This window comes from Gorilla gorilla, chromosome 13 (genome assembly GCF_029281585.2).
Source record: "Gorilla gorilla gorilla isolate KB3781 chromosome 13, NHGRI_mGorGor1-v2.1_pri, whole genome shotgun sequence".
Lineage (NCBI taxonomy): Eukaryota > Metazoa > Chordata > Mammalia > Primates > Hominidae > Gorilla > Gorilla gorilla.
This window is the reverse complement of record NC_073237.2, coordinates 30,291,009-30,414,191: the sequence shown is the minus strand read 5'-3', so window position 1 is coordinate 30,414,191 and position 123,183 is coordinate 30,291,009. Positions and strand designations below refer to the sequence as shown.

At 41.6% G+C, this 123,183-nt stretch overlaps 1 protein-coding gene and 2 long non-coding RNA genes across 6 annotated transcripts; 2 read left to right on the top strand and 1 right to left on the bottom strand.

Annotated features, from left to right (window-relative positions):
• Nucleotides 1-2,299: 2,299 nt before the first annotated feature.
• Nucleotides 2,300-6,439, top strand: LOC129524760 (uncharacterized). Its single transcript, XR_010130172.1, has 3 exons — nucleotides 2,300-2,432; nucleotides 3,709-3,834; nucleotides 6,216-6,439. It is a non-coding gene; the product is annotated as an uncharacterized lncRNA (long non-coding RNA).
• On the bottom strand, nucleotides 4,228-72,228 carry ACO1 (aconitase 1). Of its 3 annotated transcripts, XM_063696275.1 has the most exons (22): nucleotides 71,855-71,921; nucleotides 70,148-70,215; nucleotides 51,034-51,152; nucleotides 49,215-49,383; nucleotides 47,993-48,130; nucleotides 38,403-38,472; nucleotides 38,089-38,272; nucleotides 37,423-37,562; nucleotides 35,566-35,737; nucleotides 33,173-33,273; nucleotides 31,927-32,043; nucleotides 30,589-30,748; nucleotides 29,153-29,288; nucleotides 27,073-27,157; nucleotides 26,012-26,168; nucleotides 24,718-24,842; nucleotides 22,732-22,836; nucleotides 21,863-22,005; nucleotides 20,167-20,314; nucleotides 15,669-15,791; nucleotides 5,973-6,158; nucleotides 4,228-5,061 (listed from the first exon to the last, which is right to left on the bottom strand). In XM_063696275.1, exons 3-22 carry the CDS (start codon nucleotides 51,128-51,130, stop codon nucleotides 4,948-4,950), a joined length of 2,670 nt encoding a protein of 889 aa, XP_063552345.1. In that variant the 5' UTR covers nucleotides 51,131-51,152; nucleotides 70,148-70,215; nucleotides 71,855-71,921; the 3' UTR covers nucleotides 4,228-4,947. The 3 variants fall into 3 exon arrangements, with proteins under 3 accessions (XP_063552345.1, XP_018889501.2, XP_063552344.1); XM_019033956.4 differs by lacking the exon at nucleotides 70,148-70,215 and having other exon boundaries at nucleotides 71,855-72,228; XM_063696274.1 differs by lacking the exons at nucleotides 70,148-70,215; nucleotides 71,855-71,921 and adding an exon at nucleotides 57,051-57,069.
• Nucleotides 72,229-94,726: 22,498 nt separating this feature from the next.
• LOC129524759 (uncharacterized) lies at nucleotides 94,727-106,741 on the top strand. 2 transcript variants are annotated; one of them, XR_008668674.1, is made up of 3 exons: nucleotides 94,727-94,968; nucleotides 99,770-99,892; nucleotides 105,795-106,741. It is a non-coding gene; the product is annotated as an uncharacterized lncRNA (long non-coding RNA). The 2 variants fall into 2 exon arrangements; XR_008668673.1 differs by lacking the exon at nucleotides 94,727-94,968 and adding an exon at nucleotides 98,060-98,156.
• The last annotated feature ends 16,442 nt before the right edge of the window (nucleotides 106,742-123,183 follow it).

The window sequence follows — 123,183 nt, the reverse complement described above, 5'->3', positions numbered from 1 at the left end:
TCTGCCTTCTAGGTTCAAGTGATTCTCCTGCCTCATCGTCCCACATAGCTGGGTACAGGCACCCACCACCACACCTGGCTAAATTTTTTTATTTTTAGTAGAGTCGGGGTTTCACCATGTTGGCCAGGCTGGTCTTGAACTCCTGACCTCAAGTGATCCACTTGCCTCGGCCTCCCACAGTGTTAGGATTACAGGCGTGAGTCACCATGCCTGGCCAAGAAAAGTTCTTTTAAGTATCTAAATGATTCAATTTGGATGAAGGTGAATAGCCCTATTCAGCCAACTGAGGCAGGCAGACTGAAGTGAAATAAGGAGAACTTAGCATTTCCTTGTTTGACTTTTAATGGAATAATGTCATTGCCAGGCATGGACTCAAACAAAGTAGGCACTTGGTTAATATATATTGAATGAAAGAAATGAGCAGGTAGGCTTTTAGGAAGTGGATCTTTTGACTGACTCCCAAATGCTGGTCATTGCATTTCTAGAACAAAGGCCACATTTTAGAAACAACTGGGGAGTCTTTTTCATGGACACGTGCCCAGCCCCATTACAGCATCCTGGCAGGGTGTCCAGCCGTGTATGTTTTGAAGCTCCTGTGGTTCAGACACAACCTGTTACACAACTACCACCTTGTTATCTCTGCGGTCCTGGCCTGTGCTGATGCCGTGATATTTTCACCCTGAAATGAAGAGTCATCTCAACATCAAGGTCAGTAAACCAATTCCTGTCCTTAAAATGGATTATTATTTGAATTTCAAACAACAGACCAACCATAGCTCAATGTTTCTCAAGAGCATCCTGTGGAGCACAGTGCGTGAACGCCCAGAAGAAAGCACTCTGTGGTCAGGTGGGTTTCTGTGCCATTTGCTGCCACCTTCCCTGCAAACAGTGATTTACGGCACACATTGTTCTTGTGTCTGTTCTGCAGTGATAAAACCCATTTAACTCAGTGGTTCCCAAATGTACTGACCCTGGAACTGTTTTACTCAGGGGACACTGTTAACATCCTGTAGAAGCACAGTAGCAGGTATCCAGCCTGCATACGATAAGACAACCAGAACCAAATTTGGCAGGTACATATCTGGAACTCTGTTTCATTATGCCATAAAATAAAACTATGAATTTCATTCAACAAATCTGTACTGAATAAGTAGGCTTCACTCTTGGGATGTCAACTTTTAAAACTTACTTAATATCAGCTATATAATCGTTATATAATCTTTGTTCATGATAATGATGCTGTCTGGGTGAACACAAACTGGCTGGGTGTTAAATTCCACTTGTGTTTATGATATTTAATAATGTCCTAAGAAGTCAGCCAGTAGAACCTTGGCTACTGTTTTTCAAAAGTGGCTCTGCATTGCTCCTACATAACCCCGTGCATTACTCCACAGTCCTGTTAGAGCCCTGAAAGGGAAACAGCCAAAAATAAGGTTCTTCATTTAGGTGACTAGGAACTCCCAATATTTTTGCCCTAGGGAATACTGGGAGACAAATCTCTAAGATCACAAATTATTAATGGTTTCCCCAGAACTGCTGGTGGCCATATCCCCTGGCATGTGGAAGGGCCCAGAAGAGGCCGCTCTACTGCAGAGGCCAACAGAAGGTATGATTGGTGGAGGGATGGGGGGTGGTTGGAGGGGCAAATGGAAGGGAGCTTGAGTCCCTAGATCCAATCAAGCCCATAGTCATGGCCACCACTGTCCTCAAGTTCTATGAGCCAGCTTTTTTTTTTTTTTCCTTAAGCTAATTTGAGTTGTGCTTCTACCACAGCTAAGATTCATGCCTAATATATCTTTTCCCTAGATTACTCCCTATGTACCATAAAAATCTGGTGTGTAAATACACATGAAGGGCATCCCTCGTCCTTATTTGCTATATTAAAAATATTAACTCTTAGCTTGCTGTGGATGCCAGGAATGCAGTAATGAATTTGGAAAACTATCCAAACAAACAGGGGAATCTTCATTCCCAAAGAATATGGGAGGGAGAACAGCATATTTTTAATTTGGACAGTAAGATGACCAGCCCTTAAAGAACCAGGTAAAAGAAGTTGGTTTATTTAGGCTTGTTAGTGGGCAAGGTTGAGACACTGGCCAAGATACTTTTTTTTGGGGGGGGGGGGGGCAGGTGATTGATAGGGTCTCACTCTATTGCCCAGGCTGGAGTGCAGTGGAGCAATCATAGCCTCGACCTCCCAGGCTCAAGTGATCCTCCCACCTCAGCCTCCTGAACAGCTGGGACCATAGGTGCACACCTGGCTGATTTATTTTATTTATTTATTTTTTTGTAGTGTTGCCCAGGCTGGTCTCAAACTTCTGGGCTCAAGCAACCCTCCAGCCTCGGCCTCCCAAAGTGTTGGGATCATAGGCATGAGACACTGTGCCTGGCGAAGATATTTTTACCGAAAGGGACAGAGGGTGTACTTGGAGGTAAGGGACCCAATTCCATTAGTCTAGCCACAATAATGTGTTTCCTCATAACCACAGTCTTGGTTGGGCTGCTGTAACTAAATATCAACTGGGTGGCTTATAAACAATAGAAATTTCTCACAGTTCTGGCTGGAAAGTCTAGGTTCAAGGCACTGGCAGAGTCAGTATCTGGTGAGAACCCACTTTCTGGTTCACGGATGGTGCCTTCTTGCTGTGTTCTCCCATGGCAGAAGAAATGAGGGGGTCTCTATCTTGAGCCTCTTTTAAAAGGCACTACCCCCATGACCTAATCACCTTCCAAAGGCCCCAGCTTCTATTACCATTACCTGGGGGGTTAAGGTTTCACCACCTGAATTTTGGGGAGGATACAAAAATTCAGACCACAGGAGCCACTGAATGCGGGGAGCGAGACAGCTCCCCAGCTACTCAGTAGTGGAGAGCTGAGAGGGTGGAGGTCTGTTTTCTCAGCCATTCTTAGTGTTTTTATTCTAGGACTGATCTTAACTTGAGGATCACAGGCTTTTTTGTACAATGGAGTTCTGTTTGTAATTTTTTTTTTTTTTTTGAGACGGAGTTTTGCTCTTGTAGCCCAGGCGGGCGTGCAATGGTATGATCTCGGCTCACTGCAGCCTCTGCATCCCGGGTTCAAGCAATTCTCCTGCCTCAGCCTCCCATGTAGCTGGGATTACAGGCACACAATACCACACCTGGCTAATTTTTTGTATTTTTAGTAGAGACGGGGTTTCACCATGTTGGCCAGGCTGGTCTAGAACTCCTGACCTCAGGTGATCTACCCACCTCGGCCTCCCAAAGTGCTGGAATTTTAGGCGTGAGCCACTGCGCCTGGCTGTAATTTTTTTTTTTAATTAAATGAATATAAATAAATAAGATCCTCAGGACCGCAAGTGCAGGGATGCTAAATAACCTGTCTTGATCCCTCATCTGGTGAGAAGTAGAAAGAGGATTAGATTCCAGATGTTCTGATGACCAGGCCATATCCCCTGAGTGCTAAGGTTGACATTAAAAATTCATTACAAAGATCCTGCCCTCCTGTCCTTGGACATCACAGCTCCTGCTTGTTCCTGGGCATTCAGACTCTGGGACTTACTTACACCAGCATTCCCCATGCCCCTCCCCAGGTTCTTAGGCATTTGGACTTGAACCAAATTATACCACCAGCTTTCCTGGGTCTCCATAAGAGTGGGACCCTGATCCAATACAATTAGTGTTGCTGTAAGAAGAGACATGAGAGCCTATTTTCTCTCTCCCCCACCAGGCACATACCAAAGAAATGCCATGTGAGAACAAGCAAGAAGGTGGCCATCTGTAAACCAGGAAGAGTGTCCTCACCAGAAAATGAAGTGGCTAGAACTTTGATATCAGAATTCCAGCCTCCATAACTGTGAGAAAATACATTTCTGTTCTTTCAGCCAGTCTATGGCATTACATTATAGCAACCCAAGCAAACTAAGGCATGCCCAGAAACGACTACAGGGGTAAAAATGAGCAGATAATTGATTTTTAGTGTCCTGAAGTTTATCTGCTTTTCCTTATGTACTTATATCATTGCCACTGCTACCAGGCTACTCTTCCTTCTTGTCTGCTCCCAAACAGGGAAGAGCGAGCATAATGGTTCCTAAACATTTCCATTATACCTGTACAGTTCTGATAGAGTTGTAAAAATGGGAGAATATGAAGGTTATTCAGGCTTCCTAATGATATGGTCTGAGATTCACTCTGTACTAAATATCCCAAAACTCTAGCCACAAACACAGCAAAACTCAAAGTCAACAAATTTTCATTGAAAATAGATTTCATTTCATTCAAATTAGAAATGTGTTCTCCCAAACCACCTCCCAACAAAGGTCTCTGCTTGATAAATGAAAAGATAGTAAAAGAAAACTTCACATTTCTTTTTATGTGGATCTATCAAAAGGTACATAATCAAAACAACTTTAACACCCGACCTATCCATGAGGAGTCTGGATGATTCACTCTGAAGGAAAAGGGGAGAGAAGAGAGAATCACTGCTCTGATTTGAAGTGTGCAAAGTTCTTATCTATGTCACTTAACACTGGTATAATTAATATAGAAAGGAAAATGACCCTCAAGAGAAAGGTTTCATTGAGCAGAGGGTAAGAGGAACAATAAGAGGGCAGGAGACACCTCCTGAGGTTTGCTTGTGGTCAGCTGAAGATTAACAGGAAACAGTGAAAAATCAACGTCCTGTGGTCAGTAACTTTAAAGACAAGCTTGGTTCTCTCTTTCTGGCACTACTGACATTCCCATCATTCTAGCTTCCAAATTCTGGAAAAAGAGAAGATTAACAAAAATAGAGAATGTAGAAACTTCTGGTTTTTGTGCCTGCAGGATTGGCACCAAACCCTCGGTGCTCACTTGCTCCATCTACAAGGCAGCACCCCTCCCAGAGGCAGCCGGGGAGGCCTCTCCACCAGGGTCTGGGCTGGCTGGTGGTGTGGCTTCCTCCCTGGGCACAGCACCAAGTGCAGGTCTCCTACTTGGCCATCTTGCGGATCATGTAGTTGAGGATGCCGCCATTGAGGAAATAAGTGAGCTCCACATCAGTGTCAAACCTCATGACAGCCTGGAAGGTCTTTCCAGTATCCAGCTGTGGCACAAAGAAACAGAAGCATCATTGAGGGAGGTGGCGAGACAGCTCTGCTCGGAGGAAATTCTGCCCAGCCTGCCCCTCAGGTGTGGTCCACACTTCAGCAACACCAGCAGCACATAGGAACATGCAAGGCTGCTGGCCCCAGCCCAGACCCACTAAATCAGAAGATGCATTTCAGCAAGATCCCTGGGAGGCTGCTTTGCCCATTACAGTTTGAGACTCACTGCAGACTGTAAATGATGGGGGTGAGAGCCATCTAAGAACTAGAAATAGCTTCTCAGGGCAGTAGCTATTAATGACATCGGGGTGGTATTTTCTAAACCTCTGAGGGCTCCCTGTGGACAGAAGTATCCAATCAGCAGAGATTTCATTAAGGTTGTCCCTTAGGCAGCTGGCCCATCTGAGACACAGACTTTTGCACTGCCTCTGCCTGGGACACCGAATGCCCCCTGGGACCTGGTGCTGGGCACTTTATCTTTACCTTGCCTAGGGATCTATCATTTTCACTTTTGGGCTAATCAAAGCCTGGTGCCTATGGGCAGGCTTAGGGAGGGGTGAGTGTATCTGTTGCTCACGTTTTTATAGTGAAATGTGTTAGGTAACGTGAAATGTCACATCCCTGAGCTCTCATCACGAGAGACTGGGAACAGGGTACAGTAGGGGGTGGGAGGTAAGAATGGAACTGAGGATAACTCCGTGAATAAACAGAGAAATTAATAAATCCATAGGCATCATCCTATGCTGTGAAGGCAGGTAGAAAAGATGCTAGTAGGCCTCCTAAGTCTAATGCAGTCCTCCTGAGTGATATTTTTTGCCTTCTAAACCTCACTAATTTCCTTCTAACAAGACTGGTTACAAACAAGGGGGCCCCTTTTGACAGGGCCTGGCATAGAGAGGCTCCAGCTTACCTTGACCTGGACTTTCATTTGTGGTTTGAGGTTTTCTGGAATAATGATAGTGTATCGTTCTTGCCCTGTGAGCCCCAGGGCATCTGCATTCTCACCAGGGAGATATTCAAGTGGGATCACCCCCATCCCAACCAGGTTACTGCGGTGAATGCGCTCATAGCTCTCGGCCAGGACAGCTTTGATTCCCTGATGAATAAAGACAGTAGTTTAGACATAGTTCCAATCTTTTCTTTGGATACACAGGTTTACAAAAGACTTTGTGAGAGAGCTGGCATGATGGCCGAATAGGAACAGCTCCAGTCTGCAGCTCCCAGTGAGACTGACACAGAAGGCGGGTGATTTCTGCATTTCCAACTGAGGTACCCGGTTCATCTCATTGGGACTGGTTGGACAGTGGGTGCAGCCCATGGAGGATGCACTCAAGTGGGGTGGGGCGTCGCCTCACCTGGGAAGCACAAAGGGTCAGGAAACTTCCTCTCCTAGCCAAGGGAAGCCATGAGAGACTGTACCAGGAGGAACAGTGCACTCTGGCCCAGATACTGCGCTCTTCCCATGGCCTTCACAACCAGCAGACCAGGATATTCCCTCCAGTGCCTGGCTTGGTGGGTCCCACCCACAAGGAGCCCGGAAAGCTAAGATCCACTGGCTTGAAATTCTTGCTGCTAGCACAGCAGTCTGAGGTTGACCTGGGATGCTCGAGCTTGGTGGGCAGAGGGGCATCGGCCATTGCTGAGTCTTGAGTAGGTGGTTTTACCCGCACAGTGTAAACAAAGTCTTGAACTGGGTGGAGCCCACCACAGCTCAGCAAGGCCTACTGCCTCTCTAGATTCCTCCTCTCTGGGCAGGGCATCTCTGAAAAAAAAGGCAGCAGCCCCAGTCAGGTACTTATAGATAACACCCCCATCTCCCTGGGACAGAGCACCTAGGGGAAGGGGTGGCTGTAGGTGCAGCTTCAGCACACTTAAATGTCCCTGCTTGACAGCTCTGAATAGAGTAGTGGTTCTCCCAGCACAGCATTTGAGCTCTGATAAAGCCAGATTGCCTCCTCAAGTGGGTCCCCGACCCCCGTGTATCCTGACTGGAAGACATCTCACACAGGAGAGCTCTGGCTGGCAGCTGGTGGGTCCGCCTCTGGGACAAAGCCTCCAGAGGAAGGAACAGGCAGCAATCGTTGCTGTTCTGCAGCTTCCGCTGGTGATACCCAGGCAAACAGGGTCTGGAGTGGACCTCTAGCAAACTCCAGCAGACCTGCAGCAGAGGAGTCTGTTTGTTAGAAGGAAAACTAACAAACAGAAAGTAATAGTATCAACATCAACCAAAAGGACATCCACTCAGAGACCCCATCCGAAGGTCACCAATGTCAAAGACCAAAGGTAAATAAATCCACAAAGAAAGATGGGGAGAAACCAGCACAAAAAGGCGGAATATTCCGAAAACCAGAATGGCTCTTCTCCTCCAAAGGATCTCCAAAGGATCACAACTCCTCACCATCAAGGGAACAAAACTAGACGGTGAATGAGATTGACAAATTGACAGAAGCAGGCTTCAGAAGGTGGGTGGTAATAAACTCCTGCAAGCTAAAGGAGCATGTTTTAACCCAATGCAAGGAAGCCAAGAACCTTGAAAAAAGGTTAGGCGAATTGCTAACTAGAATAACCAGTTTAGAGAAGAACATAAATGACCTGATAGAGCTGAAAAACACAGCACGAGAACTTCGTGAGTATATACAAGTATCAATAGCTGAATCGATCAAGTGGAAGAAAAGATATCAGAGATTGAAGATCAACTCAATGAAATAAAGCAATAAGAAAAGATTAGAGAAAAAAGAGTGAAAAGAAACAAAGCCTCCAAGAAACATGGGCCTATGTGAAAAGACCAAATTACGTTTGAATGGTGTACCTGAAAGTGACAGGGAGAATGAAACCAAGTTGGAAAACATCTTCAGGATATTATCCAGGAGAACTTCCCCAACCTAGCAAGGCAGGCCAACATTCAAATTCAGGAAATACATGGAACACCACAAAGATACTCAACAAGACCCATAATTGTCAGATTCACCAAGGCTGAAACAAAAGAAAAAAATGTTAAGGGCAGCCAGAGAGAAAGGTCGGGTTACCCACAAAGGGAAGACCATCAGACTAACAATGGATCTCTCTACAGACACCCTACAAGCCAGAGGAGAATGGAGGCCAATATTCAACATTATTAAAGAATTTTCAACCCAAAATTTCATATCCAGCCGAACTAAGCTTCATATGTTAAGGAGACATAAAATCCTTTACAGACAAGCAAATGCTGAGAGATTCTGTCACCACCAGGCCTGCCTTACAAGAGCTCCTGAGGAAAGCAATGAACATGGAAAGGAAAAACCGATACCAGTCACTGCAGAAACATACCAAATTGTAAAGACCATCGATGCTATGAAGAAACTGCATCAACTAACGGGCAAAATAACCAGCTAACAGCATAATGACAGGATCCAATTCACACATAACAGTATTAACCTTAAATGTAAATGGGCTAAATGCCCCAATTAAAAGACACAGACTGGCAAATTGGATAGAGTCCAGACCCATCAGTGTGCTGTATTCAGAAGACCCATCTCAGGTGCAAAAACACACACAGGCTCAAAATAAAGGGATGGAGGAAGATTTACCAACTAAATGGAAAGCAAAAAAAAGCAGGGGTTGCAATCCTAGTCTCTGATAAAAGACTTTAAACCAACAAAGATCAAAAGAGACAAGGCCATTACATAATGGTAAAGGGATCAATGCAACAAGAAGAGCTAACTATCCTAAATATATATGCACCCAATACATAAAGCAAGTTCTTAGAGACCTACAAAGAGACTTAGACTCCCACACAATAATAGTGGGAGACTTTAACACCCCACTGTTACTATTAGATCAACAAGACAGAAAGTTAACAAGGATATCCAGGACTTGAACTCAGCTCTGCACAAAGCTGACCTAATAGACATCTACAGAACTCTCTACCTCAAATCAATAGAATATACATTCTTCTCAGCACCACACTGCACTTTTTCTAACACTGACCACATAATTGGAAGCAAACACTCCTCAGCACACACAAAAGAATGGAAATCATAACAACCTGTCTCTCAGACCACAGTGCAATCAAATTAGAACTCAGGATTAAGAAACTCACTCAAAACCACACAACTACATGGAAACTGAACAACCTGCTCCTGAATGACTGGTAAAAAACGAAATGAAGGCAGAAATAAAGATGTTCTTTGAAACCAATGAGAACAAAGACACAATGTACCAGAATCTCTGGGACACACTTAAACCAGTGTGTAGAGGGAAATTTATAGCACTAAATGCCCACAAGAGAAAGCAGGAAAGTTCTAAAATCGACATCCTAACATCACAGTTAAAAGAACTAGAGAAGCTAGAGAAGCAAGAGCAAACAAACTCAAAAGCTGGCAGAAGGCAAGAAATAACTAAGATCAAAGCAGAACTGAAGGAGATAGAGACACCAGAAACTGTTCAAAAAATCAATGAATCCAGGAGCTGGTTTTTTGAAAAAATCAACAAAACAGACTGCTAGCCAGACTAATAAAGAAGGAAAGAGAGAAGAATCAAATAGACGCAATACAAAATGATAAAGGGAATATCACCAGTGATCCCCCGGAAATACAAAGTACCATCAGATAATACTATAAACACCTCTACGCAAATAAACTAGAAAATCTAGAAGAAATGGATAAATTCCTGGACACATACACCCTCCCAAGACTAAACCAGGAAGAAGTCAAATCCCTGAATAGACCAATAACAAGTTCTGAAATTGAGGCAGTAATTAATAGCCTACCAACCAAAAAAAGCCCAGGACCAGATGGATTCACAGCCGAATTCTACCAGAGGTACAAAGAGGAGCTGGTACCATTCCTTCTGAAACTATTCAAATCAATAGAAAAAGAGGGAATCCTCCCGAACTCATTTTATGAGGCCAGCATCATCCTGATACCAAAACCTGGCAGAGACACAACCAAAAAAGAAAATTTGAGGCCAATATCCCTGATGAACATCGATGCAAAAATTCTCAATAAAATACTGGAAAACCGCATCCAGCAGCATATCAAAAAGCTTATCTACCATGATCAAGTGGGCTTCATCCCTGGGATGCAAGGCTGGTTCAACATATGCAATTCAATAAATGTAATCCATCACATAAACAGAACCAAAGACAAAAACCACATGATTATCTCAATTGATGCAGAAAAGGACTTTGACAAAATTCAACAGCCCTTCATGTTAAAAACTCTCAATAAACCAGGTATTGATGGAACATCTCACAAAATAGTAAGAGCTATTATGACAAACCCACAGTCAATATCATACTGAATGGGCAAAAACTGGAAGCATGCCATTTGAAAACTGGCACAAGAGAAGGATGCCCTCTCTCACCACTCCTATTCAACATAGTACTGGAAGTTCTGGCCAGGGCAATTAGGCCAGATAAAGAAATACAGGGTATTCAAATAGGAATGTCTCTCTTTGCAGATGACATGATTGTATATTTAGAAAACCCCATTGCCTCAGTCCAAAATCTCCTTAAGCTGATAAGCAACTTCAGCAAAGTCTCAGGATACAAAACCAATGTGCAAAAATCACAAGCATTCCTATACACTGATAATAAATAGCCAAATCATGAGTGAACTCCCATTCACGACTGCTACAAAGATAAAACTTAGGAGTACAACTCATAAGGGATGTGAAGGACCTCTTCAAGAACTACAAACCACTGCTCAAGGAAGAGAGGACACAAACAAATGGAAAAACATTCCATGCTCATGGATAGGAAGAATCAATATTGTGAAAATGGCCATACTGCCCAAAATAATTTATAGATTCAATGGTATCCCCATCAAGCTACCATTGACTTTCTTCAGAGAACTGGAAAAAACTACTTTAAATTTCATATGGAACCAAAAAAGAGCCCAAGGAGCCAAGATAATCCTAAGCAAAATGAACAAAGCTGAAGGCATCATGCTACCTGACTTCAAACTATACTACAAGGCTACAGTAACAAAAACAGCATGGTACTGGTACCAAAACAATTATATAGACCAGTGGAACAGAACAGAGGCCTCAGAAATAACACCACACATCTACAACCATCTGATCTTTGACAAATCTGACAAAAACAAGCAATGGGGAAAGGATTCCCTATTTAATGAATGGTGTTGGGAAAACTGGCTAGCCATATGCAGAAAGCTAAAACTGGATCCCTTCCTTACACGTTATACAAAAATTAACTCAAGATGGATTAAAGACTTAAACGTAAGACATGAAACCATAAAAACCCTAGAAGAAAACCTAGGCAATACCATTCAGGACATAGGCATGGGCAAAGACTTCATGACTAACACACCAAAACCAATGGCAACAAAAGCCAAAACTGACAAATGGGATCTAATTAAAACTAAAGACCTTCTGCACAGCTAAAGAAACTATCATCAGAGTAAACAGGCAACCTACAGAATGGGAGAAAATTTTTGCCATCTATCCATCTGACAAAGGGCTAATATCCAGAATCTACAAAGAACTTAAATTTACAAGTAAAAAGCAAACAACCACATCAAAAAGTGGGTGAAGGATATGAACAGACACGTCTCAAAAGACATTTATGCAGCCAACAAACATATGAAAAAAAATGCTCATCCTCACTGGTCATTAGAGAAATGCAAATCAAAACCACAATGAGATATCATCTCACACCAGTTAGAATGGCGATCATTAAAAAGTCAGGAAACAACAGATGCTGGAGAGGATGGGGAGAGAAATAGGAATGCTTTTACACTGTTGGTGGGAGTGTAAATTAGTTCAACCATTGTGGAAGATGGTGTGGCGATTCCTTAAGGATGTAGAACCAGAAATACCATTTGACCCAGCAATCCCATTCCTGGGTATATACCCAAAGGATTATAAATCATTGTACTATAAAGACACATGCACACGTATGTTTATTGTGGCACTGTTCACAACAGCAAAGACCTGGAACCAACCCAAATGCCCATCAATGATTGATAGAGTGGATTAAGAAAACGTGGCACATATACACCATGGAATATTATGCAGCCATAAAAAAGGATGAGTTCATGTCCTTTGCAGGGACATGGATGAAGCTGGAAACCATCATTCTCAGCAAACTAACACAAGAACAGAAAACCAAACACTGCATGTTCTCACCCATAAGTGGGAGTTGAACAGTGAGAACCCCTGAACACAGGGTGGGGAACATCACACACTGGGGCCTGTTGGCAGGTGGGGAGCTAGGGGAGGGATAGCATTAGGAGGAATACCTAATGTAGATGACGGGTTGATGGGTGCAGCATACCACCATGGCACATGTATACCTATGTAACAAACCTGCACATTCTGCACATGTACCCCAGAACTTAAAGTATAATAATAAAAAAACAACAATGAAATACAGCATACAAATAAACAAAAATGTTTGCATATATTTTGTAACCTTTGCCTTGCTACCTCTATAATTCTCCATTTACACCATGTTTTTAGTTAATGTCAGAGTGAAAAATATCACTACAATCATACTACATTCTATCAATGTATAAGAAATGACTTCCGTTATAAAGCGAAGGATGATAAACCTAAAAATCGATCAGCATATGCACATCTGGAAATACTCTGGAGTTCTATTTCTGAAATATTAGTATTAAATACCAAAGAATTGTTTAATTATCTGATGCTGTTGCTTTAAGTAAACTTTTTATTATTTTACTTCAAAGTCTAGAATATCGATAATGAGATGATTCATAGACAGTGATGACAGTAACCTTTTACCTTTGTTATATCTTGAAAAGTCACTTGGTTTTGTGGACTTTTATAGGCCCTCATTTCCAGTAATTGTGTACTATATTTCAGTGAAATCAGATGTCTAATGTCACAGGAGAAAAAGATGCTTCAGCCTAATTTTGCCATACATCTTCTAGACTGAAGGTCACAATGAAGCGTTTTTTTACATTAACTGTGTACTCTAAGGGAATTACATCTTGAATACATCTAGGATGACAGAAAATGGTGTAATGAATCTTCAGTTAGTGGTCCTTATTTTTGCCTCATAACACCGTGTTTTCTTCTATTATATTGCTTTGTAATTGTCTATTTACTGGTCTGTGCCCTACCCCAGATTATAAGCTGCTTGAACCGGTGATTGTTAAAAAAACAAAAACAAACAAAAGACTTTGTAAGTTAGAATTGTTCTCACACCTAAATTATTTGTAAGTACATATTAATATTTTACATAAAATGTTATCCTCTAGTGATAAATAACACAATAGCTAGTCTTCACTGATTGCTCATAATGTAGAGGCACTATGTAAGCACTTAAATAATTCCTCTCATTCCACCCTCCACTAACCCGGGGATGTAGATGCCCTTATTGTCCCCCTTTACCCAGGGAGTCAGTGCTGGTATCTGGTAATTGGACCCATGAAGTCTGACAAGTGATATAACATGTTTTAGCAAAGTTACATTGTATCTGGAATCCACATCACAAAACAACATAAAATTTTTCCCTTGATTTTTTTCTACTATTTTAGGTGTATCAGCAGGCACAGAAAGTTCAATCAAAAAAGCAACTTTCAGAACATACCACAGATAAAGTAAATGATTACCTCTTGTGTACTGCTTTCACACTTCCTGCTTCAAAGACGAAATTGTGTTTAATATAGTCTTGATATTAAGCTTAAAGTATGTTTTATTGGGAATCTATAATTGGCAATATACAGCAATAAAGGATGGTACTCCATTAACTAGAACTCCCCATTAGTTTATTATTAATAATTAATAACTGTCATATAATATTAAAATACCCTAAGAGGTCTCTTGGTATCTAGGGCACACTTTTAAGATGCCCAACACCAAGGTCACTTTAGGAGCTTGTTGAAAACATAGATACTTGCGTACTACCCCAGATCTGCTGCATCAGAATGTCTTGCAGGGAGCGTGGGGTGGGAGGGGGCTAGTGATTCTTATAATTTTGAGAACCGTGAACTATAGCGCAATGGTTCTCAACCACTGCTGCATACCAGAATCAGCAGGGGAGGCTTTTAAAATCCCAATGTCCAGGCCTTTCTCCTTAACAATTAAACCAGAATCTCTGGAGATGAGATCCAAACACGGGTATTAAAAAAAAAAAAATCCCGTAAGTGTTTCCAAACTTGAAATGCACTGCTACAGAGAGAGGGCGGATTCTTTGGGGCGGTAGATCTTTTCTACGGTTTTAGGGATAGACGGATGTATTCTAGGGAGGTAGAAAGCTTTCTAAACACACCCTATTCATGTCACTAGCTCTGTGTAAAGGCCATGCTGCTTTGCTTCAGAAGCTGTAAATCATAGCTGTCCACTGCTCTCTGGTAAGTACAGTCCAGCACGGCTAAGTGGCCCAGCCTGGACAGCTACAGAACAGAAGACTGTATGGCTTCCTGGGCGGCCAGAACTCAAGCAGTTCTATAGAAAAGTCTGGACTCCAGAGAACCCCTGGGGGCCAGTTCTCTTCTTATCCTCTATCAGATCTTAGAGTTCCCTACCTGAGTGCTGACTGCCTGGGTTGCGTTTTGGCTACAGCTCCCAACCCCCTTCCTAAAATCCTTTTCTTCTGCAATTATCTGGTTCTTTTCAATAGTTTCCAGAAAAAAACAGGCCTTTGACCTACTACCAACTAATCAGAGAACATTTCTATTTTCCTCAGAGCAAAATAACCAATTAAAATAATAGGTGTGATGTTCAAGACATTATCAGAAGCCTAAATGTCTGGAGAACTGCCTGCCAGACAGCCACATTTTTTTGCTGTACTTGTGGATATGAACTTAGTATTTCCCAAGTGCATTAATTTGTGAGCCACAAATGATTTAAATTGACATCAGGTAAGCCATGTGTACCCCACCCTGAAGATTCAGACTGGGTGGCATGATTCTTCTCTGCTTTTAGGGCAAGCAAATGCTCAAGAGGTAAAAGCTCTCTGCTCCCTGCATGGCCCCTTCTATGGGGACACCTCAAGAGGTAGAGCCCCGAGATGGCGGAAGGTTCTAAAGAGCTGCCTGGGTATGTGCAGAGTGAGTTTCACTCTCTCATCGAGAGCCCATAAGCAGATATTCATAGGCAGTGAAGAGCAATTATAAGAAGTGATTCTCCCAATTTTCCAGGAGACTTAGAACCCATTCTTGCCAAAGTAACTCCTGAAAAAGTCCAGGCTCCTTTTCTCTTCTGTGAAACTGACAGATAATACAATGGCCCTGGCTTATTCCTGACATTCACCTGGAACAAGGGACTTGAATACATTTGGGGTCCTCAGCCTCTGAGAATGTTATAAAAGCCATGACACCTCTCCCCATGAAAGACATACATGTATACTTCTGGATATGTTTTCAGAGACTTCATAGACCCTACCCCAAAACTGTTCTATAGACATGCCCCCAAGGTCCATTAATGAATGATAGATCCAGTTCAACTCTGCATTGCCCTTCACCAAATAAAATAAATCCAGAGGCACCAAGAAGCAGGCCAGGAATAAACACTACCTGCTTTTTTGAACTTGCTCTTCCTTGACATCTTCTTGGAAAGTAAAGCAACAGGATTTGTGCCTGGGGACCCTCCCAGTTCAGAGGGGAGCTGCCTCCTAGGATGTCTACTTCATACTCACCAGCAGGAAAGGGCCCTTAGCTGCCCAGTCTCGGGAGCTGCCTGCACCGTACTCTTTGCCAGCCAGAACGATCAGGGGAAGGCCTGCCTGCTGGTACCGCTCAGCAGCATCAAACACATCAAGCTGAGGAAGAGAAAAGGAAGGTTTACAGATGCAGGAGAGGCAAAGAATGGACACAGGTCCCCTGAGCCCTGGTGAGGGCGGGGCTGGATGGGTTTGCAGATGGCCAAATCCGTCCAATCATCTTGTCTACAAATTCCCAATTATCTTGATCTTTTTACTTCTACCAAATTAAATTTTGTATTCTTTTTTTTTTTTTTTTTTTGAGATAGAGTTTCACTCTATTGTCTAGGCTGGAGTGCAGTGGCACGATCTCAGCTCACTGCAACCTCCAATTCCCGGGTTCAAGTGATTCTCCTGCTCCAGTCTCCCAAGTAGCTGGGATTACAGGCGCACACCACCATACCCAGCTAATTTTTGTATTTTTAGTAGAGATGGGGTTTCACTATGTTGGCCAAACTGGTATTTGAACTCCTGACCTCAAGTGATCCTCCCACCTCAGCCTCCCAAAGTGCTGGGATTACAGGCGTAAGCCACTGCATCCGGCCTTAAATTTTGTATTCTTAAAAACCATTTTATATTCTTTTGACAGAAATGCCTAATTGTTGTTGGTTTTATAAAAACATTAGAATCCTAAGGCATCAGGGGAGAAAAGGAAACTAGATCAGATTTTTTCTTTTCCATTGACTAAACTATTTTAAAACTCAAAAAACAGAATGTGACCTAAACATTTTGACTCAATATCAGAAACTCGGTGATGTCAGTTGTAAAATTAGCAAAACACAAAGAAGGTAATATGTTCTGAAATTACATACAGTGCAGACTTTCACTAGTCCCCTTTCTTCATGGAGGTCAAGGGAAGAGATGCTAGAAATGCAAATGGAAGCCCAATAAAAGGTAGAAAAAGATTAATATTTTAGTACATGAGAAACATCTTATACAAACATTTGTTTCTCACAGGAAATCTGAATATCTCACTGAACTGAGACTTTACAAAGACATGATATCATCTCTGGTGGTTGAGCAGTACCATTATTTTTCCAGGCTATGTAAGTCAGAAGATAAAATTCCTCAAAAGAGAGACAGGAGCTAAAGAAAACTCTCAAACAGACTTTCACAAATTTGTATTTTGGTGTACTGATGGAACCTGTGGTTAATTTCGCATGCATTACCTAAACCTGGATAGGATTCTGTATGTCTTCAGCTAGAAAGAACTCGTAAATATAGAAACTGTCATAGAAACAGTGAAAACCTTCTTCTAACTGAATTGTCTGGATCCTTTCAAAGACCAGAAAGAAACAACTTATCTGATATTTTCAGAGACTATAGCTTTGGGTATTAACAATGTGAGAGTGTGTGCTTTAAACAGTACTGCAGGCCGGGCGCGGTGGCTCACGCCTGTAATCCCAGCACTTTGGGAGGCCGAGGCGGGCGGATCACGAGGTCAGGAGATCGAGACCATCCTGGCTAACACAGTGAAACCCCGTCTCTACTAAAAAATAGAAAAAATTAGCTGGGTGTGGTGGCGGGCGCCTGTAGTCCCAGCTACGCGGGAGGCTGAGGCAGGAGAATGGCGTGAACCCGGGAGGCGGAGCTTGCAGTGAGCCGAGATCGTGCCACTGCACTCCAGCCTGGGCGACAGAGCGAGACTCCGTCTCAAAAAAAAAAAAAAAAGTACTGCAAAGTTGACAATCTCATGGCAAAGCACGTCATGTTACCCAAGATCAGAGGGACTAAGCAGGTCTAGAACTCAGGTCTCCTGACTTTTCTATTAAACACGCCATGCTGAGAGCCACTGACAGCTTAGAAAGCAACAGCTCCCTGCACTCTTATGCTCTTCTAAAGAGAACATAGCATTTAGCTATTTCTTCTGTTACTGTGCCTGTGTATCTCTAGGTATTATGTTTAAACTACTAGTTCTTGATTTCTCCACTTTTTAAAATTATCTGTCAATATCCTACTTTGAGGATTTACTTCTCTTAACAATCTCTCCTCTTCCACACATCTCCCTTCTTCCCAACCTCCCAATATAGTTATTTTGGTAAGTCAGCATTTGGTGTTTGCATGATTATGACTATGTAAATACTATTTACAGCTGAGCCAGGTAATGTGCTATGATTTCCTTTTCTTGGTGATTTAAGACATGTTTCACTGGAGTCAGTAATTTTCATTTGTTTTGAATGAATTTTTTTGAAAATTACTAATTTTCATTTTTTCTATGTTTTTCCTGTTTCTATGTCCTTACCCGTTAATTAAACCCTACAGTACAAATCACCTTTAAAGATATTCAGACACATCAGGCAATTTACCATTTTAAAATCTCTGTCATGGAGCTATCATTCCTGGAGCTCTCAGTCCCATTCCAACTTGGGCTGACTGCTTGCTCTCTGAGCTTGGTGCATTCCTGTTACAGAGGACTCTTCCTTCACTAGCATCCTGGGGATTCCCTTCATCTGGATCCTATGTCTTCCCTTTTGATTTACTCCCTCATTTTGGTGGAACACATCACCAAGTAGCTTCCTAAGGAAGGTATTGAGGGCTTTTTTAAGCTTTTGAATATCTGAATGTGTCATTAAGTGTACTTGACTGATGGTCTGATGGGCGTAGATTTTAGGATGCAAATCATTTTCCTCAGTCTAAGTTTCTAGCATCAAGAAGTCTGGAACATGTCTTATTTCCTGTTGTTTCATGTGAGCTGTTTTTCTCTGGAAATGAGATTTCTCCTTTTGTTGCTCTTAATTTCACAGTGATATAACTTGGAGTGTTTTAAAATTATTTAGATGGGCCTTCAGTGGGCCTTTTCAATCTGGATTCTCAGAGAAATTTTGCTTGTAGTTTTTTGTTTTGTTTTGAAATAATTTCCTGTCTTGCATTTTTTCTGTTCTCTTTTAACACTTCTATTTAGGCAGGTTGTTAGGGCCTCCTGAGTTCAGTTCTTACATTTTTTTCTCTTATCTTTCTGTTACATATTCTAGGAAATGTTCTCAACTAATCACCTTCTCCTTTGAATTTTCTTTTTAAATTTAAAACATTCTTTCTTGTCTTCTGATTGTTATTTCATAGCAACAGAAAATGAACTCTTCTCTAAGGATATAATTTTTTTCTTTTACTTTTTGCACCCCCATCACCCTGTTCAAGTCTTGGCTCAAATGTCTGTTCATCCTTGATTCTGTCTCATTTAAGATGAGGTTCTAGACATCTGACTAGAAGTTCTATGTCATGCAGGGCTTGTAAATGCGTTGTGGTACACTGTGATGTTTATTAGGGGTCCCCCAATGTCTATAACTACAAGTCTTTCCCCTTGGTCTCTAACGTATTCCATCATTCAACAGGTATCTTTTTTCATTTAATATTCTGTAACCTCTGCTATCCATTGAACAGGCGTCTGCTGGGCTATGTCCTGGTTATCAATGATTATTTCTAAAGAACGAGTTTGTGTTACAAAAATATAATCAGTTACGAGTGAGGCAGTATGTGCGGTGGTAAAGGGCACTGACTTCAGAGTCAGACTTTCTGGGTTTTAATTTCAGCTTTTCCACTGTGTGACCTCAAGGAGTAATATGACCTCTTTATGCTTCACTTCTCAATTTAAAGCACAGATAATCATGGTACCTACCTCAAGGGGTTGTTATGAGCATTACATAAATCAATATATGCAAAGAGCTTAGGAGAACACCTGGAATGTAGTTAAGTGCCATAGACATATTAGCGATTATTATTTTAAAATAAGTCGGCAGGGTTATTTCTCAAGTAAGTTAAACAGTTTACAGGCAATTTCACAGCACTCACTGGGAAGGGAAGTGACACTAAGGACCTATGACATGTACCAGACTCTATGCTAGGTTTTATATTTCATTCCATTTCATTTTAAGCCTCAGAGCGTTCTTCCAAGGTAAGTAGTATTTTTACTTCACAGGTGAGAAAAACAAGGCTCAGAGATGGAAATAACTTCAAGGCTCCACAGCTAGTATAACGTGGAGCTGGGAACAAACAGTCCCTGCTGCAACATACTGACCACAGTGCTCCCATTAGAACCAAAACATGCCTCCAAGTACCTCTCTACTCCTTCTTTTCATGTGGACTAGATGAATTAAATTACATGCCAGTAAAGTCATACAATAGCACTTCTTGATAAATATCCTTTAATTTAACCTGGTATTTCCCCTTCAAATACTTTAAATGAAATTTCACTCAAAGCTCAATTCCTAAGAAAAGAGACTCAGTGAAACCACGGTTTAGAATCTCTAAGCAAGAAGAAAAGGTTTGAATTTGTCAGTGATAGATTCTATGCATATGGACCTGGCAAGGAGGACTGTAGTTAGGGTAGGATGGAGCTGTGAAGAAAAACTAAAACCAAAAGGCGAGTAACTGTAAATATCCAACCTCCACCAAGGCTGACAAATGCTAGTGTCTGCAGGAAGCAGAAGACAATACTCACGATTTCCCCAGAAGGCAGATGGATAGTCTGTGGTGCCTGCTTGTTCAAAAATCTGTTTAACAAGCGAATGTTGGCAAATGTTCCCCGTGCCATGACGGCGTCATTACCTCGGCGGGAGCCATAAGAGTTGAATTCTCGTGGAGTTAGGCTAAGAAGGCAAGCAAGAAAGGAGCCGGCTTAGTGAAGCAAGCAAAGATTAACCTTAGCTTACACCAAGAAAAGAAAAAAACAAAACAAAACAAAACATAGACCTGGCTATTTCTCTAAGTCTCCTAAGCATCGTTCTCCATGGCAGAAAAGCTGTCCCCAAAGCTTCAACGGAGAAGAGAGAGAGGTGAGAAGGGGTGGTGAGAGGCATAAGTCAGTATTCTCCTGGGTTAACTGTCTTTCAAATCTGGTTAGAAAAATAAGAAGGAAATCTAAAAAAGAATGTTTTATTTGTTAGTAGGGTAGCCTATAAAGCTTCATATAAGATAAAGAGCTAAATTAAAAATAAGTGAGAAAATGGAAGCAAAGGGAAGAATTAGGGTAGGCAAATCAGATGGAGCCACAAACAGGGGGAAACACAAAATACGTTCCATAAAGTAACCAGAAATAGTTTCAAATTTGTCCCTGAATTATCAGGAACTCAATGCAAAGGAAAGACACACAGCTGGCAACATAACTTACAACTTTCATGAGAGAAAAATCGAGGCAGTGCTAAAGAGGCAGAACAGCTATTTCTGGTCCCCAAACCAGAGGAAATCTTGTCTGTGGGCCCTCAGTGAAAGGAAACTTTGCAGTGTCAGGAAACGTACCTTACAATTAACACAGTGACCAGTTCACTGAGCTGTTCCTTAAAATACTAGGGGGTGGATGTGTTAATATTATTTAATCAATGGTTAGATAGAATTTAAGGACTGAGAGAGTTTAATGGGTTACAGGAGCAGGTGAGTATGTCTTGGAATCCCTGAAACTATCCAAAATGTTGTGGGTATGTGCATTTTTCTGGGAAGGCATCAGATTTGCTTTCATTCAATCCTCTGACGTGTTCATGCCTCAAAAGGGGTCAACAATCAATAGAAAAAAGGCATTTGGATTCTGTTCCTCAAATTTGCTCTGGGGAATCACTGAAAGAACTGATTCAGCAGATGGGGATAGAAACCAGGAATTTTTATGTCCTCACGTGGTTCTCGTGGAAACTCAGATTGGGGAACCACTGACCTCGATTAATATATGAGACAGTAGTTGATAATACTGGCATACCTATGAATATCAGCACACTACTGAAGAACTGATAAACAGATGAGTAAGCTGCAAATCCTCCAAGCAGTGCTCTGTAAACATTAGGTTTCTCAACCAGGACCTGGCAATGCATGTCAGTTTCTGCCTCTGCCCCAGGTTAAGAGCAGAGCCTTGTACTTTAAAGATCAGCCAACCCGGGGGCAGGGATGACAGTTGGGCCTAATGTATACACTTGCTCAAATGAAGGTCCCTCTCCCCTTCCCCTTGTTGGGATTCACATGTTGATCGTTTCTCCCATGGAAGCTGTTAAGCAGCAAACAGAAAATGCAATTGGTTTTTACCCCAGGGTTAAGCCTCAGTGCAAAACCAAAGAGTCTCATTCCAAAGGGCCAGGTGAAAAGAGAAATGCTGGCCTCATTAACTCCATTACTCCATTTTTGCCTTTAGTCCTTCCTGCCTCACTCATACTTACCCTCTGTTAGTTAAGTAGCGAGCAGCAGGACTGTTTCTTGCAATATTTCCAGCTGGAGAGATGTGGTCAGTTGTTACCGAATCTCCCAAATTTAGCAGCACATAGGCACCCACTATAGATTTAGGAGGCTGAAGATCCAAAGTCTAGCAAAGAATACAAAAAGTCAGCATTGGCCCAGGTTTTCTCAAACAAGTTACCAGATCAGTCTCTACGATGGTGGCCCATGGACCTGAATCAGATGACAGTTCCACACCACTGCACAGAAAATTCTAGTGTTCTAGTTTTTATCAAAGATGCCAAGAAAAGTAAGGTGAATTTACTCAAAACATTCATATCTTAATCTTGAAGAAAAGGTAAAATACTGGCAATATCCCCTCAAAAGCAACAGTAATGCAGCTGCAAATGACATTCTCTCTCTTCACATCCCTAGAACTCCTCAGATGCTAAGGACAACTAGAATCCTCACTTCTACTGCATCCCTTCCCACAGTGACCCACCCAGGAGAGCATAAACTTCTAGATCATCAGTTTCAGGGACAATGTCCCTGGTTTTTATGGGTATAAGGTTCACTATGGTGGGCTCTGGGGATGTTCTCCTGCAACAGTCCCTCAGACTCTACTAGGTTTAAGTCCAGGTGATTACTAGGGTGGCTGTGTACATCCACGCAGAACCCCTGCATAGAGAAACTATAGACCCACAGCAGCCAAATATCCCAGCCTCCCAAAACTTTCCCCGGCAATATCTGCTTGGGTTTGCAAAGGTTTTAATAAAATGGGTAGTCAAAGCAAGAGCATGGGGTAATAAAGTAGATATTATTAGGAAAGAAACCCTTCAAAGAATTCATTTTATTAAAAAATAAAAAGCCATACCAGGTTTTCAAAGAATGGTGGTGATTTGATATATGTAGATTTGGAATTCCAGAAAAACAGCTTATCTGATGGGGTTGCTAAGGCATTCCAGCTTTCATTCACAGTCTTAAAAAAGAAAAGGCAGATCTAATCACATCCCATTCTAGAGAAAATTTAATATGCAAACACAAAACATACATTCAAGCTAAAAGATACACTAAGAACCATTTTTATTCTCAATAGCCACATACAAGAGTTCCTTTATACTAATAGGGGGTCATGCTAAGTAACTTAAAAATCCATAGACACTGTGGGCTGGGCGTGGTAGCTCACATCTATTAATCCCATTACTTAGGGAGGCTGAGGTGGGAGGATGGCTTGAGCCCAGCAGCTCAAGACCAGCCTGGGCAAGATGGCAAAACCATGTCTCTACAAAAATAAAAAAAAAATTGTCTGGGTGTGGTGGCATGTGCCTGTAGTCCGAGCTACTCGAGAGGCTGAGATGGGAGGATTGCTTGAGCTCAGGAATTTGAGGTGGCAGTGAGCTATGATGACACTACTGCACTCCAGCCTGGGTGACAAAGCAAGACCTGGTCTCTGAAAAACAAACAACAACATACATATGCACCATGATAGGCAGCTTCTAGGATGGCAGGAGGGATCCTGCCTCCTGGGATTCACATCCTTAGTTGACCCCCTCCTGTTGAGTGTGGGCTGAAGCTAGTGACTATCTCCTAGATTAGGTTATTGAGACCTGCCTTCTGACTCTCTTGCTCTCTTGCTCTGATGGAAGCCAGCTACCATGTGTTAGTCGTGAAGAGACCCTCATAGCAAGGTGCTGAGGGAGGCTTCTAGCGAACAGCCAGTGAGAAACGGAGGACCTCAGTGCAACAGCCCTTGAGGAACTTGATCCTGCCAATAGCCACATGAGTGAGCCTAAGTGGACCCTCCTCCAGAGACTGCAGCCCCAGATGACATCTTATTGGAACCCTGTGAAAGTACACAGTGAAGCTGTGCCTGGATTCTTGACCCACAGAAAATGGGAGACAATATATGTTGTTGTTTCAACTCACTATATTTTGGGGTAATCTGTTACATAGCAATAGATAACTAATGCATATGCTTATCAATAACTTACGAAATAATAATCCAGATTGTACCAAAGGGGAAATTACTCTCTGAGTGTTTTGGGAAGTGGCCTTCCAGGTCACACAAACACTGGGTAGCAAATGACAGCAGCTATGCATTAAAATTGGTTTGAATTCTGTCCACAGGTCCATTAACTCGGCCTTTGGAGGAAGGCATTTAACATAATGCCTGCCAAGCTCCCTAACACCGTCTCCCAAGGAGCACCTTGTGAAGAGTGCAGTGTGTGAACATCACACCCACATCACCCTTTCCCCTAGACAGTTCTACTCTCATTTAAACCACCAGCCGCAGTCAGAAGCCCTTGGGTCAGTTGAATGCAGAAGGCGGGGAAAGGAATAATATCCAAGAGTCTCAGAATATAATGCTGAGCCCCACACATTTCCTCCTATTTGTAAAATGTACGGAAAATTTTATTTCAGTAGTTTGGCACTTCTGACTGAGTGGCCTTAATTTTTTTATTTTTAAGTGTGCAAAAATGCATTCTGAGAGGTGCATTCAACCAATGGACTCCACTTAGTGACACAATATAGTGACCACCAGGGGTCCTCGCCACAGCTGACACACACCTCTGGGTGTCCAAGAAAGGCATGGGGTTTTGGAGAGCTGAACCTGAGGCCTTTCTTCTCTAGGCTGTCACCGACTTGTCCAAATCTGGGAACATCTGGGGGAGGTGGGGTTTGTAAAAATGCGAGTCACAGGAGAAAAATGACGGAGAACCACCTCCCCAGTTATCTGAAGAAATAAATGTTACTTTATATAGTTTATACTCCCGTTAGCCTTGAGGTCTGCAGACAGGACACAAAGGGAGCAGCTTTCCCTTAGATCCTCTGGGGTGGGAAGGGCAGTGTGGGACCTCACCTCTATTTTCTGATAGACTTCCTTAAACATCCCCGGGATGACATACTGACGCTCCACTGCCTGGATCTCGTCTCTAGTCGGCCAGATATCTTTCAGAAATACCTGCTGTCCCTTTGCATTTACTCCTGGGGAAAAAATGTTTATTAATGAGAAAACTTTCTAATATGCAATTTTCATGATTATACAGAGTCAAGCCTCGTTCTCCTCGGTAGTTATGTTCTATAAAGCCCGTGTGAACACTGAATGAGTGGATACGGAATCACTGCCACTGGAGGAAATACAGGGTTAGGTTCCTGCAAGCCTCTGGTCACCAATCAATACATAACCTTGCTTCATGTGAGGTTTATTATTCACCTTATTTAATAGAAATTGTTGACTCACTGACATTGAACTTCCAGCCAACAGCACTATAACTCTTCTGAATGAAGCCTATCTAAACACAATGCGCATCACAGTTGGCTTGTCCTCAAGAACACCAGAAGCACTTCAGGACTATGCTCAAGGGCCATTTTGAACAGCGAAATCACCATAAAAAGCACAAAAATGCAAAAAGCATGGCACTAAGTAGACCAAGAAAAGGATCCTTATATATCGCAGGAGAGCTGAAACAAGAAGTCAGAGTGACGCATTGTCAGATCTCAGCAAAGAACGTGTGTGTTGAGTGATATAAAGTTTTCACCCCTTTGTGCTGATCTGTGAATGACCGTGAACATACTACAGATATTGATTTGGGGGTTAAAATACATTTTAGTGACTATGCAAATCTGCAAACATAGAACTCACAAATAACGAGGATCAACTGTACGTCTAAAGTTATGATTTCCTAAAAGTAAATTTCAGAGGCATTGTTTTCATATTATCTATTCGGCTTAGAATAGATTGAGGCAGGCAGAGCAAGCAAGCTGATCTGAGGAAAGGAAATGATGTATCATTTCTTTGGAATTCTGAGAAGTTGAAATATCTGCAGTATGTTTCTACAGAGTATATATTAAAACAATGCCTATCATTAAAGTGAGAGCTAGAAAGGGAGGAACTACAGAAGAAACCAGAATAGCAAGATGTCTATTCCTTTTGGCACCTATTTTCCTTTCGTTATCCTTTACCCTCAGTAGATTCTTGTTTTAACTACTGTAGTTAAGTCTTAGCTGTATACTGGGGAATAAAGAAATGATTCTCTTCTTTGTCTTATCCCTGGAGGCTCTATGCTTCATTTCTTACTGAGGAAAGCAGTTTCTTCTAGTAATATTTCTGAATTCACTGGAAAAAAATTATGGCCGCACAAACAAAATCTTACCCAATGGCTCTTTCTCAAAGTCGATTCTGATGGTTCCAGCAATTGCATATGCTATTACTAAGGGGGGAGAGGCTAAATAGTTGGCCCGGGTGTTGGGGTGAACTCGACCTTCAAAATTCCTGTTTCCAGATAGTACTCCAACAGCTACAAGGTCTCCCTGTGTAAGGCAAGAGAAAAATCAGGTCACTAAAAGATACTGACTAGGCTTCTTGTCTCAGACCATTGGCAAGAGTTTCCACATCGCAAGGATACAGTCCTTTAAGCTGCCCTTTCACTTGGTTCTCTCCCACTAGAGGGGAGAAGGGTACACCGGGGTGTCCCCATGGGAGATACTCTGGGTCAAAGGAAGCAGAGACATGTTTAGTGATTTCTGCTCACGAGAAAATATCAGGTAGTCAGAAGGCAACATACTAGTTATTGCTGCCTGGGGCCCAAGAACAGGTGGGAAAGACCTAACAGTTGATAGTTAAAGGAAGTCACAATGACTTACGTAGATTCTGTAATTAATGCAAAGCAAACCAAATAATATCTTTCAAGGTTCAGCATTTTGGGGATAAAAATCAAGCCAAAGCAATTTAGTTTAGATTCATTTGTGTGGAGACTTGTCTCACTTTGAACCAATTTTCAAATTATTTGGCTTGGTGCAAAAGTAATTGTGGTCTTCGTCACTGAAATGGCAAAAATCCCAGTTACTTTTGCACTAACCCAATACCTATAACAAACAACTGTAGAGCTCTTTGTAGTGAAAACCAGCAAGTACTGAGCACTTGAGTGCCAGACACTGCACTAAGTGACTTATGTTTATCATCATCTTAATTCTCACAACTCTATAAAATAGATACCATTATCATCTCCAATATACAGTTGTGAAAACCCAGGCACAGATAGGTTAATTAACTTGCCCAAGGTTACCCAGCTAGTAATTTTAACCAAACTCAAAAGATCATACTCTAAACCACATCCCCTGATTCCATGGACCTTCTTGAAAATATCAGCATTTTTGTCACGTTACATGAAAAGAAACAACTGCTCTGAAGACCTACAGGCACCTCTGCAATTACCTGTGTGATGGCTTCTACCACAGGTTCAGGTAAAGGCCCACTGTTGCCAATGCAGGTCATGCAGCCATAGCCCACCACGTCAAACCTAGACACCAAGAGAGAAGCACAAAAAAAAAAAAAAAAAAAAAAAAAGAATAACTTTCAGTGAGCCCTTCTGCTGGCCACAGTTTCCAGAGACCACTGTTCAAAAAGGAATTGCAGTGCATGAACTAAGTTCAGTATAGTGCTATTTCTAAAAGTTTCATTCTTGAGAGCATTCTGATATATAACATAAGAATACTATTCATATTTTTAACTTATAAAAAGGAATCAAATTGAATGAGCAACAATTTAAAAAATTTGAAATCATATATGCCATATCTTCATTAACTACTATTATTGTATAATCCTAAGGAGATTTGAATTTTATGAGGCACATGAATAAAATATATGTCATAAGTCAGGAATAATATGGAAATTGGAGAAAGCGTATTTGGCAATGAATACATTCATGCACTGCACAATATTTCTGTTAGTGATAGACCACATATACCCAAATGTATATGTGGTATATAGCTGAAAAATTCCTATCACCTAGTGATGCTGTAGCCATCGTGATGTCACAGTGCAAGGCATTTCTTGTTTATGATGATGCTGGTATAAACAAACTCACACTGACTTTTTTTTTTTGAGACGGAGTCTCGCTCTGTTGCCCAGGCTGGAGTGCAGTGGCGCTATCTCTGCTCACTGCAAGCTCCGCCTCCCAGGTTCATGCCATTCTCCTGCCTCAGCCTCCCAAGTAGCTGGGATTACAGGCGCCCACCACCACGCCCGGCTAATTTTGTTTTTTTGTATTTTTAGTAGAGACGGGGTTTCACCGTGTTAGCCAGGATGGTCTCGATCTCCTGATCTCATGATCTGCCTGCCTTGGCCTCCCAAAGTGCTGGGATTACAGGCATGAGCCACCGCGCCTGGCCACGCTGACTTTTTATTGTTCTTTTAGAGTGTACTCTTTTATTTATTTAAAAAAAAAAAAGCAAACCAGTTAAGTGTAAAACAGCCTCAGGAAGTTTCTTCAGGAAGTATTCCAGAAGGCATTATTATCATAGGAGATGACAGCTCCATGGATGTTATTGCCCCTGAAGACCTTCCAGTGGGACAGATGTGGAGGTAGAAGACAGTAATACTGACAATCCTGACCCGGTGTAGGCCTAAAGTGTGTGTTTATCTCTTAGGTTTTTTTTTTTTTTTTTTTTGAGACAAGGTCTTGCTGTCACCCAAACTGGAGTACAGTGGCGTGATCATAGCTCACTGCAACCTCAAACTCCTGGGCTCAAGCCATCCTGCAGCCTCAGCCTCCCGAGTAGCTGGGACTACAGGCATGCACCACCATGCCCGGCTAATTGCTTTACATTTTTTTTTTTTGTAGAAACAGGGGTCCCACTATGTTGCCCTGGCTAGTTTCAAACTCCTGGCTTGAAGCAATCCTCTTGCCCTGGCCTCCCAAAGCACTGATATTACAGGTGTGAGCTACTGGGTCCAGCCTGTCTTGGTTTTTAACAAAAAAGTTTAAAAAGTAAAAAAATAAAAACTTCAAAAATAGGAAAAAACTTACGAAATAAAGATATAAAGAAAATATTTTGGAACAGCTATACAATATGTTTGTTTTAAGCTAAGTGTTTTAAGAGTCAAGAGTTTCAATAAACTTAAAAGTTTGTAAAATAAAAGTAAGCTACGGTTTACATTATTGAAGAAAGAAACTTTTTTTTATTAAGTTAGTGTAGCCTAAGTGTCCAGCGTTTATAAAGTCAACAGTAGTGTGCGGTAATGTCCTAGGCCTTCACATTCACTCTCCACTCATTCACTGACTCAACCAAAGCAACTTCCAGTCCTGCAAACTCCATTCATGGTAGGTGCCCTAGAGGGCAAGCGGGCCCTCTTTAGATGGAACGTAAGGGTTTAAGTCTAACTACCAACTGATAAACGACTATGCAATTTGATATCATCAGATAATCTCACATCTGTTACAAGGTGACACAGCAAGATACATGAGGGATACAATTCAACAAAAGCAATGGTGCAAAAGAAAACTCTCCCTCACCCAAGCTGAGACAGATAAGGCATGACTCCGCTCTCTTGTAGGTAGTAGGTGACCACGCCACTCCCAGGAGACAGGCTAGTTTTGATGTAAGGCATCACGTTCAGGCCAGCATCCACAGCTTTCTTTGCTAACAATCCTGTGAAATGGTAAACACAGATGCAGTGTGGGAGGCTGCCTGCTCTAGGTGCCAGGCACACTTCAGAAAAGAGCCTGATTTTCTTCAGTCTGCATTTCCTGCCACCACCTGACCACGCTCCCTTCATGTTGGCACTATCTGCTGTTTCTGCTGCCAAACAGAAATCTAAAGGCTCCCTGGCCAACGGTCATTTAGATGTATGCAGTAAACTCAGAACTAGGCAAGGAAATGAAGAAAGAGATTTGCTTACTTTTTTTTTAAAGAGATAAATGTAAAACCATTTAGGAATATATTACAAAATGAGTTTTTAATTTTTTTAGAGGGAAAATGATCTTTCTAATTATGTTTTATTTGGATGAAAATCATCATTGAAGGAGCCCTTTCTGAAACTATATCAACTGTGTGCTGGCTGGCAAGGAACGGTCAGCCAAGAAGTAAAAATCGAGTGTTCAGATATATCTTGAAGTGGAGGATCTGCTGGACTTTGGCAGATACAGAGACTGCTACTGGAACACTGGGTGCTCTGTCTTAGGAAGTATCACAGAAGTAGCAAAAACATGAGCAGTGGGGGTGGGGACATGAGGGGACAAAAAGCCACAGACAAGCTGGTAACTTGTCTACAGAAGACTGGTTTGCTCCAGACCAGACAAGGAAAGCTTAGGTGGCAATACACGGACTCAGGCAAAGAAGGCTTTCCTAACGCCCGTGTCTGCTTCATAAAAAGGAACTGCTGACACTGTCTGGTCTGTGGATGGATATAAGAGGAGCTTTGGGGATGACTAAAAACTTGGAAACTAAAGAGACCTTATAGTAGGGAAACCACATATGTAAATATTAACAACTCAACCAGAATTGCAAAACAGGTCAGTGGCCCCAGGTTTTATCAGCCAGTGCCCTGTGCCCTCATTCAGAAACACCTCCCAGCATTCACGTCAGAACTCAATCCTACTGCTCAGGGGTTTCACGGAGAACAAAGTCTGTGATAACACTTTATTTTTCTTCCAAAGTCTGACACAAGAATGTAGGCTTTCCCAGAAATCCAGCTTCCTTTGCTTTCCTCTACTTATTTTCTGTGTTAATTCTCAAGACAGACTATTATGCAGTGTGCATTCTATTTTAAAAACTTTGCTTTGGACACTATTTATTGTGTAGATATTTATGGGCCAATAAATATCTGTATCTGGAAAAGACGAGGTTCAGGGAACTACATGTACAACTCCGCCAAGGCCCTGGGCCCTGTCTCGGGCTATTTCCACCTACACACATGTATGACCACGAGGATGGAGTCAAATGCACTTACCTGCCCCTAACATCACAGACGGATTACTGGTGTTTGTGCAGCTAGTAATGGCAGCAATGACCACAGAACCATGAGCAAGGGTGAATTCAGTGTTATCATGGATAAAGGTCTTATGGTCATTATGATGTTCAGGAGCAACTTGGAATCCTTTAAATCCTTGCTAAAGGAAGAAAAATATATATATTATATAGGAATATATTTATATAAGATATACATATATCTGGCTAGAGGAAAAAACATACATATAGTCAACAGTTCTCACTTGAGAAGAAGGAATACTTTGGTAACTATAATTTTAAAGGCCAATTCTTAACAAAAGCATAAGTATCTCTGCAAGTAAACTCTGAAATGCTACAGAAAAATTACTCGTTTGAAATCTTTACAAAAAGCAGTCATGATATCTGAGTCTTACTCTGCACTGAAATTAGTAACAATTACTTCCTTCCCACCTCAAAAATGTAAATGCTAAAACTACAAATTTAAAGTTAGTCTAAATTGAACTCAATGACATTATTGTACAGTTTAATGGATATGGACTGATTAAGACTATGGATTCTAACCTTACGGAAATTTAGAAAAAGGCGCTATTTTGACCAGACTCAGTTAATCATGATCAACAACGCAAACAAAGTACAGCTGAATATTTGGCATAATACTGGTGTCTCACAGATAAAATCAATCATACATCTTAATCATTCTTTTGGGAAATGTTCATTGAAAATCTACTGCATGTAAGATACTGTGCTAGGTACCTTGCGGGCTCCCAAGGTGATTCAGACACAAATCCTGTTCTCACACGTACAGTCTAGCAACGGAAATCATACATGCAAATAAAGTACCAACAATGTAAGTTAAAGAATATGGAATGCTATCAAAGTATTTCAGACCAAGCACCATGAAGTGTCCAATAAGGGAAAGGGGACTTTCTGCTATGAGATTGTGAGAACCCAATGCAGAGTAGCTGGTATCTGAACCAAGTTTTATGGAGTTCACAGAACAGAGTAATATGAGTTGGAGAAGAGACTTTCAGGCAGGGAGGGGCACGCACAAAGGTGCAACAGCTAGAAAACCTCGGGTGAGTAGAGTAAACAGTGTGGTGAGGGTCCTGCAAAAAGCAGACATGCTTAAAAAGGTGGGTTGAGTTGTGTTTATGATGGCTCTTGCTGCTTGGCTCGTGACTAATGGAGGAAGTCATTAAGGACTTCAGAAGGGAGAATAAACACCCGCAAGCTTCATGCTACAGGAAGATTCATGTCAAGTGGGATGAAAGCCTGGACACTGAGTAACCAGGCAAGAGGTAGCGTTGAGAGGATTCAACCTCTTCCCGCAGGCCCCTACCTTGGCTCCAAGGCAGCTCTCAAAGTCCTTTTTCATGTCGGACACAGCAACTTTGTCCTGAGGCCTTTTGGGTCCACTACAGCAAGGCACTACTGTTTTCAAATCTAATTCCACAACCTGTTGACCCCAAAGAAAAGAAATTATAGAATTTACATTATACCCACAAAGAGGAAACCCAAAGCATGTCAGAGAATTTAAAACATGACAACCATAAAAATAAGCAAATAAACTACCACATTCAAAAACAAGGAAGCCAGTGTTTCTCTTAATCCTCTTAATTAATCTTAAGTGATTAATTTCCCAAGATCATGATGGGCACTTAAGTAGCAGGAGACAGGCAGGCAGCCTTGCCACCTCTCAGAAAGAACAGGGTGGGTGCTGCAGACGCCCAGTGTCCTCCACTCGCCCATCCTTGGAGGCAGCTCATCGCGTTTTATATGGCTAAGTTAGGCCGAAGGTGGGTTTTCTATTGAAATCATACATAAACCATTACACTTCTAAGGTGATTTCGGAGGGATGCAGCCGTTAAGTTATCAACACCAGGAAATGGGCCTTAGTCTAACTGAACATTTCCTTTCCTCAATGTATTAAGAAACCAAACATGGGTCACAGGTCTAGTTTACCTTGTTGTCTAGAAAAACATGGATTCAGTTTACTGACATGTTTGTACCTTCACTTCTTTCTAGGTCTGTAATAATGATGGTTTAGCCTTTAAACAGCTCTTGTTCCACTAGTGAAGTCTCTTTATTTTTCTTTATATTTCAATAGATTTTTGGGGAACAGGTGGTGTTTGGTTACATGAATAAGTTCTTTAGCGGTGATTTCTGAGGTTTTGGTGCATCCATCACCTGAGCAGTGTACACTGTACCCAAATGTGTAATCTTTTATCCTTCACCTCCCTCCCACCCTTTCCCCTGAGTCCCCAAAGTCCATTGTATCATTCTTATTCCTTTAGCAAAGTCTTTCAGTGGTCTTCCACATTAAGAGGTGTGAATCAGTAGTTCAAATAGGGGAGCACACTTAACCTACAATTATTAAGCCAGTAGGAATGTAAGAAGTTATATTATTCTGTTATGTTTACAACTGCCTTATCCTTTTGGTTTTTCAACCTTTTAAAACTCCGTTCTCTTGTAATGCCTTGGCAGTGACTAATTTCCTACTAGCGCATTCCCCCAAGAAAAAACACCACTAAAATCGCAGCCTTGAGGAAGAGGAAATACATGCACAGTGGAAGGCACTCTCATACCTGGGTGAAGTCTGGGTCTTGAGAAGGGTCATTGAAATCTCGAAACATTCCTACAGCCTGAAGATATTTTTTAATGTACTTTAATTTTTCTTCATCACGACCTAAAAGGCATTTTAAGGAGTAACAAGTAACATAGGTTAGTATTTCCTGGTTGAAGTTTATAAACTGATACTTCCATTAGCAATTATGTAAGTACGCAACATATGCTGCACTTACACACACACCAACAGCTCTGTCGATTTTTCGGCTTCCCAGGCTAATGGTTTGACTCTTCCACTGATGCTGCTTTTTATTAGGGGCCATTAATGAATGTGCTGGTCCTATCAAAGTGACTGTTTTCTGAAAAAGATTCTGGTTCTACCTATAGATAACCCGCCTCTTTTGGGGTATAGCCTTTAATTAGGAGAATCTTACACCTGAGCTAATTGTGAAAGCACACCTAGGCATTTGCCTTCAACTGGCCACAAGGACTCAGCATTCCACATGATTACCGTTAAAATTAAAACCCATCCCAACCCCACCTGAAACCACTGGCTACTGAGCACTTTCTGGGCACTGTGTCCTAAACATTTTAAATGTATTACCTCAATCTCTAATCCTTTATCATAGTCTTATGATACAAGTACAATTATTATTCTCATTTATGGATAAGGAAATGGCGGCTCAAGAAGACTAAGTAACTTTCTCATGTAACACAGCCAGTAAACGGCAGAACCAAAATCCAAACCTGAGCTTGACCCAGAAGTTCAGTCTTAACTCACGATGCTGCATCACCAGGAATATGACCTTGAACCCTCTGCTATTTAACTTTTATCAAGATCCCGGGGTAGGAGATAATACTCATGAAGTATGCCCAACGGACATGCAGTCCACAATTTCTCTGATGGTTAGAAACAGAAGGTTTTATCCTTTGGCTGATCCTACCACTGATCAGAACTTTTGTTTGTCTATTTGTTTTAGCTGAACTGTAAACGTCATTGGCTCTCAGCACAGACGTCATAAAAGACAGCTGTATGAGCTTCACTAATGTATTTGTCCTGACCTGTTGTTGAGCCCGCTGTTCACTACAACCCATGCCATGCTCTTCATGAAGATGAACAGGAGAAATCTCTCTTAGGGTTTACTATGAGAAAGGGCTACACTATTCTGAAGCAATATGTTTGTTTCAATTTAATAGATGTTACAAATTTGGCAATGGATTACCAAGAAGTATAATGGCCACCTGCAGCACCACGGGAACTAACCAACTAACCTTCCCTCTAGATCCATCTCACAGCTTTTATCCCTCTACCCAGCACACTATCCCTCTCTTTCTTTAGGTTGATTCCCTCAATTATTTATTCTGTTCTTTTAGTTATCTTTTTCACTTAAAATCCTTTGGGGGAACAAAGACGTTTTAATCAATTTCAATGTGTTTATATTTAATAAACACTTTTTTAAATAAACTTTTTCATGACAATCTTTACTATTTCTAGAGGAATTTCCTCAGGCTACGGCAGAAGACTAAGATTTATTTGGAGTCTGTAAGATTCTCATGAAACCCTTCCCATGGCTGTCCCTTCACTTCATCCAGAGATCTGTGCAAGCACCTCTGGGGTACTTCAGCCACCTCCCCTTTCTTTCTCATTATCACATCACACTCTCATTTCTTTTCTTTTTTCTTTTTTTTGAGACAGTCTCTCTCTGTTGCCTAGGCTGGAGCGCAGTGGTGCGAGATCGGCCCACCATAACCTCCACCTCCTGGGAGTTTCGCCATGTTGGCCAGGCTGGTCTCGAACTCCTGACCTCAGGTCAGATCTGCCTGCCTTGGCCTCTGAAAGTGGTGGGATTACAGGAGTGAGCCACCGTGCCTGGCCTCATTTCATTTTTTGGACATCCCTGAGAGGGGTGTTGCAGAGTGCTGTTCCTGTATGGGGCCAGGCAGTTGCAGGGTTGGATTCTGACTCTGCTGTTTATTAGCCTTGGGTATGAACACTTCTCTGCTCCTCAGTTTTCTCTAATATTAATTAACTAGTCAATCAATCTACCCTACAGATCTGTAAAGAGGTTGACAGCAAATACATACTAGGTACCTGGTACACAGCAAGTACCCCATAGGCAGCAGTAACCATTACTAAGATCACTTGTTTAATGTCAAAAAACTAGTAGTAGAGGACCAGTATAAATATCCAGGCTTCTGTAATCTCTGAGCTCTTTCTATTGGCCATACCATCTCTATCTCATATTAACTCCTTAAATCCCAAAAACCCATTTTGACTCCATGGAGAAAAAAATAATTGTGTAACTGTAACCCAGTGCCTTCTGTTGGGTAGAGGCAGAAGGCAGTGCTCAGATTCTTGGTGTTTCATGGAACTTTTACAAAGAGCCCTATGCTTTCAGGGCCCTTCACTTACCTGTTTGCACCAGGTACGTGATACTAACTTCATCAACTGGGAAAAAGGCAGCAGTTGCTCCGTACTCTGGACACATGTTAGCAATCGTAGCTCGGTCAGCAATGGACAACTGGGCTACTCCAGGCCCGAAGAACTCGACAAATTTGCCCACTACCCCAACCTGGCGGAGGTGCTAAGCAGCAGAAACAACAGAAAAGCTTGAGATCTGATGGCCCACATTCAAAATGCAGAACTACCATCTTGCACTTCTTATAAACTAGTCTTGTCAGTAAACCCAAATAATAAATTAGCCCAACACATTTGTGATCACTTTCAAAACTTAAAAAACAATGCCAACTAAGTGCAACATGGTATCCTGGATTGGATTCTGGAGCAGAATTCTGGGACATTACTGAAAAAACTGGTAAAGTCTGTAGTTAAGAGTACCACACCAATGTTAACTTCTTAGTTTCGATAAATGTGCCATGGTTATTTAAGATGTTAACATTCTGGGAAGCTGGGAGAAAGATAACAGGAATTCTCTGTACTCTTTATACTAACTCTCCCATAAATCTAAGATGATGTCAAATAGTTTTTATTTATAAAAAGAAAGACAAAGTGTGCCCAAAATACAAATGATATTAAGAAAAATATTTCAAGATGAGAAACATTCTCTTTCTCTAATGAGATCATTGGAAGCGTCTGGAAGTGCTACATATTAAATTCTTTCAACCTAAATAACTACTTGCACTAGTTAAGAAAATAACTTTTCAAAGGCGTAATGAGCAAAATTCATGCTACAAGTATAAGTCAAATGTAACCAAAAGATTCCCATATCTTTTCCACACAAGGCACCAGCCAGGAGTGAGGCCACAGTGACTGACTTAGCTCTGCATAAAGCCAGTTTCCAGCTACAACCACACAGATGGGCTCTTTTGGTAATATGGAATTCTGCCAAATTTTGTGAGGAAGTCCTGTAGTATTCCACATCTGAAGAACAGTGCACAGACATTTGTGATAAGCTATGGTATTCAAATAAATCAAATTCAAAATTTTACAAAAATTAAATCAGAGAGAAATGTGTTTTGCACTTTAACGATAGCATGTCCATGCAAAGGACCCCAGCCTCCAAACTATAAAAGCAAAAAAAATTATGTTTGTGATCATTAAAAACCATTGCTTTTGCAAGAGTCTTCCAAAACGAAATGGCCTTTTTACAAAACAAGCAAATCACAGAAAAAGATGATCTCCTCTAACAGCTACAGAAAAAGCCTAATACTTTCCAGCTTGGTGACATATATGTTACAATAACGTAACTTATAATACAGAGAAGAGAATTTAAAAAGGAAAACTCTATTCATGGAACTACCTTGCTATTTACATAAAAGGAAGAACTATGTGGAAAACATGTAGTGAAAGCATAAACACATGCATGGGAATGATTCTTACAACCTCAGGATAGTGATTATTTCTAGAAATGGGGAATGTGGCTTTAGCCACAGATATTACATATTATTTCTTTAAAAACACAGAGAGCTCTGAAGCAACTATGACAAAATGGTATCATCTGTTAAATCTAGGTGGTGGGCATATGAATGCCATCTTAATTTCTGTATCATTGAACTATATCACAGTTTAAAAAATTTCCTTTAAGAAAAAGATCGATGCAGCAATACTAGAAGAAAACAAACATAATGATCTAAACTTAATTTAACATAGAACACTTCCCTTACCTCATCTCCTTTTAAAATCATCAACCTTGTTTCCTAGCATTGCTAGAGCACTTGGAAACCAAACAAGATTCCATTATGTATTCCCTCCATTGGAAAGCTATCATTGTGACTTTCCAAGACCACCGAAGAGGATGCATATTGTTACCTTGGTAATGGTAAGCACGATGTCAGTAGATGTTACCAGAGGGTGGGGCTTCCCCATCAGCCTGTAGCCAATCACCTGAGGAAGCACCATACTGATTGGCTGACCCAGCATGACAGCTTCTGCTTCAATACCACCGACACCTGCAATGAACGGCATGACCGGAAGAATGCCTTCATTACTCCTTACTCTATCTCTCAGGTATAAATTTAGTGACATTAACAGGTAATAAACCCAGTTACAACGTTTAATTGGTGCAGAGTTATGTTTCTATAAAGAGCAGTTATTTTTTCTCCATTTTCCTTTATAGAATTTTTTAACAAATGTTTCTCAAAGCATGGTCCCCCAAACACCTATATCAAAATCCCCTTGATGCCACATGCAAAGAAGAGTAAGCTTTGGGAGTCTCTATTTTTAACACCCCAGGTGATTTTCGTGTATGCTAAATGTCCCTAACCCCTTGCTTCTGTTCATTCTTCCAAGCATAATTATTGAGTGCCTGCTAGGTGCAAAGTGATTCTCTGGGCACTGGAAAAACAGCAGTGACAAAACTGACAAAAATACCTCTCGGAAACTTGTGGTCATGTAAATTCATGTTACTGAGATGTAATAGAATCACAGTGAATTAAAGTGCATGCCCCAAAACAGCATATATGGAAGAACACTCACCCCAACCAAGAATGCCCAAGCCATCAATCATGGTAGTGTGCGAGTCTGTGCCCACGAGGCTGTCTGGGTAATAATATCCATCCTGATCAAATACCACTCTTGCCAAATATTCCAAATTCACCTGGTGGATGATTCCTGAGCCAGGGGGAATAATCCGCATGTTGTGAAAAGCCTGGGAACCCCACTGGGATTGACAAATGGAAAGAACACTATGAACGCCTGAAGTACTTCTACTCAGCCCATCTCCTTGGCATCTCTCCCTCATACCCCGCATACAAAGAAAACCAAACAATGGAACCAGATCCTGCCCATACCTTTAAAAATTCAAATCGCTCTCTATTTCTTTCAAATTCCAGGTCTTGATTCTTCTGTAAACTGTCTGCCCTGTCAGAGAGAAAAATTAAATGTATACAATTTGAGGCTTAACATATTAGTGGTCAAATTTATTGGTGATGAAGAAACAAAATGGAATTGCATCTCCTTGCTTGCCGAGTGATAATATGAATTTCATTCATGACTATTTACAATGCAGAATAGGAGAGGTAACTAGTGAAAGTAAAGACAGTAATTATTGTTTGGTTCAAGTGATTCCTACAATGCCTTTAACTATGGTAGGCAGAAAACATGAACTGAATTGAAGTTAAAACTAATCTAATCATAAAGTCTGACTCTTAGGAACAGACTGAAGACATTCATATGACAACAGCAGCCTGGACATTTAAAGAACTCGTTTCTATACTCCTCATCCATGACCTCATTATAACATCTCTCTGACCTGGAATGTGTCTGGGCTGGTATTTTCATCTCTTTATGTTGGGAGACAGAAAATTAGCAATGCTGAGAGGATCAGTACCTTATAGAATCACAATATCCTGTGTGTAGGACCAAGGTTTATGAGGAAGATGGTGTCACTTGATAACATCTGTGAACCACAGATCATATGCTAAGATTTACTCAAGGTCATTCAGTCCATCAGGACAACACAGGGCACCAAGATTTTCTAGGATTTTAAAAATCAAACTGCATTGTTTTGAGTCAAAGTAGAATAAGTCATAGTCACAAGATCGCAGATTCAGCACACAGAATGTGCTCATAAAGCATGTATCATAGGATTGAGTAAACACAGAAAAGGCTAGTAAAATTAATAGCTAAGACCAAAGTCAGACTTCATTAATAAATGAAGTACTGGATAACTACTTCCTAGTACCCAGTAGTTAACACTTTTTGACACTACTAGGAACCAGCAACTATTCTAAATGCTTTATGTTAATTTTCTCATTTAGTCTCCATAATATCCCTTTGAGTTAGGTGCAACTAATAGCCACCTTTTTCAAGTGGGGAAACTGAGACACAGAGAGGTTAAGAAACTTGCTCAGGACCACAGACACTAGTCAATGGTGGAACTGGGATTGAAACCCAGGCAGTCTGACTCCCGAGTTGACACTATCCTTTAATCCCTATATCACATGGCCTTCCTGTCATAGTTACAGCGACTGTGGCAGTAATGGTGGCAGTGGTAGTAACACCACCACAGTAACAGCAAGAGCTAAAGGCCAACATTACGTTATGGGCGCTCAGAGCTTTACACATGTGAACTTATCATCACAACCCCTCACGTAAATACTACTGTCATCCTCAATATCCAGAAGCAGCAGCTGAGGCACAGAAAGGTTAAATTTGTCCAAAGTTAGACGATAACACAGTGCTGTTATCTGAGCCTAGGTCTGACTGGCCCTGGGGGTTTCTACCTTGACCATGATACTCTGCTTCTCACCCACTCTGATCCTCCCCTCCCCCAGAGCCTGCCACGTGCTACATGCTGAAAATGCAATGGTGCAAAAGCTGTGTGCTCACTGCCCACTGGCACTCTGAGTCTGGTGAGAGGGCAATGGCAAAAGAATGCAATCATCACTGCCTGGTACGGGAGCACTCGGAATGGGCCAGGAACCCAGCTGGGGGTGGGGGTTGGGGGGATTGGAATGCTTTCCAGAAGGACATGGTATCAATGTGGTCTGAAGGATGACGGTGAGTCAGCCCGAGCAAGATGGGCAGGCACTCCTTGGGAAAAAAGGGACTGGAAGCATGTGTTATTTACCTCATAGAAAACACATCTGGAGCCGGGCACAGTAGCTCACACCTGTAATCCCAGCACTTTGGGAGGCTGAGGCGGGCAGATCACGAGGTCAGGAGTTCAAGACCAGACTGGCCAACATGGTGAAACCCCATCTCTACTAAAAATATAAAAATTAGCCGGGCATGGCGGCAGGCGCCTGTAATCCCAGCTACTCGAGAGGCTGAGGCAGGAGAATCACTTGAACCCGGGAGGTGGAGGTTGCAGTGAGGCAAGATCGCGCCACTGCACTCCAACTTGGGCGACAAAGCAAGACTCCATCTCAAAAAAAAAAAAAAAAAAGAAAACATATTTGGTTACCACACTGATTTTTTTTCTCTTGATATGAATATTCTCCAAGACAAGTGTTGGTTGCTTTAATAGGTAGGATCAATTCCTGCGACTGCCTAACAGCAGGGGTCTACAAACCAGCCCATGGGTCAAATGTGACCCAATGCCCATATATCCTTGGCCCTCAAATGAAGGATGATTTTTACATTTTTAAAGGCTGGGGTGTTGGGGGGAAGAATATGTGACAGAGACAGCATGTGGCCAGCAAAGCCTAAAGTATTTGCTATTGGCCCTTTCTAGAAAAAGTCTGCTGATCCCTGCCTGAGTGAATGAGTGTCTATTTATGTGTGTACATGTTCGAGAAGAGCAAAAGAGGGAGAGAAAGGAGGGACCCCGGGATAGCAGAACAAGGCAGGACACCTGCACCGACACCGGCATCAGCAGACTCTGTGGACCCTCTGGACGAGACACAGCTGCTCCTCAAGGTACTCATCTCGACCTTCTCAATAGTATGCTGAGGGCTCCATCACTCCAGTACCCACCTGTCTCTACGTCCAGATCTATGTTTCCAGTGTGTTTCGGGCATGCGCACCAAGAATACTTCAGGCACCACAAACTCAATGGGTCAAACCCTGATGCTGGGCTTTCTTTCCTAAATCTGTTCCTCTTCCCCGTCTGTCCATATCTAATGAGCTCTTTTCCCACCACTTAGTACCTATAGCTATCAAGATATTTATTCCAGAAATAGCCTCCCAACCAGCTGCCCTGTGAGGCCATTCAATCTACCTTTGGTATGGTCACCTCAATCATTTCTAAAATATAAATCATCACGCACCAGCCTGAATCTACCAATGGCTTCGCATTTTCTTATAAAGTAAAAATTCCTTGTCTTAAAAACCTAAGTCCTTCAAGCTGACCTCAGCCATCCTTTATAAGCCCTCTCCTAGCCTCCAGTCCAAGCTCTCAGCTTCAGCTACACTGTAGCCAGCATGCTCTTCCCACCCCCACTTTCCTCGTGCCTTTGCATGCTCTATTTGCTCTGAGTGGAAGGTCTTTTTCAGCTCTTCTCTCCTTGGTAAACAGGCTCAGGATCCAGATCAGGTGACACTCCTTGAAAAACCCACAGACTCCCCAGGTCAGGATGATTTGCCCCTTCTCCGTGGTGACTACACTTATCAACTGCATGAAAGCTGTGTGTTCACTAATTTCTCTCCCCTTCTAAACTATAATCTGTTTCTGGAATAAATACTGGCACATAATAGATCTGCTAAATGGATTTAATTTTTTTTAAAAAGGAAAGCATCTGTGACCTTGATTTCTACCACTACAGGTAAGATTATAACCACATGTGGCCCCTGCCTCTCCTCCCCATCTCTTTTGCTATACTGTGAGCACTTATGGACTCCTAGTTATTGTCCCTGATCTTCTACCCTCCAGCACCAGAAGGATGGCAGAGCTTCTCACAGCAGAAGCATGACTGATGATTGACGGGGGAATGTTTACCCCAGAAAATGCTGGGGGTATCAGTTTGATGGAAGTGACATGTTCATAGGACGTGCAGAAGCCAGAAATGCTTAGACTGTTTCATGATACAGTAATTCCAGGTAAAACCCTATTTACTCAGGAAAACAAAACATCTATTATATGGAGCTTGGCTCAATTAGCCTAGTTCTAGTTACTGGAATGAATAGACCTAGCATTCAGAATTTTCTACCACTCAGAACTTTCCTAAATTAGTCTAATCTAGTGAGCTTTTAATAAGGTCTCTAAATGTGAATGGCCTCACAGACTAAAGAGGAAATTTCTTAGTTCATTTGAATTCAGAATTGAATGTAGTTCAGTTTCTGAGAATTACATTTAATGGAGCTCCAGAAATTCACGGACAGTATTAACATGGAGATAGTTTTACATTAATGAAATCTGGTCAGAAATGTTATGAAATTCTTTTTTTTTGAGACGGAGTCTCACTCTGTCGCCCAGGCTGGAGTGCAGTGTCGCAATCTCGGCTCACTGCAAGCTCCGCCTCCTGGGTTCACGCCATTCCCGGGCCTCACTCAGCCTCCCAAGTAGCTGGGACTACAGGCGCCTGCCACCACACCCGGTTAATTTTTTGTATTTTTAGTAGAGATGGGGTTTCACCGTGTTAGCGAGGATGGTCTTGATCTCCTGACCTCATGATCCCCCTGCCTCAGCCTCCCAAAGTGCTGGGATTACAGGCGTGAGCCACCGTGCCCGGTCACTGTTATGAAATTCTTGTTGGAGGAACAAAAAAAAAAGGTGAGGTAACTTTGTAAAATATCACAATAATGTATTAGAACTTCAACTTCTAAAGATGGTGTGAAGCTAATTAGTATTATTCAAACTAGGCAAAGAGCTTACAAACATTTAACTGAGACATTTACCACTCTACCACCCCTTACCCAGTTTTTCTCACTCATTTCCAGAAAGAGCTGGAAATTAGCCCAGAGCACACAGTTTCACAGAGTTGAGACATCACATTTAATTCCTTACAAAAATGAGGAGAGAGATCATGAGGTTAAATTGCAAAACCACAACTCAAGAAATAAAAACAAAATACCACCAATAAAAACACTTCTAAAAGAATTTTTTTTTTTTTTTTTTTTTTGAGATAGAGTCTCATTCTGTTGCCAGGCTGGAGTGCAGTGGCACAATCTCAGCTCACTGCAACCTCCACCTCGCAGATTCAAGCGATTCCCGTCTCAGCCTCCTGAGTAGCTGGGAGTACAGGCATGCACCACCATGCCCGGCTAATTTTTTGTATTTTAGTAGAGACATGGTTTTACCATGTTGGCCAGGATGGTCTTGATCTCCTGACCTCATGATCCACCTGCCTTGGCCTCCCAAAGTGCTAGGATTACAGGGGTGAGCCACCGCCCCGGCTAGTGTTCACTCTGATTTTATATATACATGTGGGTTTGCTAGATTTGGTTATCAATCTAGGTCAAAGTTCACCCTTGGATTTTGCTGTTTTTCATGTTTTCAGTACATGGTGTAAATGAAAAAGGTCTATTAAAAACTGAAACCACAATTGATTAGAGTCAAGGTCTAAAAAAAAAAAAAAATTACAGTGAACTTGGTGATGACCCAAGTTCAAGATGCATTAACAGCCATGAGCTCTTTGAATTTTGAGTCAATAGAGTTTAGACATGAAAACTATATTACAATTCCGTCTCCACCTGTACTTTCACCTTCTAGGCGAGCAAAATGAAGGTAAACCCATCAACATTAATGAAAGACTCCAAGAAAGATGAAACTGGGCATGAATTTATGGCTACTTTCCTAACTTCTGAAGTGGGTCTTTATCCTATCTCAAACAGGATAACATTTTATGCATATATTTTAAACTCTTCCATTTGAAACCAAAACATTAAACTGAGTTCACGTGATTTAGGAAAAAAGGAAGGTTGGGGAAGACATATTGCCTTAGGACAGGTTCAGAGTCCAAAGGAAAGGGAAGAGTTGGCGAGTACATGGTCTGTTCCAAGTACCATCAATTCAGGGGACAAAGTAGATTTCTCTTTATCCTGAATTTATCTGGTTTGGATGTTAGCAATATTAACCGGAGAAAGATCATTTTCTAAATTTCTTTTGAGGCTGCCAGGAACTCAGTTACATCCCCAAGGAAGCAAATAAAGGTGTTTTTGTTTCCCTTTGAGTGGTTTCATATTCTTAAATGACTTAATTATAAAAATAATAGCTTCTTATTAGGAAAATGAAGACAGTTGCAATCCCTGAGATAACTGCTTAGCAACTTGGCACCCTTTCCAATCTTTTAATTCCTGCATCATTTTCCATGTAGCTTATGTCACTCTACATATGCAATGTAGCATCTCGCTCGTTGAGCTACAATGTGATCATGTTCCAAGTGTTATTAAAGACTTCATAAATTAAACTCTAAAGGTTACCTAATGATTCACTTCAGGGGTATACCGTAATTTAATAAAGCATTTTTTTGTTGGACATTTAGAATGTTTCTAGGCTTCATTTATAAATAATACTTCAATAAACATTATTGGCCATTAAGCTTTTTCTGAAGTCAGCTATCCAGATTAGCTAGATGTAATGGTGCATGCCTGTGATCACAGCTACTCAGAAGGCTGAGGTGGGAGGATTGCTTAAGCCCAGGAGGTCAAGGCTGCAGTGAACTGTGATCACGCCACCCCGGTCTAGGGAACAGAGTGAGAACCTGTCTCAAAAAATAAATAAATAAATAAATAAATAAATAAATAAATAAATAAATAAATAAATGATATAAAGGGTATGCTTGGAAGTAGGAATTCCAGGACAAAGGATATAGACATTTCTAAGGTCTTAACACATATTGCTTTAATCCTCATTTCTAATTTATAGTGCTATCAGCAGTGTATGAAAGTGTCTCCCTTATAACACCTTCATAATTAATATTTTCTAATCTCAACTATATTGATAAGAAAATGACATCTCAAATATTTACTTTTTTATTCCTTGTGAGATTGAAAAGCCTTTATATACTGTTTACTACCATTTGCATTTTCTTTTATTATGAAATGTCCACTTTCCTTTGCCCATTTATCTTCAGGGACCTATTATTTTTCTAAATGGATTATAGATACTCCATATATTAAGTATATTAACACTTTGCCATATTTTTCAAGTTATTTTCTCTTAACTTTGCAGTAACTAAATCTATACCTTTTTTCCGTGTTTCATTCGTTGCTTCTAAATTTAGTTTCATCAAGACATCTGACACGCATACATTTCCTTCTAAAACTTTTAAACATTCATAAGAACTGCTCCCTCCACTAATCAATTTCCAGCACTGTATATGGAAAAGTTATTTCTCCCACTGATAGTTGTTTTGACAACTTTAGGTAGTCATACTTCTAGGTTAAGATAATAGCCTCTTAAAAATACCTGATTGCCCTCCCTGTATCAAAACCCTTGTGGTGTAATCTTGAAGTTACTTCCACCGAAGACGGGTGGACTGTATTTCCCCATTCCAGCTTTGGGCTCAACCATGTGATTTGCTTTGATCAATGGCACCGTGAACAGAAGTGATGCTGTGCTGGTCCTTAGCTAGGCCTTAGAGATACTGTGTGTTTTCACTTGCCCCCTTGAGTCTCTGTGGTCACAAGACAGCTGCTTTCTCCTTTAGCTTGGACCCCAAAAGAAACACACATGGAACAGAGTTGTCCCGGCTGCCCCGCAGATGTATGGTTCAGTGTAAGCTGCCAACCTGGCTACTGCAGTGCAAAGCAGAGCTGCCCGACTGTGCTCACCTAGGTCAGCTGACCTCCCAAACAACTAGAAGATGTGTAAGAAATAAATTCTTATTGTTGACTGCTGCTGAGATTCTGGGATTGTTATACAGCAATAGCTGATTTTTTTACACCCATCTCTACATTGAAATCTTCATGGTTTTGGCTGGTACAAATTCTGCCTTTTAGAGAAAAGGACAAATGGTAGAGTTTCTTCTGACTTCATTCCCATCTGTTGATTACCATTTTGAGCCAAGGGGCAAAGATGACTAGATTCTTTTTTTTTCAAGTTTAACTTCATCAGGTACTTTTTTTTTTTTTTTTTTTTTTTTTTGAGACGGAATCTTGCTCTGTTGCCCAGGCTGGAGTGCAGTGGCACTATCTCTGCTCACGGCAAGCTCTGCCTCCCCAGTTCACGCCATTCTCCTGCCTTAGCCTCCCAAGTAGCTGGGACTACAGGTGCCCACCACCACACCCCGCTATTTTTTTTTTTGTATTTTTAGTAGAGATGGGGTTTCACCATGTTTGCCAGGATGGTCTTGATCTCCTGACCTTGTGATCTGCCCACCTCGGCCTCCCAAAGTGCTGGGATTACAGGCGTGAGCCACCGCGCCTGGCCATCAGGTACTCTACCTCTTATAGGCCCTATCAAATCACTAAGTGCTTCTCTTAGATTCTACTATTTTCTATGCCTTTTTGTATATCTTACAAAAGACTGGGGCTTTATAACAATGTTTAATATCTTGATGCCATTTTAACCCAAAGACTCACTCCCAACACTTCCAACTTAAACCAAAGGCTTTTAGAGAGTGAGATTTAGGGATAAAAGCTCATTAAAATAAACTGAGTCAGGAAAATTGACCATTACTACTTGGCTCCTAACCTCACAAAACTTAGTCATCTCTTCAATGGGCTAGGATTACAAATGGTACACATATTTTGATTAAGAAGTATTCACTTTTAAAGTTTGTTAAGAGGTCAAGCGTAAGTTGCTAGTTCACAACTGCATATTCACATGTTCAGTTCTCTTCTTTGTAAAACGTTTTATTAAGATTTTTTTTTTTTTAAAGACAGGGTCTTGCTCTGTCACCCAACTGGTATGCATGGCCTAACCTTCTGGGCTCAGGTGATCCTCCTGCCTCAGCCTCCTAAGTAGCTGGGACCACAGGCACACACCACCACACATGGCTAATTTTTAAAAAGTTATTTGTAGAGATGTGGTCTTCCTATGTTGCCCAGGCTGGTATCAAACTCCTGGGCTCAAGCGATCCTCCTGCCTCAGCCTTCCAAAGTGCTGGGATTACAGGCATGAGCCACTGCACGTGGCCAACGAAGACATTTTAATATGCACACCTTTGGATGCTAACGATGTGGGGATGGATTTAAAAAAATAAAAACAACAACAAAAAACCTATCCTCAGAGTTCTTTAGTTTTTCCCCAACTAAAGGTGTTATAGACCATTAGGTGTCTATATTCAGGCTTACCAAGATTCTCACTTAATCGAAGAATAATTTCAAGGTCATTCAATTTAGGATATTAAATGCCTATTTATCTGCTCAGCTCTTGCATTCAGGGAGTTGAGAGTCTACTTACCAAGTCAACTCAAGTGACAACTTCCCTTCAAGGGCTACAGGCCCACTCAGGACACTAAATCATCTGGCAAACTGAAGAACAGGGAGCTTCGTAGGCTGGAAAGTAAAGGATTCCTAACAGAATAAGATTTAAGCTGGCCTTGAAGGACAGGTAAGATTTGGCAGGAACAGAGGAGAGGATCTCCCAAACAAAAGAAGAAACACAGGGAAAGAAAGGGATAGACATTATGGAAACCCACGTGAAGAGGCAGAGATCGCTAGATATGCAACAGTTACTTGGGATCAAAAAAAGGAGTAAGGTTCCAGTGGATGAAAAAGCTCAAACATATACTTGCACTGACATATACTTGTGTTGACGAGCTCTCATGGCAGAACTTCATGTGTGTGTGTTTTCACCTAGACTTCAAGTCAGATTCAAATGCAGGCTGCTCCCACCCAAGAAGTAAAAACAAATAAAAAAAGATTAAAAGAAAAATCCACCCACTCTTCCCCCTAAAACATCTTTACTGCAAAAGGTATATGAAGTTTAAGTTTTTCAGAAGATATCTTTGAAAGATTTTCTTCTTTAACTACATATACACATTTTTAAAAGATTCGTGTTCAAAGATTTTGCACAAAGCAGAACACTCAGGTATTCGTTTTAATCTCTCACCTTCTGTTGAAATCAACCTGGATGGAATGATCTATTACAAGATCAGCAGGGCAGACAGGGTTTATTTTCTCTGGATCTCCTCCTAACTTTTTCACAGCATCACGCATTGCAGCAAAGTCAACCACAGCGGGCACACCCCTAAGAGAAGAAAGAGAATAATGCAGAAAATAAGCCTTAAATGTGTGTAACTGGATTTTTCAGCTTTTGCCTCCATTGATAATATTGACAAGGCCCTACCTCATCAGAGGAGCTAACAATGGGTGAGACTTAGAAAAGTGAAAGTTTCTAAGCATATTTCCTCAGGCAGAAATCACATAGGTAGTAAGTACCATGACTGGGTGGTATCTCTATGTACAATGTTATCACCGTATTAAATTTAATAACGGCTATGATCTAAATACAGCAATGATGGGAAAGCTGGCACTTAACAACTCTGGAACTCTTACTGCTGTGAGTGCTTCCCATTCACATGGTGGCTTGACAAAGACCTGGAGAAGACTTTCAGATCACATCTTCTCAATTTTGACCAGATTTCAAGGAATGGATATAATTCAGAAAAGTTGGCTGTGAATCAAATTCATGTTAAATGAATCTCTCTTTTTCGCTTAAAAGTATAACATTTTGGTGATCTTCCTCTAGAAAAATGAAACTGGGTCTCTAGAAGGAATAAAATAACATCAGTTAAAAATGGAAATATAGTATCTCAACAAAGATGCTGCAATGGGGAGCAAGGATATCTAAAAATAGCAAGATGAGAACTGAGGCTTAACAGTTATGGTCAAGACTTGTGATGTGAGCTACATCATCTCCCCTCTGCAGACAGCACATCAGTGTTTCAAGTACAAGTGTTTGACACACCTGGTTTCCTGGGCAATACAATGTGGGAAAGAAAAGATTCCAAGATGGCTCTATTCCATGCTATTTCTTTGACCTTTCCCTAAGATACTCAGGACTAGGATCTTTAAGAGCAAGGATAATGACCCTTCCTATTAGAAAAGGTGGCGTGTTTCAGTTTGCTGGACACAATCCTGGTTTCCTCTCGCTGCTGGGGGCAATGACACCCTAAGCTTTCAAAAGTGTCTGGATATGGGTATATAATATTATATAGTCATAAATTAATAAATTATATAGTCATTGCAGAGTGTTTTCATTTGTTTAAAAGAAAACTTTCTTGAAAGGCTAATGAGGGAGGCAAAGGAGAGTGAAGTGACATTAGGCTCACGTAAAGTCCTGCAGGATGACACGAGCAGGCTTAAATGGCACTTCTATGTTCTTGTGCTGTGTGACATTCCAATGTAGAATATTTTCAATATCCTGTTTCTTCACCAAAAACTCATCACAATTCCGAATGGCTGCTTCCAGAAGAACTCTGATCGAAAATGGTAAGCGCCCTAAGAGTTAAGGATGACAAAATAAACAAAACCTGTGAGACAACTTAAGAGCGCTCTTTAAGGCCAATCTCTATATAAAGTTGATATGAGGCATCAGACTATTCTTCCACAAGGAAAGAGGGTAAAGTGACCAACAGTTTAAAATACATGGATATTTAATGGGTTTAAGAGATATTCAGGGCTGGGCACAGTGGCTCATGCCTGTAATCCCAGCACTTTGGGAGGCTGAGGCGGGTGGATCACGAGGTCAAGAGATAGAGACCATCCTGACCAACATGGTGAAACTCCATCTCTACAAAAAATACAAAACTTAGCTGGGCATGGTGGCGTGTGCCTGTAGTCCCAGCTACTGGGGAGGCTGAGGCAAGAGAATTGCTTGAACCTAGGAGGCAGAGGTTGCAGTGAGCCAAGATCCATGCCACTGCACTCCAGCCTGGCAACAGAGCAAGACTCTGTTTCAAAAAAAAAAGAGATATTCAGTGGTAGAAAACACTACACACAAGGCCAAAATAAAATATTATTCTTTGGTATTAAATGGTTGTCTTGTCCTGGATTCCAACAACAGACAGTTTCCCTTGTCATCACATCTCACCAGCAGTCTAGATTTTTATTGTATTATGTGTTTTGTTTGTTTTCGAGACAGGGTCTCACTCTGTTACCCAGACTGGAGTGTAGTGGTGTGATCACAGTTCATTGCAGCCTCAAACTCCCTGGCTCAAGTGATTCTCCCACCTCAGCCTCCTAAATACCAGGGACTATAGGTAAGCATCACCACACCCAGCTAATTTTTTTCTATTTTTTGTAGAGACAGGGTTTTGCTATGTTGCCCAGGCTAGTCTTGAACTCCTGGACTCAATTGCCTGCTTTGGCCTCCCGAAGTGCAGGGATTACAGGCATGAGCCACCACACCCAGCCTATGTTAAATGTTGACAAGTAACATATATTTATACATGTATATATACCCACAGAGTAATAGTCCTTATGAAACTAATGCTCAAGAAATGAGAAAATAACCCCTTTATAATTATTGTAATTAAAACCAAAGTATATGCACGTACATCTTTCAAAGGAAACAAAACCCTAAACACTATGCAGCATGGCCAGTGGTAACTGGAGTTCCTAAAATAAAACAATATTAATTCATAAGAAAAATGATTTTATTTATAAAAAATTCCATTTTGATATGTGAAAATTACTAAGCAATACTATCCGGAAATTTATCTGGAAAAGACAGTGCAAAGGCAGAAAAAGGACGGAATTTGGAATAAAAAAGACTGTGTTCTTGTCCTGCTTGTCTACAACCCACATACTTGTGATCTGAGCATGTGTCATTGACTCTTGGGCCTTAGCTTCCTCAGGACCTCTTATATTTTATAAACATGACCCCATAGGGTTGTTATTCAGATTAAATGATATGATACAAATGTATACTCTATAAAGTGTTATATAAATGTTAAATGTATGTAATCATTATCACCTACTTAAAAATGACTAATGTAGGAAAGGCATGTGAGTGCTTGTGCACTTAACCCAAGAACATTCACCCATTCTCTGCTACTCCCTCTTCAAACTCTCCTCAAGTATAATTAATTACATAGCCTAATCATCGTGCAAATGAGATTCCAATTGCTATCACAGCCATGTACCTACCATATCTTGAATCCTCCAATTTATTCAAATTGAAGAATTTCTTTCCTGGTTGTACAGGATCCAATGGCTCAGCAAGGTGTGCGAATGGGTTGCTCATGATTACTGATGGCCACGTGTTCCTGAAAAGAAAAGAGAACATTTAAATTCCTTTTTTAAGAGGTCTGGGACCTAGAAATCAGGACTGGGAGGAGGGCTTAGTTTTTACTATGTTTCTTTTAGTATTGTTTGCATTTTTAACTATGTACACACTGAACTTTAAAAAAAATAGTTAAAAATTTAAAAGAAATAGACATTTGCACAACTCCTCTGTCCAAAGTCTGGTAGGTACGAGGTAGTTTTGGGGAGAAGCAGTTGATTGAGAAGCAGCCTGTGTCTTCCTGGATTGCTAGTGCAGGAGGCGACAGGACACGCCACAGGTACCGGTAACGGGCACAAGACACTGAAGAGGAGACAGCCAGGCTGTTTGCCCAGCGCCTCTTTCCTGGGAACTGCTTCTCCCACCTAGTCTCACATGCTGTATGCAGCAGCTGCCATTTGATGGGAGAGAGGAAAGGTGTCTGACCCAATCTGGCCCAATCAACTTCCTTCTCTGGGAGTTCTGAAACTGAAACTAAAGAATGGGCAGCAAAGGCTACTGGAATACACCGTAATTGTGTTTATAAAGGTATGTACCCTAGGCCATCTGCATTAGAATTATCCAGGGATCTTTCTTGTTAAAAATATAGATTCCTGAGTATCCCCTCCCCACCCATTGAACCTGTTCAAGCTTCTAGGTGATTCCGACACACGTTCAGCTTGAGAATCATTGGTGGGCACTGTGGAGTGCCACCAGGTGAGGCACTTAAAACTTAATTCAGGAAGCAGAGAGGCAGCACAGAAGATATGGAGAAAGGGAGGGCACATTCTAAAATGGGAGTCACAATCAAAATGCCTCCAGGGCTCAGGAAGAGACCTGTGTATGTGAGGCAGGCTGTACAGGGACTAAAGAGCCTGGGTGATCTGTGCCCATCTAAGGGGGCAGAGGCCACCTGGCTCCAGCCGAGAGGGCATGAAGGAATGCTTGCCCAGTGTTGAGAGATCATCTAATTTTCCAAGTGAGACTGGTAAACTAGATTTTTATATGAATTCTTGGCTTATAAAAGTTGGCAACTAATTTTTCCTAAACTGTGTGGATCTGTGGCATGATGGCAAAACCAAACACACCTGTGGGCCCTATTCGACCAGAGGTGGTAGGTAACCAGGCAGGCAAGTGCATGGCAGAAACTGAAATGGAAAAACGGGGCAGAGGGATTAAAAGCTGAAGAGGCAAAATTTAGAGAAAATGGCTGCTGGGTGAATGGGGGGAAATCTATGGGGAGAAGAAATAAGGTTTAACTCCAGGCATGGAGAATTGAAGGCTATTAGGACTGCTTTGGGAGGGAAGATGGTGGCTTTAGTTTTTGAGGTGAGAGTGCATATAGGATTAAGTGCCACACAAATTCAAGAGATTTGTGACTAATTCTAACTCAATGAGCAGCCAATCAGGAGAGGGGAAAGCCCTATAAAGAAACCTGCTAGCTTATCTGCAGAAGGAGAAGTTTAGAAATCTGTGGGCTCAGAAAATGAAACTAATAATTCCACTGGCTGAAATTCTGAATATATTTAAAAAGGCAACAGTGCTACTCTCCCTTTCATTTGTCACCCATGCTATACTCCCCAGACTTACCTTTTCCACCCTCAAACAGTAGCAACTGCAACAATAAAACTGCTGTTTTGCCTGCCTGGAAAAACAGAAGACTATCTCAACAGAGGCCAGAGTCTCTGCAGGCAGGGGAAGTGGTGGGAAACGCTCACAGGACTGAGCAAGATGGGTCATTCACCTCTTTCAATGGCCTTAAGTGTCTGAATCGTCCCTATCTCTGTGTCGAATCCTAAAGGAGCCAGATGCCCCAGGTCTCCCAAAATTTTTGGATTAAACCAGTTGTTAACTTGTACTCATTATCTGCCATTATGCAGTGGGGACCAAATGTGTCAATTTACTTCCCTGTAGCTACAAATGTCTGGGGCATAACACAAGAAGCCTCACATGATTCCTGCTACTCCCACCACCCTACAAAGTCAGTTGGTATTTTTGGGATGGATATAGTGACCAATATGGTGGCTCTTGGAGAAAATGGCTTGTTTTAAAGTGCACTACCATCTGCCTCCCTTTTTCCTTGGAAGCTAGATAACTGTCTAGCTTCGCTATATTAAGGAAGTAAATTCTATCTGCGGAAGGGAAGAGAAGAACCAGTTAGTTATACCAGCACATGCCAAATGCTTTACACTATCTTCTTTACCTGGCAACATCTCCGTAAATGAAATCTATCATTATTTCCATTGTACAGATAAGGATACCGCAGCTCAGAGGGATGAAAAACCTTGCGTAACGGCATACATCCAGTAAGAGGCAGAGCTAGGTTTCAAACCCTGGCTCTTTCTGCCACCCAACACCACCTCTCTACGTGCAGCCACCCTGTTCTGACGATGCTGCTGTTGGAGGTCACCCACTAGCCCCTAAAGCTGGGAAAGTCATGGGAAATCCTCTCACAAGAGACTCAACTTTGAATGCTGGAGTTGCCTTTACTTCTTTCCAGGGGGCCCCAAGACCAGGTCTGAGCCAGGCACTGTCACCTGTCTCCTGCCACTTTGTGCTGAGCCACAGGTCAGTAGAAAGTAATAGCAGCTGCATTTCGGCAACCAAAGACTAGCTTTGTTTGGAAAACAGGCCCTCCGTATAAGCCTAGAGGACTCCGGAATTTGGAGCCACTTCAAGGTTCCGCCCATACTATCACTCTTGTCTCAAATCTCCTGGTTTAGTAACTCCAAGAGAAAGCCAAAAACAATCATGTTTCAAAGAGGTGTGAGAAGAAAGATCTTTGGCTGGGTAATGGGTCCAGATATAGAGAAGAATCCAGGCATCATACCTCCTAAGCCTGCCTTTCCCTGGCCAGACACTCATCCCATCCCTAATCCTTGAGTATTATCACTGGTCCTTCAGGCTCTAAAAATACCTCCAAGATCTGGGGTTTCATTTAGGAACCCCACCATTGGCCAGGAAGCCCTCCCTATGTCCCACATCCACATAAAGCACAGGTCCCACTGTTTCAATTCCTTTCTTATCTCCCACTCTCTCCTCCTGCTACTTTGTTCTTGGCTCTTTTCTGTTTGATCTGATCTTCATTCAACAATAAAAGATAGGAATGAACAAACGAAGACAATGAATGTGGATTTTTTGGAGATGGCAGAGTATCTAAATATATACAGTGTTTTTCTTTTTTGAAAGAGGGAAGAGTTAGCATATATCACACTATTTGGGGTTGCTGCTTTCTTTGTTCTATAGAATGCGATGATACTACATGGTGGCAAGAAGAGAAAAGAGGAGAAGAAAAAAGAAAAATAAAAAGAAGGAAGGAATGGGAAGTGGTATCTTTTAAGGTACAAGGTGGGAGCAATTATTCAGAACTTGTCCCTCCGGGACGCTTGTCAGAATGCTGAAGATAGCTGAACACTTGTCCCTGGCCACTGAATCAAGGAAGACAGATGAACAGTTCTTAAAACAAAAGGAATAAAAATGGAGCTACTGTATCTGAAACCCTTCACTACATGTAGTTCACATTCTGAAAGTCAAGATAATTATTTGGTAGAGAAACAGTGTCTTTCAAAGCTAACCCATCCTGAAATACTAGCTGGGTGACTTGTACAGGGTTATGATTAGCACAGGTACACTCTGCATGCAAGAATGGGGGTGGGCATGGACAGTCTGAACACCAGATTTTTAAAGTAGGTCACTAAAAAATAACAAATATTATGCAAAGGCAGGCAGAACTAGGGTAAGACATTTAACAAATGAGCCATGCTCCCAGTAAAAGGGTGGGAGGAGTGAAGAGCTGGGGTTTTTCCCCAACCACAGTCTTGCTACCAACTGACCTTTGGCTCAATTGAGGACACTTGCAGGTGCCTTGGAGTAGTAGCACCTTTTGTGCATACATAGCATGGCACTAAGGCATGGCACCAACCTGTCACCATTCCCTAGGGACACCTTGACCTTAGGTGCTAAGGAGGTAATGAGACAGAGAATGTTGAGTTTTTAGTAAAGAACCTTAGCAATCATGTAGCATTCCCCGGAGGAAGACAGAGAGGCCCTGAAAAGCAACTGACTGCCTAGGGTCACAGGACTCATTAGTGGGAGAACCAGAAAAAAAAAAAAAAAATACAGCTGATTTGCCCTCCAGTGAAATGCAAATTTCCCTCAGGGGGAAAAAAAAAACATTAAAATCTTTCACAGGTAGAGTTGAAATAAGTACTACCTAGGTGTATCACAGTCTTTTGGTGCTTCTGTGATGTTAGTTCTATAATCACTTACTAAAACTTCCATGTGTTTCAGAATTCCAGAGAACTGACAGCTAAACTTTGGAAAAACAACTTAAGTTTAGGTTTCTGATGATCTGCCCTGGGTGCCACTTTTTTCCAAAAGACACAGTAAGGGCAAATCAATTTTCCTGATATAATATTGCGTATACAATCCCTTACTCAGATTCAAGATACAAAATGTTAGTAAAGGCTCACATTAAATGATATGAGAATTTTAAAGTTGCAAAATACTATATATATGTATATACTAGGATCTGATTTAAGTGAAAAAAAAAAAACTTCAAGACCATTAGTGTATATTCATTCATACACACACACCATTGCATATGCAAATGCACAAAAAAGAAAGACATAAAGTTAATATGGATTACAAATAGAATAACACATTGTATAAAGGGGAGACTTTAGCTTTCTATGTTTTATACTCCTGTATTATTCAAATTCTATTTTTGATAAGCATGCATTCATTTACTACTTACTTCTTAAAACACTGGAGCGGTCATTTAAACTTTGTACATAAATACCTACATTAGCATCTCTATAAAATGAGAACTTGACTTCTTCAGCAATATCCTTTGAAAGAAAGATAGAATGGTCCGTAAAGTTCCTGGAACTACAAATGCAGGTCTTTCTTTAATAATGACTGGTGAAGATGTATTTAAATTTGTGACTATAACTCCAGATAAAGTCCACTTTGCTCCCCTCAATATGTCCTTTGATATTCACCAACAGAGAGAAAGAGCTGTGAAGAGAATCCCTGAACGGCTCAAATTTAGCCTTAGATGAACAGTGCCATACCTCATTCAAGTCAGACTAATCCAAGCGGGGCCCTCCCTTCCCACCCCATCCCCAGCTCCCTTTCCAATCTCAGCAGGATACCAAATTTGTTACTGAACCACATTTTCTTGGGTGGTGGTAACTTTAAAAAATATTACACTAAGAAATAGATACAGCCAGGCGCAGTGGCTCCCGCCTATAATCCCAGCACTTTAGGAGGTCGAGATGGGCGGATCACCTCAGGTCAGGAGTTTGAGACCAGCCTGGCCAAGGTGGTGAAACCCTATCTCTACTAAAAGTACAAAAATTAGCCGGGCACGGTGGCACACACCTGGAGTCCCAGCTACTCAGGAGGCTGAGGAAGGAGAATTATTTGAACCCAGCAGGCAGAGGCTGCAGTGAACCAAGATCGTGCCATTGCACTCCAGCCTGGGTGACACAGCGAGACTCCATCGCAAAAAAAAAAAAAAAAAAAAAAACAGAAAAAGAAAAAAAATAAAAGAAATAGATGCTCACTGTAGCAACAACAGAAAATGCAGGTGAGAAAAAGAACAAAATAAAATCCTTTGTAATACCATGATTTACAGTTTCATTTACCATGACTTGTAAACGCATTTGAATTTTTCAAAAAAAAAAATCACTAGACCTCACATTGTTTTGCTAATTGCTTTTTTTCACTCAACAATAAACCTCAAATATCTTAATAGGACAATCGTGTGATATTTTACAGCACTTTAAACTATACCATAAAAATCTATCCTTCAGATACATAACAATTTCCCTATTATTAAAATACTTAGGTTGTTTCCAAGTACTAGCATTCAAACAATGATGCCTTGTATACTCACATTGTTAGTAGGTCCTTAAATCATTTCTTCCAAATAAATGTCTAGCTTTCAGTTCCTAGAAGAGAGCTGAGTGAAAGGATATGCGTACCACCAGGATGCCTGGAAAAGGCTGTACCAATTTTATGACCCTTCTCTGAGGCAGTGAGTGTAGGTACTCAAACCAGGCAATAGAATTCATATTTACCTTTTGCCAAGTTGAGACATTAAAAAGCCAATCTTGGTACTTCTTTAATAGCTAGTTAAATTGAGTAACTTTCCATCTGTCTGTTAGACATCTAAACTTCTTCTTTTGTAAACTGCCTGTCTGCCAGACAGGTCAAACTGAGTAACACTAAGATGACCTCTGCTGATCAAATGTTCTCATCTCCAAGGGGACTTAACTGAGCTATTAATGTGGATGCCTCAGCTCTGTAACTCTGGAGAGACTGAAACTGCCTTTGGCCTCTACTTGGTCTTGAGATATGGTCTACAACATTTCCCTTTACGTGAATGACAGACAGCCCTAAAATCTGTCGACAATTTGACCCCATGCTTGGGTGCACTGTGAACCTAGTGAATTATAGCAAGGAAAGGGGATGATTATCTTAAATCATGGACAAAATCCTATTTGGGCCAGTACATTTTGCTTATGAGTAGCTCTACATTAAAATTTAAATATTAGGTTGGCAGCTATTTTCTTTCAGCATTTAGAAATATCAACCTGGGTTGATGCAGTGGCTCATGCCTGTAATCCCAGCAATTTGGGAGGCCAACGTGGGTGGACTGCTTGAGCCCAGGAGTTTGAGACCAGCCTGGGCAACATAGCAAGACCATGTCTCTACAAAAAAGTGAAAAAATTAGCCAGTCATGGTGTCCCACACCTGTAGTCCCAGCTACTCGAGAGGCTGAGGTGGGAGGATCGCTGGAGCCTGGAAGACTGAGGCTACAGTGAGCTGTGATTGTGCCACTGCATTCCAGTCTGGGTAACAGAGCTAAGACTCTGTCTCAAAAACAAAAACAAAAAAAAAAGAAAGAAAGAAAAAGAAAAAAGAAAAAAAAAAAAGAAATTCCGAACCCTGGGAGCAATCCTTGCAAACAGGTTTTGTGAGGGAGACTGCACATAGCATATGGATGGATGCTAAACCATCACTCTTGCTAGAAAACCACGTCAGACCATACACCCACCCAGCTGACAGGGAGTGATTCAACAGCAGCATTCAAGGAGTGCCATGTGATGATGTTTATCTATCATAGCTAGATTTGTAGAGATGTTTGCAACAGTCAACTTACTTTAAGCTAAATGCCAAGGATCAGAAAAAATAAGATTCACTTTTTAGGGTCTCCATCTCATCTTTGGAATATGTAAATCTATGAATTTGCTACTTGTGTTATCAAAGTTTAACTTTCCTATGATAGTGAAATATTATAATTAATTACCTTATGATATAGACAGAGGCATAGTATTAATGGACCCTACAAGCAATCACAGGATTTCCACACAGCAGGAGGAGGAGCACAGGAGAGGAATAAACCCAGGCAGCAGAACTGTCAGTAGTGGGCTGGAGAGGATGAGAATTTGTTTTTTGTGTGTTTGTTTTGGGGGTACATATCAGTTTCCAGAGGAGCTTGTAGAGCTTGAAAGAGCCTTCAGATGATCAACTGAGAATCATCTCTCTATGGTCTAAAGTACTGGCAGCACATCCCCCAATCCTTTTTTTTGGGCTATCTAAAGACACGTAAGAGTGGATTTAAAAAGTCTATGCAAACAAGAGAAAAAGATTTCTCCTGTATTTTATGTGGTTTGCCCTTCTGTTTTCCTCTCTTCCTACACCTTCTGAAATATACCTGTCTTGAACTGCCATGGCTTCCAACTCTAAAGTCAAAGTACTATCACTGCATCTCTGAGGTTCACTGCAGTTCATTAAAAAGGTTAGCTATATTTCATTTCTGTTTAAAGAGAAATTGGCACTACTCCCAAACTAACTTTTGTGTATCTAAACATCATGCTACTTATAAACAATATTTTTGTCAAAAGTAAAATTCCAAGGATGTCTATGTGAACATAAACAACATTGAGGTCAGAATCATCACGGCCAGCAATATCACCAAGGCTTGTCAACTGGGTTCTTTCATAAGAGAGCTAGAAACATTAATTCTTTGTTTTATTTGATGTGGATGCATCTGGGAAACTGCACTAAATATCTCTGAATGTTCCAAGAAACCAGGTCATCTCTTCAATTCTTTTAGCTGTTCATAAAACAAAAACCTATTAAATATGATACTTGTAACTAGAAGAACTTTGAAGGAGAAGTCATATGAGCAATTATCTATTTTTTGGAGAGAAACTGGGGGGAAAAGAGTGGTGCAGAAAGAATGGATTTAACAATATAACCACATATGTCAACATGTTTTTCTTGAGCACTAAGTATGTGCAAGGCGCACCATATGCTACAGAAAGGAACAAAACTCTGCCTCTATATCAGAAAGCTTTCCCATCTCACAGCAGCTTGTCTCTTCTTGCTCAAATTTTAAGTTAGTGGTCTATTTTCACTCAGTCTTTTCTCATCCTGGATAACTGACCAGAATGTGCTATATATATGTCAAGATTAAAAAAAAAAAAAGCTTAAATGATGGTTTTATTTTGAATTAGCCATATAACTTTTCTGTGCCTCAGTTTCCCAATCTATAAATAAGGTTGGTTAACGATCTAAAAAGTCCTTTCTAAGTGGAAAAAATTCAATGATTCATTCATTCACATTTATGTTAACTGTCTATTACGTGCCAGGAACTGTTTTAGGTCCTGGGGATACATCAGGGAACAACAGAGACAGAGTCCCTGCCCTCATAGTACTTCCATTTTAATGGAAGGAGACAGACTAAACAAATAAATAAATATACAAACAGAGTATCAGATGGTGACCCATTCTATTGATAAAGCAGGGCAAAAGCAGTAGAAAGTACAGGGGCTGTGGGGAGTGTCAGTGATCAAAGAAGGCCTCACTGATGTTCAGCCACTGTGCAATCCAGGGAGGGGTAACCTCACGTGCAAAGGCCCTGAGGTGGTGGCATGCCTGGTGGGTCTAAGGAAAGCCAAGGAGACCAAGGTGAGTGAAGGCAAAAAAAGGGGAAGACAGAAAAGGCAAGAGGTAGTAGGGGCCAGACCACATGAGGCTCTTTAGCCAATTTTGATGTTGTAAATCTACACTTTAAGCCAGGTGTACAGCTAGGTGTTTGTAGTTTATCAAAGTCCCTACTGTGAGGACTTTGATAAAGACAGTGATAAAGTGGCCACAGTAGGGACTTTGATAAAGACAAACTACAAAGCCTTAACTGTACATCTGGTTTAGACTGTAGACTTCCAACATCAAAAATTGGTTACAGTTTGATAAGAAATTAACTCATATATGAAAATATTAGATTGCACTTGAAAAGTACTTACTTCCTGAAGTCTAACCCTATTTCCCTGAATTTCATTATTAAGTAACACTGGAAATTCTCAGGATGTATCACAAAAATGATCATGACTCACTCAGCAGATGTGTACAGCCACTGCCAAAAACAACAGGACTTGGGGAACCAGGGCCACGCTATAGCAATGCCTGACCAGGCAGCCCCTGCCTCTTGAGGGTTCCCCTAGTTCTGGGCTCACTGGCCAAGAGGGGGCAGAACATCACATGCAAGTCTCAAAGAGAAAGACTTAACACATCCTCTAAGCTCGTTTTAAATTAGTTGCAGCAGCACAAACTCACAGAAATATTCACTTTCACTTTTTAGTGTCACTGTGGGCCAATATAACCAGAGTTTCGTAAAAAGTCTTGGTGAACTTCGACATTTATAAATTCCAGAGACAGGCTGAGAAAGAAAGTCACCAAGGGTCATGAAACATTTGGCAAGAAAGTAAAGGAAGAAGTGGGGGCATTGTCCTGAGAACCCGGCATCTGACCCGGCCCTGAGCCTGACCTCATCCTCTCCTCCTTGAGGTCTTCCTCAGCCCCTTCTCAGAATGTGGGCCCCCTACCCTGCAGCTCCCCATGGTCACCAGTGTGGTGTAGTACATGACACCTACAGAGACCTCAACTAAGCCCTACTGCATCTAAGTTTTTTGGTTTTTTGGTTTGTTTTTTTGAGACAGGGTCTCACTCTGTCACCCAGGCTGGAATGCAGTGGCGCAATCTCGGCTCACTGCAACCTCTGCCTCCCAGGTTCAAGTGATTCTCTGGCCTCAGCCTCCGGAGTCGCTGGGATTACAGGTGCCCACCACCACGCCCGGCTAATTTTTGTATTTTTAGTAGAGACGGGGTTTCCCCACGTTGGCCAGGCTGGTCTCAAACTTCTGACCTCAAGTGATCCACCCATCTCGGCCTCCCAAATTGCTGGGGTTATAGGTGTGAGCCACCGCACCCAGCCTGCATTTATGTTTTAAGAGGAGGAGAAGTAGTGGGTGAAGACAGCTGTACTTTCAAAAAAAAGTATATCAAAGCAGGTCCAGTTGAGATCCAATCTTTAAGAAAGCAGCATGATTTCCTCAGGCTCCTGAACTCATTTCGCAGATTGTGGCAATGAACTTTTCTAACTCAAACTTTAGGAATTAGGAATTAGAAAGAAAGGCTGTCACCACAAGAGATTGGGTGTCTGGCTGCCAGAGGTCTTATAGGGCCATCTTTACCTCTGTGAATTCGCCAAGTGTCTGAGGCCAACTATACCCACCCAACCTCACCAACCTGGTCTCATCAGGGCTGACTGAACTCAGGGATTATGACTCATGCTAATAAAATTCTCAGAGCTCAATATGTAAACCCATATATTTACTGATTTTACCTAAGAAAGGCAACTGTCAGGAGGACCTGATGCTCCTATTTCTGACCAGCACATTCCTTCCCCACAGCAGGATAGAAGGACGTTAGGAGCTGCAAATCTGAAGCCAGATGCAGGCGTGCTGAGAGAGGGAACTGGAACGCAAACCCAAGTCCATCAGACTCCAGAGCCCAGCTCTGAAGCAGCTGGTTCCATCCCAGTGACTCCCACAATGGCACAGCTGCTCTATTTCATTGGGTTGAAGGAGTGACAAATACTAAAGCAGCATTAGACCTTGATACTTCTGGGACCTGGGCCTTTCTATGTTGTCTATGGGAAGGGACTGGTGTGGATTCATTCGTACACATGACATTTACAGACCTGGGATGAAGGGATAAAGTCCCCATCCTCTTTCAGACGCTCAGACTGAGAATGGAGACTGTGTAGGAGAAATCAGAACATCATGCAGCCCATGCTACAGGTGTGGTGGATGAAGGCTGATAAAGAACCACCAGGGAAAAGCACCTAATCCAGCATCAGAGCATCGGAGGGGGAGAGAAAGGACTCTAGGGACAGGTGACACCATGTACAAGCCTTCCAGAATTACACAGAGGTACGGAGTCACTGAAAGAATAAGCTGGCAGATGAAACAATACATTAAAGGCACAAAAGTGTGACATTGTGGGAATCATAAAGTGTTGCACATGGATAAAGTACAGGGTACATGTTGGGGAGAGCTAAGAAACAAGGGATGGAGCAAGGTCCAGGCTGCTGCAAAGTTTGAATTTTTACCAAAGGTAAGGAGGCACCATTAAAGGATTCTGAGCTGCAATCTTTAAGACGAGATTTGATTTTCAGAGATCATTCCGGTAGGGGTATAGACTAACTCAGGGAAAGGCTACCAGACTGGTGTCAGGGAGGCAGGTTACGGTGTTATTACAGTCAATAAGACAAGGCAATGAGGAGGTACAGGAGGGAACAAATCCAGGGAGAGTTATGTATTGGGTGAAATTCACCCCTGATATTTCACGTAGGTTCTTTTCTATTTTCCCTAAGTGTCGGCCGGTCTGAGAAATAAAGGGAAAGAGTACAAAAGAGAAATTTTAAAGCTGGAGACATCACATGTCGGCAGGTTCTGTGATGCCCCCTGAGCAGTAAAACCAGCAAGTTTTTATCAGTGATTTTCAAAAGGGGAGGGAGTGTATGAATAGGGTGTGGGTCACAGACATCACATGCTTCACAAGGTAGTAAGATATCACAAGGTAAATGGAGGCAGGGCGAGATCACAGGACCATAGGACTGAGGCAAAATTAAAATTGCTAATGAAGTTTCAGGCATGCATTGTCAGTGATAACATCTTATCAGGAGACAGGGTTTGAAAGCAGACAACCGGTCTGACCAAAATTTATTAGGTGGGAATTTCCTCGTCCTAATAAGCCTGGGAGCGCTACGGGAGACTGGGGCTCATTTCATCCCTACAGCAGCGACTGTAAAAGACAGCCGCCCCCAAAGCAGCCATTTTAGAGGCCTACCCTCAGGGATGCATTCTCTTTCTCAGGGATGTTCCTTGCTGAGAAAAACAATTCAGTGATATTTCTCCCATTTGCTTTTGAAAGAAGAGAAATATGGCTCTGTTTCCCCCCGGCTCACTGGCAGTCAGAGTTTAAGGTTATCTCTCTTGTTCCTTGAACATTGCTGTTATCCTGTTCTTTTTTCAAGGTGCCCAGATTTCATATTGTTCAAACACACATGCTCTACAAACAATTTGTGCAGTTAACACAATCATCACAGGGTCCTGAGGTGACATACATCCTCCTCAGCTTATGAAGATGATGGGATTAAGAGATTAAAGTAAAGACAGGCATAGGAAATCACAAGGGTATTCATTGGGGAAGTGATAAGTGTCCCTGAAATCTTCACAATTTATGTTCAGAGATTGCAGTAAAGACAGGCATAAGAAATTATAAAAGTATTAATTTGGGGAACTAATAAATGTCCATGACATCTTCACAATTTATGTTCTTCTGCCATGGCTTCAGCCGGTCCCTCCGTTCGGGGTCCCTGACCTCCCGCAACAGTTATGAAAGCAGGATGGGCTGGGGTAGGTAAGGAAAAAAGATAGGTCTCGAATAGCTTTTGTGTTTCTCATTTGGGCAAACTGGCAGAGCCAATGAACAAGATGGGAACTGAGATGTTGGTTTTAGACACGGTGGATCTGGGATAAGATCTCCAGCGGGCAGGGGCATATATGGGCCTGGAGCTTAGCAGGTTGGACTGGTACAGAAGCTGGGAAGAACAGCAGCAATGTTCAGGCATTATCCCATGAGTGCCAGGTCACCCAGAAGCTCAGCAGCCTGGAGACATGTGCTGAGTGCCTGTGGGGTGCCAGGCATCTAATCCAATTCCTCTAATGCAGACCCTTGGCAACTCTGTGACAAGGGCATCACCATCCCATTTCACATGAGAGAAGACAGGATCTGAGGGGCTAAGTATCTTGCCATGGTCTCATGGCTGGTAAGTGACCAAACTGGAAGTCAAACTCAGGCTCCTGATGTCAGAACCAACTCTCTTGCACCATGCTCCTCCCAACAGGCTGCACAAGTGATATCATTTTACAGTCATTTAACATATTAAGATCCAAAAAACCAAATGCATTTTAAAAAAAATAAATCTCATTTTAAAACAATCTCCAAGCTCTAAAGCACATATATGGGGACGAGATGGTAAACCTCATGTTCCCTAAAACATCCTTGATTTTGGCAAAATTTGTATGATAACTTTTAAAGAATGGGTTGATGTAAATAATACAGGCATTATCAGCACTTAGACTGATTTCTTATCTAAGAAAATAAGGGTTTATGAAACAACATCCTTAAAACCAATCCTGAGGCTACTTTTGATTCTGCCGTTAATACAAAATTGTACCTTTCAAATGTCCACCCATCATAGCTCTTGTACATCGCAGATGCTTGGCAATGGCTTATTTATCTTATCTGTTCTGAACCAAAAATTCAAACCTGGTAATCATGTAGGAGGATACTTTCCTAGACTGACACCTCTTCTTCATGAACTATGCCACAACTTGCAACTTGCCATGTAATTCCACAATAGCAGTTATAGAAAGGATGACAAGGATGTTGAATAATTAAGTGTTCCATACATGTCTGTTTTGCGAGCAGTGGCCCAGACAAGTTACACTATCCAAAGATGGGCTTGCCCAGGTTCTCCTTAGATCAAGACAAGAGGATGAGAACCACACCAGCACTCATGTACAAACAGCCTTACTAATTCATCTAAGGTGGATTAATTTTTGACACCAAAGATAACAGCAGAACATGAGGAATCTGAGGAACAACTGGCTCAGAGAGTGTGATATCGTTTCAATAGGTCTATGGCATTAAGGGGCACAAGAACCTGTTCTGTCTCCCAAAGACATGCTTAGATGCTTTTGCATCTTCACATATTTGCAACATCTAATCCCAAAGACTCTTGGTTTCCAATTGATTCTTAAAGTCAGTCTCTGCCACTTGCTGCTGAGGACAAGATTTCTTTTATATTCTTAAACCTCAGTTTACTTCTTTGCAGATTTTAGGTAACAATGTCTGTCTGCACTGCTCTGCCCAGATGACAAGGGCTGCTAGGATAATTAAATGAGGTAACACACGAAAGCACTGCATATTCTGGGAACTATATCCCCGTGAGCTACCATAATTCATGAGATTGCTATCGCCTTACCTATGGTAAGCTCTAAATGTAGCCTGTTTCTTTTACTGAAGATTTAAATATACATTCTAAAACAAGTACTTAAAATATAGTCGAGAATCACTCTTATCCAATACAAGTGACCCAATATTATTCAGTTTTATTTTTTCAGGTCTTTCGCCTGGTGGGGGGAGGTGAGGGGATGCATTCTATGATTAGAGAGGACCCACAGGCTCCAGATATATTTGTGAAAAAATGACAAAAGATCATTAAAAACATTTTCTTTTTAGAAAGCTACCTTTTTATATTGGCTCGAATTTAAGACTCTTTTCATGGCTCAAATTTAAGACTCTTTTCACCATGATTCTTTAAAATCTTTTAAAATCCAAACAGATGAAAGAAAATGTTCTTGGTCCTAGGTCATATTTGAAAATTTTTCTTTTAATGTGATGGATTTCTTTTATACTCAAAATTTTTCTCCAGTGAACTTAATCAATTCAAATTATTTTAGCATGTATTTCTTGAGTATCTTCCTTGTATTATGCATTGCTAAATACCATAGAAGAAAAGAAGATAGGCACACATTCCTTCTCTTATTTGAAGACTGCAATCTAACAAGGAGACTAAGATAAGCATGCAAATACAATAGGATGAGGGTTATAAGAAAAGTCAAAGGAAAGAGACAGCTACAGGCGGGATTCAAGAAAGGCTTTACAGAGAACTACGAAGTGGAAGATGAATTCAGATGCACAGGCAGAGTAAAGAGCAAATACCAAAGTAGAGAAACAGGATAGCACAGCAAGTGTTCAGGGGCTGCTCAGCAGTTCAGTATGGCTGACATTAGGGCAGAACAGTTTTAAGATTTTTTGCTACAGCAGTCAATACATGCTTATTCCTAAAAGACCTAATAAGTGATTCTCGTTAATTTATACAGCTGCAAATGAAGATGCCAACTCTTGCCAGAAGGAAAAAGAGGTGATGTTGAAGAAAAGTATAAGGGAGGAGCCAGGCGCAGTGGCTCACGCCTGTAATCCCAGCACTTCAGGAGGCTGAGGCAGGCGGATCACCTGAAGTAAGGAGTTCAAGACCAACCTGGCCAACATGGTGAAACCCCATCTCTACTGAAAATACAAAAATCGGCTAGGCGTGGTGGCGCACGCCTGTAATTCCAGCTATTCTGAGGCTGAGACAGAAGAATCGCTTGAACCCGGGAGGTGGAGGTTGGAGTGAGCTGAGGTTGCACCACTGCACTCTAGCCTGTGTGACAGAGTGAGACGCTGTCTCAAAAAAAAAAAAAAAGTATAGAGGAAACAAAATTGGCCAATTATCACTGTTCACAGTCGTTGAGGCTGAGGGTTTATACTCTCCTCTCCACTTTGTATGTCTGAGATTTTCCATTAAAAATAGAGAAAAGGAAAAAGAAAAAAAAAAGAAATGAAGGCCAGTCGATCTAGGGAGACGGTCAGCTGATGGTGCCAGTCAACTGAAGTGAGAGGGTGAGGCCAAGGTCAGACAGACTCTACAGGGGAAGCAGACACAGCACAACGTGACTACATGGTCAGTGTGCCTATTTTTCGGTTCCCCATGCCTCACACTCCTCACATTTCTCACTGGGAGAGAGTAGCTGGGGTCTGCCACCAGGTAAGCTGGTGGTAAGACAGCCTAAGAAAGATGGAAGAACTGTCCTCAACATACCAGGTGTAAACATACTGTAGGGGTTGATTTTGGTAATGTCAAATATAATATTTATTCATGCTTCAAAACCCCGATAAGCTAAAGTGAAGAAAATCTAAAAAGCAAGTGTGCTGTATCACCTAGAGAAAAGCACTCAATGTTTTGGCATATCCGCTGCCTTTGTACATGCAGGGGCACACTCGTACATATATGCACGTGCTTTCTCTCCTCAGAAATACAGAATCACAGGGAAATACTGCTGCGTAACATGCTTTTTTAGTTTAAAAACTATACAACAGTATTTTGTAACACCAGTGTAAAGGCTGCATAATAGCTTGCTAAGGAACACTTTGACCTAGTATTACTAACCCTGGACAAGAGTCAAACATTAATACTGTTAAATAAAATGTTTTGACTTGAGAGTCTCTCTCTTAATATTATTTTTATACTAATATTATATATACAAGTTCAGAGCTGTGATATGACAAAGCAGTTTTTTTTAATTGGGGGAGGAGGATGGTGGCAACATTCCTACCAGAGAAATAACTCTATTTTCCTTCCAAAAGTATAGGTTGTTGGGATTTTAGGTTTTCTACATTGTAAAAGCAATATATGAATGCTACAGGCTATCCTCCCTTATAAGATAGGCACACATCTGTTATTATGAAAAGTAACAAAAGTTCTCTGGCTTCCTTCTACCTCATTCCACTGCCCAGAACTGGCTACTGGTCTATGTAATGACACATGCACACAACTTATGTACACATAGATGTACAAATATGCATACACACAGGTATACACACACAGTGTACTCTAATCTACAATGTATCATATACATATACAATGAGGATTTTTTTTTTTCGAGACAGGGTCTTACTCTATTGCCCAGGTTGGAGTGCCGTGATGCAATCATGGCTCACTGCAGCCTGGACTTCCCAGGTGATCTTCCTGCCTCTGCCTCCCAAGTAGCTGGGACTACAGATATGTGCCACCACACCTGGCTTTTATTTTTTTTCTGTATTTTTTGTAGAGATGGGGTTTCGCCATATTGCCCAGGTTGGTCTTGAACTCCTGGGCTCAAGTGATCTGGACTCTGAAAGTGCTGGGATTACAGGCATAAGCCATGGTGCCTGGGCCTTTCCATCCTTTTTAACATTTCCTTTGTCTCTGCCCCTGGAATCAAGACAGCTCTTAGAGACACTACTAGTTTTTGCATAATAATATGCAAAATTCACACAACGGGTTAGACTGCAGGTACATCCATTCCAGCATAACATCTGAGATGGCTCCAGGGAGGGAGTTGGGAATAAGACCCATATGTGGCTCTGTCCTCAAAACTTGAACACACTTGGCCTTCCTTTAAACAACCTACTATGGAGTCTTCCATGATTGATTCCAAATCCTCTACAGTTACTACTGCCCGCTACATCCATCTTGGAGACTCAAGTTTCTGGTATTCACGCATAAAGTCCTGAAGAATCTCCTTTTCCATAAAACCATCTCTTTGAAACATGGTTCTTGTTCTGATAGTCTAGGTCAGGAGTCTGCAAACTATGGCTGGCACTTGTTTTTGTAAATCAAGTTTGACTGGAACACAGCCATGCTTGTTTGTTTGCATGTTGTCTATTGCCACTTTCGTGCTTCAACAGCAGAGCTGAGTAGCCGCAATAGAAACTGTATAACCATAACCCAAAAAGCCTGAAATATTTCACTACCTGTCCCTTTACACAAAAAGTTTGCTGATCTATATTTTAGAATATGATGAAAACAGATTTTTTTCCTTATCAAAAATTTTAGAGGACTTGAATCATACACCCTATATCTAGGATCTTTGTCTAGGCTAAAGAGTCTGTTTTCTACTAAGAAAACAAACCAAAAGCATCTTGGCTCAGACAATAGCAGTGTCAGCTGGCAAAGGTTTAACAACTTGAACTCCAGGAGGAGAAAAAAGCTCTGATGTAGCATTTGCCGATTTCCATGGTGTAACTATTCCCACCATGGCTTATTTCAATCTAAAAAATGTGTTGCCACTGAACACGGAGTTAGGAAGAGATATGCACAAATGCTAGTATAAACCAGCTCTGAAACCACTGGCTCCTTGGGACACTTACTATCAATGGCCTAACTCCTCATTTTAAAGTCAAAGACACTGAGACCCAGAGAAGGTGTCTTAACCCGAGGCTGGCCCAGTGACTGGCACCAGGTTGGAGGTAATTTCCCCATGAGTCTGGCTGCCTCACAGGAAATTACTTCCTATGTAGAAGGAAGAGTGGGGGAAAGAAGGCAAAGGAAGTTCTTTGCCAGGCACGTGGTGATACATGTTGGTTTTTATCATCATCTTCACAGTGTGGGACTGGTTTCTTCAGCACATGCCTTTGAAGCACACTTTAGGTAGGGAGTACTGCTCTTCACACAGGACCAGCTTTCCTGTACACACTCTGACAATAGACTATCTCAATTAACCAGCAGTTATCAAAGCTATCAGACCGTAATTGCCGGAAAGACAGGGACTGCATCTTTTGTGCTCACTACTTTCCTGGCATCCAGCACATAACTGGACACATGAGAAATAGGTGGCCGATAAAAATCTACTGAAAGAATGAAGGAATGAGACCCCACCATCAAAGTGGAATTTTTTAATACAAAGAACACAGCAGGTGCTCAGAGTTTAGATCCCATTTCCTTCTCCTGTGGACTTCTCCTCCTCCTCACCTGTGGACTGTGCAACACACACAACACGCTCATGTGCATGCAACATTTCTCAAGTAACGGCCGTAGCATTTAAACTGATCCATCAGAGCACAAGAGGCTCTATGGATGAAGGAACAAAAGGGAGGATGGAGTTAGAAAATTTCTTCCTCCCAAATATATACACATAACATCTTTCTTGAACTTGTTCTGACAAGGCACGAAGCTAAGGAAAGAGTCCCGTGAAGGACCTCACCTACCACACTCCAGGATGGTGGAAACTGCTTTTTGACAGGGGCTGAGGAAGCACCACTCAGAGTGACACCCTCTGAAAGTGGAAAGTGAAAGAACGTCAAGACTGGGAATCATTATTCCAATAAACTCAAGGCTAATAACCATGCAACTGCAAACAGAAATGAACACGTGCAAGGGAAGGCAAAAGCATGCCTCCTTGTTCTTTTGGAAATAACTTCCTGACTACTTGGTAACTCTCACAGGAACCCCTACACACTTGGCACGGTCTCCCCACTGGCACTTTTCTGAGCCTACAGGTCCTGTTTGCCACGTCACTGTTGTAATCCTGATGCACGGACAGGTCAGCTCTGCAAGCACAGAGACAACCAAAGGCATGTGCGAAGCCTTGCTGACTTTTCAGGAGGTTGGCAAGGTTCATCACAGCCTCACGTGGGGACCTAGTACATGGTTTCCAAAGTGAGATCAAACTTGGTTCCAGATACCAGAGGTTAATACCGTCCATGGCATGAGGTGGTGTGTGTTCCCAATCAGAGGAAGGATCACAAACAAGAAGCAGGCCCAATGAATGAAGCCTCTGAAGCATTTCCTACACTAGCATCCTCAAAGTGTGGTGCAGAGAACTCCTACGGATCTCCAAAGTCAAAACCATTTTCCTAGTAATAAAATGTTACTTGCTTTTTTTCACTCACACATTTTCAGGAGTATACAGTGGAGGTCTCAAGAGGCTACATGATATGTGATATTGCAACAGACTGCAGAAGCAGCTATCAGAATCCAGCTGTCTTCAATTACGCTTGACATCAAAGAGATTTGCAAAAATGTAAAACAATGCCACTCTTCTCAATAATTTTCTGTTTTGGGAAATACAGTTCTTTTTCATAAAAATAGGCAATATTAAGATATAATTAGTTCACTACTCTTTTTAAATGAATTATTAAATATAGTACAAATTTCTCAGTCTTACTTACATATTATAAATATGGATAGATATAACACACATAAAAGCTCCTTAAGATACTAATTTTTAAGAGTGTAAAGGGGTACTGAGTCCCAGAAAAGTTTGGGGACTTCTGTCCCAGAGGTTGTCCCCCAGGGAAGAGAGTTACCTGTGTTGCAAGAAGGAAGATGCCATTATGATGTGCTAGCTGAATCTAGAAAAAAATGACTTGGTCATAACTGCAGCCCAAGCTCCTTTCTATATCTCTGAATCTATCATGGTGGGCTCTGTGTTCAAGCCTCCCACGAAGGGTCTCTTCCCCCTCATCCCATTTTCCCTTTACCCCTTGGAGCGGATTCCCGGATCTGCCCGCGCAACTTTAGCAAGGGTTTCCCTATCCAGCTAGCCGGGCCTGGGCGAGGACTCCCAGTGCGGGCCTCACACCCTCGGGGTTAGGACTCCCAGGACTGGCCGCACACCCTAGGCAAGGACTTTCAGGACAGCACGCACAGCCAAGGCTAAGAAGGGTCTAGGAAAGCCACTTCCAATCCCTGGTTTCTCTCCCCGGCATGACATAGACTGGGGACAGGGTGGAGACGTCAGTCGCCAGAAACACGTCCCCGATTCTCCTCTCAGCCTCCCCAAGCTCGCCTCCGTGTCCCCCGGGCCGCCACTGCCTCGGGCACCTCGGTAAAGGCCCGCACCGACTCTCGAGGGATACAGGGTGGACGGCGCTCCCGCCTGGGGACGTGGGTCGGGCCGCGTCGGTACTCACCTCCGACTGCACGGCGGGGCTCCCGCGACCGGCGAACCTGACCCAAGCAGCGGGACGCGTTCCCGTGCGCTGCGCGGTTCCAGCTGCCGCCTCCACGCTCCGCCCCCTCTCGCCCCCAGGGCCGCCGCGCGATGGGCGGAGCAGGGGCGGGAAGGGCGGAGCAGGGGCGGGACGGACGGGCAGCTAGCCGAAGAAGGGGCGGAGCCTGCGGGCGCCCCCGCGGGCCTGGAGGACTTCGCCCCTGGCTGGAGGCTAGGGTTGCGAAGGGCTCCTCCGCAGGAAGTGGGAGGGCTGATCCCTCGGCCCGGGTCCGCTTCTGGCAGCATGGGACCTGGGACGAGGGTGTCTGTTGCTCACTTTGGAGCTTAGCATGTGACTCCCCAGCCGGCGTTAGGAAGTGACCAAAGGGTGTGGAAGAAATTGAATTATTTTTTAAAAATGATTTGGCCATAACTGGAGAGTCTTCATGTACGTGTGGTCACTTCGCCCGCCTCCCTTCTCACTTTGTCCGTCCCCACCCTACCCACCCTCTCCACCCTCGCCTTAATTCTTTGCGCAAAGCCTGCGAAGTGGACATCGGAGTCACGCTGTCAGAATAGGACTTCAGCATTTCCATGGCAAAAGTTCTATATGTAGATTTCCTTGGACATGTAACAACACTTTCTAATGCACGATGTTCACCGGTCTGAAGTCGGAGAAATGGCTGGGAGATGGCAGCAAGTGGGCTTTCACAAGACCTGCTTTTCATGTTGGTAGGAGTTGTGCCCTCTTGGGTGAATGTGCGTTCAAAGAAGTGATTAGATCTTTCTAGATGAAAGGTGATGAGGTTTTCCTGCCCAAATTATTTGGCAAGTTACTGTAGTTTTCTGAATAAGCAGCTTATAGGATGAGTAAACAATAGCCAGTACTAATAGCCCCCTGCTACTTTATACTGCCCTCCTATTCTGCACAAAGCCCTGTGATCGACTCTTTCCACGTTATTCAGTTCAGCTCTTCCAACCACCCTACAAGTAAAGAATATTACCCGTCTTTGCAGGTGTGCAATGCGCAACAGCTGAGACTCAGTCCTTAGGTTGGTTTGACACCAAAGCCTACACCTTCCCTGTCATACTGCACTATAGGGTACAACTATCGTCTAGTTATATTTAACTTTGAAATATAAATATATTTATTTTGAAAGGGGAAGTAACTGTATTTCCAATATGAGAGGAGACTGTTTTCCCACCCACTTCCTAAATCCTTTCCATTCACATTAGTAATTAAATTTTCTTTGAATGTCCACCATATGGCAGAGGTGCACCACAATCCCTGAAAAATCATGCTCCAGTCCCCTTGGGAGGTAGGGAGAGTAGGGGCAAGGTGAGAGTGAGTAGAAGGCTGGGGAAGTCCGATGAGGACACATCCAGCTAAATTGCGATTCTTAATGAGGCAGCCATTCGGAAAGCAAAGTATCTAATGTTCAATGATAACATCCGTGTAACTGAGAATCCTTCGCAGAAAACAATCAAATCAGAGCTATGAAGGGAATTGAGATTTATTAGTAAGCACGCTGGCCAAAACCGTGAAGGAAATAGTTCCACATCCCCCCAGTCTGTTGCTCTTGGACGTTGTCACCAGTGACGTGCAGATCGTGAATCCCAGGGCCTGTCCTCTGTTCCTGTCCTTACTCACTACTCTGTGGTATTTGACACTGGCGATTCGTTTTCCTAGAAATGTTAACCTCCTTTTGGCTTTTCAGACCTCCGCTCTTAGGAGTCACCTCTTCCCTCTTTTGTCCCTCTTTTTTAAGGTCTTTCCCTACACTGTCTCCTCTTGCTTTATATGTTTCTCCATTTGCTGAGTTTTTCTTCATCTATTTTCTCAGTATGCAGACTGCCTGCCACTTCTAGCTGAAGCCTGCTATGTCTCTGTCATTGGTCTTAGTTAACCTTCTGACCTTCACACTCTTGATTTGCAGCCATATGTGGCAACCCCACCTGGATATTCCAAAGGTGCCTGTATTAGACCGTTCTCACACTGCTGTAAAGAACCCTGAGACTGGGTAATTCACAGGGAAAGAGGTTTAATTGGCTCACAGTTCTGCATGCTGGGGAGGCTTCAGGAAGCTTACAATTATGGCAGAAGGGGAAGCAGGTATGTCTTACCTGGCAGCAGGCAAGAGAGTGTCCTCTGAATGCACAGTGGTCCTCCTGAATGCTTTGAGGGGACTTTAGAATCCCTAAATTTTTCTCTGAATATATGTCTTCATACCAGAGAAAATTTGAAATAAACATTTTGTTCCTCTTTAAGACAAAAAAAGTTAAATTCATAACAAGGAGAGGCAGGTCTTAGCCTCATCTTGGCGCCCGGTAAATATCCAACTGCTCTCCCCTGATGCCCTCTTCCCACCACACCTGCTATACGTTTAATTTTTGTGCTCTCTTAATTACTGCCTAAGGGCCTGATCCCTGAGCTGCCTTCCCAGGGAACAAGAATCCTCTGGGCAGCTGCTTACAGTTTCTCTCAGTATAGCTAATAATAAAAATCATCCCCATGATCCAATCACCTCCTTCCCTCCACAGGTGGGGATTACAAACCATATCAGCGCCTGTCATTCATCACATCTAAAATGGGAATTTAGTGTCTTCTCTAACCATCTGTCTCTCCCCTCCTATCCATCTAGTTTCTTTTTCATCCTAATCCTGCATCCTGAATTTGTATTTCATGATCTGTTGAGAAAGCTAAATATTTAAGGGGTATACTGCCATGGCATATTACTATGCTCTCACGGGGTCCACCTAACAAATATTTCTGTCACGATATAAAAGGTTCTGCTAATGGCCCAGCTGAGGGCATATACTCTAGGGACCTTCAGAGAGGATGCCACCCAAGCATGTAACTGCTCAGGCACCCCAGCTGTGCTCTGGGGGGCAGAGGGAGAAGGACCTTCATTTGAAGTAACAGTACTGTTTTAGCAGCCTTACCTGCTAGAAGGCTCTGCTGCTCTAAGAACCATGAAGATTCTGCCAGAGACCTGTTGAGCTCTGAGGAATGCCTCATCATATTCCACACCGATTTCAGTTACTTGTATATGCTGGACTTCCTCAGTTTATTGAAAGGTCCTAAGAACTATACCCAACCAACTTTGTATCATGCTTTACAATTCATACTGCATTTTCACATACATGTCATTTAATAGGAAGGAAGAGGTGTAAGAGAAAAACAGTCAAGCATAACGCTTCTCAAACCTTAGGGTACATTGAAAACATGCGTGCCTGTGTTGTGCTCTTAGGAGGCTGAGTTTGATGTGGGTGGTCAAAAGACCATGCTTTGAGAAACACCAATGGTAGTTCTCCGAATCTGGGTGTTTCTCAGATTCACCATAGGGCACTGATAACAATATAGCCTCCTGTATCCTCTGCCTCCTAGAATGTCTGATTCATTAGGTCAGGGTGGGGGTCTGTGTTCAGATTCTGAATACGCTACATTTTTACCACAGGTGATTCTGCTGTAGCATGTCCCCAGATTGGCACCAAAGACCTGTTACCTAGAAATATACACTCCATGAGGGCAGGGGCCCATGTCAGTTTGTTCATCATCCCTGACATGGAGTCTGGTGCATAGTAGGTGCTCAATACAAGTTTGTTGACTGACTTACTGTCAGTGTCTTTCTATTGCTTACCCTTTGCTCTCTGTTGGCCTTTGTGCTGTTCAGAGTCCTCTAGCATGGCACGGAGGGAAGACATCTGTTTGGCAATGAATGAAGTATAAAATGGTCCTCCTGAATGCTTTGAGGGGACTTTAGAATCCCTAAATTTTTCACTGAATATATGTCTTCATACTAGAGAAAATTTGAAATAAATGTTTTGTTCCTCTTAACATCAAAGTTATATTCATAACAAGGAGAGGCAGGTCTTAGCCTCATCTTGGTTCCTGGTAAATATCCAACTGCTCTCCCCTGATGCCCTCTTCTCACCACACCTGCTATACGCTTAATTTGCATGCTCTCTTAATTACTGCCTAAGGGCCTGATCCCTGAACTGCCTTCCCAGGGAACAAGAATCCTCTGGGAAGCTGCTTACAGTTAAGCACCATTCCTCTCAATATAGCTAATAATAAAAATCTTCACAACCGCCTGTTGATGCTGGTAACATTATTATTGCCATAGTTTCACAGATGAGGAAACTGAGATTCAGAGTAGTTACACAGCATGCTTCAGTCATGAAACTTAAAGGGTGATCCTGGGGTTTTAGAGAAGGCTGGCCTCACTCCATAGCTTGTGCTTTTAAGCATTATGCAACAAAATCATCAGATACCCTGAAGTTGTAAATTATTTGTTCTTTGCAGAAGAGGGACTTAAATGTTCTAGAGAAAAGATTTGTTCTATCACCATATAGGCTGGAATTCCTTATTCACGTATTTCCAGAGCTTGTTCTCCCTGATGATAGCACAGAGATCCCTGCTGCAGCCATGTAATGTAGGGAAACCTGGGTAAAGAGAGTCCTCATTCTGGGGGATGGAGGTGTTGGAAATCAGGGGCAGCTTGAGTATGAGTTCCAGGATTGGTACATAATTCCTAGGTGTCTAGTACCATCTTTCACATGTGTTAATTTGCTGGATACTTTTTGAGTACTTTGTGTTATATATTTTTCAGAACGGAGAGGGAAGTACTCTGCAGGATTGGTCCATTAAATTATTTAGGTATACACAAAATAAAACATTTTTTTCAAGAAAATAATTTGGTAATGTTGACAAATGAGAGTAAAAATAAAAATTTGTCACTAATTTGACTCATTTCTAATTCCAGTTTATGATGAGATTACTTCCACATGTCAGTTTAAGTGCTTTTTAAATTTTCTTCTTGAGACAGGATTTTTCTCTGTTGCCCAGGCTGGAGTGCAGTGGCAGGATCACGGCTCAATGCAGCCTCGACCTCCTGGGCTCAAGCAATCCTCCTACCTCAGCCTCCTGAGTAGCTGGGACCAAAGGTGTGTGCCACCACACTCAGCTAATTTAAAAATTTTTAATAGAGGTGGGATCTCCTCATGTTGCCCAGGCTGGTCTCAAACTTCTGAGCTCAAGCAATCCTCCTGCCTCGACCTCCCAAAGTGCTGGGATTACAGGTGTGAACCACCGTGCCTGGCTGTAAGTGCTTTTTAAAATGGAAAATCCTCTTTCCCTCCTCCCTTGCCCCATACTTGGTGGGAGGAAACAGCAAACATTTCGTCTGTTCCAAGTTCATCTTCAAAGTACCATGCAGATTAACTTAACCAGATGATGGTGAGCTACTGCCCTCTGTTGATGAGTGTGTGGTAAACACACTGTCAAACAGAAAAAGCTGAGAGGATGGTTAGCATTAAGAGAAAAAACAATTGGGCGACAGAGTGAGAACTTGTCTCAAAGAGAGACAGAGAATAAGTATTAAGAAGACATAAATGGATTAAGAAAGCTACCTTTTGTTCCTTAATTTCACATTTACTGACTGTTCTAGAAGTTAGAGAGCAGAAACTTAATCAGTCCACAAACTGGCTCTGCTAAGAGCTTGGTGTGATGAGTCCAAAAATGACTATGATTAATTCTTACTCTGAGGGACCTGAGAACTTACTGTTTTATTATTTTCCCACAGCTTTACTGATATTATTTTAATGTTTGCCCACGATAGTACAGCATTCATCTTTCACATATCAAAATCTAATGTTAAATGTTATTTTTTATCTTTTTCCCCCCAGATAATTCCAGGTTCTTACAACCTTCTAACTACATGTACCCTCCTTTTGATTTCTATGCCATTGTTATCTTGTATTTTATAGTCATAGATTGTAACTCTTGAAGGCATTATTATTTCTGTTTATAGGGTCAATATTTGTTTAGATTCAAGCATACTTTTACCATTTTTGTTGACTGCTTCTTAGTAGTTCCTCCCCTCCCTTCTCCCATACTTGGTGGGAGGAAACAACAACAGACGACACAGAAAGATACATTTTGTCTGTTACAAGTTCATCCTTCAAAGTACCATGCAGGCTAACTAAACCAATGATGGTGAGCTACTGCCCTCTGTTGATGAGTATGTGGCAAACACATTGCTAGCCGTAAAAAGCTGAGAGGATGGTTAGCATTAGGAGAATCAATAATTGGGTGACAGAGAGTGAGAACCTGTCTCAAAAAAAGACAGAATAAGTATTAAGAAGAAAACATTTTCTACTGGTGATAAATTTTCTCAGGCTTCATTTGTTGTGAAATGTCTTTATTTTACTGTCTTTATTTTTTATTTATTTATTTTTGAGACGAGTCTTGCTCTGTTGTCCAGGCAAAAGAGTGCAATCTGGGCTAACTGCAACCTCTGCCTCTGGGTTCAAGTGATTCTCGTGCCTCAGCCTCCCGAGTAGCTGGGACCATCGGTGCCCACCACCATGCTCAGCTAATTTTTGTATTTTTAGTGGAGACGGGGTTTCACTGTGTTGGCCAGGCTGTCTCGAACTCCTGACCTCAGGTGATCCACCTGCCTCGGCCTCCCAAAGTGCTGGGGCTCTCACTCTGTCACCCAGGCTGTAAGGCAGTGGCACGAACACAGTCCATTGCCACCTTGACTTCCCGGGCTCAGGCAATCCTTCCACCTCAGCCTCCTGAATAGCTGGGACTACAGGCATGCACTACCATGCCTGAATAATTTTTAATTTTTTTTATAGAGACAGGGTCTTACTATATTGTCCAGGCTGGTCTGGAACTCCTGAGCTCAAGCGATCCTCCTGCCTCAGCCTCCTAGAGTGCTGGGATTATAGGCATGAGCCACCGTGCCCAGCCTACTGTCTTTGTTGAATAACATTTTTTCTGGATATTAAATATTGGATTGGCAGTTATTTTTTTCCAACATTTAAAAGTATCAGTCCAGGCCAGGCATGGTGGCTCATGTGTATAATCCCAGCACTTTGGGAAGCTGAGGTGGGAAGATCACTTGAGCCCAGGAGTTCCAGGCAAGCCTGGGCAACATGGTGAGACTCTATCTCTAAAAATTTTTTTTTTTAAATTAGCCAGGCGTGGTGGGATGTGGACAGTCTCAGCTACTCAGGAGGCTGAGGTGAGAGAATCTCTTGAACCTAGAAGATCGAGGCTGCAGTGATCCCTGTTCTTGCTTGCCACTTGCACTCCGCCTGAGTGACAGAATGAGACTCTACCTGAAAAAAACAACAACAAAAAAATCAAGCCATGTCTTCTGGCTTTGCTAGCTTTTGTTGGAAAGTTCGTTGTCAGTCTAAATCTTCCTGTTCTCAAAGTAATGTTTCTTTTCTCTGGCTACTTTTACAATCTTCTATTGTCTTTTGTTTTCACCAGTTTGAGTTTTCTATACATTTCTTTTATTCTTTTCTGAGATTCATAGGACTTTCTGAATCTGTGGCTTAATGTATTTCAGCATTGTTGCAAAAAAATTAATTATTGTCTTTTAAATGTTTCTTCTGTCCTATTCTCTGTCTCTTTTCCTTTTGGAATTATAATTTCACATATGTTAGACTGTCTTACTATAACCTTTATGTCTCCTATGTTTTCCATTCTTTAGTCTGTCATTCATTCTGGGTATTTCTTGCTGACATGTCTTTTTGTTACTATAAAAGCAGTGGATTCTCCAATCTCACTTTTCCTCATCTACAAAGCAGATTCACTATGCTAAGCATTCCATCTGGGCCCCTGCCTATTTCGTCTGTGGGATTTAGTGGCGAGGGGAACTAATGCAATCTTATTTTCATGCTACTTGTTACGCATGTAATGAGGTACTTTATCTCTGACCCAAGAGCCTCGTGTCTTCTGCCAACATCCGTGAAGCAATAACAGGCTAAGTTACTAGCTTGTATATAAGGTAAAATCCCAGACCCTGACAGTTTGGGTGACAAGATAGGGTGCTGGCTGAGGTGTGCCTTTCTGGAAGACCCCATGGGCTGTGTTAGTAGGACCCAGTAGCAAATGCCCTCACCAAAGTGGGGAGCAAGGGGGAAAGTACATTTCTCTCACTCTCCTGCCTGTTAATGAATGTTTACAGGCTAAGCAAGAGGTAAGGTTGAAACAGTCTTCCCAAATGGTACTTTGATTGTGCTCACTCTCCTCAGGAACAGGAAGAAGGGGCTTTATATGACAATTAGGCAGCAAAAGTGGGGAAGCCAAAAGTGGCTGTATCTGCTGGGATGACAGGCGGGAGCCCCCGCACCCGGCCCCATCATCTAGGTTGTAAGCCCCACAGGCATTAGGTATTTCTCCTAATACCCCCTCCCCTTGCCCCCCAACCCCGTAACAGGCCCCAGTGTGTGATATTCCCCTCCCTATGTCCATGTGTTCTCATTGTTCAGCTCCCACTTACGAGTGAGAACACGCAGTGTTTGATTTTGTGTTCCTGTGTGAGTTTGCTGACAATGATGACTTCCAGATTCATCCATGTCCTTGCAAAGAACATGAACTCATTCTCTTTTATGGCTACATAGTATTCCATGGTGTATATGTACCACATTTTCTTTATCCAGTCTATCATTGGTGGGCATTTGGGTTGGTTCCAAGTCTTTGCTATTGTAAATAGTGTTGCAATAAACATACATGTGTATGTGTCTTATAGTAGAATGATTTATAATCCCTTGGGTATATACCCAGTAATGGGAATGTGCAGCTCACATTTTTAATTTGCTCAGAGTCTTCTTCTCTTTGGATGCATATTCATTGTCTCTGCTTCTTTTTCTTTTTCAGAATTTTCAGATTTGTGTAAATTTCCTCTATCGATTACCACGTCACTTTTATTTTCCATCCCAACTTTGTCTCTTAGTATTTTTGCTCTGAGACTTGAAATGGTCCGTCTTTTCCTTTGCTGGTCTCCAAGCCCTCCTCTAGCCCTGAGGTAGGAAAGCCCACAATAGCTCTCCTACCACTCTCAGGCCTTCATGTGCCTGCTGACGGTCCAAAAACGTCTTGCTTCAGGAGCACAGGTTGGAGTTAGATGTGAAATTGGAGGCAAATTAGAAGATTTTAAACTATTATTTCCCCAGAACCGCACAAAATCGGCAGCTACATTAAATTTCTTACCCACAGAGCTGATTTTAGAAATACATAACTGCAGACATTTTTAATGGTGACTGTCCTGTTAAAAGGTAATAGGGATGCATGTGTCCCCATTAAAGGACTTGCCTTGTTCCATTAAAAGGTAATGGTGATGCATGTGTGTGTGTGTACATGTGTGTGTGTTATTATCCACCAAAAAGCAGCAAAAGTTTTTTATATGTATTTTACAGAAAATAATAGGAGAAGGGTTTTGTCATGCTATACTTAGAATTCTGAACATCATAACTCTTATTACAATGTATGTTTTAAGGTTAAAAAACAGTATTATTTAATGTGGAAAACCTTGGTAAATGACATTCTATTTATAATATATATTTTATATTCATAATCATGTTATATTCTTATATGCAATATTCGACACTAATATAATTTGTTTTATAGTACACCTGGCACGTAATTCTCTCATATCTTGGAGATGGTTCACATACATTTTTCTAATTCTGTCCTGACTAGTCTTCCTATTAACTGTTTAAAGAACTTTATACTCCACTATGGAAATCCTTCTTTTTAATAAATAAATGTGCTTTATGTAATATTTCCCATAAATAGTTTTAAATTACACCTGGACCATGATTGATACAGAAATGTGTACATACACACATATCTATATCTATATTTATATGTATAAACATATGTACACATATCTATATCTATATTTATATGTATAAACATATGTACACATATCTATACAGAGAAATGTATTTCTATCTGTCTTTCCTATTGGATGTCTTGAAACTGCATCTTTGGGTTCCTTTCTTCTAACTTAAAACCTACTTTTCCTACTAAAATGTAATGAAAAAATAAAACCAACTGGGAGAACTAATAGTTGGCATTTTCTTACTAATGTGTGCCTCAGTGGGACAATATTTTATCAACTCTTTGCATGGAAAAACAAATATACTTTGTTTTTGACAGAAAAAAAGGAGAAAAAACATTAAGCATCTCAGGCAAGAAAGGGATGGGAAAAGCGTGATTTGGGTGAAGCTAAGTAATGAAGTAAATGTCAAATTGTAGCCTAAGAAGCTGAGGACAATTTTCACTTGCATGACAATTTTTAGTAGAGTTGCTTAGTCACTTTAAAAACAGATTTAATACATTTTTTCTCTTAAAAAATCTACAGCAAGAAATCCAGAAAGCAATAAAATTTCTAACATTTCGAGCCAGAATTCTTTCAATTGTTTCAGGTTATGGAGGCATTTGCCCATAAAATATTTTGCCTGATAATGTTTTCCAAAAAGGGAAATCTTTTCTGCTCTCATCAACAACAAAATGTCTGGAAGAAAAAGGAAATATAAAGGAATAAAAATCTGGCTGAAGAGCCTCTCTGCTTAAAGGAATGAAAGGTGTTTCAAAAAGTTACTAACAATAAGCACAAAAACAATTAAACTTTAAATATAGAAACAATTAAAGAAATATTTCATGATTTTCTGTAGCTCTTATTGGCAATCAAAAACCAGAAAACAAAAGCAGCAGGGGGGAATACAAGAATAAATGAAGTGCAGAGAAAGGGCAAACATGAGTAAATAGTAAAGAAAGCTTTTTAAAACTACAATAATAATAATATCTTGTAGAAATATAAGATGCAATAAAAAAGTGTATTACAACAATGGCACAAGGGTGAGAGATACACAAATACATGGAAGTAAACTTGTAAGGATCTTGCATTCTTTGGGAAGTGGCCAAAGTACTAATAACTTAAGAGAACATATTGTGATCTTGAGGGAAATGACTAAAAGTTTCATTACAGCTGCAAAGCTAATGTAGGAGATTCATAGCCAACAATTGGAAGTTACCCAAAAATTCATCAATAAAAGAATGGATAAACAAATCCCATGTTCATATAATGGAAGAGTACATAACAATGGAAAGGAATGAACTAAAAATATCTACCAAAAATTGGAGGGATATCAAAACATTTTGCCAAGAGAAATGAGCGAGACACAAGATGACATACAGTATGATTCCATTTATATGTTCAAGAAGAGGCAAAACTAATCAATGGTGATAAGAGATTGTTTTGGAAAGGACACAGGAAACTTCCTAGGTAATGGAAATGTTCTATATGTTGATCTGAATGACGGTAAAGAGAGAGAAGGATGAAGAGAGAAAGAGAGAGTCATTGACTAATACTGAAGATCTGAGCTAAGAGTCCTTAATGGTTATAAAAATATTAAAAGGAGCCTTCTTAAATTGTACCACACGCTTTTTTTTTTTTTTTTTTTTTGAGACGGAGTCTTGCTTTGTCGCCCAGGCTGGAGTGCAGTGGCGCGATCTCGGCTCACTGCAAGCTCCACCTCCCGGGTTCACGCCATTCTCCTGCCTCAGCCTCCCGAGTAGCTGGGACTACAGGCGCCCACTACCACGCCCGGCTAATTTTTTGTATTTTTAGTAGAGACGGGGTTTCACCGTGTTAGCCAGGATGGTCTCGATTTCCTGACCTCGTGATCCGCCCGCCTCGGCCTCCCAAAGTGCTGGGATTACAGGCGTGAGCCACCGCGCCCGGCCTGTACCACACACTTTAACCTGGATTCATAAAGCATCAAAAGTAGAAGGGATATAAAGGGATCATTTATTCCAATCTCCTCAATTTTACAGATGAAAAAACAGACACAGAAGAACAGATGCTGTATTAGTGTGTTCTCACACTTCTATAAAGAACTGCCTGAGACTGGGGAATTTTTTTTTTTTTTTTTTTTTTTTTGAGATGGAGTCTCATTCTGTAGCCAGGCTGGAGAGCAGTGGCACAGTCTTGGCTCACTGCAACCTCTGCCTTCCGGGTTCTAGTAATTCTCCTGCCTCAGCCTCCTGAGTAGCTGGGAGTGCAGGCACATGCCAACACACCCAGCTAATTTTTGTATTTTTAGTAGACACAGGTTTTCACCATGTTGGCCAGGATGGTCTCAATCTCTTGACCTCATGATCCACCCATCTTAGCCTCCCAAAGTGTTGGGATTATAGGCATGAGCCTACAGGATGCAGGATGCTGGCATCTGCTCGCTTCAGGGAAGGCCTCAGGAAACTTACAATCATGGCAGAAGGCACAGGGGGAGCAGGCAGGTCACATGGTGGGAGTAGAAGCCAGCAAGAGACAGGGTAGAGGTGCCACACGCTTTTAAATGAACAGATATCTCAGGAGAACTCACTCACTATCGCGAGTACAGCACCAAGGGGATGGTGCTAGGCCTGCTTTTTGGGGCCCCTCAAAGCTAGTCTGCTGCTGCCGCTGCCGCCGCCGCCGCCGCCGCCGCCGCTGCTGCTCTGAGATGACCTTTGGGACTGAGGGACAGAAAAGCCATCACAAAAAATCCACCTTAGTGACCCAATCACCTCCCACCAGGCTCACCTCCAACATTAGGGATGAAAATTCAACATGAGATTTGGTGGGGACACAGATCCAAACCATAGCAATCCCTAAAAGGGAAACAGAGTAAGCCCATTCATTCATGGAACACAGGGAAGAAAGAGGGAGAGGAAGAAGGAAGGGGAGGGAGGGAGGGAATAAGGGAGAGAGCAAAGGAGAAAAGAGAGGAAGAGATGGAGGGAGGGAGGGGGAGAAGGAGGGAGGAAGAGAAGGCAAGCCCTGTCACATGCTAAGCAGGTATCTAATCCCTTTGTAAACACTGTCAGAAATTTATCTTCCTAATTGAAAAGCCCATGCGGGCTGGTTAATCCAGTCCATGTTAATGAGACCAAAACACATTAAAGTAGATATTGACTCCAGTCGTCAGAGAGCCAGGATTGAGGACACCAGGGGAAATATATTGACAAAAGTGAGGCTGGGGTCAGCCTTGGCCCCACGGACATTATCCTGCTGCTCACTTGCTCAAACCACCCCACAAAGAGACCCAGTCATCCACCCAGGGCCTGCAGGATTTTCATTTCTTATGGGGAGAAAGTGCTACTTCCATGATGGAAGCCATTGGCCCCCTTAAATGGAAGAAAGTGGCCTTAAAAATAAAGGCCTAAATAAAAACATTCACTCAAACAAGTAGAGCAAAGTACAAATCTGTTCATGTTTAATAACTTCAAAGAAATCATTACCAAGCCAGAGAGGGGCCCTCTGGGAGGCTGGGCTGAAGCAATGCTCAACTAATGCTTGTCTCCTGCTCATGACATTTAACCCCTCCTACGAAAGGTTAATACTCTTATCCTCAGCATTGCACTTAGTAAAAAGTCTCCCATCCTATATTCAATTAACGAGTGAGGCCTGGACCTCAGAGTCACACAGACCTTGTTTCAGCCTTGCCATCCCTCTCCTGGACCTCAGGATAACTGCGCATCAGTTGCCCTGGCCCCAGTTTCACCCTCCCCAATCCATCCTCCATGCAGGCCACTAGAATGTTCTATTTGCCAGCTCTGATCATTTCTTGCTCTCACTGAAAGACTTTCCATGTTTCACATTGCCTACTGGATAAAGCCTAAAACTGTCTTAATTCACCGTTTTTCTAGCATCAGCTCCTATCACCCTAATCACTACTGTCCCAAATTCCCACTATCACTACATGCCCTACGCTCCAGCCATTGACTTATTGAGAGAAAGTGACTTAACTCACAGGTCTGGACTCAAATCACCTCCACAGCCAGGCCAACACACTTTCGATTTAGTAGAACATGTAGTCATCTTGTTTGAAGATATTTTAAAAATATAGTATTAGGCCCATTGAGTTGCACAAACTTCTCAGTTTACAAATCTTTTTATGTAAATCATCTCATTTAAGCCTCACTGCAGCTCCGTGAGGTGGATATGATGAGGTCTGCTCTGCAGATGCTCAGGTGGAAAGGGACTCTGCCAAGGTCCCTCAGTGACTGGAGGGAGCTGGAACCAGGTACAGGAACCCAGCTTAACCAAGCACTTCTTGCACTCTGAGCCTACAGTTCCCAGGATCCATATTAATCCTCCTGTCTTACAGAAGAGGAAACTGAGTCACAGAGAGGTCCAGGAACTTGCCTGCATCCCAAAGTTACAGGGGTGGGTCAGACAGATCCATATCCACCCAGCCCAATGTCTAGTTCTTTCTCCTGCATCCCAGCTGCCTTTCTGAGGCAGCCATCAAGAGGCTAAGTTGAGGCTGCCCTTTGCCCTCAGCAGTCATTCTTCACTGGGTCCCAGGAACAGGGGTTTCTGGATCATTATTTAGAATGTGATGGGAAGTGGGCATCAAACCAGACAGCAGCTGATGCCTTGATCTTGGACTTCCCAGCCACCAGAACTATGAGAAATAAATATTTCTTGTTTAAGCCACGCAGTTTATGATAATTTGTTATATCAGCCTAAACTGATTAAGACAAAAATGCTAAGAAACAGAAGGACCACATAGTAAAATTCCATAAACTGTTCTGGAATTTTTTATCTACTACTAAGGTCTAGAATCCACTAGGTCCTCATGGGTTGAATATGGCACCAGCAAGGGGGATGTGGACATGAGCCAGATCCTAACACAAAGGATATTTGCCTTCAGACCTCCTTTATGGTTCCTTCCAGGAGTGTGCAGCCCAGAATAAAGGTTTGATGGAGTGACTGGTGCCACAGGTATGAGCAATTGGCTCATAATGGGGGCAACAGTTTGGAATCAGAGAATCATGATTATTCTTGTAAATGATACTTATGGACCAAAGAGGCACATTGGGCTCAGAACATAGTATTTTTTCCCCTAGGTCTGTCAGCCTATATATCTTTTACAGGCCAGGTATGTCAAGAGTCTACATTTGGGAGAGGTCTTAAAATCCATATAATATACATTTTGTACACAATTTCAGAATTTGTAACAGATTATACTCAAGATACTGCATTTTATCTAGTGTGTTTTTACATTATAATTTCACAGGGTAACAGCTTCTCATTTTCAATGCTAGGTTACTTTTATGTGATATTCATGTTTTGTACCAATCTGGTGTTCAGATTTTATATTGCTTGATATGATTTTTTAAGTGCATAATCAGTTTCTTAAAGTTTCTGCTTAAAAACTTATGGGAAGCATGACATAATATGAATTATATTAGAGATGGAATACTTAATATCCCCTAAAACACCAAATAACTTAGACCGGTATCCCAGTATTTAAATATATAGTTGATAACTCAAAGTAATTTATCACTGTTTCTCTGTAATCATTTTGATGTCACAGGTTGTTTAAGGCTTAATGATGATTAAGAACATTTAGTGAATTTATGAACACTTTAATGAACTGATTTAACATTTCAGCTGTTTACGTGCAAGGACCCATAAAATTATCAATTTAAATGACTTGAGAATTAAAATATAATAGTTTATTCTTGGAGTATCACTTTTTCTCTCTCCAGTTATTGGTCAGGCTACCAAATGCTTTTTTTAAAATCTAGGTTTTAAATATTTTTATTTATTTATTTATTTTGAGATGGAGTTTCACTCTTGTCGCCCAGGCTGGAGTGCAAAGGCATGGTCTCAGCTCACTGCAACCTGCACCTCCCGGGTTCAAATGATTCTCCTGTGTCAGCCTCCTGAGTAGCTGGGATTACATCCTTCAATCTAATCAAGTTGACACTCAATATTAACCATCTTCTTACTGAGCAGTTAACTCATAATAACACTGCCAAAGAGAACTCTAACAGTTAACAGAAGCATTGTTTGTTGTCCTAAGTCTGTCATAATATTCTGTATAACCTTTGAAGAAACATTTAAATTTTCCTCTTTCAAGCAATGAAATGTGCATTCCTTAAATTGAAAGAACATGAGCCTCCTTGATGCGTTGCCTGACATGGTGGAAAAGGTGAGCCCCTGAATTGGAGGACTCATCCCGGATCCCATTCTCTCACAGGCTTGTGAAAGCAGAAGTCACCTTCCTTCTGACCTTGGCATGTATCCTGCTTCAAGAATGGAACTGGAGGCATGTCTATTCTGATTACAAAGAAAATGTAAGTCATTCTCCTATAGAATTTTAATTTCAATCATTGTTTTAGGAATTTGCAAATATATGGCTTGCTTTGTCTTAACTAATAGAAAAAGTGTCCTTTTTCAAAAAGAGAAGCGTTAATGTAATGATAATAGTAATGACTTCACAGAGTGTGTGTTCTGTTCCAAGCACTTTAAGCATATTAACAATTTAATCCTCACAGTAATCCTTGGAGGATGATATCATCCTGATTTTGCAAGTGAGACAACTGAGGCACAGAAAGGCCAAGCCTTATATAGCAGAGCTGGGGTTTGAACCCAGGATGTCTGGCTCTTAATGCTGTTAGTTTACATTCTTAACTGTGGGCCAGATGTGTGTAACTGACTATCAAACGTGGTTCTGACACAAAATTCTACATCTAAATTCCAATCTCCATTTTACATTTCTGCTAACCTGACGGGGGAAAAACTTTTATTTTAATATGACCAGGGATCCACATTTTGAAAAATATTGCCAGTGCAGTCCTGACAGCCACTTCTTCATTCTTAAGCACCTGGGAGGAAACTGCTCAGAAGTGGTTTGTTATGAAATGGTAAAATCAGCTCTGCCCTTGCTGATGAATCCAGAATAATTACCAATGACTAAGTCCAGCCTCATGACCACTTTCTTGAGTGACATTGAGTTTGCATCCTAATTTGAAGTTTACAATTCTGGCAAGATATTGGACAGCTGCATGGATAATTTTGTTCACAAATATAGATGCAAAACTCTATGCTGCGTTAAAGCTATTTTAAAGAGCATACTTTAGGACTAGTGTTTATTTCCTTGTGTCTAAATTTCCTGTTTTGCATTTGCTTCAGCTAAGATTGTTTTGGGCTAAACTTATCTTCCTACACAGACCCTTGGTATCATGTAAATCAAAATAATCATAGGCATATTTAATTATATGACATTTGTTGTCTCTACACTAAAGTTTTTCTAACATTCTTAAATTTTGTCTACATAATGAATATATTTTTAACAGAAAAAAACTATAGGTTTGATTGCCTGCTTATTTAAATAAAAAGAGAAAGAAGAGATAGAAGAACTATGAACTCTTTATTGGTTGCCAAACAATAAAAATACTTTTTTTGGGAAAAAAGTAAACTCCATGGTTTCCTTGAATGTGCTTGTTCTTTCAGCTCAGTCCTAAGAGTGGATGATTACTGAGCACAGGGCCCTGAGATGAACTGAGGGACTCGCATCTCATTCAAGCCTCACAAAGCAGTGGAAGGATTAATGTTTTCTTCATTTTATAAAGAGCACACTGAGACTAAGAATGGTTGATTAGTTTGCCCAAGTTCTCAAGAGTAGTAAAATTTTGAGCCGTTAATTTAAAACAGACCATCTGGAGGTAGACTAGAGCTGAGAATGATCTCAATTAAAGGAAGGAATTCTGTCACTTTGTGGAGTTTTATGAAGAGATAAGATACTACACAAAGACAAGTCTTTAAATGGGTTGGGCAATATGCTGAAGTTGAACACCAGTAAAACGTTGAGTAACCCCTCCATAGAATTCCCATAGAAATCTCTTCCTTACCATAAACCTAAGATCATTGCTCTCTCTCACTACCACAGGGATGTGATTTTAGCATTTGTATCCAATTTGCGGGTAGCCTAAGCCATCAGTGAGATATTTGGCATTCTGTATCTAAGCCTGTTCCCTCACCACCACACTTCTTCATTTCTCTTGGTTCTATTCTATCTGTAGAAGACACTGAAAAGTGACGAGATGTGCTGTTGAAAATCTATTTCAAAATCATACACTCATTGCTCACTAAATATTAGCTCTTCAGTCCCCTGGAGGTACCTGGGATCAGTCTCTCCCGCCTCTCTATGTAGAAGAGGGAGGGGTACTCTGACTGCTGGGCGGTTGTATATTCTCTCGGTTTTCAAAAATGTCTACTAATTAAATGCCATTGGACATGTGCTCCTACTTCCTGTGGGGGATGAGACACAGTGTGACACAAAAGACAAAATGTCCTTTCTGTATGTTATTATGTCACTTTGTTCATATTCTGTGACCCTACACATTTATAATGTCACCTTTACCTTTCATTGTGTTCATACGTGCACACTATATTCTGAGACCCCTCATTTCATTGTTGATTTGTCGATTTCTGAACAAACAGCAGTTCTAATTACTTTAACTTCAGACTTTTCAGTAGGAAAAGTCATATCTGATTTTTATCTTGCTTGAAAATGCTTCTTACTCATATTCTCCTCAGGATGAAATTCCCCTCATCCCGATACTCCGTAACTTCATTCATTCCATCCATTCCACCTGACTTTCTCCCCATCTATTAGCTCCTACTGTATTCGTTTGTCATCTTATCAAGCTTAGGAAGAATATCGTCCATTATTTACCATTTCCTCTCTTCTATCATTAGTCAAAACTGTGTTTCTCCAAGTGTGGTCCATGAAACTATTGCCTCTGAATTACCAGGGGTACTTGCTAAAATGCATATTCCTAGGCCCCATTCAATCTGGAATGAATGAAGCTTGAAATCTGAAAATGTAATATGCGCCTCTGAAGTACATTATCATTTGATAGCTGCTTCCCTAGCCTCTCTGCCCATTGCATGGCATCACTCTCACAAACCCTGACTCAGGATGAACCTGCCTTTCTGCCTTCTTATGGCCTTTAATTAACTGGGGTGAGTGGTGTGACTGAACGAGCATTCACCACAATCCACTTCAACAGGCTTCAAACACCACTGATAATCCCGATACGGAAGTCAGCATCTGCCACACATTCTCCCTATCAGCAGTGACCCAAGGGTTCAGTCCCAGCCAGTACCTCACTTCACTTCTATTGAGTTTCCTTTAATGGGCCACTGTTGCTCTTTTCTCCCAATACTTGTGAGTCTGAGACACCCTAGTTTATCAAACATGTTCTAAATGGCACTGAAGCTCAAAGAGAAATGGTCTGGATGCCACTTCCCTTCTGCACAAATGGCTCTTTTATATCTCTATAAATTTGCAAATGAAAAATAGATACTTCTAGAAGCAGGAGCAACCTCACTTATCAGACCATTGATAAGACAAACATAGTTACAACCATCCCCTGAACCATGTGTTGGGCACTTGCCTTATACCTGTTATCATGAGAGGGACTGTCCAAGTGGTTCATGCCAGAGAAAAAGAGAGTTTTCCCAATGTAAATGAACATAACCTCTAAGGATTTAATACTTCTAGTAATTTCAAAATGATTTTAAAAAATTAAACTTCTTCGTTGCTCCTTAAATTTCCCTGTACCTCACACTGTAAATGAGTGCACAAGAAAGATTAAAAAAAAGATGGCCTTAAAATTTTGGCTGTTATTTGGGAATGATGAAAATAGGAGTGATTTTTAAATTATTATTTTTACAAAGTAACATTTATTAATTTTGTAATTAGAAGGAAGAAAGATAATACTTATTTATTTCACAAATATGCTCCAACTTGAAAATGCTTTGAAGATGAGGGGTGAGGTCAGCAGCCCACTGTGTCAGTAAGGTACTTTAGCCTTGGGTCCTGTACACACTTACAACAGCAGGAAAATCTGGTGCTTTGGGAAGAGGTGTCCACAGGGGCTAAGGCACAAAATAAGAGGGCTGCATATGGACTGTGTGAAGTAATAAATTCCTGAAGGCCTGCTTATTCTATGTATTTAAAATTTAAAATTACCCATTCAAGCATGGAAAAGACAATTTAGGGTCTTTATAACCAAAGAGGATAAGAATTATCTGTTCTCCTTAATGGAACCCCAGAGACTAGAATTTAACTATTTCCTGGCTCCATTCCACTTCTACCACCCCAATTTGAGTCTAGAACTCAAAGTACAATTCATCCTAGATTCTATGCGCATGTACAAATCATCACATTTGTTTTATCTAGAAGTGTAATGGTAACTTAGTGTTGCAAGAAAAGCCCTATGTCTATTCAGAAAATGTTATTTATATTCTAATGGTACCAACCCCTCCCTTGACTTGGCTCTGTAACCATTCTGGTAAAAAGGAGGAATTAAGGTAAATAGGAGGGATTACGGGTTGAAGATGGACAATCACTCAAAATTTGAAAAGAAAAAGTCACTCCACTGCCTAAAGCACTTCAATGATTGCCCATTGCATTCAGAATAAAATTCAAGTTGCTTATCCTGAACTTTGAAGCCCTAAACCCTTCCATTCCTCTGCCTTTCTCAGTTTATCTTATGCCAGTCTCTCTCTGTGCCATCCTCATGGACATGAATAGTCTTCTTTGGTCTGAAGATTATTCTTGGTTGCTTTATATACTGCTATAATAATAAGAAGAAATTTGCCCACTTTGAATTCCAAGTAAGATAAAAGAAGTGGCTGGATGTTATCACAAGTACAACATTTCTGTTTGGGAAGTATGGAATACTTCTCGGCCATAAAAAAGAATGAAATTATATTTTTTGCAGCAATATGGATGGAACTGGAGGCCATTATCTTAAGTGATATAACTCAGAAACAGAAATTCAAAGACTGCATGTTCTCACTTATAAGTGAGAGAGAAGTAATATGTACCCATGGACATGAAAAGTGGAATAGACATTGAAGACTTATTGGAGATTTTGGAAACTCCAGTAGACACTGGAAGGGTGAGAGGGAAGTGAGGGATGAGAAATTACCTGAAAGGTACACTGTACACTATTTGGGTGATGGGTACACTAAACGCTGAGGTTTCACCAGCACACAATATATCCATGTAACAGAACTGCACTTGTACCCTCAAGTCTATTTTTTAAAGTGATTAAAATCCGTATGTTCTCCCCAACCAGCATTTGCCAGAACAGTGGTCCCCATGCGCCTGCAGGGACTTGACCAACTATTAGGGCAAAGGCCTGCTACTTATCTACTTCCATGGTGAAGAAAACCACAACAGCTTTGGTGACCAAGAATGTGGAATCCTTTGAGGAACCTCTGCTAGGGTCCAATCTGCAGACCCTGACCCAGTGATGGATGAATGAAGTACACTGACACACAGATATTCTGCTTTGCCAGTCCAGCTGAGTGTCTGAGCCACCTACAGACTCCCTGGAGAGTACTGTAAACAGTTGCAACTCCTTGATCAGTCAGTGAGACTTGCATTTATTTAGTAAAGATTAATTGACAAAGGTCATAGGAAAACACCATTAGAGGGTAATTGACATTGTGGACTTCCTGAGTAGAAAGCAATTAAGCACCCAGGGTACATCAAAGATTAGTCTTAGGAAAACAAGTTAGTTAGATAAACTACTCTACATTATTTTGTATTTGTGCCTTAAGCTCTCTAGCTCCTTCAAAGAGACTCTGGCTGCCTTCAGCCAGACAATCAGAAGCTATGCAAACTCTCAGGCTTTCCAAGAGAGTTTGTGGCTATTACTATAACTATCATTAATATTTTTCCAACTGGCCTGATTGAACCCCCACAAACCTCAACTTCAGCAGAGAGCTGGAAGCAGGGTAAGGAACTGCAGTTGCCATTGCAATTCATTGAGAATAAAGAGAAACTAAAGGGACTTCAAATTCATTTGAATAACCTTAGTCTCTTTGTGTCATAGAATATTCTTAAAATACTTTCAAGGTAAATCATGATATGACTCACAGAGGGAAAAGATCTGTCATTTTGGAGACCTTAAAATACTTGATTTTTAAAAACGTGTGCATTTTACTTACCCTTGTGATATAAAGTGCTAAGATTTCACAGGGGTTGTGTAAAAATGTGCATTTTATATTCAGAGAAAAGGCTGCAAGCACAGAGATGTCACTTCAGGGACTCAGTTTCTAGTTGTTATCTTATTGTCAATCCTTTCAGCTTGGTCATCTCTATATCCCCACACACCAGCTCATTAAAGTAAGATATTTGCTATATTTTATGTATAATATAGAGAAAAGCAGACATCACTTTCCACAACTCATATGTTTCTGAAGTGATATGTACTCTTTGTAAGACTCAGAAATCATCCCTCTCTGCTTACCTAATCAAAAAGTAGAAAATCAAATATTTCTGGTATGATGCTGCTTTCCACCATTTTAAATGTGACTAGAAAAGGCTTGCATGCACCTTACTGTAGAAATAAAGATAGACTACCCACATGAGAACAGGTGATTAATTCAAAGTTTGGGAGTGGGAAAGCTTTAGAGTGAGCAAAAAACGGGAGGGAAAGCGTGGGGGAAGGCTTCATGTATGCTCTGATTGCATGTAGTTGGCAAGGGGAAGTTGGAAGTAGGTTAACTAGAAGCAGAGTATCTTATGTGGTTGGTTTGGGGAACATATTTTGCTTTATTTGGTTGGTTCTAAGTTGGAAACAAGGCAAAATAGGGAAGCTAACAGTCATTAATGATATCCTGACCATTTGGGACCAATCACTGCCAATGATGCTGTTTGGCTTCCTGGACTGGTGGCTTCAGAGATTGTGAATCAGAATTCTATTGTCATATCATCTGACCACTATTCATTTGAATATTTATCCTCTCAGCCCCCCATTATGGTCATTCTCTTACTTACGAGAGATTGACCAATTCAGGGGCAGCTAGAAACCCACATCTTCACCACTGTGATATTGCCGAGTGGTCTCCATTGCAAACTATATTGTGAGGTCTTGACTTTTTGTTCTTGTGTCAGCACTGAGAGGTGAGGCCAGTTGGACTTCCTGGGTCCAGTGGGGACTTGGGGAACTTTCCTGTCTTACAAGAGGATTGTATAAAGCACCAATCAGCACTCTGTAAAATGCACCAATCAGCACTCTGTAAAATGCACCAATCAGCAGATTCTAAAAGTAGCCAATTGCCCGAAGGATTGAAAAAAGGGCATTCTGATAGGACAGGAGCAGAGTATGGGAGGGGCCAATAAGGGAATAAAAGCTGGCCACCCCAGCCAGCAGTGGCAACCTGCTCCCCTCCCCCTTCCATGATGTGGAAGCTTTGCTCTTCACAGTAAACCTTGCTAGTGCTCAGTTTGGGTCTGTGCCATCTTTAACAGCTGTAACAGTCACAGAGAAGGTCTGTGGCTTTATTCTTGAAGTCAGCGAGACCTTGAACCCACCAGTAGGAACCAACTCCGGACACAGTATGGCAATGATCTCTGGTGAGAACAGCTGCCCAGTAGAATGTAAGACTTGGCAGAGGATGTGATGGACCTGCATCATGGCAGGTATGACCAAAGTGTTGCACGTTTTGTAGTTCCGTGTGCAGGGTGGAATGGTGCCCAGCGGCTTTTTCTCCCCTGTTGCTTGGCGAGTGAGAGGGAGGGTTACAGTGTTACAGGATTCCTTCAGTGCCGCTTCACCAGCTGGAAATCTCTGTGGCTGCACTGACTTCTGTTCCGGCCCTTGCTCAGGCCTGCCGGGTTGCTCTGCCCACTTGGCCCCGCAGGCTGCGCTTGGCTCACATTACTGGCCCAGATCCTGTGGTCAGTGTGGCTGCGTGCTCAGCTCGTAGCTGGACTGGGCATGCTGCAATTGGCTTCCATATTGGGCGCTGGTATCTAGATGAAGGGGAGGTGGTGGCGCCGGAATACTTGGAGATGACAGCAACTGCAAAGCCCCAAAGGGTGTTACAGCTTTTGCTTGGGGAGTCCTGAGGTCTGAGCTCCCCGGAAATGTTACAGTTCTCTCTGGTTCCTGCTGCCTGCAGCTCAGTGAACAGGGGTGCATTACATCTCCTTTGTTACTGCCACCCGCAGCTTGGGGAGTTCCCACAACCAACAAGAATAAGGTGTGTGGACAGCAGAGAGTGAGAAAGGCAGAGAAGAATTTTATTGAGTGACAGAAAAGCTCTCAACACAAGAAGGGACCTGAAGTGGGTAGACTTCTGTGTGAAAGGGGGCCTGAAAGCCGGCAGCCATCTGTGTGGCTGAGTATAGGATTTTTAAGGGCTCAGAGTGCATGCTGATTGGGCCGGGGGTGGTCTTGGAAAAAGCATCATTTATTGGTTAAAAGGCATAGAGGATGTTCGCACTCCGGTTGTGGACTCTACCTAGAACTGGCAGTTGGGTTTTCAGGGGTCAGGCTGTCTTTGGCTTAAAGGTCGGGTTTCAAAAACAAAAATAATCACTAGTCCCTATAAAATGTTACAGAAGCAGAAATTCTAATTTTCCAACCCAGACCAAGAGAACATATAGGCCACAGACCATGAAGATCTGCCTTAGAATGGCAATTATCTTTTTTCCATAAGGAAATGTGAGATGTAGAGCCTGTTTTGCTTTGCCTGTTTCATTGATTCAAATATAGTGAGAAGTATTAGCAATAACACAGAGCTACCATGAGTAGCCAACAAGAAATCTAGAGAAATGTGGGTAATAATAGAGACAATGTAAATAACTTCTGCCAGAGTTATTGGTGATAAAACTATTGGTGATGGTTTTCTTACAGTTTTTTTCTATTTGTACAATCCTCACTCTGATTATTCACACAGTGAGTCAGTAACTCCCCCAGGTAAACTGCCTGAACAATCAAGGGTGGCCACATTTGGAAGCTCCAGTCTGAGGTGGAATTTCCAGACTTCCGTTTGGAAACTGGGGTTGACCCACTGATATTTTATAATGGCCTATCTGAATCCTTAGAAACTTCTCCTTTGAAGATTTACAGAAGACAATAACTTTAGGCCGGGCTCGGTGGCTCACGCTTGTAATCCCAGCACTTTGGGAGGCTGAGGCAGGCGGATCACGAGGTCAGGAGATGGAGACCATCCTGGCTAACACAGTGAAACCCCATCTATACTAAAAAAAAAAAAAAAAAAAAAAAAAAAAGGCCAGGCGTGGCGGCGGGCGCATGTAGTCCCAGCTACTCAGGAGGCTGAGGCAGGAGAATGGCGTGAACCCAGGAGGCGGAACTTGTAGTGAGCTGAGATGGCGCCACTGCACTCCAGCCTGGGCGACAGAGCAAGAATCCATCTCAAAAAACAAAAACCAACCAACCAACCAAACAAACAAAAACATTAACTTTAGTTTAGGCTTTTTTTTTGGCATAAAGTTCTGTTAGAATTTTTTCTTCAGTTTTTCTATTACCTTCTTTCTTTGTATGGGCCTCAACCTTAAAATAGCCAACTCTAGAAAGTAGAGTGCCTTAACTTATTCATTTTCATGAGGTTTCCAGCAGAGATGATGAATTTCTTTTTTTCCCAAAAGCATCCCAAATTCACGTAGTACTCTAAAAGCATACCTGCTATATGTTTACTACATGGTCTTCAGCTAATTGACAAGCTCTAGTAAGTGTAATAAATTCCATTATATGGGTTGATTTTACCTCAGATAGAAAATATATTCTAAAGTAGAGCTTAAATTAGTGATAATTTTCAATATCAGTTTTGAGGTATGATCCATCAATGAATAACATTGAATCAGGGTTCACAATGAGAGCCAGTCTCTCATCAATCTGAGTGAGGTACAGAAACTCCCCTAACTGACTTATAACCATCATGAGGTTCCCCTTCTTCTGGCAGGGGGAGAAGAGTGGCAGTTTAAGGAATTGCATCAGTGAATAGTAAAGCGAGAGAGAGGGAGTAAAACTCTCATAAGAAGTTAATCAGCTGGTTGAAAAGTATTGCATGCTCTTTGTCAGTGGTTATGTCTACACTGGCCAGGGAATCATGATGTGAGGTGGGGAGACTAGATATAGTTTAAAAGAAGCATCAACAAATGTTGCAGTGGAAGCTGTTGCCTTCAGACAAGGGCTATAAGCCTTTGCAGCTGGGTCAAGGGTAAGGCTATGGAAAATGATGAATTTTTGATGGTTTCCATGACATTGAGTTAAAAACAAAAAAGCTTGTACAAGTTGTCCATGCACAATTAGACAAAATGGCATATTGTAGTCAGGGGTGCCTAATTATGAAAGGGAGTGCCTAACTACCAAAGGAAGAGGCTACTGAAGAGCCTTCTTGAGTTACAGAATTTATATTTGGGCCCCCACAAAAGACAGTTTCTTACTAAGGACTCGGCCAATTCATAAAAAGAGATCGCAAGCTCAGAAAAATTTCACAGCCATTGTCTACAATATCCAGTTAAACCTAGAAATCCTCTCAATTGTCATTTTGCGAGGCATCGAGGTGAAGTTTCGATAGTGTTCTGCCTACCAATAGAGGCAAAATAATTTCACCCTCTTAAGATAACTTACGCCCTAAATACTAGCCTGTCTTTTGACAAAATTATAATTTATCTTTGAAACATTATGTTCTTTTTCTGCTATGGCTGAGAGCAAGTATTTACTTGCTCTCACCTTCTCACCAGCTTCCTCGTTCTCTGAAGAAAGCAGTGGAGATCGTCTGATCCTGCATATACTGCATCAAAACCGAATCACAAGTGAAATTTCGATCTTTTAAGTCTTGACTGAGGACTTGTGGAAAGTAAGAGGGGGCTTTAGTGAGCCCCTGGGGTATGACTATCCGGGTATATTTGTTGTCCTCTCCAGATGAAGGCAAAGTCGTTGACTGTTCTGGTTTGGAAGCACACTGAAAAATGCACAGTAAAGATTCAATATGGTGAAGCAAGTGGTTTTGGGCAGAATTGATGACAGGATAGGTACTACTAGGAAGCAAAGCAAAACAATTTTGTTGATCTTTCCTGAGGTCATGAAAAAAGTGTACCAGCAGAACAAGTGTGGTGTATGGGCTATTGCAGCGCATGAGAAAGTCTTTGGATATAAGGTTGTCAACTACAGTTTTGAAGCCTTCCTTTGCTTCTGGTTTTTCAAGGAATATCAGGGAAGTTTGGCCATGGTTTACTAGGATACTTCTGAACTTGACTAGGTTCTGCTCCAATAATTTCCCATATAAATGGATTTTTTTAGTTTGTAGAGTGTTAGGTAGAGTGTTGAGGTCTTTATCTGGAGTGTACGTCAAATATAATGAAGGAGACAAACGTATATCCAGAGACGGCATATAGAGGAACCCTCAGGAGACTCTGCTGTGCATTTATTATTTTTCTGAGACAGAGTGTTGCTCTGTCACCCGGGCTGGAGTGCAGAGGTGTGATCTTGGCTCACTGCAACCTCTGCATCCCGGGTTCAGGTGATCCTCCCATTTTAGCCTCCCAAGTAGCTGGGATTACAAGCATGTGCCACCACACCAGCTAATTTTCGTATTTCTTTTCTTTTTTTTTTTTAGTAGAGGCAGGGTTTCACCATGTTAGCCAGGCTGGTCTTGAACTCCTGGACTCAAGTGGTCCACCCACCTCGGCCTCCCAATGTGCTAGGATTACAGGCGTGAGCCACCATGCCCACCTGGTGCACTTACTATTATAATTCTATTTGAAAATTAAGTTACTCCCCATTAAATTTGCAAGAGTGTTATAATAGAGCAGGGAGAAATGTTTTTAAGTCAAGTACCCAAAGGTTGTAGTTACAGTAGGAGATAGAAGGAATCTGTGGGTTATTTGAGATACCTGCTACTTGCTTCCTATGAGGAAAATGTTGAGCAAAATTGTCAGGGTTTAATGTAGAAAGAGTTAGTGCCTGGCTGGACATGGTGGCTCACACCTGTAATCCCAGCACTTTGTTGGGGGCCAAGGCAGGCAGATCACCTGAGGTCAGGAGTTCTAGAGCAGCCTGACCAACATGGCAAAACCCCATCTCTACTAAAAATACAAAAAAAAAAAAAAAAGCAGGGTATCATGATGTATGCCTGTAGTCCCAGCTACTCAGGAGGCTGAGGCAGGAGAATCGCTTGAACCCAGGAAGCGGTTGCAGTGAACCGAGATTGTGCCAATTCACTGCAGCCTCAGTGACAGAGTAAGACTCCATCTCAAAACAAAAAAAGAAAGAAAGAAAAGAAAGAGTAGCGCCCATATTGCCAGGAATTGTTGAGGTTGGCCACCTATATTTATGGTTAATTCACCTTGAATGTTAAATTTTAAATCAGGATATTGGATACCTTCATTGATCTAAATTAAGGGGTCTTTTGGTCTTATTTTTACTGGAAAATCATTTTTCAGGTGTCCCTTCTGTTTTCAATATCTGCAGGTGTCCTCTTCTATGGGTCATCCACTCAACTGTTTGATCTGCAGGGCCGTAAGGTTATTCTGGATCCTGTCTTGCTATTGTCCTAGGGCTCTGCAAAAATGTCAGCCAGGTGTTGAAGTTCAGGTAAAGTGGCTATTTCCCATTCTAATTTTGATCTAATTATTGTCTCCAATTTCAGGTTTAATTCCATTAACAAAGTAGGTAAAAGAGCCATTATTACACTTACACTTCTTAAACACTCAAATGTTGTTGAAAGGAGTTTTCTAGTTTATTCTGAAAATCTCCTATAATTTCTTCTTTTCTTTATTTACATGATTAAATTGTGGTCCATTTTATTTTTACTAGAAATGTTTCAAGTAAGGCTTTTAGGATACATTGCCCTACTTTTTGAGCCTCTTTTTGGCCCTCAGGCTTATTGTGGAAAGAAAGATGCTGTAGATCTCTGTCCCGGTGAATCCATCTGGCTTTTGCCATCAGGATTTAATGTCTGAGGATCTACAAACATAAATACAAGTTGATATAGTTCAGGTAACCCTCAGTTGTGTACAACTAAAAGAATTTAGAATTCTGAACTCCTTTGGGAAATGCTTAGTCATAGCTTTTAATTCAGCTCGTGTTCAAGGTTTAAATTCTACTGCTGCTTGCGTATTTGGGTCACTGAAGAGATGGAACTTTAGAGGTAAATGACATTCCGGGATCTTAGGAGAGTCACCGGGAGAAGGTAGGGGGTCTGGAAGAAGAGGGAGGAGTCAATGAGGTGTGAAAGGAGGATGGGGGGATGAGGAAGAGTTGCAGAGCTGAAGTCAACTGGAGGAGAAGCTGGGGGAAGATTTGCTGGGCAAATGAGTTAGTTTGTTGTTAAGTTTGTCATACTGTTCATTAGCTCTGGCCAAAAAATATTTTAGCGGAGTAATGTCTGAATCAGAATTTCATTTGAAAACTTGTGTACCAATCAAAAACTGCTGCCCATTGCCCCTGAGAAATGTTATTCTCTCTTTTCCAAGGTGTTTTTCAAATGAACAATTTTGTTCAAGTCCAGCGTTCTCCAGATTAGCCACTGAAGGCCTAAATTATCCTTGGTATAGAGATGGGTGCAAGTGCTAGGATCGTAGCAAGGGTACATATAAGAAATGGGAGGTTTTCCTGGAGGAAAAAAAGGAAAAGAGGATTTACACTCAGAAAATTCCATGGGAGCTGGCAATGGTCAGTTGAAAGTAATATTTTTGCACTTTATGTCTTAGGCCCCCAACCTGATAGTTGGCAACCTCCAGATGCAGACTTGACAACTTGTGCCCACAGGCAAATGGAAAACCAGAATATTCCCTCTGCATCAAATCCAACCTCTCAGGGCCAAAAAAAAAAAAAAAAAAGATGAAGAACCTTATCCCATTTTATTGGTGACTGACAGGAAAGTTTAGGAAAGTTTGTCCAGATGGATGCTGGTTTGGTAAGAATTGCAGCTCATCAGTTGTGGAGCAAGCTGAGACACTCTTAGAGGAGCAATGCCTGTGTTCTGCACTGATTCTCCTTCTGATAACAGACAACACTTTAGACATATCTCATAAAACAGAAGCACAAAAGAGAACAAAAAGGAATGAAAAGAAATGGCAGTATTTTTCCAAGGGTGCCAAACAAATGGGAATCGGTAGCAAAAGCTGAGTACCAAGCTGAGAGTCAATAACCAAGGATCTCAATACAAAGAGAACAGAGTTGAAGCCCAACTCTGTTCTCTCACAGACACTGTGTCAACACAGACTTGACAGGCCTCAAGAAGCAAGGCACAAGAGGCCTCCATAGATACCGCACTTGATCAGGGTCCAAAGTCCATGGTGATGAGCAGTTAAGAATGTGTCTCAGTGGAGCTTCTAGGAAAATTACAGAAATACAGACAAGGCATGGTGGCTCATGCCTATAAACCCAGCACTTTGGGAGGCTGAGGCAGGTGGATCACCTGAGGTCAGGAGTTCGAGACCAGCCTGGCCAACATGGTGAAACCCTGTCTCTACAAAAAATACAAAAATTAGACAAGTGTGGTAGCACATGCCTGTAGTTTCAGCTACTTGGGAGGCTGAGGCAGGAGAATCTCTTGAACCTGGGAGGCAGAGATTGCAGTGAGCCCAGATCGTGCTGCTGCACTCCAGTCTGGGCGACAGGGCAAGATTCAGTCTCAAAAAAATAAAAAAAATTAAAAAACCAGAAAATTACAGAAGTAAAGGAGACAACTTAATGAGAACAGAAGCTATTTATTTCTTGCTTGCTAGAGAAAGGGAGGCAGTCACTATCATTTATGTTTGGCAGAGACTCAGGCTGGGAGAATGGGAAAGCTTTATAGTGAAAAGGGGCAAGGCTTTGGGGTAGGAGGCTATGGGCATGGAGAGGCGCAGGTAGGCTAAAGAGAAGCAAGGCATCTGATGGGATAGGTTTGGAGAGAGTATTTGGCTTTCTTTAATTGGTACTAAACTAGAAGCAGGGGCAATCTTAGAGAAGCTGGCAGTCATTGACCAACCTCTGACTGTTTTCAGCAAATTGCTACTGAATTTGTGGCTTGCATTCCTGAACTGGCTGCTGCAGAGATTGTGGTTTGCCTTCCCAAGCTGGTTGCTGCAGTGGTTGTGGGTCAGAGTTCCACTGTCGTACGTGGTTTGGCCACTGTCTGTTTTAATATTCAGTCTCTATTACTAAAAGGTATACAAATGGCTAGGCTTCTCACTTCAGTTCTTCATGTACAAGCTCCTTTTAGAGGTTTCTGCACTAAACTATTATTAAAAAAAAAGAAAAAAAAAGGCCAACTCCATTTATCCAATGTCAACCTTTACGTTAAGAATGATGAATGTGGCAGCTGTTTCCTTCTGTTATTGATATTTTTACTGACCCTTCCCTTTGTGCTTTGTCAATGACTGAGTATCTTCCCTGGACCGCTCTTATCTGAAGTCGTCCTCATCTCTCAGGGATTTTCAGTACCATCTGCCAGCCAGGCACTGTGACTCTGTCATCAGTGACCATTTTTATTGACTTTTGTCTCTTTCTGGCCTTTCCATGGTGACTTGGCCTTAAATGTCCTACTAATTAGCTCAGTGGTGATTACAGTGCTGGTTTTGAGAGCAGCCTGTTGTTTTTTTCTTACCTAGGAGAATTTTTTTTCTCTCTTTATCTGGAAATATTACCTTGCTGGCTATGCTGACTTAGGTCATTGACATCAGATCAGTATTCTAAATCTGATCCTAGTATTCCCATCTACAATCTTCCCACACAAGCCAAGGGAAGAGACACACTTGATTAAAACCTCACACTCTCTTTCCTATTTGGCTATTTTTTCTCCTCTTGGAGAAAGAGTTTCCCCAAAATACTATATGAAGTGTTATTTTGTAAGCCTACTTAACTTAGTTTTATATACTGTGCACAAACTTTACGTATAATTTGAATAGACTCAGTTTTTTGTTTCCGCTTTTTTAGTTTTTCACTGAATTTTATATGACAGACTGTTTAAGCTAAATAATTTGTTATAGTTAGAAGACTGTTTTCTCATTTACATACCAAAATCTACCAAAATGAATTTATTACACTTAAGAATTTTTGTTAATTACCATTATCACTTCTGTAAAATAAAATAAATCTGTAAGAATTTTATGAGCAAAGCTTTTTCAAGTCTACTATTTAGTTTAGCAGTAATTCTAAATATCAATCAAAATTAGAGTAAGGGATTTCCCCTTTTAGGAAAAGATATCAATAATTATATAGTAAAAATTTAAAATTAAGATGCATTTATTCTGTGTTGGATACCAAATATCTCATTAGAGAATGATCTTCTCTCATTGTCTGCTATTTTCTAAAATACAGGAAGATATAAAGTATAAATCTGATTTTTTTTCTACCAGAAGTTAAAGAACGTAGAATATATTTGGTATGATTAATTGGGAGTTTGTATTTCCTCTGCAATCTAGAAATATTATTATTTTAAATATCTGCAATATTATTTATTTTAAAAGTTTTTAGTTTGAAAAGACATTTCTGAAAGCCCCAAATCTGTGAGCATTTGCTACTACAAAATTTTTAATTGTAAGCAATTGAGAGAGAAAAGTCCTCAAATTTGGCCAAGCGTGGTGGCTCACGCCTGTAATCCCAGCACTTTGGGAGGCTGAGGTGAGCGGATCACAAGGTCAGGAGATCGAGACCATCTTGGCTAACAGGATGAAACTCCGTCTCTACTGAAAATACAAAAAATTAGCCAGGCGTGGTGGTGGCCACCTGTCGTCCCACTACTCAGGAGGCTGAGGCAGGAGAATGGCGTGAGCCAGGTAAGCAGAGCTTGCAGTGAGCCGAGATCGCGCCACTGCACTCCAGCCTAGGTGACAGAGCGAGACTCCATCTCAAAAATGAATAAATAAATAAATAAATGTCCTTGAATTTATGCAAATGACATAGCAATCACTTCAACTCTTAAATATTATTATAGTTCAACTATATTATATTATGTTATATTATATTATATTATATTATAGTTGAACTATTTCTTGTTTCCTTTCTCTTTCCCTTGTAAATAAGCTGTAAGAGAAAACTGCTCAATCACAAAACGTAACATAAGGCTTTCATGTCAGTGTCCAATAGGAATGAATTTTTTATGGTGACAAGGTAGGGTTATAATCCAGATCTCTGGTAGGCACATCTATAAGGTGCAAGGTGTGTAGAAAATAGCATCAGTTTTTTTGGCTGGGTGCGGTGGCTCACACCTGTAATCCTAGGATTTTGGGAGGCTGAGGACTGTGGATCACCTGAGGTCAAGAGTTCGAGACCAGCAGATATGGTGTTCTTGTTCTCAAAGCCGAGGTGGGTGGATCACCTGAGGTCAGGAGTTCAAGACCAGCTTGGCCAACATGGCAAAACCCCGTCTCTACTAAAGATACAAAAATTAGCCAGGCGTGGTGGCAGGCGCCTGTAGTCCGTTACTCAGGAGGCTGAGGCAGGAGAATGGCATGAACCAGGGAGGCGGAGCTTGCAGTGAGCCGAGATCCCACCACTGCACTTCAGCCTGGGCACAGAGTAAGATTCCATCTCAAAAAAAAAAAAAAGAGTCTAGGATCCAGAGAAGTAAACTGTATTAATGATGTGGTCATATCCATGCCAGAGCTTATTTGGAAATGCACAGAATTGATTCCAAGATGTTTTAATAATGCAATCTGGGGTTTGCATCTCAAAGTAATGATCCATCAAGGATGGTCTTTAGAGCTATTTTCTAACTCACATGCTTAGTGGAGACTCACATCAAAATGCCCTGTTAATAGGAATCAGTAGCTGGTAAACTGAAGTCTAATTCAATTTATGTCATTTCCCTGCAAATTCGTACTCCATTTCTGTGCTATCACCTGAAGACCACCCACCCAAAGCTATTAGTATACAATATGATGTGTAAGAGAGCTCCATGACTTCTCTGTGGAATAAATTATTTCACCGTATTTTTTAAAAATATTTTTCATGTTTATACTCAGAGTAAATGAGCAATGTTACAACTATTCTTCTCTGTAAATTGTCACACCTTAAGTTCCTTAGGATGGCTCAACTCTTTCACTCTTCCAGCATGGGAAATAATTGTTTAATAAAAATAAAACATTACAATGGATTCATGATCCAAAGAAGACAAAACAGAAGATTTTTTGTTTTCTATTTCTCTTGACTCCTCAGCTAATTGTACCACCACTAAACCTTTCTTTATCTCCCCCACTTCACAGGGTTAATCTCTAATGCTGCTCAACATTTTATACCTATGTGGAAACTACCATTTAACTAAATTTTGTTTGATGTGGAAAAAAAATCATTCTTTCAATATTTGATAATTTTGGATGGCTAAGCACTTTTGTTAGATTTTTATTTTCTTCAAGAGAAATAAAATAGAGGCAGTGGAAAGGATTGCTTCTCAGTCCCCAGGGGTTGACTACTCACCCGAGGACTCAGTGCATTTGATTCCTGATACTTATTTAAGTCCCCTTTTCATGCTTACTTACTAGGACTTCTTAAATTTGTCTTCTTCCAGGTGAAATAATTCAAAACAACTCGAGAATGGAACTACCGATTCACTAATAAAGAACAGAAAATAAACAAGGGCAAAACTTGAGAACATACATACACAAAAACACAAAGACTCACTTAATTTTTATCTCAGATAAAAAAGGAAAGTAGTTTGCTGAATTTGCCTTTCTACTAAGAAGTCTTTGCTTTCACTTGGTTGGGAGGGTACCTAACATGAAGAAGCAGGAATTCCTGGAAAACAGGCCCCTTCTACCTTAACGTGTTTTCTGTGGGGTCGTTCAGTTATTGTCCCTAAGCAGAGGTAACTGGGAAATAGCCTTGGGCTGTAATTTTCCCATTTTACCTTAAGCAATATCATAACTAGCAACGTGTGACACCCAGGAGGTTTGTTTTCTAGATAACACTCTCTTTACAATATAAGGGCTCTTTGAGAGAGTTAATATAATAAATCCTCAGAGTAAACTCTAGGATACTCTTTAGAAATTAAATATTACTTGAAACATATGAAAGCCATTCAGCAGGTGACAGAGCTATTTACAAATAGATTAAACATCTTTCAAGTAAATTATTATAACATTCATTAATGTTGTTAGTGTTTATGCACTAAAACATAGCCCAAAATAAGATATTTTATCCTCATATTGTAACACAATTTATGTTACACTTGAACAAAAATCCCTCAATGTGCAGCTGATTTTAAATCCATCATCAGTTCTACTAGTCAAAAGTGGAGAATCTTTTTGCATTTGTACCTCTGGTAGCCAAAGTAATGTATCTTCTCTCCATGTTTCTTTCTCCATTCATTAATATGCTGTTTTCACATTGCTTCGTTTTGAAATTGCCCATGGCCCAGCTGAACCAAGCAGAAAGATTTCCCAGGCTGGTTGCATTGTATTTCACCTTCTGTTGTCAATTCCTTTGGTCTCGTAAGAATAAAATCCTTTGGTCTCATAAGAATAAAATGAGTTTTTTTTTTCCTTTGAGCATGTAGAATATTTTTGGTTATTGTTCAAAAGTGAAGCCACAAATCAGAAAATGTTTTTCTTCTTCGTTTATTTGCTCCTCTAGCAATGTATATTTCATATATGTGAGTGCTTAGATCTAAATTTCAGGTCTACATTCAGCACAGCATCTTCATGGACAGCTAATGAGATTGCAGATGGTAAAGCAGAACATGTGTGGTCATGGGATGAAACTACTCCAAATACCTTATTAAACCCTTACACTCCCCTCTCTCACAGGCCTCCTTTGCATAAACATTTTATATTACATTTTTATAAAGACATAGATAAATGAATACCTCCACTGTAATTTTTCTTAAAATTTAGCATGATTATCTCCTTTGAAGAATAGAATGGTCCTTTAATCAACCAATTAAAATTGTATAACCCACCAGAAGAATTCATATATTATGTTTAATAATTAGTCACAAACCATATGTCTGGGACTATTTAATATTGACTTTAGCTCCATGTATATTATTTCCATCTACTTTTTTATTTTAGTAGGTTAACAGTATGAGTATGAATATATGAATTTCTAAATGGAAAGAGATGTACTTTATTAAGCTTTGGATTGTCAAGGAGAGCAATGGTTAAATATGACTAAGGTCCATTTATATTTAACTCTGCTATTTTTTTCTGGAATTGACAGTATAGGTGAATGCATGCTCGTATTGTACTTTCTCCTTTGAAATAATGAAGAAGCCAGACAAAAGGATTATTGCTCGCAGAAGAGAATAGAAAAAAGCAAGAGAACCAGGGAAAGAAGGACCCAATCCACTTTCTCTAAAGTTATTCATGTTTGAGACAATGACTGATTTCATGAGTATCTTCTTACCTCTCTATGTCTTTTTATGGCATATTTTAAGGTTGATTTTTGAACTGCCTTTATAAATGTTTTCTAAGGTTTCAATGAAGGTAAATATGCCTTTGCAAACTATTTCTCAGGCTATGAACCACAAGTGTGGGGGTCAGTGAGTGGCAATGATGACATGCCACACTTGTGGAGAAATAAATGATGAAAGGTTAAATGCTTTTTGCCTTAGATCAGGAAGAAGAGGTTGTTCACTTGTTAAAAATGAACTCTCTGAGTTTCTTTATCTGCTCAGCTTGTAGCCATTGTTTCTGCAGCCACCAGAGACCCAGACAGAAGCGCAGCAGCAGGAGATCCACCTGCATGGGTCAGATTGCAGATGTGGCTTCAATGACATGACCACAGTGTGAAAGTTCCCTGGGGGGCACACAGCATGCTTAGAAAACACACACACACACACACACACACACACACACACACACACACACACACACACACACGGAGGTCAATGCCTTTATTGGGTCCAGGGCATTATATAAACAGGGAGCTTTAAATTGATGGGCTTAAAGCAAGCAGGCACTAGTACTAGGAAGTCACATTGTGACTGAAAAGTGTCTAAATGGTCTATTTAGAGGAAGCAGCAGGAAAGCTGGGAGCCCAGCCTGCTAGGAGACAGAGATGCCTCCAAGTTTTTATTTCTGGTCACCACCTGGAGCCATTTGGGGGGTATAGTACAGGAAACTGCATCAAGGGTGACTGAACCCTGCTTCTGGTTTGAGAAAGTTAAACACATATTTAAAAATGGGTGCTAAGGCAACATAAAACTTTAAGCGCTCACTGCAGCACATTTACCTCTTTTATTTACCATTGTATTGGAGGTTCTAGCCAAGATAAGATAATTAAACGAAGAATAAAAGGCATTCAGATTGGAAAGGAAGAGGTAAAATTAGCTCTACTTGCAGATGACATTACCTTTATATAGAAAACCCCAACAATGCCACTAAAAAAAATTATTAGAACTAATAAACAAGTTCAGCCTGACGGCAAGGTACAAGATCAATATACAAAAATTGTAGGGGCCCGGCCCTGCACAGCGCCCTGGGGAAACTGGTTTGAAAGCTCTGGAGCGACCCCAGTGCCGGGTAGAGGACAAGATTTGCCCAGACGGAAGGGAACTTGGGGAGAGGTGGCCGTAAGAGTGTGGGACGAAAATGTTTCGGGCAGAGCTGTCGGAACTCACCCGGGGAAAGCATGGGGGGAGGAGTCATTAATATGAATGAATGGCAGGGACAGGGCGGCCTTGCAGCGCCCTCGGTGTTGGAAGGGAAGACCGTGCAGCGCGATGGGGATCAGGGCGGCGGGCCGCAGCCGGGGTGGGGTTGGGCGCCGGTCAGGGTGCCTTGAAGCAGATCGTGTCCTCGGGAGCTGCAGTTCTTCCTCCTCCGCCCTCACCGGCGGGCGACCTTAGGCAGGGAGTGAAATGCAACGGGAGCCCTGGAGGGAGGGTGAAGCCGCGCGTGCAGAAGGAACCTCCTATTGGCGAGTTCAGGTTCCCCAGCTGCCGAGGTGGGGGACCCTGTGTGGCAGCCTGCTGAGCGGCTGCGTGCTCCGCGGTTGGAGGGGGGAAGCTCTAGCCCCCCTCCTCTTTTTCAGCCGAGAAACCGCTAGTTACCCCCTTATGCAACCAAGACTGTAATAACCCGGTCATCTTTCACGGCCCTCCGGGTCTGCGCCCATCCTCTGAGGATTCACTCATCTACCCCGAGGCCTGTTTTCCTCACCTGTTGTCCCTCTGGCAGAACCTAGGCCCCTTGGAGACCAGCCAGCACCTATCTGCCCGCTGTTCCCACCCACCACACTCCCTCCCCAGTTCTATCCCAGCTCCTTAAGCGGTTGGAGTTCAAACCTCAGACCATGACAGCACACGGGCCTCGACTCCGGTATGGCCCTGGACAAGTTCCTTAATCTTTCTGAGCCTCAGCTTTCTTCCACGTGAAGCAGCGGTAACATTGTTATTAGGAGCTTCCCGGCCCCAGCACACCGACATACATACAACTGGATATCCATCCTGCCTGTGAGGAGTCGTCTTTACTTTGGGTTGTTTCTTGTCCACAGAGGTCCACACTTTATTTTCCTGGAGGCACCAGCGGAGTCACTGATGCACCCCTGCATCCAGCATGTTTAAGGGAGACAGTCTGGGGAGGGCAGGAAGAGCCTAGAGGGTCCCCTAGTGATTAGGGCTGTGATGGGGATGTTACTGGAAAAGGGTCCCTATCCAGACCCCAAGAGAGGGTTCTTGGACCTCCTGCAAGAAGGAATTTGGGGCAAGTCCATAAAGTGAAAGCAAGCTTATTAAGAAAGTAAAGGAATGAAAGAATGGTTACTCCACAGGCAGAGCAGCGGCATGAGCTGCTCGACTGACTATACTTACGGTTATTTCTTGATCATACGCTAAACAAAGGGTGGATTACTCATGAGTTTTCCGGGAAAGGGGTGGGCAATTCCTGCAACTGAGGGTTCCTACCCTTTTTAGACCCTATAGGGTAACTTCCTGATGTTGCCATGGCATTTGTAGACTGTCCTGGCACTGGCAGGAGAGTCATTTAGCATGGAAATGCATTATAATTAGCATATAATGAGCAGTGAGGATGACCAGAGGTCGCTTTCGTCACCATCTTGGTTTTGGCTGGCTCCTTTACTGCATCCTGTTTTATCAGCAAGGTCTTTGTGACCTGTATCTTGTGCGGACTTTCTATCTCATCCTGACTTAGAATGCCTAACTAAGCTGGTGGGAATGCAGCCTCGCAGGTCTCAGCCTTATTTTACCCAGCCTCTATTCAAGATGGAATCGCTCTGGTTCGATCACCTCTGACAGGGGCAGTGTACATTCACATCTTGGCCTTTGCTGCCTCATCCTTCCAGATCTTTCAGATGCTTGCCCTCTGGCATTCTAAGATAGGAAGACTGCTTCCAAAGTGACGCAGGATTTTTCTCGGACGCTTTTCCAACTGCAGACTTCTGGCTGGCGATGCCCCTGCCCATGCCTAGCTCTGCCCCAGGCAGGAGGTGCCCTGCCCACTTGGGCTTGCACTCTGGTGGGGATCCTGCAGCCACCGAGACTGCATGCTCAGCCCCAGTAGGAGGGGGTGTGTGATCAAGTGAGTGCCTCATCTTGCCAGCAACTCCAAGTGCTGGCACAGGAGCGGGCTCCCTTTGGGGCCTGCAGCTGGATCAGGCCTGTCGGAAGTGACTCCGGGGGTGAACTCTGGCATACAGATGAAGGGAACTTGGTGGCGCCCAAACATGAAAGCACTTGACTCTGAAGCCCCAGAGGGGATGTTACAGCCATGCTAACAGCTCTTTTAGTCCCACCGTCAGCAGCCTGACAAACAGGGCCATGTTAACAATGAATGGGGGGTGTGTTAACAACTCCGTCAGTCCTGTTGCCTGCTCCTGCTGGAGGCTCCCTGGCTGGCCTGGCCCTGCACTGCCTCTCATGGCAAGGGGCTGCCACTGGGCACAGATAGTGGGGGAGGGGTGGAGGGCTATGGTGTTACTGCCTTCTTCGTACCCTTTGCTGACAATGGAAGGGTGAAAAGGGCGGAGAAGAGTTTTATGAAGCAATGAAACAGCTCTCAGCGGAGAGGGCATGCGAGGGTGGTCCCTGACCTGAAGTCGGGTGGTCTCTCTCCCAGCGTGGCTGGGTCCGGGGCTTTTATCGGCTCAGAAGTGGGGACTGCATGCTGATTGGTTTACGAGTCTGCAAAAAAGGCTAAAACAAAGGAACCATTCAAAGGTGGCATGACAGTGTAGAAAAGCACTTAGGGAAGGGTAGATATATGTAAAGTAAGTGAAGGGTGGGGATCAGTCAGAGGAAAGTGCACCAACAGGAAGAGATGTTCTCAGCTCGGTCCATGGATTTATCCAAGACTTGTAGCTTAGCTTTCGGGCTTTAAACTGCCTTCGGTTTGAAAGTTGGATTTCATTGGGGACATGCCACTATCTGCCTAGGGGCTTGTCTGACTCCTGCCACTATTAAAAGTACTAAATCAGTGCATCTAGCCTGAGAGCTGCCCCTAGTCCACCCAGCAGAGGTTTTTGTTTTGTTTTGTTTTTCTTTTGTTTTAATTAAAATTTTAATTAAAAGGGACTAATATAGAGGGTTTTAAAAAAATTACCATATGTGTTGATTATGCTATGCCAAGCACTTCACATATATTTTCTCATTTAATCCTCTAAATAGCGAGGTTGATTGCCTTATCTCCATCCTATAGATGAGAAAGCTGAGACTCAGAGAAATTAAGAAACCCACATGAGGTCATGTTGTATGTAAGTTAGTTTTTGCTGCATCATAAACCACCCGTTTATTATTTCAAACAGGTAATACTTGTTTCTCAATAACTGGATGGGGGCTGGATGGCTAAGGGGCCTCATATTTTAGGGACAGGAGGAGCTCATTGTCAGCTGGGTGATGGGAATGCGACCACAAGTCTCATTATCCAGAAGAGCTTGAACATAGGGGTTGAGTTTCAAAAGCAGCATAAGCGCAGCAACACAAGAACTTCCCATGTCTCACTTATGTCATATTTGCTATTCTCCCATTGACCAAAGCAGGTCACAAGGGCATGGCCAGCCGGTATGGAAGGGGACAACCAAAGGGGTGGACACAGGGAGTGAGAATTGCTGCCATTTTCCCCAACAAAGAATCTACCATCCATAGCTTCTAAGTGTACAACTGGAAATCAAAACTAAGTTTGTCTTACTTGAAAGTTCAAAACTGTCTTGGAGCTACTGCCCGGGGTCTAGGAATCCAGAACATTCCACACACTGCCTAAGTCAACAACCTGTTGCACACACACACCAGCAACTGTTTTGCAAAAGTATGTGGATCTGGTTGTCATTGATAAAATGCAAATTAATTTAGATGTATTATTCAATTCATAGTATAATTTTGTTGTATTTTCAAATCAACAGATATTTACATCATTTCGAAGCAGCTCTTCACAAAGTATTCATTAGTTACAAAAGGAAGTCACTTCACAGTGGAAAAATCTGGCAGGCGCCACCTTAATCAAGTAACCAAAATGAACATCATCAGTAATAGGACAAATTGCAATCGTGTGCCTCCTGATAGTCTAGCAAGAAGAACACAGCATCACTTCTATGATACTCCTGCCAATAACACATAATTGGAATCTAATCCTAAGGCAACAAATTCAAATTAAGGAAAATTCTACAAAATAATTGGCCTGTAATAGAAGTGTAAAGTCATGAAAGTTAAGGAAAGACTGAAGAACTGTTCCCGACTGAAGATGAAAGAGACGTGAGAAATAAGTGCAGTGGTGATTCTGAACTGGATCCTGACTTGGCAAAACTTGAATAGATCTGTTGGTTGGATGGTAGAAATCTATTAATGTTGATTTCCTGATTTTGCTAGCTATATTACAATTTTATTGCATTCAGTCCTTGTTTGTAGAAGACATACAGTATGTAGGGGTTATAAGGAGTCAGGTCAGGAACTTTCAAATCATTTAGCAAAACAAAAGTTCTTTGTACTTTAATTCCAAGACTTCTATAAATTTGAGATTATTTTAAAAATGCTTAAAAAAACTCCTTTAAAGTCTCTCAACATGCTGTCCTATTAATAATAGATTTCTAAATTTGTTTTTATTTTTATCAAGGTTTTGTGTGCCCATAGTTTGAAGTATTAAATCTTTTTTTATTTATTAAAACATTTTTTAATGTCCATTCAGAGGTAATGAAGTGTTAGTTTTTTTTTTTTTTTTTTTTTGAGACAGAGTCTCGCTCTGTCACCCAGGCTGGAATGCAATGGTGCAATCTCGGCTCACTGCATCCTCTGTCTCCCAGGTTCAAGCAATTCTCCTGCCTCAGCCACCCGAGTAGCTGTGATTACAGGTGCCCGCCAACGTGCCCAGCTAATTTTTGTATTTTTAGTAGAGACAGGGTTTCACCATATTAGTCAGGCTGGTCTCGAACCCCTGACCTCAGGTGACCCACCCGCTTTGGCCTCCGAAAGTGCTGGGATTACAGGTGTGAGCCACTTTGCCTGGCTTGAAGTGTTAGTTTTGTCTTTTTTTTTTTTCAAAGAAAAGTAGTTCCCTTATCTCCACTTTCCCCCTTTCCTGCACCTCAGAGGCAACTGCTTTCAGCTGATTACTTTGACAGGTATGACCTTATTTCCACATAATTGCTTATGTCATTATTTTTTTCTTTTCGAGGTAGGGTCTTGCTCTGTTGCCCAGGAGTGCAGTGGCGTGCTTGTAGCTCACTACAACCTTGAACTCCTGAGCTCAAATGATCCTCTGGCCTCAGTCTCCTGATAAGCTGGGACTACAGGTACATGCTACCATGCCTGGCTAATTTATTTTCGCAGAGACAAGGTCTCACTATGTTGCTTGGGCTGACCTCTAACTTCTAGGCTCAAGTGATCCTCCCGCCTCGGCCTCCCAAAGTGTTGGAATACAGGTGTTGAAATCAAGTTTAGCCTAAAGCTGCCTCCTTATATATTTAAGTTTGGCCTAAAAGTTTGTCTGTATACTGTGACAAGTGGAGGTGTAAACAAACTACACTTGTGCCAATCACTGAGTTTTGGCCAATCAAATGTAGCCAACTGTTCAAACCATGTTCAGACAAGGCAAATGCCAAGCTGTAGCCAAACCCAGCTGTTTCTGTACCTCACTTCCATTTTCTGTCCATAAACCTTCCACCGCGTGACTGCGCTGGAGTGTCCGAGCCTACTCTGCCTGGGAAGGCTGCCCGATTCTTGAACTGTTTGTTGTTCAATTAAACTCCTTTAAATTAAAAAAAAATTGTATTTCTGTACTCTAGCAATGAACACTTCAAATTAAGACAATTCCATTGATAATCGCATCAAAAAATAAAATTTTTTATTGAATAATTCTATTCAATAAAATTATTTTATTGAATAAAATATTTTATTTTAAAATTATTCAAAAAGAGCAAAAGTTATACCCTAAAACTACAAAACATACTTGAAAGAAGGTTTAAAAAAAAAGGAGTAAATAAATGACAAGACACCAATGTTCAGAGATTGGGAGACAGACATTATTAAGATGGCTTTCCAAATTGCTATACAGTCACCACGTCTCTATAGAAATCCCAACAGCCTTTTCTGTGGAAATTGACAAGCCCATCCAAAAATTCATGTGGAAATGCAAGGGACTCCTAATAGTCAAAGTAATCTCAAAAGTGAAGAGCAAATTTGGAGTATGCACACTTCTCTATTTCAAAATTTACTACAAAGCTATGGTAATAATTACAGACTTGTACTGGCATAAGGATAGACATATAGACCAATGGGATACAGCTAAGAGTCTAGAAATCAATGTTTACATTAATAGTCAGTTGATTTTCAACCAGAATGCCAAGGCTGTTCAATGGAAATAATAGTCTTTTGAACAAATGGTGCTGGGAAAACTGGATGTCACATGCTAACGACTGAAACTAGGCCCTTTCTTCATATTTTATACAAAAAGTTACCTCAAAAATATATCATATACTAAAATTTAATAGATAAAATTGTAAAACTCTTAGAAGAGAGCATAGGGGAAAAAATCTTCTTGACTTTAGCTTTCTTAGATATGACAGCAAAAGCACAAGCAACAAAAGAAGAAAATAGATAAGTTGGACTTCCTATAATTTATACATATATGAATATATCACATTGTATCCCATAAATACACACAGTTATTATTTGTCAATTGAATTTTTTTTTTTAAGTAAAAAAAAATTTTTTTTGAGGTGGAGTCTTACTCTGTCACCCAGGCTAGAGTGCAGTGGTGTGATCTTGGCTCTCTGCAATCTCTGCCTCCTGGGTTCAAGCAATTCTCATGCCTCAGCCTCCCCAGTAGCTGGGATTACAGGTATGCGCCACCACACCAGGTTAATTTTTGTATTTTTAGTAGAGACGGGGTTTCGCCATGTTGGCCAGGTTTGTCTTGGACCCCTGACATCAGGTGATCTGCCCGCCTCGGACTCCCTAAATGCTAGGATTACAGGCCTGAGCCACTGTGCCTGGCCAGAATTTTTGTAGTTCCAAAGATGCTACCAAGAAACTGAAAAGACGACGCACAGAATGAGAGAAAATATTTGCAAATCATATATCTGATAAGAGATTATATCCAGAATGTATAAAGAACACTTACCACTCAATAATAAAAATACAAATAACCCAGTTTAAAAATGAGCAATGAATGTGACTAAAGATTTTTCCAAAGATTGGCCTGTGTGCTCATAGGAAGATGATCAACATTATTTGTCATTAGAACAATATAAATCAAAACCACAAAAAAGGCTGGGCATGGTGGCTCACACCTGTAATCCCAGCACTTTGGGAGGCTGAGATGGGCAGATCACTTGAGGTCAGGAGTTTGAGACAAGTCTGGCCAACATGGCAAAACCCTGTCTCTACTAAAAATACTAGCTAAAAAATTAGCTAGCTAAAAATTAGCTAGCTAAAAAATTAGCTAGCTGAAAATTAGCTAGGCATGGTGGTAGGTGCCTGTAATCCCAGGTGCTTGGGAGGCTGAATTTTACTTTTAGATGGATAAAATGTACATTATATAAACTATATGTCAATACAGCTATGTATTTTTTTAAAGTACAAACTATTTTTTTAAATACAAAAACATTACATAGAGTGAACTCTATGGCACAGCTGCCATACTGAAGGAATTATACTCTGTGTTTAAAAACCTGATTAAAAATTAAGTTTTTAAAAAATGGGGTCATTAAATTTTAAGGTTTTAACAGTTCTTTACCCAAGCCAAACATTTTATCTACAGTTGCCCAAGGAAATGCAGTAAGCGGGTTACTTAATTTCCTCCCTGTGGCAATCCTTGGCTCTCGCCCTTCTTAACACTTTATTAATGCAAGTCAGCAACTGCTAGTTTTACATCTTATCTTTCATCAATGTTTAAGAGATAGCAAGTCTAGGGCTCATTATGATCTGCTAATATAGTTCTTAACAAGACAGTTAGCTTCCATAGTTATTTGCCAATGAAGCAAGAAAGTGGTACCACTTCATCATTATTCTGATTTTATTGGAGAGAGTGAATGTGTGAGTTTACTGAGGGAAGCAGCCCAAGGAAGTGGGATGGGACAAATTCTACAACAGAGATCACCCATAGACAAGGAGTGGACCCATGAAACTTAAAGACGTAGCAATTTAGGGAGTGATTTTACATCCTAGGATTAATGTCTTTGGGGGTTTATGATTAATATTTAGTTCCTTGTTGCCATATAACAGAAGATGTAAATGGGTTGCTGTGATGAGTCATATTATAATTTTGTTTTTTTTTTTTTTTTGAGACGGAGTCTTGCTCTGTCTCCTAAGCTAAAGTGCAACGGCGTGATTTTGGCTCACTGCAACCTCCACCTCCCTGGTTCAAGTGATTCTCTTGCCTCAGCCTCCCGAGTAGCTGGGACTACAGGTGCCCGCCCGGCTAATTTTTGTATTTTTGGTAGAGACGGGGTTTCACCATATTGGCCAGGCTGGTCTTGAACTCCTGACCTCGTGATCTGCCCGCCTCGGCCTCCCAAAGTGCTGGGATTACAGGCGTGAGCCACTGTGCCCAGCCAATTTTGGTTTTAATTAGAAACTAGATAGGATGCATACCAAATATATATTATGACGTGTCCCCACCCCCTGCCAAATAGACACATACACATTGTCTCCTTATCTTTTCTCCAATCACTGTATCTATTTCACTCACAACTTTTATGCAAAATCATGAAATAAAAATAATTTTAAAAATTATTAATCTTCAAAATCTTAAAAAATTATTAATCAAATGGATAAATTTGATATATGTGATATTGTTTGTCTTTGGTAATTTTGTAAAAACTTTTAAACTGTTTTTAACATTCAAAAGGAAAGACACATCTCTCTCTTTTAATGTAGAAGGTCAGTCTTGGTTATTTACAGCATACATGGGGGGCCTTATCTGATTCTCCAATCCCTGGAAAAATAGAGTTGAATGCTCATTTGATCCTATTCCACATGCTACTGGTTTCCCTCCTGTTCACCCTGCTCCAGCCTTGAGGATGTTCTTGCTGAAATATCACCATCCAAAGCTCTTCCTCTATCAGGCTTTTGCATTTGCTGTTCCCTTTTCCACATCTTCTCAAGGCTGGATCTTCTGTAGTTTTCAGCAAAATGTGAACTCTGTGAAGAGGCCTCCCTGACCACTCAAACTAAATTAGCCACTGCCCCATGACTAGTTTTTTTTTTTTAACTTTCTTAAAGTGCTTTAACTTCCTCAAGCCCTTATTATTATTCTTTGAGTGCATTTTGATTATTTGTTTCTTGTTTATCATCTAGAAGTAGATGAAAACTTCATGACAACAGGAACATAATCCTCATGAGGGCAGGCATTTTACTAATATTGTTCACCATTACTCTCCCACTCCCATGTCAAATTCTGTGCTGTAATAGGCATTCAATAAATAATGGAATGAATGAATGACAGACAAATGTCACACATCATGCCACCTGATGTTATAACATCCAATGTTGATAACTGAACAGAAGCAAAATTAAAGGCCATGAGATATTGGAAAGGTCACACTGATTAAAGGCTTTGTGGGCTGCACCTCACTGCACACATTTATCAATGACTGAATTAAGGTGATATTTAGCAGTTTGATATTACCTATGAAAACAAACCAAATGCATGTAGCATGCTTTCTTTTTTTGAAACATATTTAATAATTGATTTCAATAGTTTTCAATCTGAAGTTTTAATATACTTTTAACAACAGATTTCATAGTTTGGTTTTGTTTTTCTTGTTTGTTTAGTGACTCGTTTACTTGAGCATTAATATTAAGCCAGTTCTTTGTGTAGTTATATGTAGAAGTAGCCATCAACTCCCAAGCACCAACTCTAGGCCAGTTCGAATACGGAGGACTCACTTGAATTCCTGCATCTCAATGATGGTACAGCCTGGAGCCCTTCTGTCCTCCATACCAATAGGCAGTTGCAGCTGATTTGGTTGTTTGGCAGCGAATCTCTGTCCTGCTGCCTTCAAGCTGCCATTTCATTTCTTCAATATGGAGACAGGAAATGTGGCTTACCATCAGCAACAAGCTAGTAGTAATCATCCTCATGGAAGACACAAAAACGTTTGTCAAGAGGGTCCAAAGGTTGTAGCTGGTGAGAATGTACAGGAAAGAAGGAAGGAAGGAAGAGAGGGAGGAAGAGAGGGAGGGAGGGTGGAAGAGACAGAGGGAGGGAGGAAGGAAAGAGGGAGGGAGTAAGAGAGTAAGAGAGAGAGCCTGAGAAAGATAGAGGTGGACTCCACACATACCAGCAAAACAAACTCATGAGGTAGAACTTTTTATCATTCAAGCTTTGACCAGCATGCAGATGATTTTCTTTTCTTTTCTTTTTTTTTTTTTTGAGACACAGTCTTGGGCCATCTCCCGGGCTGGAGTGCAATGGCGTGATCTTGGCTCACTGCAACCCCCTCCTCCTGGGTTCAAGCTATTCTCCTGCCTCAGCCTCCCAAGTAGCTGGGATTACAGGTGCCTGCCACCAAGCCTGGCCACCACGCCATCACTTCTCCATGTTGGCCAGCCTGGTCTCGAACTCCTGACCTCAGGTTATCCACCCGCCTCAGCCTCCCAAAGTGCTGGGATTACAGGCGTGAGCCACCGCACCCAGCCTCAAATGATTTTCAAATGTACTTAGCAATGCAAAACTATCGTCCCGAATTCTTAATTTGGTGCATTTTGCTTAAAGGAATGTAAATTGACAAATGGTATGTGTAATTTCCCCTGTGGTTTCCCTCTTCAGAGTCTGTGCTCCCTGCATTGAATAATGAGATGTAAGTTTAGGAAATGCCTCCATGGTGTTCATTATACTTTGTGCATTTTCCCTGAGACAGGAAACAGAGGACTGTCTGTCAAAGAAAGCAATTTTTATAAATTCACAGCCAACGGGGAATATTCCTTTCATTTTTTTTAGCTAAATCTGTGATTTAACAAGTGTAGAGCAGTGTTTGTGAGCAAGGAGACTGAAACCATTATGTATTTCTCTACCTGTTGATAATGATATTGCAAGTGGGAAGTCACAAATATATTGGCATCAATAGCAATACGGCAAGCAGACGAAGCTCCAAAACTCGTCACCCACTTTGAAGCCAAATAAAAAGCCCATTTTTCTTTCTAGTTTTAATGATGTGAAACTACAGACTGTAACTGCAAATAATCATTGGAAAGGGCAACATAAAAGTTATAAATTTAGGCTTTGAAAACAAATCAAACTTGAAACAATCCTCTGTATTTTATTCCTAAATTAAAAATTTCCTCTTTTTTTTTGAGTGAAAGAACTTATACGTAAGCATGGAAATGAGAACTAAATAATTTGCTGAAACAATTGTCTGAGAGTTACTTAATTCAAAACCACTCTTGTCATATGAAATAAAGCAGAACTTGATTAGCATGTAATAAAAGGCAATTAATTTAACAGACAGTAAATATATTGCTGATTCCTGAAGTCTCTGGCCCCATTTTCTCTTCAGAAAACTATTTCAACTGATAGCATTCTCTCCTTTCATTGAAGTCCTATAGTAATTAAAATCAGTAATTTAATTATATACTGCGTTGATATACAGAGTTCAGAGTTTGTAGGACTATTGCTAATCATCTAAATCAGGAGTTTAGTAAACTATGGCCCAAAGAATTAAACTTGGCCATACCCTTTTTTTTTTTTGAGTCGGAGTCTTGCTCTGTTGCCCAGGCTGGAGTGCAGTGGCGCTATCTGGGCTCACTGCAAGCTCCGCCTCCCAGGTTCACACCATTCTCCTGCCTCAGCCTCCAGAGTAGCTGGCACTACAGGCGCCCGCCACCACGCCCGGCTAATTCTTTTGTATTTTTAGCAGAGACAGTGTTTCACCGTGTTAGCCAGGATGGTCTCGATCTCCTGACCTCGTGACCCACCCACCTCAGCCTCCCAAAGTGCTGGGATTACAGGCGTGAGCCACTGCTCCCGGCCCTTGGCCATACCCATTTTTTTACATTTTATCTATGATTGCTTTCCCGTGACTGAGTTGAACAGCTGTACAGAGACATTACAGCCTCTAGAACAAAAGTAAATTTACTATCTGGCCCTTTATTGAAATAGATCTTAAGACTGTCACAGGGAAAAACTTGAATCTCCTACTCAGAGGATATTGTTTCACAAGTGTGGCCCCTAAAATGGAGCAGGGAACCCTCTTGGGGCCTGCACCCCCTCCATTCCACCACCCTGCACCCCCATGCATGGAAATAAAGGAAAATCTTGAGTTCCTTCAAGGGAAATTCCAGGCACCTAGCTAGCCCTGAGAAGCAAGCAACTTGATAAGCAAGAAAGTAATCACAGCTTAAAACAACAGCCAAGGAAGTTCCGGCCATAAGATATTTGAAACTAAAGGTAACTTTTTAACACATGTCTCTGAGTTGTTTTTCAGAAACCCAGACTCCCTACCGAGCAGATCCGCTGGCGGGTAGAACACAGATAAGGGGGAGCTGAGGACTGAACCCCGAACTCCGTTTGTCCTTGGCTCTAAATTTATTCTTGAGGGGCCTGGAGAAAGCCGTGCCCACGTGCCAGAGCTAATAATCTTTTCTGCTGACCCCAAATGTTTAAACAAACTCTTTTTTCATCAACTGCAAAACAGTCTTTGAATATACCTATGACCGGTACTCTCCTACCTCAAACTATCCCACCTTTTTAGGCCAAACCAATGTATCAATTCACAATTTTGTTGTAACTTCTGTTTTCCTGAAATTTACCCCTGCCTTTAAAACTGTTATTTGTGGCCGGGCGCGGTGGCTAACGCTTTTAATCCCAGCACTTTGGGAGGCCGAGGTGGGCGGATCACGAGGTCAGAAGATCCAGACCATCCTGGCTAACACGGTGAAACCTTGTCTCTACTAAAAATACAAAGAATTAGCTGGGCGTGGTGGCGGGCGCCTGTAGTCCCAGCTACTCGGGAGGCTGAGGCAGGAGAATGGCGTGAACCCGGGAGGCGGAGCTTACAGTGAGCGGAGATCGCGCCACTGCACTCCAGCCTCGGTGGCAGAGCCAGACTCCATCTCAAACAAAACAAAACAAAAAAAACTCTTACTCGCAAGCCATCAGGAGGTCAGGTGCAAAGCAGGAGCTGCTATATTCTCCTTGCTTGGCACCCTGCAAATAAACACCTCTTTTCTCCTGCTGCAAACCTTGGTGTGGGTGTTTGGCCTGACTGCGCTGGGCAGGCGGACCCAGCTTAGGAGCGAAAACATCCCAGACCAGCAGCATGAGCACCACCTAGCAAGTTGTCAGAAATATAAATTCCAGACTGGGCAGAGTGGCTCACACCTGTAATCCTAGCACTTTGGGAGGCCAAAGCTGGTGGATCACCTGAGGTCAGGAAGTCAAGACCAGCCTGGCCAACATGATGAAACCCCGTCTCTGCTAAAAAAATACAAAAATTAGCCAGGATGGTGGCGGGCTCCTGTAATCCCAGCTACAAGGGAGACTGAGGCAGGAGAATCGCTTGAACCCAGGAGGTGGAGGTTGCAGTGAGCCCCTGAGATCACGCCAGTGTGCTCCAGCTTCAGCAACAAGAGCGAAATTTTGTCTCAAAAAAAAAAAAAAAAAAAGACTGACCATGTTGAGAGGTGAAGCCAGCTGGGCTTCTGGGGCAGGTGGGGACTTGGAGAACTTTTATGTCTAGCTGAAGGATTGCAAATGCACCAATCAGCACTCTAAAATGGACCGATCAGCAGGATGTGGGCAGGGCCGACTAAAGGACTAAAAGCTGGCCACCCAAGCTAGCGTCAGCAACTCCCTTGGGTCTCCATCCAGGCTGTGGAAGCTTTGTTCTTTTGCTCCCCACAATAAATCTTGCTGCTACTCACTCTTTGGGTCCGCCCCACCTTTAAGAGCTGTAGCACTCGCCACGAAAGTCTGCGGCTTCACTCCTGAAGCCCGTGAGATCACGAGCCCACAGGAAGGAGGAAACTCCGGACACACCATATTTAAGAGCTGTAACACTCACCGCGAGGTTGGCTGCTTCATTCTTGAAGTCAGCAAGACGAAGAACCCACCAGAAGGAATAAATTCCGGACACAATGTTACCTGTCATTTAAAATGTAGCCACTTCTCCTCCCTTTCCTGGTCTCTCCTTGTTCCTATTGGAAGTTACCTCTAACACTTCCATTTGTTTAATATCATAAAGTTGCAAGAAATGTACAGAGAGAGAAAAAGGTTCTAACTTTTCTTAAGATAATATGGGTGTATATATACGCAAATATATATATAATGCTTGTATAAATTAACATTTATTATCTTCTATGATATGATAAGGCATATCACCAAGTAATCTGGAATATCAAAATATCAGCATCAGGTCTCTCTGTTTCAATACGTATAATCTAGGTAGTTCACTAGGAACTTTGAATACATTAGCTCTGACCTTTACAACAGTTCTATGGAAAAAAATAGTTATCTCCTTTTAACAGAGGAAGAAAACTGTTTTTTCAGGGTATTTCCACTCTTACCTCAGTT

Coding starts and splice junctions, on each gene's coding strand:
- ACO1 (XM_019033956.4), bottom strand. CDS start 72,180: ATGCTGCCAGAAGCGGACCCGGGCCGAGGGATCAGCCCTCCCACTTCC. Junction 51,153..71,854: donor GCCCCGCCGTGCAGTCGGAG/GTGAGTACCGAC, acceptor TTTTCTTTTCAG/GAACACGTGGCCATCAGTAA. Junction 22,837..24,717: donor AAGTCTATCAGAAAATAGAG/GTGAGGTCCCAC, acceptor TTCTTTTTTAAG/ACTGTGAATGAAAGCTGGAA.